The sequence below is a fragment of the Rhizophagus irregularis genome, chromosome 2, assembly GCF_026210795.1.
Source record: "Rhizophagus irregularis chromosome 2, complete sequence".
In the NCBI taxonomy this organism is placed as follows: Eukaryota; Fungi; Glomeromycota; class Glomeromycetes; order Glomerales; family Glomeraceae; genus Rhizophagus; species Rhizophagus irregularis.
This window is the reverse complement of record NC_089430.1, coordinates 7,547-129,442: the sequence shown is the minus strand read 5'-3', so window position 1 is coordinate 129,442 and position 121,896 is coordinate 7,547. Positions and strand designations below refer to the sequence as shown.

The window sequence follows — 121,896 nt, the reverse complement described above, 5'->3', positions numbered from 1 at the left end:
CACTGTTCAAAAACTGGGCAAACATAGCTTGAGCTTGAATTTTATTAATTAATGCCATAAGTCATTTTAGAGAATACAGAGTATTCTAAAAAGAACTACAACAAGTGCAGAACTAATAGAAAAACAAAGAATAAATAATCTTCTGAAATTACATATAAAGAGAAGCTAAGATTATAAAACCCCACTCTTTCTATGCAAATAACTACGGCTACTTCTTTCAAATCTATTTCAAAATGAGTAAAGTCAACTATACTATACGTAACCTATCAAGTACCATACTCACTCCTAGAATTGATAAAGAACCTTTGAGCTACCATTAGCACTATCAGAAACGCATAAAATTCAATTTCCCCTATTTGACTATATACTATGGATAACAAACCTACTTCACAAAGGCCTTCGGGAACTTTTTAGTGTCATGCAATCCAGCCAATGGAGAACTTTTTAGTATTATGCAATCCTAAGGGGACATCTACCTCATTACAAATGATCCCAAATGGAGAACACCCACCTCATTGCTAACGATCTTTCAACCTAAGATCTACCTAGATAAGTCAATCCAATGATAGTCCAACATATGACTACCATGATCAGTATACTGCAAAAACTGCGGTACCCAACCTGTCACCCCCTTATCACCTGAGTGATCATTGATTTTGAAATTTTAATACTGTAATAACTGAAAATACAATAAAATAGAATAAGGATAAATAATTAGCTGAAGGATAAATAATTAGCTGATGGGTAAATAATTAGCCAATAAAATTATATTTATAGTTTAGTTTAGTGTAACGAGATAGTCATATGATAATAGATCTTCAAGTTTTATTAGAAGAAAGGTAGTAAATATTAGAAATATTAGAAATAATTTTTTTAAAAAATGTATAAATACAAGTAGATTTCAATAGAAAATTCTGCAGTCAATTTTTGGCTCAAATAAAATAATATTAAAATATTAATTATTAAAAAGTTATTCAAATATGAATATGCTCATTGTACGCTTGAGAATTAATTAATATTATATTATTAAGTTCAAGATTTTAAAATAATTTTTGGTAAGAAAATAATGTTTTGTAATTTTTGTAACTAATTTTTATTTTAAACCAAGTATAGATATTATACGAACTCAACATGTCAGTGGCTTCTTTAGGGGGTAGGAGGATACTAAAAAATTTGATTGTCATAGTGGTTTGATGTTGTGACACGCCGCCCATAGGATATTAAAATAAAATAATAAGGTTATACCTAGGGGTTAGATAAATATACGAGGGGCCAACTCAAATATTACACAGACTGATCAGTGACCGACAGAACTGTCACTCATAAAATTGGTTATACAGACAAATTTTCATACTAAATTACGTGAAAATTTTTACTTTTTTTTAATTTTCTCGACACACATATACTGAAAAGCAGCTGATCTAAAAAGTTAAGTTTACTCACGCTAGCTCTATATAAGCGAAGTGTTTTTACTCAAATTGGACCACTATAGCTATTGCAATATTATTTCTTTTTTTGGAATTAAGTCTAATTTATAGTAACATTATGTTTAATGTACTTTCAGGACGCACTTTCACATTTATTAAGAACAATGATAACTACACGGCTTCATTATTAATATTCTCTATAATTCAAACTGCAAATAATTCTCTCTTTGATATAGCTTCTTTAGAAAAAGAAATGCCTTTTTTTAAGTGTTCTAAAATTAAAGGTATTAAACTCTTTTTTCTCTTTTCATTTTTATTTAACTCCAAATGCCCAAAGTAACCATTGTAATTCAATCACCAGAAATGTTTTTGAAAACAATTCTTCTGCATTATCCAATTGCACCCATATTTGAAGTTGTGCTAATCCAAGCAATGGGTCTTTTGGAATATTGGATTTTTTCATTGATGTATTTTTGTTTTTCAAACTTTGAATATTATTGCGCATGGATTTAAAATTCTCTCGAAGGCTTGAAGTTCTCTTTTCGGGTATAAGATTATTAAATCTTCGCCATGACTTTTGTCTACTCTTCATATAAATAGTAATAATCCGCTCATAAAGAAATTTTTTAACATCATTCTTTAATTCTTGCTTTTTAGAATTAATGAAGGGTAGTTGGCTGGAAATATTGAAAAGTGTTTTAAAAGATTCCAATAACGGTGAGTTATATAATAAACTATTATGTATATATTGAAGTATATTAGGCCCAAATTCTTTATGCTTTTCAAATAATAGCAGTACTAATGATTCCATTTTATACATGAATTCTAAAAATTCACGTCCTGGAATTACATTTGTTGTTTAAGATCGGACATCCTGTTCATATACAACTCATTCTAAATTTAAGGCCTTTAAATGGACACAAATAGATTCAAATTCAGGATGTAATTTTGTTATATGATCGTTTTTGGTTAACTTATAAATAATCCATCCAACTATATAGGAGAATTTTGATGCTTCTTCTGGTTCTAGGACAATAATTTCTTCAGATATTAAATAATGGTTTATTGAAAGTTGACTATTTGATGTTCTTTTAAATGTAAACACAATTACTTTTTCTAAAAGTAAATATGCAACAAGTCTTTGAGTTGGAGAATTGTTTAAATTAGTTGCTGCAATAAAATCTTTGTATCAAATCCCTGAGCATTGATAGTTATTAAGATAAGTTTCAAGGTAAAAATTCCAATTAGATAACCATTGAATTTTTTTTTTTTTTGGAAATTGCATCAAAAGCTATTTTTTTAATAATATCTTGCCATTTTTGTAGTAATTTATCAATAGAATCCTGATAGAAAATAGCTTCTATAAGATTTTGTCGCTCTTCCTGAAGTTGATGAATTCTATGATTTTCTTGATCAATATTTTCGTTATTTGATTTTGATGGAATCTGAATTTTTCCCATAATTAAATTATCAGCAAAAATACTTTCAAATACATTGTGAGAAAGAGATGATAATTGTTCTAAGCAAGTAGAATATTTTTGATTTATACAGTTATTTTTTCATTATCTATTGATTTGTTTTTATCTTTTCTATAGTCTCTATTAAATTGTAAAATATTTAAATGAACATGATTTTAAAAATAATATTTTTATGTATAAATAATATTTACCTTCTTGCTAATGTAGTAATACCAGTTCCAGTACCATCTGCATCACCATAATTAAAACTTTTTACTTCAGATGTAACTAATCTTGTAACTTGATATTTGTTTAAGGAATGTCTATAGGATTTAAGTGTTTGTGTAAAAGAATCTTTACCAAGTTCACGAATTGTACCAAAAAGTCCTTCAAGCATATCTTGAGAAATACGTTTTGGTTGAATCATTGAATTTGGATATTTATTTAAAAAAAATGTGAGCATTCCAAGAAAACCATTGATAGATAAAATAAGATCAAATTGGCATTGTAATGAAATCCATTCCTTAGATTCTGTTTTTTACTTATCACCAAGTATAAACCAATTACGAATTTCCATTAAAGTATTAATATGTGAATCTGTCAAAGATTGGATACTAATTTTACTATGCATTATTTGATAATACTTTCGTGAATATTTAATATAATCCTTTAAAATAAATGATTATTAATTTTTTAATTTTATTTAAATAAATAAGTTTATAAAATAATTAAAATAATTTAATAATTACTTACTCTTGTTTCCTTTGATATTTCCTTAAGTTTTTTAATAGATGCTAATGCATCTTCAACTTCTTTTGATAATGTATGTTCAGCAAAATCAACATGCATTTTACTCCATAAGGTTAACCATATATGTCATTTAGTTAATTTTGTAGCTTTTGCTGTTGTATGTTGATTTGTATATTCATATACACCTTTTATATATTTCCAACTAATTTCCTTTTTTTAAACATTATTTCTCTAGCATTTTTTTCACCTGTATGACTTTTTGATAAATTGTTTCTAAGTTTTTTAAAAACATGGGTTGGATCACTAATAAAAAACCAATTTTCACCAGTAATAGGATTAATTGTTTTATGATTTACTAAAAGTTCTTGACTATTATAAATAGGACGAAGAAATTTACCAATATGATAACTAAAAACTTTCCAACCTTCTTTAGTATTTTTAATTTTCACAGATAATGTTGATTCAACTGGATCAAATTTAGTGATTTTTCCTAAATACCATTGGTTATCTCTTGAATTTTTAAATTCACATCGTTCATTAACATTCCATTTTAATTTTAAAGGCATTGGTGGACGAATAAAGTTTCGTTTAACTTCAATTTTTTTATTAGGATCATTACAATCAAGTTGACATACAGTAAACTTTGTTCTTTTAAAATTATTATCTATAATTTTTGCTGCATAAAAAGATCTTTTATCTTTATTAAAATTGACTTCTACTAAATCTCCAAAAGACCATTTTGATGCATACTAATCAAAACTCTTAATATGAGTTCTATTTTCTCCTGCTCCATCACAAACTGAACCAATTGTATGTATTCCTACGCATTTCAGTTTTGCTGCAAGACTAAAAATTAATGTGTTTAAGCAATGTGCTGTTATATTATTAATACCATAATATGATATAGGAAATGCAAAGTTATATGTTACTGAATGCCAAACAATTTGATGAACTTGAGTTGCAAGTCCATATTTTTGTTCATCAAATAAAGATTTGTTTTCTGTTGATGTTGATTCTATTTCTTGCTGACATTGTATAGCAAATGCTTGATAATCTTGCATTTCATTTTCAAAATCCAAATAACCAACATAACAATTTTTATGTTGATTCCAAAAAAGACCTAAAGAATATAAATTTATATAGTAAAATTAATTAAAATTTACTTATAAATTTAACAATGATTATAATTTACCTTTTTGAATCTTAAAAGAATCATGTAAAAAAAATCCCACTCATCCATATTCCCAAATTTTGTTTATTGTTAAGCTAGTTAACATCTGATAAGTAATTTTATTTTGCCAACCTGATTTTTGCTCACATTCATTAATATAGCTTTTGAGGGTAGAAATTGATGGTAAACGCATAATTACTTTCATTGCATCATAAGTTGCATGACCAGATTTACTATATACAGATATAACCCAATGTAAAAACCTAAATTTAAAAAATATATAAAATTTTTTTTTATATTTAATATAATATTTATCAATTAATTAATCTTACATTAGATGATATCTTTTGGTTTTCCAGTTTGAATGCGAATGAGTTCTTGAAAAATAGGATGAAGAGTAGAAAAATTTATATTTTTATTAATAACATCTTTAGTAACAATATGTGTAATATTTGCAATATTATCTGATACTTCTACTTCTTCTTTTTTAATTTTTTCTTCTAGACGCTCTTTTAGACCAACAATTATTTCATTTTGTCCTCTGATAATTTTTCGTTATTTATCAACTTTTTCTATAAGAATTTCTTTTGATGCATGTATTACTTTTGCAGAAATTGTTCCAGCTAAAATTCTTTTCTGAATTATATACATAGTATTTTGCAATTTTGTGCAATTTTCACATATATTTTTTTTTGTCACTACAAGTGTGCAATCTATTCTACGATATATTTTATCAGGTTGGCCTTTTTTTTCCATTAAAGCAAAAGGAGTATGATCTTTATCATTGCCAATAAGCTGAGTACCTCGAATATGAGTTACGTTTTCAAAACCTTAAAACAAAAATTATTATTAAAAAAATAAATAGAATTAAATATAAAAACCGGCTATTCGGTTTTTCGCATTTTTATAAAAATCGGATTAAACTGAACCGAACCGCTGGTTTTCAATTCTAATACCCAAACTGAACCGAACCGAATTTTGAGCTAGTTTCAGATTGGTTTTCCAGTTTAGCCCAAACCGTTCGGAGCTTTAGTTTCGTGTTTCATTATTACCGCATAATAATTTTTTTTCATGATTAATTTGATTATCAGCCGATCTTTTACTCTAAACTTGGAGTAATGTTACATTTTACTATTTATCATAGTAATTTATATATAGTGACAGATCTGTCAGTCACTGATCAGTCTGTATAATATTTGAGTTGACCCTCCGTATATTTATCTAACCTCTAGGTTATACTGAAAAAAGTGACCAAGAAAAACAAAAAGCAAAAAATAAAAACATAAACCTTAGGAAAACTCTAAGTGCAATGAGAAAAACCTGAGTAAAAAACACTAAACATATACCTCAACTCCGTCTTCTTACTTTAGAAAACTAACTCTCTAGTTAACAACATCAACTAGCAAGAAATACGTTAATCAGGAGCTTCTTTCAAGAAATAATGGTCTGACCTGCGAACTACTTGGCCAGTTAAACTTTAAAGGCGTAGGAACCAAAACACACTACTTTTTAACCTTTCAGAACTGGTCAAAAACTGATATATCAGGTAGCAGATATATATCAGATATGTACCTGATATGTGTAGTATTGTATATTTAAAATTTCACTAGTGTTCACCTGTTGTCTACAACAACAGTTAATATGTAATTCCAGCCAGAATTAAAAGATCTGCAAAGAATTTCCTTTTTTGCAAATTTGAACAACACATTTTTTTAATTTCTCTGAAAAGTAACAGAAGACAAAATTTCCTTTTTTGGAAATTGGCATAACTGACAATTTCCTTTTATGGAATCCTGTATAACCCAAAATTTCAGTTTTTCGCCAGAAATAAAATTTCCTTTTTTAGTCTTGTGTAATATTGGCGACGAATAGAAGTAGGGTTACACAATTCAAATGACTTATTTATATGGTTAATCTAAACATAACGCCCACGTGATTGCAGTGTTTTTTAATATATAGATAGATTAATTGTTAAAATATTGTTTATTTATAAATACAGTGCAATTACAAAATAAATATATTTTATCCGGTATCACATGATTTTTTATAATTAAAAATGGTTATAATAAATCATGTATCAGGCAAAAATTCGCATATCAGGCAAAAAAATCGTGTATCAGGCAAAAATTTATGTATCAGGCAATATCAAATCACAGGATACCAGATAAATCACTTATTTGGCACTTTGAACCGAATAACTAATGCTATCTAAAGGTAGCTTATTATATTGGAAATCAAATTTAATCAGTTGATCTCAGGCTCCTACAGAGCCCGGATCACCAATCAAACTTAATTTACCTAATATAACAGTTATTTGGCACTTCGTGCTGAATAACTATTAAATATTATCTAATGTAAAATGTCAAATTATCTAATCCTTCTTGTTATAATTGGATTGCCACAGAATATTAATGCAGAAAATCAGGTACCCGATATGTGTAAGATATGTGTAAATATATATATCATCTACATATCATTTACATATCATATACATATTAGTACCTGATATATATATGATATATATATTTATACATATCTTACACATATCGGGTACCTGATTTTCTGCATTAATACTACACATATCAGGTATATATCTGATACATATCTGCTACTGATATATCAGTTTTTGACCAGTGATTTCTCTTTATTATTCAAAAATCAAAATTAAAGCTCCTAACAGTTCAGGCTAAACCGGGGAACCAATCCAAAACCGGCTCAAAATTCAGTTTGGTTTGGTTTGGGTATTAGAACTGAAAAACTGGCGGTTCAGTTCAGTTTAATCCGATTTTTTATAAAAATGCGAAAAATCAGATAGCTATCCATCTAGTGATCGTATAAAGTTGAGCTATATATCACTGAATTCATCTCAATGAGACGCGTCAAATGGTGGTAAGATCATGTCTCTAGCATCGATAGATCACACGTTAAGCCATGCTAAATGATTTATCAATAAATGAATTTATTCGTCGTTTAATGGTCGTACAAATATGAATTAGGATTCATTAGATTTGTCTTGATGAGACGAATTGAATGGTGTAAGATCACGTCTCTAGCATCGATGGATAGCTTGCTAATGCCAATTTTTTATAAATCATTTAGCGTGAATTAACTTACGATCTATTGATGCTAGAGACATGATCTCACCACCATTTGACTCGTCTTATCGAGATGAATCTAATAAATCTTAATTCATATTTGTATGACCATTAGATGACAAATAAATTCATATATCGGAATTTTTAATTTTAACACTCGAAAATTTTAAAAAAATGCGAAACTTGACATTATTCGCCATCCAGTGGTCATACACAGACGAATTTATATTCATTAGATTCATCTCACTGAGACACATGGAATGGTGCTGATAGATGACTTACTAATTCCAATTATTGTAAATCATTTAGCGTGAGTTAACTTGTGATCTATCAATGCTAGAGATATGATCTTACCACCATTTAACGTGTCTCATCGAGACGAATCCAATGATATATGGCTCGACTTTGTACGATTACTATATGGGTGGCTATTTGATTTTTCGCATTTTTATAAAAATCGGATTAAACTGAACCGAACTGCCGGTTTTTCAGTTCAGTTCTTATGGATTTCAGCTCTAATCTGAATCATCTATAATCCAGACTAAACTGACCTGTTAGGAGCTTTAATCAAAATACTTACTAGAATTATACATGCAACATGATATAACTCTATAATAAAACTTAATCTTATCCTAATATAACAAATTAAATACTGGTCAAAAAGAGATTTATCAGATATCTGACATATGTAAAATTCATATTTTATAATACTCCACATATTAAGTACAGTCACGTCCGAAAGTGACGCCCGATTTAAAATTAATGCCAAAAATGGCAAAACTTTATTGATTTTCATTAAAATTCACATAAAAAATAATTACTAAAAATGGTTAATAATGTGTTGGCCCTCCCCTTGCTTCTAGTACTGCATTTATTCTTTGTGGCATTGAAGCAACAACCTCTTCAAAAATGGAGCAATCCAAATTTTCCCATTCTTCACTTAGTGCAACTTTAAGTTCATCCACAGTTCTTGGAAAGACTTTACAACTCTGGATATTGTCCTTTAACTGCTTCCAGATGTTTTCTATTGGATTTAGATCGGGAGAATTTGCCGGCCAATCAATAACCACAATTTTATTCTTCTTCAACCAATCCTTGGTTATTTTCGCGGTATGTATGGGTGCATTATCCTGTTGAAAAATTGCAGCCCTTCCTGTTAACTCATGAACTGTATGCTGAAATGGATACAGATATGAATTTAGGATTCTAATGTAAGTATTTGAATTGATTTTTTCATTTCCTTCTTTATTTTCATCACAAAAAATTAATGGCCCTTTTATCCCTCCTGCAAAACATCCCCAAACCATGACTGATTTTCGACCACTTTTAAAGATAGGTGTTAAGCATTCAGTGTTAAACCTTTCCCCTGTGTGTCTCCAAACTCTTATTTGTCATGACTGCTTGCCAATCTCAATACTTGATTCATCTGAGAAAATAACTTGTGCCCAATCATAAGCTGTTTTTTCTTTATATTTCTCACACCAACTAATACGAGCTAATGCATGCTTTTCTGAGATAAAGGGTTTTTTTGCAGCAACATGGGAATAAATTCCAACACTATGTAATGCTCTTTTAGCAGTTGTAAGGCTGCAATTTAAATCTAATGTATTAATGACTTCATGTAAAGGTTCGCGTCGATCTTGTGTAACTTTGTTTATGAGTGCATTTTTCTCATTATTATTGAGAGCAGGTGGACGCCCCGATCTAGGTAAATTTTCAGTTTTCCCTGTCTTCTTGTATCTGTCAATAATTCTTCTTATTGTGGTGGGGTCACAACCCATTTTTCTTGCTATTTGTGCAGGGTTAAAATTCTCCATATATGCTAGTATTTTTCCTTTATCTTGAGAAGTTAACTCAGTTCTATGTGACATTATTTTTTTAACTTTGCAACGCGTTTATTAGGTTATGAAATTGTGAGAAAAACATTTAAAAATAAAAAAAAGGGGGGTATAAATAATGTAAATTTTGTGTATCGTAACACCGTACAAAATCGGGCGTCACTTTCGGACCCGACTGTACATATCAGATAGTTTTTTAACCTGGTAATATATCATATACCTGATTTTTTTCTATAAACATACACTTCTGAAAATATAAATTTCAGACTCCTGATATCAGGATCACAACCAATACTGATATAACTCACATTTGAGTTTGCATAGAGTTTATATTAAAATTTTTCAAAAGTTGCGTATTATAGGGATATTTTCAAAATTTGTTATCCTACATACCCCTATTTTAACACAACCAGTGATTCGATTTTAATAAAATTTATATCATTAGATTCATCTTGATGAGAGGATTCCTAATGATAGTAAATCGAATTCCTAGCTTCAATATTGATTAAGTTATGTCATAAAATGTATTTTTACTTTAGTACTTAAAGTTTACTTATAAGTTATATTAGTATTATTCAAATCCTCTAATATCCCTTTTAATAGTTACTAATATACCTGATTCTGATAGTCTATTTTATATATATCAAATACCTAATGTATGCAATATTTATTTTTCTTATATATTATATATATTATCAATTAGATAATATATATATACAGTATTAGTGTATTTTTTATACTTTAGTAATATATCAGATACCCATAACATGCACATCTTAATACTTAAAATATGTTTACATGTTATAAAGTACTAGGTTTGATATATATCAGGAAGATTCCAAGCTATACATAAAAAGATAGGGTAAAGGTTTGTGTAGAATTGACCAAAATAATTATGTAGATCTTTTTTTTTATAGATAATTCCAGCCGAAATTTATTTTCTTTTTTAGATGCTGGCTGGCATTATCATAATTCCGGCCCTGAAAAAATGCATAGAGCTAATAGTAATTTTTTTAGCTGCATCTTACCTCTATATATATAGCTCAGAGTCCTATATCAGGTACTGATAAGTATTATAAAAAACATATTAATTCTTTATTATATCTTTATATTTAATTTACTGTAATTTTACAATTCTTTTTATTTATAAATATATTATAATATATATGTGTTATTTGTTTGTTATCGTAGTATAGAAAACAGAACTTTTATAAGCAGAATATTCAAGTATTACAATCAGTTTAATTAAAAATGAATAAAATTCAAATATTCTAAAATTTTATTGGTATTGCTATAAATTATAATCTAGTTATAAAAGTTAGTATGTAATAAAAAAGCATATATCTAACTTACAAATTCTTTGTCTGATCGTTATCCTTGTTAGCAAGAACATGTCAGTGTACTACTTTAAAAAAGTTAATATAATAACATAAATCAATCTCACCTTTTTTATTTATGTTAATTAAAGAATGTTGATCAGAATATTTCATGACTAGTTTGATTTAATTGGTTAAAATTTTCTTAATTTTTAAATTCTCATGGCAATTTTTTTTATTATTTATTTTTTTTTAAACTGAATTTCAGTAGGTAAATAAAATTATTTAATTATTTTCGTAATTAAATTAATTTTATTACAAAATAAGAGCTAACATTTTACTTCTTTTCTTGTGAAAAACTAACTTATTTCTCTTTCGTTAAAAAAGGCTCCTTTTGTTATGAAAAGCTTCCTTTCATTATGAAAGGCTAACATTTATTAATTCCTTTCATTGCTAAAGGCTAACATTTAATTCCTTTTATTACAAAAGGCTAACATTTAAAATTCTTTTTATTGCGTCACAAAAACTAACATTTTATTTTTTTTTATATTAAATAAAAATAGGAAAAATAAAGAATCCTTGCTGCTATAGAAGTAATCTATATAAATTATCTCTATTTTTCAGATTGACAATTAAGAATATATAATCAAAAGAAATTATTGAGTGAATGAAAGCTATATTCAAATATATTAAAAAAGATCTTAACCAAAGATAGTAGTAAAATAATTAAAAAGTTAATTGATATTTTAATAATAATTATTAATAAAATTTAATGAATTATTTTAGTTATGAATTTATTTATTTTAAGTCTGTCAAACAAAAAATAAATTCTTCAATTTCATAAAAAAAAAACTTATTAACCATATAGGAAATATATTAAGTTTAAATTATCAATAATAAATCCAACAGAAATTAATATTGGTAATATAGTAAGTTATTTAATAAATACTTTGCTGAAATCTTCAAATTTGCCACAATATTTTAATGATACATTTTCAACATCTTCACGACGACATCACGATTTTTTTGAAGATATCGCGACGATATAGTTATGATAGTCTTAACGATACCTTTCCAACATCTTCGCGATATTAAAATCGGTAACATTTTGATATCAGAACGATATCATATTGATTTCGTAATTTAATATCGCGAAGATGTTGGAAAGGTATCGTTAAGACTATCATAACTATATCGTCACGATATCTTCAAAAAAATCGTGATGTCGTCGTGAAGATGTTACGATGATGTTGAAAATGTATCGTTATGATTATCAAACCGTATTGTTACGATATCATTTAAAAATCGTGATGTTATCGTGAAGATGTTGCGATGATGTTGAAAATGTATCGATATAATTATCAAACCGTATTGTTACGATATCATTTAAAAATCGTGATGTTATCGTGAAGATGTTGCGATGATGTTGAAAATGTATCGATATAATTATCAAACCGTACTGTTACGATATCATTTAAAAATCGTGATGTTATCGTGAAGATGTTGCGATGATGTTGAAAATGTATCGATATAATTATCAAACCGTACTGTTACGATATCATTTAAAAATCGTGATGTTATCGTGAAGATGTTGCGATGATGTTGAAAATGTATCGATATAATTATCAAACCGTACTGTTACGATATCATTTAAAAATATTATTTCATTTAAAAATATTATTAAGATATCAGGACGACATTTACACAGTATCAAGATGATATTTGACAAGAATTTTGGGTCATGAAAAAATTGTGAACCGTAGGTACTAGTACATTCAATAATTTTTATTAATTGATAATGCCGTATATATTATTAATATGCAATTATGATGGTCAAAATGAAAAATAAAAACAACGTATCGATATCATTGTTATTACAGCTTGAAGTAGTCACGTTCCGTCATTATTGATTCACAATTGTTGAATTGATAAGTATTGCGAAGTTTAATCGTACTTGGTAAATTATGTAGGCGCATCCCTCTCTAGTAACATAAAACAATGCGACAATATCGGTATGACAATAATATTATAAATGTTGAATTGATGTAAGTTTCCTGATTACGACGCACCTGGTAAATTACTTCTCTCTCCGACGGTTAACATAAGACACTAATATTATACCAAATACTGAATTGACAAGAGTCTGTATTACATACAACGCAAGTTTCTGCGAAATTAAAGATAAGTACCTGGTAAATTAGACATCTCTCTCTCCAGATGGTTAACTGTTATGACACTAATATTGTATCGAAACTTTGTGACAATTGTTAAATTAATAAGTACACGGATTATGGTGCAAGTTTCTGCGAAATTAAAGATACGATCGTACCTGGTAAATTAGACACATCTCTCTCTCCCCAGATGGTTAACATAAACCAACGTGACGATATCGTTATAACATAATGGAGTAGTTACGCACAACATTATCGGATTTCGTCACAAATATTAAATACTACTAGGATTCACCTGTTAACTACATTAGCAGTTAATGGTTAAAACCTAAACTTGAAATAAAGTAAAAATTTAATTATTTAAATTTTTTCTTGATGTTATTCTTGAACATGCAACATATAGTTGTCCATGAGAAAATACAGGAGTTGAAGATACAAACCAACCTAATTAAATGATAGTTCTTAAGATTTATTAAAGTCATTGCAAATGCTGGTTGTTAATCCTAAAAAAGATGCATAAATTAAAGTACTGCATTTATAGAAATCAAACGAAATTTTTTTTTAAAATAAAAATTGGTCTCAGAACACTTGACCAAGATTTTCAACCTTAAGAATCAAAAAATGCAATAAGTGGGTTGAGCTCATCCGGCGGGGCCTACCTCATTAGAGTGTCCCTTAGGTTGTCAGCCATTAGCACCCAACTGCCTATGACCAATGATACATTACCACTACCTTCTGATACCACAAGATCCCAAGTATTACATAGAAGCACGGCGCTTTCGCTATGTGCATACCCTGCCTCCATGATACGGCCTACCATATAGAGGTCTTAAAAATGGTGCATTTCATCAGCGGCCAAAAAAAACCCTCGAATGATCCCCCAAGTACAGTAGTACCTTTTGTGAAAAAATTTCAGGATAATCTCTCTTTCTTTTCGTTCCTTTGTTTTCTCTTTTTCATTTTTTCACAATGGTTTTTTTCTTTTTTCTTCTTCTTTTCCTTTATTCTTTTTTTTTGGGTATTGATATGAAAAAAAAATTATTATAAAAAGGTAAAAACTATTAAAACTGAACGCGTAATTATTTTTGACGCGTTATATAAATGTCAAAGATAGTTTAACATAACCCAGCGAGAGCAGAATATGTACCTGTCGTACGCCGGAATAAAAATAGACGCGCATATACAGTGGTCTGACTGTAATTGTTAATATGAATATATTTTTTTGAATAAATTATACTGTTGATAACAAAAACTGTCAAAATGTTTTTCGGTATTAAAAAAAAATTTAAAAAAATTGAATAGAGAGATGTAGACGTAAACATAATCGTGCGAATGTTTAACATGTCTAACAAACAATGATTTGATTGGATAAAAATTGCAAAGTCACGTGCCTAATAAATTCATGAATACGATATCAAACGATATCGTAACGATATCGTTATCTTTATTTATTTAATAAATCACGTTATCATAAATAAATATACCGAAAAGAATCATTGTACTGCATAATAAAGCTATATAGCCGTAAAATAATAATTATTTTTTATCCACAAATCAATTTTCGTATCATAGACAAAGTGAACTTTCTGTACGTGGTCAATTATTGATATCGGGAAGATTCTTCTCCAGCGAATGTCTTGGCTTGTCTGAATGCGAAAAAGAGGACATTTCAATACGTTGTGAATTCTGTTAATATTGTCAAACCAATCAATAGTAATAAAGGCATAATATTTATCATCATTGCCTTTGTATTTGAAGATCCCTTTTATAATCGCATAACATTCACCACTGTCTTCCTCGTGTATTGTTACGACGTCACCAATATGAAGATGTACTTTGGAAAATACGCCATCGCTTTCTTCCATAGTGTATGTCGCCAATTCATACCAGCTCATTTGAGAATATATAAGAGCTGACTTTTGTCCAATGTCCATAAATGAAAGAAGCAGCTCAGATTTGAAATTTGGCAAATTTTTCATGATATTTTCGCGATCCTGACGGGATAAGCTCCTCTTTAAGATAATATTTGTAATAAAATCCACTGGAGATGAAATCGCTATATAAAATAAAAATACGTTAATAATTGCGGAAATATTATTATTATAAAATTGTAATACAAACCTTCTTCATTTCCTTCCGGTTCTTGTTCATTTGATACCTTGTCTTCAGTAATATACCAATTAGTCAATAAATTTCTAAAATTTGAGGACATAGTAGCGAAACCTCTACAAGGTTGTGATAATCTTTGATCTGCGCCTCCATCTACTAAATGACGAATTGCAAAGAGCGTAGTATACCGCTTTAACAAGTCTAGCTCGACATTCTTGCAATTTGTTCGTGGTACCATTGCTTTAAAGATCCGATGCACCATCTCTTTGATACCAACTTGAGTGTTTATAAGAGTACCATAAGTCCTTGCATGCACCAGCAAGTGAATATTGATATGCAGGTTTGGTAAGTTAGCAAATTCAGGGAAAACCTAAAGCCACATTATTAAATAATATTTTATATATTGATAAATAAAAAATAAAAAATTATATAAGAATTATGAATAATTGTACCTTTGGAAGAATTTTCATTTCTTCTTCAAGGCATTTTTGTAATTCGTCATACGAATCTAATGTAAACTTGCTTTCAAAAACTATCCTCATTGTTTTTGCTACATATACCCAACAAGCAATTATTACATTTTTCGCCATGTTAATGCGTGATTCTTGAATTCGTTGCAGAATGCTTCTGGATTCATTTTCCTTTAAGCTTGATGATTCTAAAAAACTATTAAGTATAAAAGGCATTATCATAGCGAGCCTAAGATAGTCAGACATCATGAAACTAGCATTGTGGCTAATTGGATTTGGCAAACGAGACCATTTTTTTGGTTTCTCTAAGTTCTTCCAGGCTTTGATAAACTCGTCCTCTCCTTTTTGTGAAAATAATTCGCACCTGTGGAAATCAAAAAGCTTTATTAAAAGATTTTGTTCGTTACATATCTAGCTAAAGTTAATTAAATTCTAAGATCATACGTTAATTTAAGAAGTCGTCCAATCTTCCCAGCAGTTGCATGATATACATCTTGAGGTGTCTGTAGATGCCTTTCTCTTAGCAGCCTATCCAAAATGCTAGGCCTTGTTCTTAGTCCGAACTCAGTACAAAGTCGTCTTTGCCTTGTGGTAGCAGGTTCATCAAATATCTCTTTAAATTGATCGTCAGTGATGTGATGATATCTTGATGTTGCTGGTACATCCTGAGAGAAGTTGGTAAGTGATTCTCGAGAGGCTGTACAAGTGCGGCAACCTTTATTGGCATTATGTCGTAATACATCACACATGTCATTCCCTTGTGGTAAATCAGCAGTTACGACACCTAAACCGGCTATCACCCAAGCATCTTGGCCATTCACTTCCATTAATTTTCCTTGTTCGAATTCTTTCATTTCAGAAATGAATGGCAACATGAATTCATTGAAATTACCACCGAAAGGAACAAACCCGAGAACAAAGTGATTTTTGAGCAACTTTCTTTGACGGGCAGGCATATTTCCAAACTGCACATAAACACCTCCTAACGAATGATAAACATTCCTAAATGTTCCAAAATCATCGTAGTATATGTCCAAAAACAGCTTATAAACCGGAATTGTTGGAGATGGTGGCTGCCTTATGGAAATATATTCTGAAGGATGTTGATAAGAGAACGTTGCATCACGAATGCGCCAGTGTGTATGATGTTTATAAAGTATTTCGGTAATTCGTAGTGTATCTGCAGCAACCTTTTCGGAAATTTGTGATGTTGTTATTGTCAAGAATGGTTCATCTTGTAACCAAACTTCTCCGGAAAGAGAGCGATTTTGTCTTAATTCTCCCTTAAAATTTCCAGGCAAGTCACTATAATCTAGAACTTTTTGGATTCTCAGCCGATACTGTTGGTTCTCTTCATTTAATAATATCGCTCTCAATCTGCCAAGTTTTCGCTCATTATCGTAATAGTAAACAAAATCGCCGCATTGGTATATCTCTATTATATACATATGAAAAAAGTGTTAGTCTCTTGTACTTTATTGCTTCGCCTCTCTACCATCAGCTTGCATTTAATAAATAATTACCCCCTGATATCATTAATTGTTCTTGACCGAAAAGAGGTGACTCTGCCCATAAGGTACCATGCCAGTACTCGGATTTTGTTTTTGAATCGACACCAGCACCAAAATACATTTCCTTTAATAGTGATGGGTTGTTAAGAACATTCCAAATGATATCACTTATTGAAAGTTGATATGCCATCTTTGAATCCTTTAAAGTTGATGGTGTTTTTTTGATGAAATTGAGATAGATTTTGCTGATATTGAGGGAAGAGGAAGACGCTCCCTCCATGATCGAAATCTCCGAATATTCTTTACAATATGATCTCTATTAAATTCTGGTCTCATGATAATGTCAACAAGATCTTCATATGCATTTGTTGAAATATTATGTTTATAAATCCAACAAAATAAGGCAGCAGTAGTTAAATTTTGAAAATATGGAGCAAAATCACCATCAAAAGATGGTAACTTATCTTTAGCCAATGCTTCATCAACGAATAGCTTTTCTTCTGAGATATCAGAATCATGTCTTTCTTCATTATCTGACGACATTGTTTCATAATCTTCATCACTTTCTAAGGACATTATATAATCGCTTTCTGTTTCATTCTCTGATGATGTTGAAATCATGTTGGTATCACCTTCTTCATTATTGCTTCGTTGTTCTAAATCATCATCATTATCGTTTCGTTGTTCTAAATGATCATTATCGCTTCGTTGTTCTAAATGATCATCATTGCTTCGTTGTTCTAAATCATCACCATTATCGCTTCGCTGTTCTATATGATCATCATCACTTCGTTGTTCTAAATTATCATCTCCGTCGCCATATTCATTATACTCTTCGCCACTAATATTATCATCTTCAAAATCTTTTTGTACCATTTTTTCATTGTCATCATTATCCGATAATAAAAATCTGTTGGGCAACCTTCTAAAATTATTACGGATACGAAAAGGTATTGCAGCAATATTCGCTTTTCGAGGTTTATTTCGTAACATGGCTATGACAATAATTATAATAAGGAATAATAAAATGAAATAAAATCATAAATTTAAAAAATGTCCATGCGCGTTTGTGTATTTAATTCATTAACTGCTTTTATAATATTTTCAATTGGATATCATAGTATCGTGACCGCAGCACATAAACGGAAATTTTGGGTTAACAAATTTCTTAACGGTTACATTAGTTCCTTGTCCGTGGTGCATTAACGGAAATTTTGGGCAATGATCTGGTTACATGTAAAGAAATTTTGTATGAAATCGTGACCGCAGGACATAAACGGAAATTTATATTACGAATTTCACGAAATTTCGAGAAAAAAAAATGTCAATGGTTACATTAGTTCTTGGATCACAGTACATTAATGGAAATCTTGGGGAAAATGATCTAAAATTGACGTGTTAACAACAGTTACATGCAAAGAAATTTTGTATGAATATCGTGCGTGACTGCAGAACATAAACGGAAATTTAGATTACTAATTTCTTAAATTTTGGGAAAATCGATCAGAAAAAAATGTCAATGGTTACATTCGTTAGTTCTTTGTCCACAGTACATTTTGGTAAAATGATCTAAAATTGACGTGCAAAGAAATTTTGTATGAATATTGTGACCGCGGGACATAAACGGAAATTTGAATTGATCGGGAAATTTTCTTAATGGCTACATTGGTTCTTTACTTACAATGCATTGACGAAATTTTGAGGTAATGATCTGATGAGTTGACTTCTTTAACGGTTATATATAAAGGAATTTATATGAATATTGTGACCGCAAGATATAAGCGGAAATTTAGATCATCAAATTTTGGGATAATTGATCGGAAAAAAAATTCGTTAATAGTTAGTTACATTAACTGTTAATGAATTATATAATGAACAATATCGTAACTATAGAAATTTGGGTTAACAAAGCTCTTGATTGATGTTTTGACGATTACATGTAAAGAAATTTATATAGGCTGCTGGACATAACGGAAATTGGGTTAACAAAGCTTTTCTGAAAAATTGACATTACATTTTAAGAATATAGTGATCGCAGCACATTTAGACAAGACAAATGATCAGAAAAAAATTGTTAGCAATTCGTGTTCCGGTTTATATGAAATTTTGATTTTTATGATTTTAAATTATTACGATCAATTATTATGATAAAATCACTAGTGGTGAGCTTTACGGATATATACAATTATAAAATTACATAAGATTTATTTTTTTATTGAAATAAATTGAAAAGAAGGTGAATATAGTAATATTGTGCGGTATTGTAATGAGATATAACTTCATATAATGGCAATATCAATTCTAACAAATAATTTTAAAGTGTTAAATATTTCAAATTATCACAAAATATTAAAGAATCAAATGATTATACTTTTTTCACCATCTGAGCCCAGTCTCCCATGGTCTTCGTTCGGTTGTTACGAGACGGACGTTGCCGTTTCTTTTTAATGTTGGTTTGGCAAAGATCGTTCAATCGGGTTTGTTCTTTTATTAGATCGTCTAGCGAGATCAATATCGTATTATCTATATATGAAAGAAATTATATGAATATTATCATACGTTATTTAATGAATTAATATGAGGTATTTTTTTTTTATACCTGTTTCTTCTCTACTAGGTTTGGGAGAGGACATTTTCTTTCTAACTTTTTTTTATTAGAAATCTAAAAACTCTGATCTGAGATGTGGTATTTTTATATGTAACTGATAAGATATGGACAGTCAAACTTTAAAAAAATATCAATTGAATTCTTTGGGAAAAAAGTACAAAGTAATTTTTTTTATAATATTACGACTGTGATATCATGACTGCACTACATAAAAGGAAATTTGGGTCAACAACTTGTAAAAGTTTTTTTTTAAAATAATTCCGAGATAGAGAATTAATGTAACAAATTCTGTCAATGCGCTGCAGATAAAAATCAATGTAATCATTAACAATTTTTTCCGATCAATTATTGATCTAAATTTCTATTTATTTATTGCGACCACGATATTCATGCCAAATTTTTCAGATCATTACCTAGATTCCACCAATGTGCTGCAGATAAAGATCTTTTGCAGATAAAGAATCAACAGAACTGTTGACAAAATTTTTTTCCGATCAGTTTTTTGATCTAAATTTCTGTTCATGTCCTGCGATCACCTTACATGTAACCGCAATTTTTCCATTGCCCAAAATTCATCAATTTACTGTATACATTGCACTAATATTGCACTGTTAAATATTTAATATAATATTTTTTCTATTAAGATTAAAAGAATAGTTAATAATTTATTATCAATCCTAATTATTAAAATAAATATATAATATATTAAACATATAAAAAATGTACTCTATTTAAGTATTAGGACAGCATAATATAGTACGTACAGTATAATTCTTCAACCCTGATTATGTAACCATTAACAAATTTTTTCTCCTGATCAATTATCCCGAAAATCCGTTTATGTCCTGCGATCACGATATTTCTGTCAAATTTTTCAGATTACCCCTGAATTCTATCAATGCGCTGCAGATAAAAAATCAATGTAACCATTAATAATTTTTTCCAATCAATTATTGACCTAAAGTTCTATTTATTTATTGCGACTACGATATTCATGTCAAATTTTTCAGATCATTACCCTAGATTCCACCAATGTGCTGCAGATAAAGATCTTTTGCAGATAAAGAATCAACAGAACTGTTGACAAATATTTTTCCGATCAATTTTTTGATCTAAATTTCTGTTTATGTCCTGCGATCACGATATTTCTGTCAAATTTTTCAGATTACCCCTGAATTCTATCAATGCGCTGCAGATAAAAAATCAATGTGTAACCATTAATAATTTTTATTATCCCCAAATCTGAATCTAAATTTCCTTTTATGTCCTGCGATCACCTTACATGTAACCGCAATTTTTCCATTGCCCATTAATATTGCACTGTTAAATATTTAATATAATATTTTTTCTATTAAGATTAAAAGAATAGTTAATAATTTATTATCAATCCTAATTATTAAAATAAATATATAATATATTAAACATATAAAAAATGTACTCTATTTAAGTATTAGGACAGCATAATATAGTACGTACAGTATAATTCTTCAACCCTGATTATGTAACCATTAACAAATTTTTTCTCCTGATCAATTATCCCGAAAATCCGTTTATGTCCTGCGATCACGATATTCATATATAGCTTCTTTACTTGTAACCGTTAATATTGCTCGAAATTACCATTAATGTTCTGCGGACAAAGAGCTAATATACCCATTAAGGATTTTCCTGATCAATTATTCCAATAATTTGAAAATTTTGTTGGCCAAATTTCCGTTTATGTCCTACGGTTACGATACTCATATATAATTTCTTTACATGTAACCGTTAAGACATCAAATTTTCCCAAAATTTTCTTCATAAAGAATCGATGTAACCATTAACAAATTCTTCCGATCAACTATCCAAGATTTAATGTAACCATGAACGTTTTTTTCGAGAATGCTAACCCAATTTCCTTTTATGTGCTGCGGTCACGATGTAATTTTTTCTTAATATTAGGAGAAATCTCTATAAATAAATAAAGATAATGCTGTATTCGTTTCGTCAGGAATCACCTATTTCTTTACGTTGCTACTAGCACAATACCAATAAGTACCATCTTGTTTGTTTATCATGACTAAACGCAGAGGAGTAACAGGAAAAGGTAATAAAATTATATTTTTGATTTGAAATTTTATATAGTAATTGCGCCTAATACTATTATAATGATACCTAAAAGACAAGGCAACAAAAGCTGCAAAGACTACAAAAACTATTCGTACATATGTTGCCAACTCTTCACGTGATTATAATAAGGAAAGAGATGAAAGGAGAGAGGAAGGAAGTGAACATGAACAAGATAATTTACATGGACAAGATGTAGATATTGGAGAAGGTAATAATAGACAAGATGATGATATTGAAAGAATTATTTTGGGTAAATACCTTATAATAATTGTTTTATTATTCAATTGAAATGATATTTCTGCGAAATTATTTAAAAATAAATTTACTTCGTTATAATGAAGATATGCTTCCAGAGCAAGAAGAAAGAAATATTGAAAAAGAAAGAAGAGAAAATGAGAAGAAAGAGATGAAGAGGAGAGATAAAGAGAGAAGAGAAAAAGAAAGAAGAGAAAAAGAAAGAAGAGAAAAAGAAAGAAGAGAGAAAGAGAGAAAAGAGAGGGATAGAAGAGAGAGGGATAGGAGAGAGCAAGATAAAGAACAAGAAGAAAATGAAAATGATGAAAGCGGTAAAACATAAAATCTGAACATAATTAATGAATATAATTTTATTCTCATTTAATATTACTTCTAGAGAGTGAAGAAGAAATTCCGGTTCAGTTTGGCGCAATGACCAATCAATTGCAAATTTGCAATTGGTTGGTCTTACATCCAAGTGTGCTACATTTGGCAAACAAAATGCTTGATGCCTCGACGAAGCAGCCATCAACAAATTTGCCACTAACCACCTCGACTTCGTCATCATCTGACAACGTAAAGTCCATTTCTTATTTTGGTTGTTACATTCTTACCAATTAAGAACAATCGTTATTACACAGCAGAATTACTGATGTATTATTTAGGATAATTATCGTCTTATTGACGAAGAAATGAAATGTCTTTTTTTGCGAACTAGAAATCCGCCCGATCATGCGTTTGATAAAATAACACAAAAAATTTTTGGGCATGATGCTTATCAAAGCGTGGCGAAGTCAATTAACGAACGATATCGTAAATCATTTTCCGACTATCGATATCAATTGAAAAATGTACTTTCAACATTAGTAAAAGAATTTCGACAAATTGTAGAAAGGTGATCGATACGTTCATATCGTTATGTTGTTTTTACTACAATGATTTAATGATTTAAAATTTTTTTCTATTAAAGTGAATATACGGAAAGTTCAGATCCTACCGACGAGGAAGTAAACAACTTCATATCACGTGAAGTGGTTTTAAAGAGAATCTTAAGCCGATACGTTTCAGCCATCGATTTTACAAAATTATCGGAAACTTCACTAGATAAATTAATAGAATTCTCCAGAAAATGCTTCAAAATAGTCTGGGTTGAAACTGAAAGCGCAAATATCAAAGAAAAGGTTAAGGAGTTAGATGTTATTACAGAAGATCTAGAAATTCCTTCCTGTAGCGGAAGAAACATTGCTAGCTCTTTAAAACTCCATCTTTTTTCATAAATACAGTACATATCACATAAAAGACCGTGATAACATTGATATGTTTTTTATTCCTTTATTATAATAAAGATTACAATATATCATATTGTTTTAAAAGTTTATAGAATGTGACTTCACAAGTTAATAAGTTAATGTCGTAATAACTTCACCAACACAATTTGACGCTAAAATATAACTATTAATTTGTTATTTATGTCATTCTCTAAAAATTATTTTTTTATCGTAACCTTGACCTTATAATCATCAATTATCATAACTGTAATCGTTTTCTCATTTAATTTTTGATAAAAAAAAAAATTAACAATCTCTTAACGCAGTAACAATTAACATGTATATATACATACATAACAGGTCTTACAGTGATCGTACAAACCTTATTAGGGAATAGCACAATCAATAATCCAGTAATTTAGTAATAAAGAGTAATCAATAAATATCCCTTAAACAGATAATCGCATGTGGTAGAGTAGTTTGAGATAGGAAATCCGCATCGCAGCGGGTCTCTGGTTCGATTACTATGTATACCTTATGGCGATTATTATCGTAGAGTTCTAGCGGGCGAAAATTTCCCCATATCCTCCTGATAGGCGAAAATTTCCCAGTTAAACCTTTACAAATATTTTTTTTTATTATTTACTGGCAAATAAAACATATTTTACACGATATATTATTAATACGAATTTGATTATTTTATGTATTTATTTCAATATTACAAAAATTTCTTTTATTTAAAAAAAATGAGAATAGTAAAAAAAAATAATGAACTACTAGATTTCTTTTACTAAAAAATGAGAACAATTCATTAATTATAAAAATAAAAATCATTAAAAATTGCACAATACCTAAAAAATTACTAACTTGATTATGTTTAAAGTACTCATCCATGCTTTTAAAAGATGTCGGTGACAATTGTGATGATGATGATGATGATGGTGGCTGTGGTGGAGATGACAGAGACGATGATGATTGTGCTAAATAACTCTTTAATTCAAGCTTATATATCTCTTCTTCCTGACTTGAGATTTGATTTGAAAAAATATCGATCCACTTCAATAGATTTGCGTTTTCACGCTCAGTTTTGTCTAGCTTGGAAATCACTTGTTCACCGGCTGTCTCAACAGCTTTTTGGAAATCCTGGAGCTGTATCTGGAGATCAGATATTTCAATTTCTTTTTGTTTAAATTTTTTATATTGTCGTTTTTTTTGTCTACGCCAGGCCGTTTTCCTAGAATGTAATGATGGTTTTCCCATTATTAAATGAAAAGAAAATTACCTTTTTTTTTTATCGAAAAAAGATGTTATTTATTATTGGGATTCAACAATTTTGGAAATTGTCCAATTGTACTGTCGTCAAAATTAGTTTAGTACAACGTAAAGATCTCGTGTATAATTCCTGTTTCAGTAACTACAGTAGTTCAGGGTTTTTTCCCTTCAGGAAAAAACCATCCCATGAAATTATACCCAGGAGCGTGTGACTTATGGCCACTATATTATCACGTGTATGATTATTATTATTTAAAGACTACATAAAAATTTGATAAATCCATAGAAGCCGCAATATTATATCTCGAAGAGCTTGGAAAATCACAAGTAACTGTGAAAAGGCTTCCGTAAAATGAGAAAAATTTGTCGTGCGCATCTTATAAATTCTCAATACAATAAAACCCAAAGATGATGAGATTTTAAGTGCGCTCTCATTCTCCTCCGTTAGTATTTTCCTTAATTTGTCGATTCTTTAGATTTACATTCGGCTTAATCTTCTCTTTACTATTTTTATATTTAATGTACCTTTCTACTAATTTCTTCCAAAGGACGTTACGCAAATTATTATAAATTTGTAACACGTCAGCGTATCCTTAAAAAGAATTCATCGATCCACACAATTCAGGCAGCATTACTCAAGCTCAAATGGCACGTTTGCTTTTTGAGTCGTACAAATCACTACCGAAGTGGATTAGAAAGATAATTTTCGGCGAATTGAAGCCATTATTTAGGAACGATGTACTTGAACGATTCGTCAAATCAAATTTTGAAAAATGATCAAATTTCCAGATATTTTAATGGTAACGATAATCCAGCTTCAACAAGCTTTTTTCAATATCATCCCTAATAAATAAAATGTTAGCGTTTTTATGATATTAGGTACTATAATAAAAAAATTATCTTTTATCACATTTTATTTACATTGGAGTGAAGAAGCGCAATTATGCAAGACGGGTCACAATTTTTTTTTATGATAATAATAATATAATAAACTTATAATACACTATAATATAAAATAAAAAAAATATGCTATAAATTTTCGTATAAGTATTATACTTAAATTATTGAAGAATCAGATTTCCGATCATGTGTTCCAACATTCAGTTGCTAATATCAAAATAATATTTTGATGATCTTAAAAAATTTTGTTAAAAAGACAATATACTTATTTTGGTCATGTAGAAAATAATCAAAATTATATAACGATTGTTACCATTATAAAAAGTTATTGTGGCGAAGCAAAATTATAATTATACTGTTTATTTCCACCTCCTGAATTTTCTACTAACATAGTAATTTCATCTGAAGGATTCATGTGTTAAAATCCATTTCAGTTTGTTGATCCCCAAAATTTAATTTTTCGTTCTCACTACTAAGCATATTTAGTATTCATGTCATATTAAGGTAAGTTGCGCTCTCTGTGTTTATGAGAGAGTTTAACTTTAGATGCTTGAGAGGGTTCAAGGAACCCGTAGTGTTATTAGGAAACCAATATCAATACAATTTTTTTTTGCAAAAAAAAGTTTTTTTGCTAATAGGTGTATAAACACGATATGGAATTTTATTCGATCACAAAGAAAAAAAAAGAAAAATTGAAAAAAGATTCTACTCGATCATGATTTAATTACAATATCCGTAATCATATGATGAGATTAATTTCGAAAAAAAGAAAAGTCTAATTATTGACTCAATCTAATCTATTTAATTTCGAAAAAGAAAAAAAAATTCTTTTTTCCATTGTTTTTATTGTACCGTATGATTTTTTTAAGAAAAAAAGTAATATAATCACGATATGAAAAAATTACTTGTTCATGATTTAATCACAATATCCATCATTATATTAAATAATTAATCAGATTTTTTTTCCCTTAAAAAAATCTGTATTACACGATGTAATAGATCAATGGCAAAAAATAATTTTTATTTTCGAAATTAACCGTATTTTTACTCGATCATGATGTGGTAAGATTAAAATTATTTAAATAAAAAAAAAAATTCAATTGAAAAAATTTTTTGACCCACATTTTTTAACTCATAGAAACCATTATCAAAAAATGTCTTCTCAAGATCGTAATAAGCCTGTACAAGAAAAAGAAAGTCATAGACGGAGCTCTCTTATTAAGCATTGGGAACCTTCACAACCGCCTTCGCAATCGCCTTCGCAATCGCCTTTCGCAATCGCAATCTCAACCTCAATGGTCACAACAATATTTATCTCAATCATCTCAACTTTTACCTTCCTTACGTTCGTCACAGCAACAGTATCCATATCCCTCTCAACATTTTTCGTCACGGCAACATTCTCCATACCCCTTGTACCCATACCCCTCGTCACAACAACAGTCTCCATACCCCTCGTCACAACAACAGTCTCCATACCCCTCGTCACAACAACAGTCTCCATACCCCTCGTCACAACAACAGTCTCCATACCCCTCGTCACAACAACAGCTTCCATACCCTCGTATTCCTTACAACACTTGCAGCATCCTTCAACACAATTACTTTCTGATGAAGAAATTGGTCTGTATTATTATAATATTCGGTATTTGAAGAAATCTTCAATAACAGAACAATAACTTGTAACGTTATTTCTATCATATAGATAATTTACTCACTACACTATTTCTACAAATCGAGGACATCATGTCCAGAGCCGTTAATCCTGTTTATGTCCGACAATCTATTGCAGAACGCTTTGCCATGACGCTCCCTGAACATTTACATGATCAAATCGAGCAGATGATCCACAGAGGCAAGCGTTCTAGTGAAGAACGAAGCCGCACTTCCTCATCGTCTACACCTATTATGACAACCCCAACTCTCACACGGACGGATTCAATGTAACGAATATGATTTTTTCATATTTATAATCTTATAATCTTCATATTAACATAATGTTTTTTAAAATTAGGGATACCTTGGAAGAAATTCCTCTTATAACTCAAAGTAGTACTAGTACTTCTTCTCTTGGTATTGCTATACCTTCTGTTACATCTTCAACTCTCCCTCGGATGAATCCAATGTAACAAATATATTTTTTTCATATTTATCATCTTGTAATCTTCATATAACAATGTTTTCTTTAAAAATTAGGGATGATATGGAAGAAGAACTCTTAAGCTCAGGCTTACAGCTGCCAAAATTCTATCTCAAGAATCGAAGATATCCAACATCGATTCGCCCTTATGCAAATTCTCCTGAAAAGTTCACAGATCGTGATACAAATATATCATATAACCAGAAGAGAATTTCTAATATTATATCGTTGCAAAACTCTATCCCAAAGTGGTTAAGAATAATAGTGATTAACGAATTAAAATCATTATTCCTAAGAACAAGAAACTTAGATAAAAGCAACAATAATCAAATTATAGAAGATTTCTTAGCGTCATTGTTACCAACTTTTATGAACGATCATCCTGACATATTACATAATATAGCAAAAAGTTTTCGTAAAACCTGGTCGTACTGGAGAAATACATTATGGGATAACATCAAGCTTAGATACGAAACTTATCAAAAACGTAAAGAAAAAGATGAAAGTCTTGATTTCAAGCCGTACTTAAAAGGTCGTCATATTGAAGAAATATTCAACCTTTGGTTGAAATTTTCGGACAAGCCGATATCTCAAGAAAACGAAAATTTGCTTAAAAATTTAATTCTTTTTGGATTCCACTGTTTAGAAATTTATAACAGTGATGCACGTGACCGTTTTTTTACTCACACCGGAAACCTTTATACGGTTAATAATATTTTTAACAATTTATCTGGATATAATATTGGTTCTTCGATTGATTTATCAAAGTATGAAATTGAAAATAATGATGATGATGATTCAAATTCCAGCTCTGAGGATGAACCAAAGCCGAAATCAAAGAAATCTACTAAAAAGCGAAAAAAATAATATATATTATGTAGATTTTTTTCAATTTAAATTTTTAGCGTAGAAAAGTAAAGTATCTGGTCGTGTGTTGAAGTTTGATGAGAGGTTCGTATGTAAATTTATAAAACAAATTTTTCTTTTTTTTTTAAAAAAAAAAATTCTATGTAAAAAACCATCATTTTAAAAACCAGGTCAAATGATTATAATTATCATTGTTACTACAACAATAATTTTTTTCTTTGTATCTATATATATATATATATATATATTTTTTTACTTTCACAATCTAAAAGAAGACGGGTAGATAGTATATTCTTTATCATTTTTATTTCTATTGTATAACATTATTGCCAAAATAAAACTTCAAATTTGCAACCAAAATTAACGAACATTCATTCACATTCTTTAACTGAATCGAACACGGCGATATCATTTAGATTTTTTTTGGTACAATTATGAAACATCACGGCAATATCATTTAGATAATTTTTTTACAATTACAAACTGATATCACGAAGATATCATGCAGTGTTTTTTTAAAATAAATCAAATCATTTTTATTAGTATATTGGATTTTATAATACAATAATAAAATATTAAATTGAGTTAATCGTGAAGGTTATTTTTAAAAACAGCAACAGCAACATCAACATCAACTTCACCAACAACATCTACAACAACATCATCAGCAATATCAACGGCAACAACAATCCATTTATAAACCTCAATCACAATATTATCCTGAATTTGGACGTAATTACAGACCATTTCGATTGCAATATCCTTATGAGGATGAACAACTACCTCGTTTACAATATTGCCCAGGTGTCCACATTTTGAAGAGGAGACAACAATCTCAATCAACCAGACAAGCAGAAATCATTAATTTGGAAGAGGAGCAATGACGCAGCACATGAAAAATTTTTCTCATTTAATGGAAGCCTCTACACAGTTAACTGTGATTTTCCAAGTACTTCTGGTTATAACGTCGCGACATCAATAAATTTATCAAAATACGACGTGATCTTTCAATATGTACTTCCGATGTTGATTCTGACATCACTGATCCATCAAATTACTGACTTCCATATTGAACAATTTTTTTTTATATTTTCTGCAATATGAATTTAACATTATCACCATATCAATTTAGCATTCAAGATGATATTCAAAAAATGTCCGTTAACTCTTTATTAGGTTGTAAAAATTGAAAAATATTTCATACAATAAAAGTATAAAAAAAAAGTTCACCCTGCCACCACGGCCCAGATAAACTTTCGAAATTTGCCACTGCTACCAGCAATTCATGGTAAATTTCGTAAGAAAAAAAAAATTTCAAAATTTTTTTTTAAAAAAAATAAACTATTTATAAATCAAAAAATTTACAATTTCTTCTGGAGAACGAAACTCTTCATTGAACGGCACGACCTCCAGTTCATTTTTACATTCACTACTGTTGTGCCCAGCTTTCCAGCAGCGTATACAATAATTACCCCATCAAAACTGCGATTTTAAATTGGGGCAACTTTTTACAGAATGGCCAAAATACTTACAAATTTTACAGGCCTCTTTATACTGGATGGTTGTAAGGAATTAGCCAGTTGTTGTTCGTCATAGATATTAACACATCTCTCGAAGAATATAATATTCTTGGTGAAGAAGGTGTTGACAGCGGGAGGTAGGGTATAATTTTCGTCACATTGCTTAAAGGCTAAAGCTAATAGTGTTACCGTACCGTTTAAATATAATCTCGTGTTACGCCTGTTCAAAATCCGGTTTATTTATTTTTGATTGGACTGATAAGTGACACGAAAAGTTTTTTTGTAATTAAGATGTGTAATTATGACGTATAGTGCAATATAATTGGGTTTGTGAAACTTGAGTATGACTAAAAAAAAAATATTTGATTTCACATGATGATTAACATTAACTGACCAATAAAATTTATCGAATTTTGCATTCGAATTACAATAAGAATGTGGGTTTCGTAAGATTTAGTAAACAAAGAAAAATGGGTAAGTAAATTTGCTTGCTATTCCTTTGTCACAAAGGCTGAATTAAAATATTCCTTTCGTCATGAAAGGCTAAATCCTTGGTTAAAATAATCGATATTCCTTTTGTCATGAAAGGCTAAAATAAGATTCCTTTCATCACGAAAGGCTAAAATAAGATTCCTTTCGTCACGAAAGGCTAAAATAAGATTCCTTTCATCACGAAAGGCTAAAATAAGATTCCTTTTGTCACGAAAGGCTAAAATAAGATTCCTTTCGTCCCGAAAGGCTAAAATATGTTTCCTTTCATCTTTAACATTCCCATTCCTTTGTTAAAATATGATATTTAATATTCCTTTATTGAAATCAAATATATTATATGAAAAAGTATATATCAAGAATGAATCATTTTTCTTTTTTTTAATATAAAGTATTAATTTATTATTTTTAATTTTATTTAATAATAATATAGGTAAGAAAAGACATGAATGTTGTCGTGATCATAAATTATCAGTTTTCTTCGGTGGTAAGAACACGAAAGAGTTAAAAGGGATAAAATCGAAAGACGTTAAGGGATGGTTAAAGAATAGATTTTCTTACAATTTTGTACATATCAGAAAGGATCCTGATTGGGGGTAATGAAATAAAATAATTAATATATACAATTTTTAATTAATAATTTAATTAAATGAACATTTGTTATATTTAGGCATGGATTTGTGCACTTCGAAAATGATGATGATAAAACTAGATTTTACAATTATGTGAGAAACAAAAAATTTATCGGACCTCTAAGTAAAACAATCATGTTCGCAGAAGCACGTCCAAAAGGAGGAGATGATGATGATTATGATGATGATGATGATGATGATGACGACGATGATGATGGATGATCTGTAAGCACTATTATTACATTAATGAAATATAAATTAATGAAGGAATTATTACTTATTAAAATTTTTTATAAAAAATTAGAATACACAAAACCAATCACTACAATCCCCGGTACAGCCGCCCCTATCACAACCATCACCACAATCATCACCGTTACAACTCCCACCACCACAATCACCACAATCATCACCGGTACAACTCCCACCACCACAATCACCACAACCATCACAATCACAATTACCAGCTTACAATATTTTTGAAGTCGAAATTAATAGGTATTAATATTAGTTTATTTATATTAATATTAATTGTTTTTATTAATATTTTATTTACTTTTTTTTTGGTAAAGCTGTTTAATTGTAGATATTTTTATTTTTAATGTGAAAAATCTCTCTGTTGATGTAAATATTAATAATACGAAACTCATATTTGTCAAATTTGAGTACGATTTGCCAAAAGATCCTGAGGGATCCAATTGCCTATTAAGAGAAGCAGTTTTTCCGGACAAGGAAGTTATTCTAAATCTGGAATTACCCAAAAGGCAAGTTTATATATTAAATTAGTAAAATTGTAATTTAATTTATAATTTAAAAACTAATAATTAATTTTTTTCGATCATGATGTGGTAAGATCAACGCAAAAAAAAGGGATAAAAAAAATTTTTTTTTTTTATTCAATTAATTATTTCTTTTTTTTTTTATATTTAGATATTTGTTTTTTTTTTGACTTGCATTTTTTAACTATCATTAAAATGTCTTCTCAAGATTTTGATAAAGAACAAGGAATTCGTAAAAAAGGCTCGCTTATTAAACATTGGCAGCCATCGCAACCGCAATATCAACAACCTCAGTCTCAACAACTGCAAAAATCTCAACCCCAAACTCTATTTCAGTGGCCGCGACAACCTCAACAATTTCAACAATCTCAACCTCAACAATTTCAATGGCCGCAACCACCTCAATCTCAATGGCCTCAACAACCTCAACAACCTCAACAACCTTCAATGGTCGCAACAACTTCAACAATCTCAACCTTAATGGTCACAACACCTCAATAGCTATAAGAGTATCAATCGTCGCCGCTACCTCAATCATCGCTCTATCGTTTATCATCGCCTCAAATTGGTCAAGAAGAAATAGGTGACTTATAGTTGATATTCAGTATTCTTTCTTTTTATGATATGAATAATTCACTTACCTTGATATCTATCTAATAATTGTAGACGAAATGTTAAAAAAGAAAGAATTGAGAACATAACGAGTAAAGCGTCAGATCATCTTGCAATTAAGTAGTCGGTTTGGGCTTGTTTTCCTGAATACGCCAATATGGTTGCCGGAAGGCAATATAAGAAAAGCCAAAGTCCTATATTATCAACAACTCCGATGGAATCTTCTCCGGCTAGTTCTCCATATTGTTCTCCGCGTTTGGAAAATGCACAAACACGTACTCCCAAGGTAAATATATTTACGTATCATTATAATAAATCTGTAATATTTATAATTCATATATTTCGAACCTATTTTAATTTTTATTATAGAGACGAATTTGAACAACTACTATTAATTAATAATTGGAGTTACTTTGTTAAAGACCGTCACTACCCAGAAGTCCTTCCCAAGAGCAAAGATCTAGTGAATAAAGTCAGAAATAGATGAGCGAATTATTAGAAAGCAACGTTATAGTTCCCTCCCAAATGGGGATCAAACATCATATACGTTGAATTAAGAGCATTATTTCTTCGTACAGCATCTTGACCATTCTGCTAGGAATTTAAGAGGAGTGAATTGTGGCCGAATATAGGTAGCACGTATCAAAATAGTAGTAGTATTGGCGCTAATTTTCACAATCTTCCCCTTGAAGTTTTGGCTATATTTCGTCAGTGGTTAACGTGTGTTTCAAATGAATTACCTGAAGAAATGAAAAAAGCTCTTCGAAATGTTGTTGGATTATATGTTTAATTAAAAAAAAGATGATAAGACAGCTCGTAGCTGAAAAAATAAATGTTGCAAGATCATTGGACTTATCTCGCTATTACATAGGCGCTGACGTTCCGTTGATAATGAAGAGAGTAGTAATGATGAAAGAAAATCACGATTGCGAAATAAGGTATATTGTGTATTATATGTTTTTATTATTATATATATTTATACACGTGGAATTATCAGTTTTCACATCGTAACAATTTTTTAATATCTATAATTTTTCTGAAAAATCTTTTTTGAACGTAGGAGGGAAAGCAAAAAAAAAAACCATGGGGATGTCTTCGTGATATACCGCTTCGATATTAGCGATATCAAGATTTTTTTTGATTAATTGTAGGTTTGTATCACGTGAAGTTCAATATTCAAGGAAATTTTGTAATATACCACATGATGCTTTTAGTAATAAAATAAACAAAAGTCTAATTTTTTGCAAATTAATTTTTTTTTGTTATAATTAAGGATGACAGTTATGATATTGCGAACATTACGAATTATGATGTCTAAATTTTCGCAATTTCGCAACCGCATTTATTCTGCAACGTTACAATTATTCCGCAATACCATAATTAATCACAGTTAATTTGCAATATCGTGATTAATTAAACTGGAGGTAATCACCAAATAAAAGCAAAGACAAAATTACGAACATACATCAATTCAAAATTTTAACAAAAAAAACAACAAATTGGAAAAGAGATATTTTGATGCTATTGACCGTTCGGTTACTAAAGCTTTTGATATGAGTATTGAGTAGCATCCCATTTAGTGTTATTGAAAACCTTGGTTTATTGATATGATTAAAACTTTACAACCAGCGTACAACCTACTACCAACTCGACAAATTTTAAGTGGAACATTATTACAAGCTGAATTGGCTCGTGTAAATTTACGAATCTATAATGAATTAGCTAAGGAAACTAATTGTACGATTGGTAAATTTCATTATTATTTCTTTATTAATATTCTGATTTTAATTTTGTTTCTTCTATTTGTTATCTATTCTAAGATTCACATGATCATTTTATCAGCTCTATGGGACCACACCGCCGAATTATCTCTCAAAATCATCCATCAATTCTCGATATACGGTGCATTGCGCGCTGCGTTAATTTAATCAGTTCTGACATGATTAAATGCGCAAATGTAATCTCACAAGATTTTTCAAAAATTCGGCTATAGGCGCGGCATTACTTAAAGCGCTATTCAATTAAAAAATATACAAGGAGGAGGTCTAAAATCGTACGTGGAGACAAGGTGGATGACGGTGTATGAATGCACAAGCTCAATCTGGCGTTAAAAGATGCTTTGCAACATTGTATTCTCTAAGTCTATTAAGAAGAAGTTACTTTTTGAGATAACTAATGTATATTACTTAAAAATATTACTTAATTGAATTCTAGATAATCACAAATAAAATCAATATTGAGAAATCATGGATTTTTTGACGATATTCGTATGTTTTAAGGATGCAATGTTAAAATTAGAAGGTAAAACGCAACTCTATCAGTAATAGCTTCTCAAAATCGCATAAAATATCAGAATTTTATTTTATTAATATGACAGCACGTTATACATTTAAAAGTTTTTTATTAATTTGTAAAAAAATAAAGTTTAATATTTACGGTATTGCGGATGAGTTGCGATACCACAAATGAGTTGCGGCAATGAAGTGACAATATCAAATCAATATCGTAAATACTTTTTTTTTTTATTTGAAATTACCGACATCGTAATGATATCAAGACTGTGCCGATTAGATATTTTTGAATAAATATTGTCATGATATCTCGGCGATAAATTGGGGGATGAAGTGACGATATCAAATCAATATCGCAAATACTACATCTTTTTTTTTTGAAATTACTGACATCGTAATGATATCAAGACTGTGCCGATTTGATATTCTTTTGAATAGATATCGTCACGATATTTTCGCGATAAATTATGGTGATAATGTGATGATATCATATCAATATCGTAAATACATCTTTTTTCTCCCTGAAATTAACAATATCATAACGATATCAAGACTATACCGATCAGATATTCTTTTAAATAAATGTTGTCCTGATATTTTCGCGATAAATTATGGTGATGAAGTGACGATATCAAATCAATATCGAAAATACATCTTTTTTTTTTGAAATTACTGACATCGTAATGATATCAAGACTGTGCCGATTTGATATTCTTTTAAATGGATATTGCCACGATATTTTCGCGATAAATTATGGTGATGAAGTAATGATATCGAATCAACATTATAACAATATCATCACGGAAATTGATACCATTATGACATGAAATTTATATCGTATCCATATCAATTCAACATCGCTCAAATTTTCAAGGTTTCTGTAAAGTATACAAGTTTTTAAATTTTTTCTAATATATTTTTTTCTAATATATATTTTTTTTATTTTAGGAATTTATTAGTTCCTCAAAAAAAAATCAAATAGAATTAAAGATAAATTCATTTTTCAAACAATCAAAAGGAAATATAGCATTGAATAAAAATAATGCATAAAATTCATCTATTGATAAAGAAAATATGACGTCAAATAATGCATAAAATCCATTTATTGGTAAGTTAAATTTAAATAATAAATATACTATATAGTAACTAAATAATTTTATAAAAATGGAATAAAAGATCTTAGAGTTAAAATTAAAAAAAATAAAATCTAGAAATTGAATTATATGAACAGAAAGAAAAAATTAAAAAAATTAAAAAAATCTTCGCAACTTTCCGAAAATATGGCCAAATCTGAAAGTCCAAAACTCAGGTTCGAAACCCAAGCCGAAATCTGAAAATCGAGCCGAAATCTGAAATTAGGTCCAGAATATGTAGATCCAGACAAAACTTTTTTATATATTCTGAAACAGGTTATACTTTACGGTGTTCAGTCCGATAATCTTTTGAGTCCGATAAGTCAATTTTTAGCATGCATGGCTGTGTTAAATGATGACTAATGGAGTTTTTTTTTTGTTTCTATTAATTTAGAGATGTTATTGACGTTTCTTGTTGCTTTTTTTTTCTTTCAACAACGTTTCTTGACTTTTTGGAAACTAATGTGAGTTTTATTTCTTTTATTCTATTTTTCGTGTTATTATTTTTATTTTCTTTTTATTAAGAGAGTTATTGGCATTTCTTTTACTTTTTATCTTTAGTAACTGCTTCTTGGACTTTTTGGAGACCAAATGGTAAATCTATATTTTTTTTATTCAGTTTTTCGGTTTCTTTTTGTTTAGGATGTTATTGACGTTCATTCTACTGTTTTTCTTAGTAGTGACTTCTTTAGACTTTTTGAAGATAAATGTGAAGACTTTTTTCTTTCGTCCATTTTTTTCATCCTCTTTTCATTTAAAGACGTCATTGACATTCCATTTGCCATTTTTTCTTTAGTGATATCTTCTTTGGACTTTCTGGAGACTAATGGTGAGTTTTTTTTTCTTTTGTTCATTTCTTCATTTTTTTTTCTTTTCTGTTTAGGGAAGTTATTAATGTTCTTTTTATTTTTTTTTTAGTGACAGATACTTGGAACTTGATCATCTTTGGAGACTAATTGTAAGTTCCTTTGATCCTCCATTTTTTTTTCCACAGGTCGAAATTAGTTAAATAGGGTATCAATAGGTTATCAATAGGTTATCAATCGGCTATCAATAGGCTATCCTATTGGTAGCCTATTGAACTTGCGCCATAATCCATCACCAATCGGGCAGGCTGATTGTTAGCCAATTAATAACTTATTGATAACCTATTAGTATCCTATTGGTATTTTTATCAAATTGGTTATCAATAAGGTATTAATAGATTATCAATAGGTTATCAATCAGCCTGCCCGATTGGTGATGGATTATGGCGCAAGTTTAATAGGCTACCAATAGGGTAGCCTATTGATAGCCGATTGATAACCTATTGATAACCTATTGATACCCTATTAATACCCTATTTAACTAATTTCGACCTGTGTTCATTACATATTTTATTCATATCTGCCGATTTGCGGAATTTGCCGATCATCAGTTATGTGGTGCAGTACCGATTAAAATTGATCAAAACCCGTTCCTACGTAAGAAAAAATGTTAAAAAATATATAAAAAAACTTTTAAGACCTCTTCCAAAATATTTACCTCTTTAACCCGAAGCTAGTAGAAGGAGTTTCTTGAAAAAAAAGAAAAAAAATATTATAAAGTTAGTTTATTAAAAAAAACAAAAGAAAAACTTTACAAAATTCAGAATATTTAATGATTTAACAAAAAAAAATTAACTGAAAAATAATTAATAATAAATATCAAATAGATTTTAATTAAACAACTAATCAATACATAATCTAAATTTGCTAAAACATCATTATTAATATTTAGAGTTATTTATTTATTGAAAAGATTTTTTTTGAATAATTTTGCTTTTTAAATAAATTTTTTCTATAAACTATAAAAAAAAAATAAAAAAACAGCTCCAAGTTGTATCTAATATAAAATAATTACAAATATACTTGCAAAAATTCTCAACTTACTTGATGTAAAAACTGTTTGAAAAGTTGATGGGGGTTGATGGGAAGTTTAATAGGGAGTTTACGAAAGAAAAAAATTTTTTTAACGCTACTTTTTGTTGAAGTAATTTCTTAATATTTGTCATATGATCATGTAGTACAAGTGTGATCATTTTTGCAAAACTTAATTTACCTAATTTTTATTAAATTATTGTCAAATTCCTTAATTTAGACGAATTTTGTTAATTCCGCAGATCGGCGGATATGTAATATTTTTCCTTGCATTTTTAGCGTTTCAGTTGATCCAAAGGAAAAACTGATATAGGGTAGGTATAGGATTTTATCTCTTTTGATTTAAGGATTTTTGCATTCTTCTTTGTTAATACTTATTTTTTTACTTTATTTTATTTTTTTATTCAAAATTACAATATTTTTTTTTATTTTTTTTTATTTTTTTTTTATTCAAAATATTCAAAATTAAGTTAATAATTCAGACATAAATTTAATTATTCTAAATCACAGGTCGAAAAGTGAAAAATCAGGCATCAATCAATCACCAATCAGTCACCAATCAGGTACCTGATTGGTGATTGATTGGTGCCTGATTGGCATTTTCACCAAATACCGTCACCAATCAGGCAGTTTGCTAACTTTTGATCCAGTGATCAGAAAAAGATGAAATATAGCTCATTGGAATCGTCTCAACAAGACGAATCTAATGGTAGTAAAATCGCATCTCTAGGATTAATATTTGATGAGAAATTAAGTAAAATATAAAAATGAAAATGTATCATTTATATTTTATTTAATTTTTTATTAACTATCAATCCTAGAGATGCGATTTTACTACCATTAGATTCGTCTTGGTGAGACGATTCTAATGAGCTATATTTCATCTTTTTCTGATCACTGGATCAAAAGTTAGTAAACTGCCTGATTGGTGACGGTATTTGGCGAAAATGCCAATCAGGCACCAATCAGTCACCAATCAGTCACCAATTAGCTACCTGATTGGTGACCGATTAGTGCCTGATTTTTCACTTTTCGACCTGTGAATGTATATTGTACAACAGATCTATCTAAAACAAACAAACAACTATTAAAATGAAATAGTTCAGTAGATGCAGAATCGGTTCAAAGACATTTGAGTCAAATATATCAGCTTATCATGTAAAAAACTCATATGTTTTAGCCAAATTTATAACACAAGACAGTAGCATCGATTGTTATTCCAAATAAGTTCAATTCTTTTTTTTCCACAAAATTGACTTACCAGATGGAGAATTGGAACATAATTTGGCATTTATTCGATGGTATTAACCAGCAAATTCTTGTTATTATTTCAGTATTGAAGATAATGAAATTTGCAATGTCAAACTTTAGGGTACTGGATTTTACCCTGAAGGTCAAGATTGTATAATTCCAGTGCATAATATTCTCAGTAGATTTGTGCTAAAATTTTGGATAGAAAAAATGCAAAAAAATATTTGGCCATAAATCCTGCCTTATAAAAAATATGTATACGGTTTTTACACTGTATATACATATTTTTGATACAGTTTGCATTTTTACATACGGCATATCAGTATAATGTATACTGTTCACAAAATGTACTTAGTAAAAAATACAATAAAGTATATGGTAAACATACTGTGTGATACGGTATATTAAATTCATATGTCTATAACGTATATCATTTCTACTATATATCAGTATTTTGTATACGGTTCACAAAAATATTGTAAATAAAGGATACGGTATACATATTATTCTACAGTATATTAAAATTCATACGTTTATAACATATTTTCTACAGATATACACAGGTCAAATAAATAAAAATCAGATTTTTGCCCTTTTTAATATAGTTGTCTGATTTTTTGGCAATTTTAATATAATATTTCTGATTTTAATAAATATTTCTGATTTTAATATAATATTTCTGATTTTTAACATGAAATTGCCGATTTTTGGTTATTTGTAATAGGATTTTTCAATTTTAATATATAACATGTGATTATGTATTATGGTTTAATATTTATTTATTAACTTAGATTTTTTTTTTATTTCAGTTATAATTATTTTTTTGCTTCAAAAACTTTACTAAAATACTTTTTAAATACTATATAAAATAGAATTAAAATATTTTTTTTCTTAAATATAAATACATTTAAATTAAATAACTCATAATTTAAAATATAAACAAATATTATATTTTTTTTACATATATTTCAAAGTATAGTTTAAGCATTTTGGCTGAAGTAAATCTTATTCTTTTAATTAAAAGTAGTTTAGTAAGTTTAAAACTGTTAAGATCATAAAAGTACAGTTAATATTTTTGGAATTATTTACATTTTTTATATTATACAGTAGTATTAAGTTACAAATTTTTTTACCTTCAGAGCGTATTTTGAGATCTTTAGCCAAAGTAAATCAACTTCTTATATTAATTGTAAGTTGTTTGGCAGGTTAAAATCTACTTGGATATTAATTTTCACGAAGGTACAGTTAATACTTGATGAGTTATTTACAATTTTCACAACAGTACTCATTTACAAATTTTATTTTTTTCATTTTGTCACTTCAGAGTGTATTTTGAGCACTTTATCCAAAGTAAACCAACTTCTTATATTAATTGAAAGTTGTTTAGCATGTCAAAATCTACTTGGATGTTAATTTTTACGAAGGTACAGTTAATACTTAATGAGTTATTCACGATTTTCACAATGGTACTTATTTACGAATTTTATTTTTCTATTTTGTTACTTCAGAGCGTATTTTAAGCACTTTAGCCAAAGTAAATCGACTTCTTTTATTAATTAAAAATTGTTCAGCAGCTTAGAATCTACTTGAATATTTATTTTAATGAAGGCACAGTTAATATTTGTGGAGTTATTAATTTTTTATAATTGTGCATAATATATTGAATTACAAGTAAATTTATATACTTAATGTATTTTGTTTAAAATTTAATTATTTAAGATTAGTTTTTTATTTAATATTGCTTAATAAAATATTTTTTAAATTTTAATTTAATATTACAATATAATTTTTTATAAAAATATATATTTCATAATGTATATACAATTTTTTTGTATAGTGAAAAAACTGAAAAATGTGGTTAAGAATGGGTAATACGGCTGTAAAAAGTCACAAATCGGACAAATATAGCTAAAATCAGCCAATTTTTATTTATTTGACGTGTGATAGAGTAAGTTTTTCTACACTTTAAAGCATCAAACAATACTAGTATCTGCTAATATGTACTACCTAAAAACTCACTGATGTAAAATCACAATTATTAAAAAATTCACAAGAATTTTTGTTAATACTGTTTAATTTTTAAGTTCAAAGTCCGATTGATAATACTAAATTCAAAACTCAATTATAAATCATTTTTATAAATTATAATTTAAAAATTAAGCAGTATTAAGGAAAATTCTCATGAATTTTTCTTAATACTACTTAATTCTAATTTAACTAATTTAGTATTAAGGTTTTAATTTAAAAATTAAGCAGTATTAAGGAAAATTCTCATGAATTTTTCTTAATACTACTTAATTCTAATTTAACTAATTTAGTATTAAGGTTTTAATTTAAAAATTAAGTAGTATTAAGGAAAATTCTCATGAATTTTTTCAATACTATTCTTTAATTTAACTCCAATTTAAGATTATGTTTTAATTTAAAAATTAAGCAGTATCAAGGAAAATTTTTGCGAATTTTTCTTAATACTGCTTAATTCTAATTTAACTAATTTAGTATTAAGGCTTTAATGATTTATAGAGTTAATTTGAAGTATTTTCAAGGGACTATTTGGCTGGAACAAATAGCTCTAATAGAAAGGACAACATTAATATAATAACTTATACAATGCTACATTTATGTCGAACATTAGAGTACAGAATAACAAAAACAAAAACAAAAACAAAGCTAACATAGAAAATATAGACAGTTTTTTATATAGTCAACGAATACGGTATGAGAAATAACAACAAATAGATTTAGACGTGTTGTACCTTACACTCCACATTGGAACCCATAACATTAACGGATTGGCAGGGGACAATGCAAAACTTTATGGAATTCTAAGTTGGATGCAAGAAAACCAGGTAGACATTATGGCCTTGAATGAAACTAATTTAGACCAAAAAAACGGGTTTTTCAAAACGCCTAATAGTCTTAAAGAGCAATTTCATATATATTGGTCAAGCAAACAGAACGACAAACATAAGGGTTCTGGAGTAGCGTTAATTTGCTTAAGGAAATGGAATAAACATTATCAAGGACACAAATTCCATTCACCATATCTACTCTCAGCATACTTTCTGTTCAGAAATGTTTTATTCTGTATATGGATTGTTTACACGTCACCACAAATTAAAACAATCCTTCACGATACCCTGGAACTACTAAAAAGGGAAATGAGCGATGAAACTATAAAAAAAAATTCAAACAATATTGTACACATATTAATGGGAGATTTTAATTTGATCTCAAATGGTCATATCGATCGTACACCATCGCAACATATATCAAAACCCAAAATTTTTAATGATCTTGAGGCAATGGGTCTTATAGATTCTTATAGAAAGCTTAATAAAGAAGTACCAGGAAACACTTATCACAGAGAGGGTGTAAGCACGAGAATAGATCAGATTTGGATATCAGAAAATATCAGTAATAATTTAATGAATTTCTCAATTACCCCCTCAACGTTTATCACACATAGTGACCATGATATAATTACATTAACCATGGACACCTCTATCCTCATAAGAAACAATAGGAAAAATACAGTATATGATAAATTACCCATTGGTAACGCCCACACCAGAGTCTTGTATGATTGTGATGACATTAAAACGGAAAAGTGGGATAAATTCTGACTTAATATAAAAAGTCAACTAAACTCTCTAGATCAAGAAGTAATTGAGGATAAAGTCAATATAAAAGAGTATTTTCAAGAAGATATAGATAGATATTGGGATAAACTCAATAGTGTTATAGTCAGCGCAGCGGACTCAGAACTCCCTAGGAAAGTCATCAGACTTCATAATACCTTCATACGTTATAATAAGAAAAAGACGAGACCAGAACGTCATACAAATAAGCTGCTTAAATTATTACATAATAATTATTATGGCAACCAACAAATGACCACATCTGTGGGCGCCAAATCCAGATGGGCTAGAAAAATTGCCAAATATAATCAAGACTATGTTACATCGACCGATGACTATAATAAATGTAACATAGTCATACAGGATATGTTTTTGGAAAACTGGTTTGACAATCTAAAAAAAAAAGTGAATTATCACCTAAGAGCAGATTATAAAAAATTCAAAGCAACAGAGACGAAATCCATTAAAGATAAAATAGAGAAAAGAGTTGAAATTACACAAAAAGACCAAACAACATGGCTTTCTAGCATATTAGATAGAAACACTCACGCCAATATAGTTATAGATAAGGTGTTAGTGAACAAAGAATCAGAAGGTTCGACTAAGAGACTGGCTACAGAACCGGGAGAAGTTAAGGAAGCAGTAGACAATGATTTCGCGAGCATGTTTAGGAAAAGGAACACACTTGAGAATTCTTTGACGCCGCTTTGGCAACAAATTTACGAACCTGCAGGCAAATTTAAAGAAGTAATGGAAGCTACAATAGAAAAGGTTACTATGGAAGAATAGAACAATACCGTTAAAGATTTAAATAAAAATTCGACTGCAGGGTTGTCTGGTATTAACTACAAAATAATTCTACAATTACCTGAGGAAATAGTCATCCTCTTGGTCAAGTTCGGAAATCTGACGTTACAAACTGGACTTATACCAAAGACATGGAAAACATCGATCATTCTCCCTATTCCTAAGCCCACCAACTTTGAATATAATATTTTGAATACTCGACCTATTGCATTGCTGGACTGTTTTCGGAAGACCTTCACAAAGATGATCACGAACAGGTTGAGTTCAGTTATGAAACGATATAATATACTACAGGGATACAATTGTTGCGGTTTACCCAGAGAAAGTACAAACGAACTAATACACCTGGTTAATAATTTTATTGAGGATGCCAGAGAAAATAAAAAAGAACTATGGGTCCTCACACAGGACATGAAAAAGGCGTTTGATTCAGTTGGGTTAGAAGTGCTAAATCGGGCATTGCTTCGTATTGACATTCCGGCATCACTGGTTGAATGGATTATAGCCCTTTTCAAACACAGATCCCTTAGAATAGCCACAGCATATGGGTTAAGTGATGGATTTATTGGAAATGACGGAATAGATCAGGGCGATGCACTATCTCCGTTGCTATGGCGAATTTTCTATGATCCACTTCTAGTAGGAATACAACAAACTAAAGACAGCGGATATGAAATGAAGATTACCTGGCCAAATGATATTAATGACCCTACTACATGGACACATTACAGGCTTCAGGTTCCAGTATGTGCATATATGGATGATACGGTATTTTTAGAATCATCGAAATCCAGGATGCAAAAGATAGTAGATATAGCAAATGATTTCTACTTGATTAATGATATCGATATCAATGTTAAGAAATCAGAAATGATAATTATCAACCCGTCAGTGGAAAGGCATGAACAAGTTATTGAATTAGGCCGTGATCGTTCCATAGTTCAAGCCACTAATGACGAAATAAGATACCTTGGGGTCTGATTTTCTAACAAACCGAGTAGGCGGCGATGGATGCAACGTATGTCCACGACGGTTAAAAGCTTTTGTGATACAGTTCGTAGGAAATTTGTACCAGCTGGACAATGTATTTATCTAATCAATAGAGTATTGATTCCCAGACTAATATATATAGCCCAAATCATGACACTGTCAGAACATGACTGGAATCAAGTGTTCGCTCCAGTAATGAAATTGGTTAAAAACTGGATGAAATTACCCAAGAATACACCATCGTCTCTATTATTTCATGAGGGTGTTTAGGTATGGATCACCCATGGAAAATCCATTGTATCAATATTATAACGGATTTAACGATTAGATTGAATAGTGACTCATACGCAGCGATAGCTACACAGATTAGGCTTAGAGACGCGCAGCTTAAATCACTCATCGTTGATCCGATTTTTGACTGTGATCTTCACGCAACGTCTTGGATAAAACTTCAAGTCCGGAAAAACGTTGAGATCCCCCAATTCCCTCTGTCATCAATTTACAGAGTTGCCACATCGAACGGGCATTCTCATGGTCGAACGAACGAATAATCGAACGAATGAACAAATAAACGAACGAGCGATTAATCAACAACATAATTAACAAACAACGTAATCAACGAACAATATACAACAACATTTTTGGTTCACGACATAAATAGCGTTAGTAATATAAAACATCAAACGATATAAAATAAAATTAACTTCTCTAAATTTTCCTCAAATTATATCCACTTTTACCTTTAATTTCAAACTTTGATAGCTCTCGCTACGAATTATTACTTTCCAAGAGTGTATATTTAATTCATCTTTAATTAACATTATACTTCATCAACAAATAATTAAATTTAACTTATATTTTTATTGAGTTCTGTGGATGAGAACTGTGGAATTACTTTGAATTCCGTTCTCTATTTATACAAATTTTACGCTACTTTCTATTCTATCTATATAATATCTTTTATATTCTTTTAATTTTATCTTTGAACTATCTTTCTAATATGCTATCTATATTTTAAATACGCTATCTTTTAATATGCTATCTTTATATATGTTCTTTTTAATATATTATCTTTTACGTTCCATCTTTATACCATCTTTTTATATTATCTTTTATATTATTTTGTGTTTTTTAATCTTTCTGACATTATTTTATATGTTCTTTTAATTCGCTTTATGTGTTTTGCTTATAATCTATCTTTTGTGGCTTATAATTATTCTTTCTAATCGTTCTTATTGTTAAAGATTGCTAAGCCGCAATTGATCAACTCTAATTATCCTATTGGTTCTTTGTCAATCATTCAACAAATATTACATCATGTAGATCATTACTCTTCCTAAATGTTTATCCCTTTCGGCTAATTATTTATCCATCTACGCCAATTCATGATTAATTTGTTCGTTCTTAATATTTGGCAATTACATTTGGTGATTGAATTTTATCATCTTTTCGTGCTTGATATTCGACCGTTTACAACGTCCCATTCAATGCTTTGGTAATAGCTAAATCCCTTGACATTTCAATGGCGATAGATCCGATTGATAGATCAACTTGGAGTATATCAGGAGGGAAAGAGCCGATATTAAAGTTCTTTAAACAATATCAGCTTACGAAGTATATATATAGAATTAACCAAAGCTCACATTACCCAATATTTTATATTGATCAATTGTTTATTAGGGGAACACATCTTATGACATGGAAACAATATCGTAGTTTAGCACTACTCCCGGTGCAAGGAAGGATAGCTAGATGGTACCGTGATATGGCTCATTTGTGCACATCAAGGATAGATAATTTAACAGTAAGCAATGATCTGGAGATTACGAAAGTTAACCTTTGGACCTTCTTATTAGATATTATACCGGATGCATGACGCAAACAAGTAATTTTTGTTAGAGAGCCTTTGGCTAATTCAGATGCATGGTTAATTGGTAAAGTCAACAAAATACATCATCATGAACAGGGGATTTCAGTTAGCTATCGTCCAGGATACAATGATAATGGAACAATTGGATGGCAGGACAATGGACGAGTTATACCGGCTCATTGCTGTAAGAGAGCAATTCTAGATAGAGTCTCTAATTCGCGTGGTTGGAGTTTTCCTAGTGAATGGTTATCTTCAACTCATCATCTTGGCACTTTGATACCCGGAGATAGAGCACCAACATCAGCGCCAAGCCCCGTAATTAGCCTACCATTGGTTTATGACATATGGATTCACAGATGGATAGATGATGATGACTTGAAATCAAAACTTATGGATATTAGAAATATATTAGAAGAGAGAATATCGGTAGAATACTACACAGATGGTTCGCTCAGGACAAGTATCCCTACATCAAGGGATCAACAAGATCCCAATTTAGTGCATACAAAAATGGGTGCGGCGTTCTGTGTCAATGATGAACCCGCCCTATCTGCCCAAGCAAATTTATCATTATGGCCCTCTTCTACACGTGCAGAACTAGTGGCTATTTTTCTGGCATTACTCACAAGTCCTATGAATGCAAAAATTAAGATATATACAGATAGTCAAAGTGCCATCTATATGATTAATAATAGACATAATAAATCGGGGAGAAAATTACTGAAACAGTCTAATTCTTTAATTTTACTTAAGATAGATATTCTTTTACAGGAAAAAAAGATGGATCTAGTATTAGTGAAAGTTAAGGGACACAGTGGAGATGTTATGAATGAAATGGTAGATAAATTAGCTAAAAACACAAGTAATGACAGTGGTTACTTTAACAACAGATTTAACTATAGCAATAGGAAAGTCAGATTTTTTCCAACTTTTAAACAGATCCCCATTGAATACAACTTGAGGAAATTTATCAAAACTCTAATGAATACTAAAGTGGCAGCAGAATGGTCAATGCTAAAATCAAATGGCCATGAAATTCCAATTGATTGGAATATAACTTGGAACTTAATTCATAGATATAAAGGGTTTAATTGTATTTCAGTTAAAAAACATTGGCACTTAATATTTATTGTTAAACTATTTGCTAAACTTCTTCCTATAGGTACTACTCTTCTACAGCGAAAACCAAATCTATACAAAGAGTTTGTCTGTCCAAGGTGCAATGCTAATAAAGAAGAAAACAGACATCATTTTATTGAATGTGAGGCCAATAAGGACTTATGGCCTATAATCAAAAGCAGAATGCAAAATGATGTGATTTCCATAATTCAAAAAGAAAGTAATACAACAGAAGATACACCTAAGAATATAAATAAGAAATTAAACCAGATACTAGGAACACAACATAATGATATCAAATTTCTTGATTTCTGCTCATTGGCCTTGGAAGCTAAGATTAACACTAATTTTTCCAAAATATCAAAACAAATATTTGGATTCTCAGAGTCAAAAAACATTTTATTTTTGGCCTCACTTTTGGATTCCTTCATCATTCACTTTAAGGAATTAATTTGGTCGCCTAGATGTAATGCCACTAATGCATGGGAAAAGGCTAAAAATATTGGAAAAAAAGACAAATTAAATGAATCTGAAAATATAGATCGTTATTTTAAATCCTCTCATCAACAGATCAAGCAATTAAAACAGAATAAACAACAATTAAAGAAGAATAATATAACAAATTCACAGGAAGATCAAATGGTAGAGTTTGGTGATACATTATTGAAATTGGATTCAGTACAGCCTGAAAACTTAAAAAATGAAAATCTCATATTATCAAAATGCTATAGAATGAAAAAAAAGCTCAAGATCAAATGTGTTTATTAATTAATAATAACTGGTGGTTTAGTTGGGCTTATATAAAGACAAAAAAGGTTGTTAACAATGTTATAATTGATTTAGCAACAGTATAATTAATCTTAAATTGGATATATACCAAATTTGAAAGGAAAAAGGGAGGAAAAAAAAAAAAAAAAATATATATATATATATATATATAATAATAACAACAACTTCTATAATATAATCAATAGACATAATTTTAATTATTTTTATTCTATAATCAATAGATACAACACTAATTATTCTTATTCTATATTTATTCTTATCCATATTTTGATGATTACATCCTACTGGGTGGATATAGCTTATGATAATTTGTTTGTATGGTATATAAACTACATATCAATAAAGCATATATAAATCATTAAAAAAAAAAAAAAAAGTATTAAGGCTTTAATTTAAAAATTAAGCAATATCAAGGAAAATTCTTGCGAATTTTTCTTAATACTGCTTATATCTGCCAATTCGTGAAATTAGCCAAATATAAAGATTTGCACATTTTAACAAAAATTATGTTTCACAAGCTTAAATTGTATGTGTTACATAATCAGATGATCTAAATCTATCAAAAAATAAAAAAAAAATTTTTTAACGTTTATTCAAAAATAACAATGGCAACTACTTTTTTTTTCAATCACTTTTCAATCACTTTTCAATCAGATTTTTGTTAGGTGACTTAGAAAAGTTTATAGGCATATATAGCAGGTTTTTTTTAATCAGTAAGTAAGAAAACAAATATTAATAATTTTTATTAATAAGAAAAATCTTTTTTAATTTATTTTTAACCTTATTTCCTTCTTTTTTTTAGTAAAAATATATACAAAATAAAAATGTGAGTTATGATTTAGAGTTTTTGAGATGTTTTTTTTTGTTTTTTACTATACTAATTTTATTCTACTTGTTAATTACTTTTTAAAATTGATTTTATTAATTTATTCAATTTAAAACAGAAATGGCAAATAAAAACTTGTTAAGTAAAGTAAAAAGAGCCCAATAATACCTGTAAAGATCATCTTTTGGTAAGAATTATAATTTTAAAAATTTTTGTGTCAGAGTTTTATTCAATTAACAAAATCGTTAATATTTTGGCATACATGTATGCTAAATACATATATTTATATTCATATGAAAGCCCAGAATCTACTCTACCTGAACGAAAAAAGATTATTCAAATCGAATTACTAGATGTGAAGATATTAACGATCAAAGTCAAAGGTTAAAAATAAATATATTGAACATAATTATTCAGCAACTTGTGATCCAATTCATGTGATATTTGGTTTATGGATAGCTCTTGATTACTTCTTTCTAATGAATATAAATTTATTCGTCTAGCACACATAAACGTTAAGTTATTCAACATTTTGTTATGACAATTATATTTAAATTTTTTAATTTTAATGATCTTATTAAAAAAAATCAAAAAATAATATAATCAAATCAATTTTATTTATATCAGCGGTGTGAATCTATCATTTTCATGTAACTTGTATTTGCATTTTCTTAATAAAGTTAGTTTTTTGAATATAAAAACTTAATTCCATAAATCAGCCTATATGTTAATTCTAATTTAACTAATTTAATATTAAGGCTTTAATTTAAAAATTAAGCAGTATCAAAGAAAATTTTCACAAATTTTTCTTAATTCTAATTTAGTTAATTTAGTATTAAGACTTTAATTTAAAAATTAAGCAGTATTAAGAAAAATTTTTACAAATTTTCTTATTAAAAAAAAGAACTTTTAAATTACTAATTAAACTTTAAAAACAATCTGTATAATTTAAATTTTAAAAAAAACACTTCTGCTTTTTAATTTTCGCATTTCTATATTTAACCAATTAAAATTCAGCTAATCGCTGATCATATGCATTAATAACACGTTATTGTTTATTTTTTGTTTATTTTTTCAAAAATATTCTTTTCTCTTCTTTTTTTTAGAAAAAAAAAGACAATAAAAATGAATACCAAAATTATTTTAACATATACATTGCAGAAATTTTTATAATCGAAACCATATCGTGACTAAGTCAAAAATTTATTGTAGACCTTATAACCAAGATTTGGCCACGATATGGTTTCACATCGTTACGATAAGCTTAAGTTGATCGTATGTATAAAGTTGATGCATATTAAGGAGATCGTCACCTGATTTAACCAGGTCATACAAATATCGTATCGAGATTAGTCACGTTATATTCAATATATATTAGAAATATATTAAAGTCGTATTTAATATATATAAAAGTTATATTTAATGCATATAAAAGTCATATTTAATGTATCGTAAATTTGTGTTTACTTTATATTTAACATATCGTGAAGTTGCATTTAATTTATATATAAATTATATTTAACGTATCGTAATATTGCATTTGATTTATATAAAAGTTATATTTAACATATCGTAAAATTGTATTTAATTTTATTTTCAATATCGCAAATAAATCATAAAAACTCTATTCTAAATCTAAGTTTGTTGTTTTAAATCATGAATAAAATGAATTTTTTTATGAATGGTAATTAATAAACAAATAATAAACATTAAACAGCTTTAAAAAATATAAGTTTCGTATATACAAATCATTTCTAGAATTGTGATCGCCATCGATACATTCTTCGCCTCTACAATTGTGAACGAAATGCATAACGTTAATCGCATTCACTAAACAGATAGAGAAAACCCTTCGCAAATTAGCATTTGTCGTTTGTAACCTGTATACTGGACAGCCTAGTATAGTTCGATTTGTTTCCTCAAACCAATCAACGACAACAAACACAAATCGAAGGTTGTCCTTTTGATGACAAAATATTGCTCTTATAATTGCAAAATTGCCTCTATTTTCAATATTGATTGATACAACATTCCCGATACGTAAACGGCGTAGAATAGTATTATCTCTTTCATTTTCAAAGATAAAACTCGTATACTCAAAGAATAATGGCATGCTGTTAGGTATTGCAGAGTTGTCTCTGAAATCTTCGTATGCCAGTTTCAATTCTTCATTGATATTCATCAGTAGTGGCATTTCAACGTTTCTTTGAAGTACCCATTTCTTTAACAATATATTAGAAATATGATCATCTGGCGAGCAAACTTTACATACTAAGAGTTAGCAAATTTCATATTTCAATATATATTTTCGTATTATAATATTAAATTGTACCTTCTTCTGCATCGTTCTTAATATCAACATTATCTTTCATAATGAACCAATTGCTCATCAATCATCGCAAATGTTTCAGTAAATTCATAAATCCAACCGTTTGATGTAGATAATCTCAGATCTATGCCACCATCTAATAAATGCCGTATCGCAAACAAGGTGGTGTAATGCTTTAGTAAATCTAAACTCACATTTTTCAGATTCGTTCGGGGTACAATATTCTTGAATATCCGATATATCATCTCCTTTGTTTCAGCATTAGTGTTCAATAATGTCGCGTAATTCTTTGCATGCAATAGCAGATGGAAGTTGGTATGTAGATTCGGTAAATTTTCAAAATCTTTGAATGCCTATTTGTAAATAATTGAAAATAATTAAACTTTGCTGTATAATATTATTATAAATAAATAAAGAATGGTTATAGTTATATATAAATTTCGAATGCATTTTTTTTGTTTTCTTGACTTTCATCGATTTTTGCGTTTAATTTTGCGTCCTATTTGTGATATGTATTACCTAATACTAGTTAGTGTTATAATTTAAAGAATAATACCTGCGATAAAAGCACTCGTTCATTACGTAAGTATTCGCGCAATTTGGAATATTCTTCTTTTGTAAAAGAATCTTTAAAAACCATTGCCATCGTTTTTGCCATTACGACCCAACATTTCAACCAAAGTTTGATGGCTAAATCGCTTCTAGTAACTCCTGTTCGACATTGAAACAAGGCAAGTTCCGAATTTTTGAAATGTGTATTCCTCAAGAACCTATTGAGGATAAATGGAATCATCATGGTTAATTCTAGACAGTCCGACATCATGAAACTGTCAATGTGGGATATCAGATTTGGCAATTTTTGCCAAGTCTTCGGGTATTCAAAATACTTCCAGTTCCTAATGAATTCCGATTTTCCTTCTGGCGAAAGTGCTTCAATTGTGATCTTGAAAAGTCTTAGCGCTTTTCCAGCCGTAAGGTGGTAGACATCCTGGGGAGACTGTAAGTGTCTTTCCCTTTTCAATTAATCAAGTAAAGGCGGATATAATTGTAGGCCAAATTTGGATGCAATTGCTTTGCGTTTTGTAATCATTGACGCCTCAGATATCTCTTTGAATTGTTTATCTGACAGATGATAATAACGAGAGATTAAGTGTAAATCAAGATCGTTGGATGTTAAAGATTCTTTTGTTACATTGCATGTCCGGCATCCTCTATTAGCGCTGTGTCACTTTACTCCAGCCATATCATTGCCTTGCGGCAAATCGGCAGTAGTATCACCAAGGCTTGCAATTACGACGCATTCATTCCCTTGAATATTCAAAATCTTTCCTCTCTCCAATACTTTCATTTCTGTAATGAAGGGTTTGATAAATTCGTCGAAAGAACCACCGAAAGGAACAAATTCTAGCACAAAATGGTTCTTAAGACGATTTCTTTCAGTAAAAAGCATGTTACCTATTTGAATGTAAACGCCACCTAAAGAATGATAGACGTTTCTGAATGTCCCAAAGTCATCGTAATACAGATCGATGAATAATTTGTAGATTGGAAGATGTGTTTCTGGTTTATTTAATGGCGCGAATTCCGAAGGATATTGATATGAATACTTGACATCTCTTAGCTTCTAGCGTCCATTGTGCTTGTAGAGAATTTCCCAAATTTTAATTGAATGTCTATTATTACTATTATCATAATGAATAGTAATCGGTACGTAGCTAACAATCACGTGCAATTCGACATTTATGACTGCATCTTCCATTTCTCAATCAAGAAACCAGACTTCATTATCCTGCGATTTTTCTTTGCGATTGTTGCTTTGGAGGTTCCCTGGTAACTCTTCAAATCTTATAATACGTTAGATCTTAATTATCAGTCTGTCATCTTTTTGCACAATCGCCAATATACGGCCGAATTTTTTCACATTGCTTGATTCTCTGTATACTACAAAATCCCCAGAGTAATACACATGTTGAGCGATTGTGATAGACGTTTTACCAAACCTTGCCGATTCTTTCTAAATATCACCGTGCCAGAGTTCTTTGTTTTTTGTGATTTCTTGGCCAGGTCTGAAGTATATGTTGCTAAATAATAAAGGATTATTCAAAATGTTACGAATGATATCTGTAATGGATAAATAATACGCCTCTCCAATGTTTTTAGATGTTGATGGCGTTTTCATGTTAGAAATATTGATTTTTCGAGATCTTATTGGGAGTAGAGGTAGTCTCTATCTATATTTCCTGAATCGTCGGCTATTTGGCACAATGTCTTCTTTTCTGAACTGTGGATTATGGATTATATCAACTAGTTTGTCATATGCTTGGGTAGCTGGTGAAGAATTACCATAAGTTATTGTTATATTTTCATTAATAAGCTTTAAAAGAATATAACTTATATATGTGATGTTTCTGTATCCAACAAAAAAACAGCGATTCAGTGACATTTTTGAAATATGGGGCGAACTCACCAGAGGAATATGAAAGTTGTTCGCTACTAAGAGGTTGATCAACGATTACTTCTTCATCTGGTTGATCAATGATTACTTCTTCATCTGAATCCCCTCCTCTTTCATTTTCATTTTCGTCGTTTTCATTAAATTCCATCATTATTCTTTCATATTCACTTTCAAGTTTATCTTCGCTTATTTCTTCATTTTCTATATCGATAGTTGTTGTCATTTCTTCATCTTCGTCATCATAAATATCCATTTTAATACTACCATCATTTCTAGTAGTAGCCATAACATCTTCTAGAAATTATAAATATCACTGAAAAATATACATTCAAATATAAATTATAATAACAAAGTAACATTATTTACCATCTGTTATGAAAGTTCTTTTGTTCGTTACTGAAGGTACTTGTGAAATTATATTAAATGTGTTATACCGTTGTCTAACATAGCTACGTTGATCAGTGATGGTAAATGACCGGGTCATTTGACTAATTTTTGAATGACCTTAAATGACCTTAAAATGACTAGTCATTTTGTGTCATTTGTAAATTAGGTCATTCGCAAATGACTCATGACTAAGTGACCTGAGTCATTTAAGTCATTTTGATTATTTAAGGTCATTTGGTCATTTAAATCTCATAAAAAATTTTTTTGGTTATGATCTACTAATTGTCTAATCATATATAGATAATTAATAATCAGTAGTACGATCTTTTTTCGTATCTAACTATTTAGATTTCACGTTAAACTTATTTTGTACCTTAATAGATAAAATGGGTAAACATAATTTTCGTGAGTTTTTTTTCTTGGCCGCACCAGAAAATCCTAAAGCAAATAAAAAGGCTGTTTGTTGGTCATGTATTCGAAAACATACATTACCTGTTGCACTTACAAACTCTGATTGCTTTGTTTCTAATAAAGCAAAGCTATGTCGAAGTCATTTAAAAAAATGCTTAAATTTTGAACAAGAGTATAATGAAGAAGAAAGAAAAGAAATTCTTTTACGTAGTGTACCAGAAGATAAAAAAAAAAATTCTCAACAAAAAAATGTTGATGAAACTTTTGACTCTGAAAATGAAGATAATAACTCTATAATAAATTTCACAAATAACCCCTCTACTTCTACTGCAATTAAACAAACAACTCTTAATCATTTTATATCACGTCCCTTATCAAACAAAGATATTTCACATTTTGAAAATTTGGTATTGCTTATAATCGTTTCAAATGGTCTTCCCTTTACATTTTTAGAAAATAAAGAAACACAAGATGTTTTTAAATTTATTGCACCAGCATTAAAACTTCCTGGACGAAAAGCTATAAGTGATAGAATACTTCCAGATTCAGCAAGTCAATTAAAAAAATCAATTTTAGAGGTTGCATCTAATGATAAAATTGGAGTAACAGCAGCCTTTGACGGGTGGACCAATATTAAACAAGAACATCTTTTTGGAGTAATTTTCATTACTTCTAAAGGTGAAACTTTAATTTGGGGGGCGCATGATATTAGTGATCAACGATCAAGAACTGAAGATGCAAAACTTCTTATTAAGGATATAATGGATGATGCTGAAAAAAATGGAATTCAAGTTAATTGTTATGTATCTGATTCTGCTGGCGAATATGCTGCTGCAAGGTAAATATTATGAATATAAATTATGCAAGTTTACTTAAAATTAAGTTATTAAAAAATAATTTTGTTTAGACGACAATTAAGAGTAGAATATCCTAGTAAAGTTTTTATACCCTGTATGGCTCATCAAATGAATTTGGTAGTCGGAGATATCTTTAAAGAATCTGAGTCCTATAAAGTAGTATCAAAAAATGCAGTACGCATTGTTAGTTACTTTCATTCTTCACCATATTTTACAGGTTTATTGAGAAATGAGCAAAAATCAATTTATAATCAAACAATTTCACTCATTACTCCTGGAGAAACACGTTGGAATAGCTTTTACTTTTGTTTTAACTCTGTATTAAAAACAGAAGCTGCTCTTAAAGTAATTATTATTTTTAATTTAATTTTTTAATTTTAAAATATTTTCTAACATATTTTTCTTTATTCTTAGACATTAGTTACAAAGTTTTCTCCAGAAAGAGTTGGAACAGTTAGTAATTCAAGAAGTGGATTTTCATGACAACGTTTTTCATCAGGAAATAATAATACCAATAAAATAATTTTTCCAGATGTTATAGCGATAGTAAATGATTCTAATTTTTGGTCACAACTCTATGAATTGCAAAATTTATTATTGCCGTTATGTGGAGTGTTGAATAATTTGCAAAAAGATATTGCACGCTTACATGAAATACTTCATTGTTTTGGCTGGATTACTAAAATTTTTGCAAATCATGAAAATCAATCCTTTTCTAATCAGATGATAGCAAGATTAAAAACCCGATGGGCACAGTGGGAACAACCTCTTCTTTTATTATCATTTGTTTTACACCCAAAATACCGTCTTTCAAAATTTACTTCTAATATTTCAAATCTTTCTTATACATATTTTGGGCAATGGTTAGGTTACTATTATCAAGTATGGTTTGGTGAAATACCAAAAAGCATTTTACGTGAATATTTAACTTATCAAAGAGAAATATTTCCCTTTGATAGTAGTACTTATAATCAATTCAATGAAAATATTGTTGATTTTTGGGAATCAGCTAAGGGTCTAGCACCAGAACTTTCTCAATTGGCTTTACACTTATTTGGTATATGTGTTAACTCAGCTTCAGTAGAGCGCCTTTGGTCAAGCATGGGATTTTTGCACACAAAACGTCGGAATCGACTTCATGTAAATAATTAAATTTAATTGATATTACATTTATTACTTTCATATTTTAATTACTAATTATTTATACTTTAAGCATCAAAAGGTATTGGCCATGAGTCAGTTGCGAAGTGATATATTGAAAAAGTGAAAACGGGAAGAAATTGACAATACTGAGAAACAATATAAACGAATTCACATTGCTGCTCCAGTACAGCCATATAATGATGAAGAGGAGGTTGATAAAGAAGCTGAAGAGGAAACTGAAACTCAAATTAATATAAGTGATTGTGAGAAAGAAGCAGATACAGAAATTTCCATTGAAGATAATAATACTAGTGAGATTTTAAGTGCAGATCATTGGTTATGGATGGTAGAAAATTGGGTTAAAATGTTAGATATCGAAAATCATTTAGATAATGGTGAAAATGTTAATGAGGAACCAATTGAATTTGAATTGGGTGGTCGTGATATTCATCCAGCAGATGACCCATTAGCAAAATGGGATTTACTATTTTTATTTAACGATTCATTGGAAGCTCCTGTTTATCTTAGTTCTTTAACAAATTTCTAATTTTTCTAGTGCAGCTAATGATTTTGATAGACATGAGTTAGAGGGATTGTGAAAATGTTTATTTACGATGTATAGTTGCATTTATTAATGAATAAAGGAGCTTTAATTTTCGCATAGTATTAAAATTCAAATGCAGACTTGTAGATTGATTTAAATGATTGCTTTAGGTAAAAAAAAATGATTTGCATTCGTTCAAAGTTTAAAAAAAATAGTTTTTTTTCTTTTATTTTAAATAAAATTTTTTTCAGACTCAATTATTTTGACATTTTCCTTATAAAATATTAAATATTGTTACAAATAAAGCTTTAATGATTTGATTTATTAGAAAAGGATCTTTTTTTTAAAAAAAAAAATTTAATTAACCAGATAATTTAACAGAATTTGTATATTCCTTCAAACCAAATGTCACAAAATTAGATTGAGTAATAACAAATCAGACATTTGCCAATTATAATATAACATTGATTGTATGATAATTAGATAAATATATAAATGACCAGGTCACGAGTCATTTGACTTTTAAAATGACCCAATGACCAGTGACCAGTCATCAAAGTCATTTGGGTCATCATAGGTCACTTGCCATCACTGACGTTGATTATTAGAAGCATATCGATTTCGAAACATTTTTAAAAACATGACACGACACGCAAAATTTTATTGAAAAAAGTATACAAGAAAAACAATTCAAGAAAAAGGATTCGAATAAAGGTCAAAGAGAAAGTTTGTTAAAATATCACTTAAAAATAAAATCAATCACTTAAAGATAATCAATTAAAAATATCACTTAAATTTATTTTATAGCTAGAACATTCTCGATATATTAATTTATACTCATTTTTCCTAGTATTTAAGAAATTTAAAAAATATTTAAAAAATATTCAAAAAATTAAAGTATATTACAATTATAAATTTAATAATATACATTTTATAAAATTCGTTCTATAATCTATATAATTGCTTATCTATCGCTCAGAGGCCAGAGTAAACTATTGTGTATATTTCTATTTATGGAATTAGACTCATTATTATAAAAGTCTAATTTGTATTCGCATTTTTATAAAAGTCTAATTTACTATTGTTTCATTAGGCCGTTCCAACTTGATTATTTGTTTAACGTCCACCACCCCCCTCTATTTTTTTAAAAATTTGAGATCTAATAAACACATATTATTAAATACCCCCTCTATTTTTGAAAAAATTTAAAAGCTAATAAACATATAATGATAAATAATCCCTTCTGAAATTTTCAAATTTTCCTATGTTTATTTATTTAGTTTGTTTAACTTAAGCCCCCCTTTCCCCTTAATTTTTTCAAAAGGCCTGGACGTTAAACAAACAATTAAGTTGCAACAGCCTTATCTATAAGTCTAAATAATTAAACTATTTGTTATTGTTCTAATTTATCGATTTGATTGTAATGCCAGAATTTATCTAATGAATTTATTAAATGTGGGCGTAGTATTATAATTAGTTTAGATACTTGGAAATTTTTATTTGATTATGAAATGACGTCCTGGCATATAACATTAAACTGTACCATATAATCTGATTTATTATATTATAGTTCTTGTAATATTTATTTTATTTTATTTATTTATTATTATCAGAACTACGGAATGATGTACATTATGACAATGACATCGGAATTAAAAAATTTAAGAGAAAGGATAATTTCTGTAGAGGAACGGATTTGAGATAATGAAAAAGGAAATTAATTGTAACAAGATGAAAGTGACTCGGCCCAAAATAACTAAATTGAGTAAAAAGGGCATCGTTTGGATCGAGTAACTTAAAAGTTATAAAAGGAGTTAATAAAATTGGGCGTAGTATTTCAGAAGCATATGGGGAAATTTTTGATAAATAATAGTAAGAATTATTTTATTAAGGATTTATTTGTTCTGATATTATTTTATTAATGGATTAATAAGAATGAAATGCGAAGTATTATTTTATTAAGGGAAACTATCAAAGTTGATTTTAGGATTAATAATTGGAAGATTTTATTAATGAAAAAGAAAGATTTGAATATAGAAGTATATTTTTATTATTAGAATTATGATGTTTTATATTTATTTTGTATATTATTTTGTCTAACCAAGCGTGAACTTGGGATATATTAATAATTTAATATTGTATATTTTTAATATTATTAAGAATTTTGTGTGGCGTGAATAAAATCCATGACGATCTACGCTTGAGCTGGGTCCGGATCACGTTGTGACTAATTATTTAAAAGAAGATCAGAGAAAAAAAAATTAAATAAATTTCAACGATATGTTAAATATATAAATATTACACCATATTATCAAAAACCAAAATAAATATTATCAATAGGTGTTATATTATTATTTACTACCAATTATAGCTTATAGGAGTAGTCTGATTATTAATAGTCTATAAAAGTCTAGTCTATAAAAGTCTAATTATTAAAATTTCTACTTTGCCATAGCAAAACAATCAAAACAATCACAATAAAGTTTAATTGTTTTATTATTTAGAGAAACAATTTCTTTTTTTTTTATAAACCCTTTCTCTTTCTCTGTTATTATTTTTCTCTAGTCTTCTTATCATTATCATGCCTCCCAGAAGAAGTACTACCCGAAGTCAAAAGAAAAAACAAATTATTCCTGTTGACGAAGATGATGTTGTCAGAACTTCAAGTAATTCTCGTATCCTATAATAAACTGAAATTGTATCAGATTTTTAACTTTCTCTTTAGTTCTGAAGGAAAATTAAGGACCAGAAGCGATTCAAACCCAAAAACCCCCTGCTAAAAGACGAGGTCAAAAGAAAAAGGATCCTGTTGTTGAAGATAATGAACATATACACGATGATGGTCAACAAACCATGCCCTATAAAAAAAGAAAATTCGGAATTTGTCCCGAAAAGTATGGAAAATGTCCAGAAATTTTCCTTGCGTTCCAGAAAACATTCGGAAACGGTCATGTTTTGGAACATTTTCCGGATGCTCGATTCTGGACAAATTCCGGACAAATTCTGGAGTGTCAAGAAAATGTCTGGAATTTGTGCGTCTAGAAAATGTTCCAAAACGTGACCGTTTCCGAATATTTTCCGGACGCACGGAAAATTTCTGGACATTTTCCATACTTTTCGGGATAAATTCTGAATTTTCTTTTTTTATAGGGATGATCTCAGCTTCAAAAACCAATAAACATCAAACTGCCACACCAGTTCCAAAGACCACTGTTAAACGTAGGCGTAAGGAGGCCATTACTGATGATGATACAATTTAAGAACCAACTTTGATTAATAAACTTCTAGAATTAAGCGATAATGATGATGATCTTTCAGAAGGTTGCTTTCACTTTATAATCATCATATTTTGACGTAATATCACTCAGATTATATATTCTTACCTTCCTCGCTTCATTTCTTTAGATGAAAGTCAGTTCAATGAAAGTGCCATAAATATCAGACGTGAATCTCTTACACCGATTACAAATATCAACGATAAAATTCATAATGGCATACTGGATGAAAAGACTGAATCTTACGTGAACGTTAATAAGATTTGTAGTGATGGTTCAAATGAGACATCTGAATCTTATTTTCGTTTAAGTTTGAATACTACACCTTGTTCTAATCGCCCTAATAACACATATTCCTCTTCTCGTACACGTAATATCGATAATGATGACGTTTTTCGTTCGAATACACCTCATTCAAATACACCTTATTCGAATACATCTCGTTCAAATACTTCTTTTTTTGCTAATGGTAACGAGATTCGTTCGACTCTTCGGAAATCATATAATCCAGAATCCGCACCTCCAGTACCATTTCGCGATATGGTGAACGTTCACCAAATCTGTTCGTGGTTATGTGTAAACTCGGACATTTTATTACTTGCTTATAATATGTATCTATCTATGCAAACGCCAGCTGCCAACACATTCAACATTATTTCACCCAACTTTAATTCATCAACGTTGGCATCTGGTGTACCACAAATGCCAAAGCAAGAAGACAGGGTAAATATAACTGATATAATTTGTCATTAATTTACTATGTTAATATCTGCTAAATTATTTGCATAATTCAGGTGATAGCAAATCGAGATTTTCTCGAAGAATTGAAATGTTTGTTTCTTAGGGTTCAAAACCCTAAGAAGAGCGTTTTCAAGGATTTGGTACAGCAAATATTTAATTGCGATCTAAATTCGTCTGAAGGAATCGATTGGCTGCGTGCGGCGAATAGAAATTTTAGTGATTTCTGAAATAAATTCCTGGATAGTGTTGAGGAAGCGATTGAGATATTCAAAGAAAAAAGAGCTCGGTAAGCAGATCATTTCGTTTTAATTTTTTGTTTTATTTGTTTTGCGGTATATTGATTATTTTTACGTTGATTTATAGAGAAAATAAAGATACTACAGTTCGCTTTTTAGATGAATATGAAATAATTTTGTTTGTCAATGAAAATTTAACATTAGACATCTTGCAAAGATGGTTACTAAGTGCGACGAACATGACTAAATTGAGAGATCAAAACTCCTTACGGGTTTTACAAAGATTCGTCCGAGAATCATTAATTGTAAACTATGATTCAAGAGACACTGATGCAACGAAATCTTTAGATAAAATAACAAAAAAAATAGCAGTGCCGTCTCGAAATGGTAAAAATATTGCCAGCAACTTGGAGTTGTGAATTTATTAGTAATAATAACTGAAGAAAATTCGTGCGAATTTTTTTTGGGTTTCTTTTTTTTAAATTATGATTACAATGATAATATAATAATATTTGTAATATAAAACCCTTTTATTATTATAATTGGCAATTTATTATAATAGTTATTTTTTATAAGGTATATTTTACTATAATTAAACTAATAAGACTTTAAAATTTTACGATAATCTTAAAATCGCCTATTTATCGTTAATTTGTTGTTAATGCATTGAAAAAAAATTGAAGAAATATCTTAAACTAGATTTTTCAGCTATTTTTTCGATTTCTTCACTACTTTTTAAAGATTAATACTGAATCTTGTTACGATTTCAAAAATATTTTTATTCGATTTTATAACGAAATCGTAACAAAACTTATCGTCACGTGATCAATCCAAAATTGATGTGGAATGTTGGCGATCACTTAACCGCATAGTAACAAATCACGGGTTTCTGCAATGTAATAATAAAAATTAAATAAAAAACTTATTTTGATAATATATAATATATATATTTGTATCAAACTACTAATTATACAAAAGTGATATGCACGTATATCAATTAACAATTACTTTCACTAATATCTCTCTGGAATTGTAATGGTGAATTTTAACAATATTAATTAAACAACTATATGTACACCGTTTTATGTTTTTATTTTTATATTAATATTTTTTTTTTTTGCAAGGTAGTGCAATTTGTAAGTTTATTAATTATATATAAGAATACAAAAGCATCTGTTATATAACTAATTTATTAAAACTCCAAACCAGTTCCCCATCCATAAGATTGCTCCTGTGCCCTACCATCACCTTATAAAATTCACCTATATCCTTCTATAGTTACTATTGAATTATATAGGATCACCATATTATAAGATTTCAGTATATGCTTCCACTACCCTCTAAACAAAGAAAAAAAAAGGGTTATGTTATATTTATATATTTTTTTGTTGTTATATACTTTCCAAAATACCCTATTTCCCTCTTTAATAAATTGATTTATATATTGTCTTGCTTTTTCTAATGCTATTGACCATTGTTCATTATGTTTTAATATTTTCCTCTTTTCCAAATCATATATGCCATCCTCTGTCTGTAAAGTTAGAATCCTTTTATATACAATACGTTGATGTGCTAATGGTTTTTTTCTTAAGTCTTGTTTTTTTATACCCTTGGTATGCTCCCATTCTGCTGTTACCTTGCAACGTGGTTGCCAAATAATATTGTAAAATTCATTAACAAATACTTCTAGAAAGAGGGCTGCAATAGTTAATGCTATTCTTTTTGTCTTGACAATAATTTTGAGCTCCCTGTATTTTTCTTTTGGAAAGAAACTTCTTATCATTAAATGAATATGCGGAATGGGTAAATCAAGATTAGCATCAATAGTATGGGCAAAGAAGTTTCTGTTCCATATGAGTAATTGTTGTATATCTTCCTGACTTAATTGAATATTTTTTTCTTGTAATAAGAAGTTCTTGATTGTTTGATTACATTTACATACAGTATTGTTAGCTATAGTTATCCATTTATCACTGAGCTGTTTGCAGTATATCATATGATCATCATCTTCATTTTCTTCAAGACAAAACCTGCACTTTACATCTCCATATAAGTCATATCTTCTTTCTTTCATGATTTCTAAAGTTGGAAGCAAATAATTTAAAAGTTTCAAGTGTTTGATAAATCTGTCATTTATCATTGATGTTGTGCAGTTAGATCCTGTGTTTTTTTTAAATAATGTCCAGGTGACTTCTTCTTCTATTGTGTCAGTTGTGTCTGAAAATACTGATCTATGTGTACGATTGAGGGACCATGCTGCGTCTAATGTGGATTCACACAAATTATCTATGAATTTTCTGATGTGCCTGTCAACTCTTATACCATCCCAATAAATGTCATATATTAAATCTTTTTGTTGTGAATCTTTAATTTTGATGCAAGTTAAACTATTAGTATCATTTTTTGCTACCCTATCTGCTTCTTCATTGCCTTTGACTCCAGAATGACCTTTGACTTTTACTAACTTTATTTCTAACCGTTTGCTGTCAATAAGGTTAATTATACAACTTACTATGCTGTAGTTGTTGCATTTGCACCAAATTCTTGTTTTGTTTTTTCCATTTGTTAAATTTGTTCTTATGTAGTTGATACTATCTATAGCAGCTTGTGAGTCAGTAAGGATATTTGCTTTCTGACCTGTTTGTAAAACCAATATAGCTGACAAGATGGCTCCTAATTCTGCACATGTGGATGAGGGCCAGTCTGTGATTGAACTACTACACTCCAGTATTACTTCGTCTTTACTATTCAGTATCACCCAGCCTGTACCCATGTATTTTGTAAAAGTGTTAGAACTATTGTTAAAGCGGTTTGTTAATGAGCCATCTGTGTAAATATTAATCATGTCAGATGGGTTAAAGGTTGATCTTATTTGTTGTAGCAACGCTATATGCTGTGTCATGGCTTCATTGTTCACTAACGTGTTTTGTATTAGAGCCGTGTCATAGTCTACCATTTGTATGTAACTGGGGCTATGCTCTACATTTTGTTGTAATTGTGGGTAGCCTCTGGTTTCTATAATGTCCTTGATTATTCTAGTATCTGGATCAGTTCGGTATTTGGATACTCTATTTATACATGTTAACGACGTGCGGTCTTTATTGAAGAAGCAACCACGGTTTTCTTTGTTGACCCTTCTGTCGTTTAGTGAGCAACCTCCACATCGCTTAATTAATTTATATGGCACTTCGTTGTCCATTCTCTGCTCACTGTCAGCTGTGGTCCAATGTTGTATCGTATGTTTACCTGTTTGAAGTTTTTTGTTAATTTGTCCAAATGTTAACGTATAATCTTGTTGCATATGGACGAATTCTTTTTTTCTATTATCTGTAGATGGTAACTTCTTTGGCATCCTGAACGCCTGTGCGTTTTTTAAATACATTCCATCATTTTCTAATCTATTTTCTGAGTCAAAGGGCGCCTTATCCGTCATATAATAGTTTTTTAGGTTGGGTGCCTTTTGTATGATATCTGTTAGTGAATTAAACCATTGCGGAGTCCTGCCTCTTGCTGGTCTTTTATTGATGTCACAGATTTGTTGCCATGTGACTGTGTCCGAAGCGTCCTGATTAACTAATTGTAATGCACCATAGATCGACATAGATGCAGCTTTTCTTATAATGAATTCTTTGTCTTTCCTGTGCATCTTTGACGCTTGTTGATATACAAAGTTTCTTACGTTCGGTCCTATTAGTGGTATGTCCCATTCTTCGTTATCTGTTAATGGTTGAAATTTAAATAAGTAGTCGTGTGCTTTTCTCATTACGTTGTAGGCGTGATTGTTAGGCATTTTGTTGAGAACTGTGACGTCCGGCTCCATCAATAAAATGCAAGACGTTATATTTAATATTAGTTGCGCCTTTTTTAATCTCATTTTAACTACGTCCGCCTGTTTCGATTGCGAGTTAATGGTGACTAGGAATTCTGATATTTGCGCTGCTATTTGATTTCTCCACAGGTTCTTTAATTTGCCTTGTGCTGAGTGGAGAAGAATGTTGTCATGACAGTTGCTGGGCAGTCGCGTCTTATGTTTAATTGTTTGCATAACCGGCTTAAAAATTTCCTCATATTTTTTGTCTTCCCACACGGTTGTTTTAAGCCTATATTCTAGTCGCGGGAGTAAAACAGTGTTAATAATGTAGATCGCTTGCGCATGTGTTATGTGTTTGTGTCTAATCGCCCCTACTATTGTCGATATCTCTTTCTTTACTATAGCTTCTATGTGTTTGTCTCCTTTGTCTGCTTTGAACCATACTCCCAGAATGCGTATTGGAACTGATCCCTTGTTGACAAACACTTTGTCGTTATTTTTCCCTATCTCCAAGAACCTTTCGTTTTCGTTGCTTTCTTCCGGATTTACAACGATAATTTCAGTTTTTTCCCCGTTAATTTTTATGTCATTGATATCAAAAAATTCGTCCGCAATTAGTAAAATTTCTTCTGCTTCATTTTTACTTTTGGCGATCCATTGTGTGTCATCTGCGTATGCCGACACGGCGGTTCGTACTGTTATTTTCCGTTTATTATTATTAAAAACGTTGTCCGGCCAATTTAGCTCCATGCAGTAACCTAAAGCTTCATCTTCCTGTATTCTATGGAGGAGGGGATCGTAAAAAATTCTCCAGATCAATGGGGATATAACCTCCCCTTGGTCTATACCATCGCATGCTGTGAAAGTATCGGTTACACCGTACGCCGTGATGATCTTGATCTTACAGTTTTTGTAGATATTTATGATGAAATTAATGGTGGATGGTGGTAATCTAATTCTCTCCAGAGCTTTTTGCAAGGGAACCATTCCGACGCTGTCGAAGGCTTTCGCCATGTCTTGAGCCACTATCCATACTGTCTTATTCTCTTCACGAGCGTCTTCTAGAATACCATTAATTATTGAAAGTGGTGCTGATGTAGATTCGCCTGGTAATCCCGCGTAATTTGGTCCTTTTAAAATTTCGTGTTTACTGAGAATATTTTCTAGGCGTTTTGTGGTAATTTTGACTGCACATTTACGCAGGCACTCAATAAGTAAAATTGGTCTCGTCCTTGCTAGGTTGAAATCCCAATCATAAGTCTTGGGGATCGGATACAATTGAGAGATTTTCCATTTCATAGGTATGTTTTGTAACAAATAACATAGTCCTGTGTATTGCCTGAACAAGTCATTGGCTTTTGCACCAGCTTTCTTGATTAATTTATAGCTGATGTTAGAGATGCCTGGTGCTGATTTATCGTTCATAGTTTCGAGCATCTCATACCACTCTTGTTCGGTCGGTATATCATTTAGGTGTTCGTAAATTTCCGGGTTTATGTCTTTCCGCAGTTCATATATTTCTTTCCACTGTTCTGGGAGATTCTCGAATTTATGATTTCGTGAGCGGAATAGGGATGAATACGCGTTAATCGCTTCTGTATGGACTTCTTCTTTAGAGTTCAGCAATATTTCTTCTTGGGTATCAGTGAGTATACGTATTCTGTCCAGATTGATTTTTGAGTATGTTTTGTCTAGGATGCTATTAATCATTTTCCGTTGATCCTTGGTAATCATACTATTTCTTTCTTCTATCCTTTTCTTTATTGATGCTTCTTTGATTGCCTTGTCCTTTATTTTAATTATTCTTCTGACTATTTTCAGCCAGTTTCTCGTTTCGCATTTCCATGTGTGCCAGTCCGTGTCTTCCGTTATCTCTGCTATGTTGGTTCCGTAACATTGGTTGAACGATTTAATTCCTTTTGATGCGTTGCGTAACTCTACCCCCTTCAATTCGTTTTTATATAATTTCCTCATTATACTTCTAATATATAATAGGTCCTTACGTTCTTTAGAGGAGTTTTCGATTTCTTTATAATTCCTATTAAAGTTGGTTTTGACGCCGCCTATTTTCTTGTGTGGAATGTGTTTAAGCGCGGCCTGTTGTATGCAGTTACATATGATGTCCCATAATTTATTTAGTGTATCCTCATTTTGTCCATGGTTCTCTATGTATCTGAAGGCTTTATGTTTCTTCAGAAGGCCATTAAGGTATTTTTCATATCTGTTCCACTGTTCATTTGTGGTGTTCTCATAGTCATATACAATACGTGTTGAGCTCTTTTCTGCTCTTCTACCTCCTTTGTTGTTAGTGACTATTATATTAGTGAAAGAGATTTCTGCGAGTGTGATGTTGTGATCACTATCTGTAATGTCAATTGACTGGTATATGTGACTCTTTCTTATGTTAGCTTCAAGTTTAGGGTCCGCCCATATGTAGTCAATTCTAGTTGATGTATTTTTGTTTTTCCATGTGAAGCATCTCTTTTTGGGATTTAGTTTTCTGTACGTGTCCGTAAAAAAGGCATTGTCTAACCACGTAATTATATTTGAAGGTTTTTTTCCGAGTTTGGATGGGCCGCTATAATCTAGTGTTCTGTCCAAATATGAGTTGAGATCTCCTATCAGAATGTAATACCTATTTTTTTTACTGTGATTAGTGAATTCTTTTTTAATATAGCTTGTTAGTTCACTTTGTATTTTCGTGTCTGATGGTGGTATGTATATTACACCTACTATGAGCGTGCAATTCTTGAAGAGTAACCAAGCTTCTATGTAGTATGCACCTATTCTATTGACTTTTCCAATGTGTTTTTCCCATTTCTTGTTAATCATTATGCAAACTCCTGACCCTTTTATCTTGTTGTCTTTGTTAGTCCAGAAAGAGGTATATTCTAGTGTTTGTTTGTTCCAAAATTTTCCGTGTTTTCTATCTCTGTTTGTTTCGCATATACCTATTATATCAGCTCCTTTGTTTGAACAGTATTCTATTAGTAAATTAAGTTTGGAATGATCAGGGCCCAGGCCGTTAATGTTGTGTCCCATGAATGTTAAATTGTATGTGTTGTTGTTATATACATTTGCATTTTGTTGCGTGTAGTTATTCTCTGTCTGCTGTGTACGCGTCGTGTTTCTGTCTTGAATGTTTTGTTTTTGGGGAGTGTTGGGCCGTTGTTCAAAATCTCCCTCTTCTGTTTCTACTTTACGTGTAGTTTCTGTTTCTCTGTTTGTTGTCCTCAACGATAGGAGTTTTTGTTTAGACCAGCTAAACAAATTCTTTATTGTTTTGAATGGCATTGTCCGTGTTTTTTTTTTTTCTAAATGATTTCTTATTCTCCTTATAGTCGTGCTAACCATTTGCTCTTTTTATATTAATATTATATGTTAACATATATTAATTATATTTTTTTTTTTACTTTTATGTATTTTATTTAATTTTTTTAATATATTACTAACATTACTACTATCGTTTTATTACTTTTTTATATCTAACTAATATATTAATAATATTACTAACTTTTTATTATTTCTTTTTTATATTTAAAATAATGATAATATTACTAATTAAATTTCTTTTTTTTATTAACCTTTTATTATTCCTTTTTTATATTTAAAATAATGATAATATTACTAATTAAATTTCTTTTTTTTTTGTTTATATTTTGCTAATATTATTTTTTTTACAAATAGTATATTATTTTATACTAGTTTTTTATTTATATTATTTATAAAAAATATTTGTATATTTAATATTATTTAATAAAAATTTTATTGATTATAAATGCATTTTAAATTCTGTTTGCAAATATAAAATATACGATTTAATTGAATAATATATACTATTTATTAGTACAAAATATGCAGTTTAAACTGGAAAAAAGTACTGTTTATCAGTATAAAATATACGGTTTATCCTGGAAAAGTATACTGTTCGCAATATAAAATATAAAACAATATACTGTTTACAAGTATAAAACATACGGTTTTTCTACTGTTTACAAGTATAAAACATACAGGTGAAACTGAAAAAATATACTGTATGCAAACCATATATATGATACGGTGTGCAGAATACTGAATATATACAGTATGTGAAAATACTGTAATTATACGGTAATAATACTATAAATATACTGTTCATAAAATATGAAAATACAGTATACTAACCGTATATATATTTTTTATAGGGCTGTTAATAGAAAATTTAACATTTGTTAAAAATAATAATAATAAATTTTCATTTTTGTTAGTCAAAATTTGAAAGTTGTTGCTTTTTATTAGATTTTACATAAATTCTTTTTTTGAGCTTTACATAAGCGTCACTTGTTCTAAAGCTGCCACCTGAAACTTCTGAAACTATTTCAGTTTTCAAATTTAATTACGAAACTCATCTAAAATGCCAAAAATAATCTAAAATGCCAAAAATAGTCTGAAATTCCAAAAATTATCCAAAATGCATTGTTTGATAAATAAAGTAAAATGTTAACTGTGTAACTTTTCTTAATGAATGTTTTATGTATAAAAAAATTCTCTTTATTAATTTATTATAAGTAAAATTGATAAATTGTAAATTTAATTTAAATAATGTAAGTCATTATAGAAAGAAATTAACTAGAGATAATCAGTAAAAAAAAAGATTGTCATTTATTAATCTTTTTTTCTAATTCTCCTTTTTTTTGTTTCTCCTTTTTTCTTCTCTTTTTTCATCCCTTCTTTTTTTTCATTTCCTTTTTTTTCGTTCTCCTACTTTCTTAAATTAAACTGATATGATAACAAAAAGAACTAAAGGATTTATTTGACAAGTTAAAAGTGGTCACTTACAAGATCCTGTCTGGTATATTTTATTCAAATACCTTTGACAACAGCTGGTCACTTTGCAGCTGAATGTTACAATTGTAATCAAAAATGGGCATGAAGATGACCACAAGACCTTCAGATTCATCTTGCTAAAGACTGTTTAAAAGTTGATGATGAAATAAACAGAGTTTTTATATGAAGTATTTTGCAATTATATGGTGAAGAAAAAGATATTGAAAGTAATAAACATCCCTGACTTGAGCAACTCTCTATTATGGATTTTATGGATAAAGATAGTAATAATGTACTATCAAAGCTAAAATAAGACGCAACAGATCAATCTTTACTTAAAGTGTTTGTATCTTGTGGCATTCTTTTCGCAATTGTTGAACATTCATCTTTTATTGAATTATTTAAAAAACTTTGTTCTGAATACTTTACAGAAATCTTGAATTTTTAAACAATACCGAATTGATATAATAATGATGTTAAATAAATATTGTGACGATATCGATTTGCAAATGATATTATTATAATATCGCAATGATATCATTTCAATATTAATTCAATATATCAAAATGATATCGTAAAGATATTTGTTTGAAAAAATATCAGATCAATATCATTTCGATATTGTTATAACAACAATGAATTTTTTGAAAAATGGGAAGTAAATATGATATTAATACGATATCGTTCCAACATTAATTCAATATCAATATGATATCGTAAAGATATCACTTTATAATTATCTAATCGACATCATAACGATATTGACAAAACATCAAATCGATATCATTTCGATATTTCGATATTGTTATAACAATAATGAAAAATAGAAAGTAAATACGATATTAATATGATATCGTTCTAACATTAATTCAATATCAATATGATATCGTAAAGATATCACTTTATAATTATCTAATCGACATCATAATGATATTGACGAAACATCAAATTGATATCATTTCGATATTGTTATAACAATAATGAAAAATAGAAAGTAAATACGATATTAATATGATATCGTTCCAACATTAATTCAATATCAATATGATATCGTAAAGATATTACTTTATAATTATCTAATTGACATCATAACAATATTGATGAAACATCAAATCGATATCATTTCGATATTGTTATAACAATAATGAAAAATAGAAAGTAAATACGATATTAATATGATATCATTTTGATATAATGAAACGATATCATTTTGATATTGTTATAACAATAATGATTTTTTTTTAATAAATGCAATATCAATATAATATTATTTTAATAATTCAGTATCAAAATAATATCAAAATGATATTATCTATAAATATTGAATTTACCTTTAAAAATATCAAATCAATCAAATATCATTAAATTCAATTTTATAATATTTTAATAATTTGTAATCTAATTTAAAAGTTAATTTCAATAGATTTAAGTTACCGGTATCACCCACGTCTGCCACCCGTGGATAAACACAGCTTTTACATTACAACTTTATTTCTCGTTATTTCGCTTGGTTTAGATTTTATTTTTCTCTTAACTTCTCGCTTTCTCATAAATTCGTAATATTTATTCTTTCAAATACTATCACTCATTCATAATATTCCCAAAATATTATTCTTTATGTAATATTTATTCTTTCAAATATTACCACTTTATTTCTTATAAACTGCGAGAGTTCTCCTAACTTCTTATTGTATTTCATTCGATAAAACGAGAATAACTTCTTTTTCTTTACTTTTCTGGACTTAATAATATACTATTAATTAATTCTCAAGCGTACAATGAGCATATTCAAGATAACTTTTAATAATTAATATTTCTTTTATTAAATTTGAGTCAAAAACTGACTGCAGAATTCCTAACGAATCCCACCTATATTTATACATTTTTAAGAAAATTATTTCTACTATTTCTAACTTTTCTACTAATAAAAATTTAAGAATAATAAGAAAATAAAGATATATTATCATATGACTATCTCGTGACTAAACTAAACCAAACTATAAATATTATTTTATCGGTTAATTATTTATCCTTCGGCTAATTATTTATCTATTGGTTAATTATTTATTCTTGTTCTATTCGGTCTTTTATTCATCCACTCATGTGATTATCCTGATTTCTCAGGTTACAGCTATCCCCCCAAGAAAAATTTGAGTCCCATCAAATTCTAATTATAACTTCGAAACTTGACCTGTTAATATATTCCTTCAATAATTCTCCATTTATTGTCATTTTCTGTATTCTTCCCTCCATAGTTTTAATTTTATAAGATCCTTTAGAAATTATTTCATGTATATAATACGATCCCTTCCATTTTTCTTCTAGTTTTCCAGACTATACTTCTCCGCTAATTAATTACGTCATATTTCAGTGAACGGACTAATTCACTATTTATTATAAAATTACTATGAATTAATTACGTCTATCAAAATATATTACGTCTGTCAAAATAAATTTAATTAGTATTTTGTCATTTTGACGAAAAGTATATTCCAGACCATTGTTTTTCTTTTGCTGCATCATAATATAGTACTTTATTCCTTATTTGAAAATTCTTTTTCGTCTTATATTTCTTATCATGATATTTCTTCTGTTTTTCTTGAGATTTCTCTATATTTTCTTTAGCTTGGCTTTCAATGTTCGGTAGATCTTCCATTAAACTATTAACTCTTTGTGTTATCGTAACATTTTCATCTTCTAAATTTAATAATATCTTTATTTCCCTTCCATATATTAGATATCCTGGTTTTAACTTGGTCGAATCATTCTTCTTTGTTCTATATGCAAATAAAACTCCTCTTCCTCCATTTAAAATATTGTAAAGGTTAAGGTGTTGTAAAGGTTAAAGTATTGTAAAGATTAAAGTGTTGCATCCATTCTAAATCATTCTGATAATTTGTAATTATATATTATATATTAATTTTCCATGTCCTATCATTAATTTAATCTTTATATTTTCATATTCGTTTAGCCTTCTTCTTCTAATGTTTCATAAAAATATCCTATATTTTCTCTCAATTTATTTGTTTGCTTTTCTACCATTATTCTCTCATCTTTTAGGCTTGTCAATATTTTATTTATCTTAAATTTAGCGACTAATTTTGTCGATCATTTCATTAACATTTCTAAAAATAGATCTCTAATTTTAGTAGATCGCTATATTTAGATTCCATTAACTTAATTTGTTATTTTAGCCCCTCAATCTATCACGTTTTACTATTTAAAATATTTTCCCTTGTTTTAAAAATAATTCTCCTTACTCCAGAAATTTTCCACATGTCACTATACGTTTTATATTATTATTTCTAATTAATTTTTTATTATTATCCAATTATATTTTCTTAAGGAAAAATGTATCTGTAATATCCTGTTACACATTTTTATCTGTAACAACCTTGGAATTGTCACGTGACATTACACGAATTTCTAAAAAAGAAAATATTTTTCCCCATCAAAATTGGGGAAACCCGCTGCACAAGTGTTATACAAATTTCCAAAAAAGGAAAATTTAGAGTGTGCCATTAATTCTGGCCGAAATTATACTTTTGTGTTAAATCTTGCAATTAATCTAAATTTAGCGTTAATTTTGGTCAAAATGATATCAAATCCGTGACATTACGTAGTAATTGTGACGCTACATGAGTCGCATGATGACACGTTATTGAAAAACTTATTTGTTACCTTTATTTGTCACTTGTTACAGGCGTATCATCTAGTAGGGCAAACTTGGAGGTTCTGGGACAGCGGCTATCACATAGGTCTAACCATAATTTAGTATACCCCAGACCACCTAGCCTTATTTTCTGATATGTTAACACTATACCTGTTTTTCTATCCCCAGATCACCTAACCTTGATTCCCGATATGTTATTACTTGATAGCTAAAAAAGAACCCCCAAGCGTTGTAGATAAGATTAACATCATTTATTCCTAGGCATTATTACCACGCATGGATCCATTCCAGGGTATCATAATTTTATGCTATATCAGATTGCCTTTATAAGTGCCAAAGGTATGAAGGACACGAAGTGTCTGTAATACCGATGGCACGATTCAGCAATCCATTGTGGCATACTATTTTTATGATACTCTAAAATGGATTCATTTGATGATTTAAGCCATTCATGCTCTAACCAAAAATTTTTAACAGGAAGGTAACTAGACATATTGTAAAGCTTTTCCTGCTATACGAAAAAATCTGGGACAGTGAAGTCTAACCAAAAATCTAACCCAGGTCTAACCAAAAATGTATAGCAGGAAGGCAACTAGATATGTTTTAAAGCTTTTCCTCCTATACGAAAAAATCTGGGACAGCGAAGTCTAACCAAAAATCCAACCCAGGTCTAACCAAAAAATGTATAGCAGGAAGGCAACTAGATATATTGTAAAGCTTTCCCTGCAATACGAAAAAATCTGGGACAACAGGTCTAACCAAAAGTCTAACCAAAAATCCGTCCGAGGTCTAACCAAAAAATATACAGCAGGAAGACAACTAGACATATTGTAAAGCTTCCCCTACAATACGAAAAAATCTGGGACAATGAAGTCTAACCAAAATTTAACCCTAATCATAAATTGCTCTGATTCTTTGACGAAGCCTATTTTCATACCGATTTTGATAGTAATAAGATGGAAAACATTTTAGAATTTATTAATTGAAGAAAAAAATTTTTAGGTTATTAGTACACAACCAGTATGGCAACAAGTAATCGAACTTGTGATAGATGTGGAAAGACTTTTGCAACTCCACAAAAGCTTCGTGGGCATCAAAATAGAAAGTTTCTATGCAAGCCTACAGCTAACCCTCAGGATCCCACACCTGAGATTGTACAATTGCAACCACAACCGGAGCAACTCCAGGAACTCATACCTGAAGTTATCCCAGCTCCTGCAGAGAAAACTCCTAATTTATCAATTGATGAACTAGCAAAATGGTTAGCAGGACCTGGTGATTACAATCAATATACTCCACGAAAAAGAAGAGCTCCCCAAACAGATAATGAATGGTTTGCTTATATGCAAGGAGATTATAGAGGAAGATGGTGTGATATTCAATTTGTAAAAAGAGTTCATGATCCTGCACGTTCACATAAATCTCTAAAACATAAGACAGTATGGCAAGCTGATCTTAAACCAAATGTTAGAGATATACCATATTTTCCAAGTGTAATAGCTGATACCCGTCAGAAAATAACAGAAATTCTTGAGAGTGAACTTGAAGAAAAGGGGCAAATCAAATCAGCTATCACTATATTGGCTACATATACAGATAATAGTGGAACATATAAGCAAGTTTATCATAGAGGAGTCATGCGTGTACTTCTTTTAAAGAATGATATAGATGATCATTTAACGAAATCAGCAGTAGATATCACAGATAAAATTGTCAAATTTATGAAAGGAGGGTCTGGTTGGAAAATTGTTAGTATAGATATATTAACTATTGAGACGTATACTTACCGCCGAGCAGAAGGAGGCTCATACATACTTACACCTAAGGCACTTGCAAATAAGAAGTGAGTGCACTATCAATCCGGATAACAAAGATCTCATAGATCCGGACACAGGCTTGCTCTCTGAAAAATGTTTGCAAGGGGCTTTAGGTGCTTACTTTGCATATAAAGATGGACATACACAAAAACTTGAGCGAATCTTTCGGGCAGAAAAATTTAAGCCATACTTGGAACAAGTCAATCTCAATGCAATTCCCATGCCCACTCCTGTTTGTCCACGCATATTTAGCAAGATTGAGGACCTCAATCCTGAGATCTCCATTAATGTATGGGAATGGGAGGAGAAAACTGGTATTCCAAAACCTGTTATTGCAAGTAAGAATTACAACCGTCAACATATCATTCACCTCATGGCCCTTACAGATATTACAAAATCAGATGAAGGAAAGTATGGTCAGAAGAATCACTTCCTTTGGATTAAGAATCCTGATGCTTTAATATACAAAGATACATCCCACAAGGGAAAGAAGCATCTTTGCAATCGGTGCTTCCAAAGCTTTCCATCGTCTAAATCTCTAACTAATCATCAGGAATGGTGTTTTGGATTAGGTGAGTCACCACAAAGAGTTGAGTTACCAGTTAAAGGTAAGAATGATTTTGAGGAGTTTAAGAATTTTAACCGAACAATGTATGCTCCATGTGTAATTATTGCAGACTTTGAGGCTGATAACAGAAAGTGTAATGAAAACTATGGTGGAAATATGCATAAGATTATGGAGCAAAAGGCTAATAGCTTCTGCTATATGGTCCACTGGATTGAAACTGATGAGACATGGGGGCCATTCTTATACCGAGGACCAAATGCAACAGAAGAGTTTGTCTGCAGACTTGATAAAGAATTAAGAAGGATTAATGATGTTTTAGAAGTAAAAGTAGAACGTATTATAACAGAGGAAGCTAAAAAGGAATTCACTGAAGCAGTTAGTTGTTGGATATGTAATGGGAATTTCAATCAGGGCGTGCAAGACAAAAAAGTTTGGGATCACTGCCACATCACAGGTAAGTTTCGTGGAGCTGCTCATAATGCATGCAATCTTAAGCTTCAAATCGAAGCATGGAAGACTCCAATTCCTGTAGTATTTCATAACTTCTGTGGCTATGACTCCCATTTAGTTTGTGAATCTGTTGGACGATCAATTGGAGCACATCAAATCAAAGTTATTGCAGAGACATTCGAACGTTACAAATCCATGAAGGTAGGGCAATTCAAGTACATTGATAGCATGCAGTTCATGGCCTCCAGTCTTGCAAACCTTGCAAAGAATTTAGGGACAGATAAACCCCTCACAAAGCGACACTTCAAAAACTTCTCGTCTGAACATATTGACTTAATCACACGTAAAGGGGTTTATCCTTATAAATATATTGATTCACATGATCGTTTCAAGGAGACAGAACTCCCATCTATTCATGACTTTCATAGTACTCTTGGAGGAAAGATCACTCAGGATAATTACAAACATGCACAAAAAGTTTGGAAGGAATTTGGCTGCAAGAACTTGGGCGAGTATCATGACCTTTACCTTAAGACTGATGTTCTTCTCCTAGCAGATGTCTGGACAAAGTTTTAACAGACAGCGATGCATCATTATGGACTTGACCCAAGTCATTATGTCTCTGCACCAGCACTTTCATGGGATGGCATGCTTAAGATGACTGGAGTCAAAATAGAGCTATTCACTGACATGACCATGCATGATTTTACTGAAAAGGCTAAACGTGGAGGAATAGCTATGGCTGGACACCGTTTTCTAAAAGCCAATAACCCTAAGATGGGTGACTCTTTTAATCCCTCTAAACCTACTACCTGGATTTCCTATGTAGATGCAAACAATCTGTATGGATGGGCTATGAGCCAGTACTTACCTATTGGTAATTACAGATGGGAAGCATCTCCAGAATATTTCAAACAGAATCCAGATAAGCAGAAGCAGATACTTAATGTAATTCTTAATACAAAACCAGATGCTGCCTGTGGTTACTTCCTAAATATCAAAGCGCACTACCCCCTTAGGACTCATGATTATCTATAAGATTTACCTCCTGCAGTTGATAGTATAGCTGTAAAAAAGGATAGGTTAAGCCCATATATAACCAAACTTGTTGATAACTTAGATGGAGGGCGATTTCCTGAAACAGAAAAGTTAGTTCCACATCTTGGTAAACATGAAGATTATGTCATACATTACCAAGAGCTCCAGTATTACATTAAGTTAGGCATGGTTGTAGATGAGATTACACAAGTCCTATCATTTGATCAAGATAACTGGTTAGCTCCTTATATTGCAAAAAATACAAATTTACGTCAACAATCCAAGAATTCATTTGAGAAAGACTTCTTTAAACTCATGAATAACTCAGTCTATGGCAAGACTATGGAGAATGTACGTAAGTATCAGGATGTCAAGCTTATGAGAATGATCAATGAAAATGATGAGAAGAAATTCCTTAAGAAAGTTCGCAAGCCCTCCTTCAAGTATGCTCGTCAACTTGGCAACACACTTGTAGGAGCACATATGGGAAAGGCTAGTGTTATTCTCAATAAACCTATCATTATCGGTGCATCTGTCCTTGGTCTCAGTAAACTCTTAATGTACCGCTTCTGGTATGGTTTTGTCAAAGAGAAGTATGGAAACAAAGTACGACTTGGATATATGGATACTGACTCCTTTATCTACCATGTCGAGACAGAAGATATTTACAAGGATATGGCAGAGCGTCCAGATCTCTTTGACCTTAATGATACCAAGACTATCGGGCTTTTCAAGGATGAGACTCCTGGAAATGTAATTACTGAATCCTACCACATCCGTGCAAAATCCTACCACTATGTCTTGGCAGACAAGTCTACAAAGTCCAAACATAAAGGAGTAAGCAAGAAGGGTATGAGTGATATGGCTAAGGACACATATTTCCCATCTTTAGGTGGAACTTTATTAGATGATACAGTAGAAAAAGATGAAATCTTCGATCCTATGACTCAAGTATATCGGGACTGTCTGTTTGAAAATAATATCTTCTATGCCAAGAATGTGGGAATGCGTACAAAAAATCATGTAATATCACTAATCGAGTCAGAGAAGAAGGCATTATCCCCAATCGATACAAAACGCTGGATTTGGTCAGATGGTATATCCTCCTTACCATTCGGACACTGGCGTATTCAAGTATATAAGAAACTTCTTGAGCGTGGCACAAGTCATGAGGCAGCAGAAAAAATAGCTATAGGGACCAGATTACCAGAGAAATATTAGAATGATATAGAATAGTTTAGTGATACTTAGGCATATATTAATAATAAATTATATTTTTTTTTCAGTAGTTAAAATGGAAGACGATCCAATCTATGATATACATAGTAAAGAATATATCGATGACCTTATACATATCACAATTCAGAGAGGTCTCTTTAAAGATGTAGAGGATGCAATAAAAAGTATAAAGGCATTAGCTAAAATGGTCATAAGTTCTAAGACTAGTATTAATGCATTTATGAAATGCCCTGTACCAAACATTCCAAATGCCTTTTATGACTTAGTAGAGGCATTTTATTATTCAATACTAAGAGAAAGACAATCATTAGCACATGACATCTAACAGATTTCTGGGAGGTGTCATATGATAAGATATTCTATGGAATTCTTCAGAATTCTTTGGAATTCCAAATTTTTTTTTCGTAATAAGAACTAATGTCTTTCAACCAGGTATACACTGAGCTACTAGTTATATTACCAGCTTCTGTAATACATGAGGCATGGATTCGTCTCACAACAAGGAAGCGCAATCCACTATCTGTGTCTGATGCCAGTGGAGTAAATTCCATGGTAGAGTTATTTTTGAAACATGAAGTAGAAAGATACCAGAAAAAATTAGCACGTCAGAAACTAACTGTTAAACAGACATATATGCCAAGAAACAGAATGATACAAGACATAATTAGTGAAGAAGTTTCCATACTTCAGAAGCACTTGCTTGAATATAATAAGGTTACTTTTGGCCGATTCATGCAGAACCTTACTAAAGAACATGAGAAATTGATCAAGACAAATCATCAGATACGACATGAAATTGATACCATGAAGAAGCAAGTACGAGAAATAGAAAAAAAACTTGCTTCCATGTCGTAGTTCCCATTATTCATCAAGAAATAGACGAATGGGTACTGTTGCTTCACTCAAATTTTGTGTGGACTGCGCATGGGATTTTTTTACTGTGCATAGACTTTGCATGGACTTTGCATGGGAAATTTTAACTGCACATGGACTTTGCATGGGCTTTGCATGGGACTTTTTTACTGCACATGGATTTTTTCGTAAAAAATGTTGTCTAAGATTAGAAGGATATGGGAATTCCTTCCCACAATGCTGACAGGTACGATCAGCTAGTTTTTTTTTATAGGCTGGCTATCTACTGCAAAAACATTACGTTGTGCCTTATGTACAGAGAGAGGAATTGAGACAACCTGTCCATTTACATTTGCTTTGAACTCACCCTTTACTACAGGTTCCCAACCTGCATGATACTGCCACTGTATACCAAGTATTAGCAATGATTTGTCCTTACCATTTCGATCCTTCTCGGTAGGTATAACAGAGAATTCGTCTGATATAGTGACTGTATTTGTACCTTCACCAATAGTTATGGGAATTTCATTGATAGTGCCAAGAGTTTTGGTTGATCCAGCTACACCATTAAGTGCATGTATATTCTTTCGATCTATTTTGAGACCTAGATGCTTAGCTACATTCTCAGAGATTACTGAAGAGTCAGACCCTGTATCGATCATAGCATAGGGTATGCATACATTTTTGATTTTACAGGAAATGGTCGCTACATCATTGGGATCATCTAACTGGAAAAAGTTGATTTCTAAGGGTCTTGGCCAGTATAGGTTTTTCTGCTGATAGGCACGTATTGCATGGTTCAGTGTTTTGTCTTCTTTCTGTTCTACTTCAGATGGTACATCTGCAGGAGGAGTTGGTAATAGTGGAGTTGCTGTATTTACAGCATGAGCTAGAGGAGATAAAATGTCTTGCATATTTGCTGAAAGAACATCCCAGAGTTTCTTTCTTTCACTAACTGGATAGTCACTAACAAAATGGTTTAAAAGCGGGTCTTTCAGATTCTCATATGCTTGATTGGTATAAGCATTAATCTGTAGGAGGATTTCTTTAGGACATTGTGCTGCTAGTGAAGCAATTATAGACTTCAGTGCTGCATGAAAGACTTCATCAGTTTTCTTGAGAATAGGTTCTCTTTTAGATTTGGAAGTACGGGATTTTTTCCCTTTGGTTTTTACCGAAACTCCACGTTGACGAGTTTTTTTTTTACACTAAAGCAATTCTGAGGTTCATCCTCCTCCTCTTCTTCTTCAGTTAACTCTTCCTCAGTTTCTTCATCAGTTTCCTCATCACTTTCAGATTCTTCATAGTCAACTATGTGAGTATTGTTAACTTTCTTAGCACGTCTACTCCGTGGACACTTGTTTTTGGAATGACCTGTTCTACCACAGTTTGAGCAATGACGTTTAGGAGAAGATTTGGTTGTCTTTGTCACCTTTTTAATCTGACCAGTTCCGAAGTGATCTTTTCTTAGATGTTGTGTTTATCCACCTAACTTTCTGGTAAGATCACTCTCAATGAAAGTATGTATTGCTACAGGATTTGTTATGTCACCAGTATAGCCAAGACGTACTGCTATATCTGCAAGCTTTTCTAATGCAGTTCTATTCTGTGGTTGTTCTACTATAGTGGTTGGATTTTTTCGCCCTCCACTTTCATACCATTTATTACGCAACTCATTAAAGAAAGCATCAAGATCAGCAGGAGCAGCAATTCTAACTCTCATTTCTAAAGCATCAGGCAAATGATTATATAGATAAGGTAAAATTTCGGCATATACTTGTCCTTGTGCTAATGATCGAATTCTTTTTGCATATGTATCTGGTGTATCTATAGGAGAAAATGATTCATTCATGAGTGCTATTATAGCACCTTGATTTGTTCCAACCATCACATCTCTATATTTTCCTTGCAGCCAGTTTAGAAACTCTGGTTCTGTATTAATAGCAGCATTGCCATTATATGGATTATTTACTGGAACAGGAATAAATCTACCAGACATTTTATTTTTCATGACATTGCACCTCATAGCAGCATTAAAACCAGCAAAAGCTAGTGGACGAGCCATCTCATTGACAGCTCTAAGCTTTTGATAATAAGAGTCTGGCGGCTCTTGTCCATCATAAAATGGTAACTGTGCAAGACCTGGTGATATAGTATGCATGACATCTTGTATTGTAGCCATGTTTGGAGGATTGTTTTGTAACGCTAATATTTGTTGTTGTAAATTTAAAATATTTTGGGCCTGTGCTTGTACCTGGGTCTGTGAAATCCTATATTGTCTTTGCCAGTTTTGTGCCTGACGTATACAACCTGCATGCCTTCTTCTCCAACGTTCTGTATCAGCATTATAGCGTAACATCAGCCTGTGTGCATTCCTTCGATGCTCAGCTATCTGATTCTGTTGGTTTGCTATCTGATTCTGATGATTTACCAGCTGATTCTGTTGGTTTGCCAGTTGTGCATCTTTGCGTCTATTCAGAAAACATATACCTAGATTGGCTATTTGTATTCCTGCAATATGTGCTTGATTCTGTTGTGCAACAGTTTCCCAGTGTCTACGAGCATTTCTCTCATATGTAAAATCATCACGTACTCTTATTAAGTCTTGATTAAGAGCATTTGTACGATCTAAAGATTCTCCAAGTAATGTCTGCAATCCTTCTATCTGATTTAGTTGGTCTACACCAATTTCTTGCATTAGAGCAGCTTGACGAATAATTTCATCAAGACTTTGAGTGGTAGCATTAAAGACATCATCTATGTCTTGTGGAATTGGAATCCTATTCCGATCAAAAAATAGTCGAATTTCAGACACACAATCTGCAACTGCCCGTCGGCGGTCTAGTATTCTTAGAATAGGATTGAATAATTCATTATCTTCATCCATTTCTATCTTTTCTTTACATAAAAATAATTCTTGAATGCGTTTTTTGAGTTTATCTACTGTGTCTTCAAGCTGAATGATACGTTCATCCTGGGCAACAAGTGCCTCTTCCTTTAACTCTAAGTGATCTCGATACTTTCCAAGTTCAACTAAAGTGGACTGACACTCTGCCTTTAACTGATCGATCTCATCCTCACGTGAAACAAGATTTTTTTCAAGATAGAAGATATATCGTTCACATGCCTCTATCTCCTTTGTGAGTTTACGGATTTTCTCCTTATTGGAAATATTATTTGTTTCCTTTAATATCAGCTCTTTACGTAAAGCAAAGTTGCTATTTAGCAGATCAAGATATGCCTGTTCAACTCCCATTGATACCTATTATTAAAATAGATTCTGATGAAGCACGAAATGTAGAGGTGACTTCGACTTTATGCAGAATATTTTATCAACCATCTGGATATCAGAGAACTGCCAAAAAATTGTATGAGACATCACAAAATGCTGGATATGATTTCACCTTAGATGAAGTGCAGGATTGGCTTGAAAGACAGGCAGTACATCAAGTTCACAAACCTCGTCCCCGATTTATCTCTCGTGTAAGTTTTAGTTCTATACAAGTTTCCCAATGAAGTTCATCAAGCTGACATTTTGTATATGCCATATGACAAGGTTGGACATGTGACTTATCTTTTCTGTCTCAATATAGTTGATATAGCATCGAGGTATAAAGAAAGTGTCCCTATAGGTTCAACCAGTGTTAAAGATCGACAGAGAATCCTAACTTCTCATACTATTGCTTGGGCTTTTGAAAAGGTATATGATGATACAACATGTCCGCTCACTTGGCCAAAATTATTAATTACAGATAGGGGTTCAGAGTTTAAAGGTGAGTGTGAAAAGTTGATGACTTCCCATGGTGTAAAGATTCAGAAGGCCAAGTCTAAGCGTACTGTTGGCATTGTGGAGCGATATAACCGTACCTTGGTTGAGAAACTATTTCTCTCTCAAAATGCATCTGACTTACTAACTTTAGGTAAAACGAGATCTTGAGTCTGGGTAAAAAACTTACCTATTGCTGTAGAAAGTATAAATAACTCAGTGACCCAACAACTTGGTATATCTCCTGCTGTAGCTATAAAAAAATCACGAGTGTCTTCCAGATCTTCTTATCCTCGTGATGGACCTGTTGGGTATGAAGAAGAGAAACTACCACCTGATATAAGTGTAAGGTACTTACTTGAACCAAATGATCTGGAAGGTGGAAGACGTCGAGCAGGAGATATGAATTGGTCACCTAAGATTTATCATATCCATATGTCTTTAACACAGAAAAATCAACCAATTTTGTACTGGCTTATTGATGATGATGGTAAAGAATCAGAGAGATCCTTTGTGAGGGAAGAACTTTTGGTTATACCAGATGATACAGAACTTCCACCATAATGGGTACTTATGAATTAAGATAGTCTTCTACCTCATCATCTGCTTGGGAGTCTGTAAGGAAGTAGTCTTTTGCCAATTCGTAGTATAACCTGTATAGCTTATTAATAGCAGACAAAAGTTTTGGCTCTCTGCTATACCAGGTCTTATAATTTTCCAAGATTTGCTGATACTTTGTCTCATTAGGTAGAATAGATTGTGCTGTTTCAAGAACAAAATTTTCTGGTTCTTCTGCTTGACGCAATTTGATTATCCTTTGTTTGTAACATAACATGAATTTACCATCCTTTGGTTTCTTGTAAAGGATGCCTGCTTTAATTACAGCAATTAGAACTGATTCAATTTCACGGTATGTTGGCTTAGCTGGTATAGCTTGGGTAGACATCATTTTTATATCATGTAAAGTTTTTTTTAATTTAACTTATTTATACTTAATAAAAATGATTGGAGAATATACTTGTGAATATTTACATAACACAGGAAAGCCTTGTGGTCGTCCTTGTGTGAGGCCAGAAGGTTGTCGCATTCATTGGAAGACAAAATCACGCTTTCCTTGTGCTGTATGTGGTAAACCTACAGGTTCATCTAGTGGTCGATGTCAATCTCATATTGGGAGTTACTATCAAAATCGGTATGAAAATAGGCTTCGTCAAAGAATCAGAGCAATTTATGATTAGAGTTAAATTTTGGTTAGACTTCATTGTCCCAGATTTTTTCGTATTGTAGGGGAAGCTTTACAATATGTCTAGTTGTCTTCCTGCTGTATATTTTTTGGTTAGACCTCAGACGGATTTTTGGTTAGACTTTTGGTTAGACCTGTTGTCCCAGATTTTTTCGTATTGCAGGGAAAGCTTTACAATATATCTAGTTGCCTTCCTGCTATACATTTTTTGGTTAGACTTGGGTTGGATTTTTGGTTAGACTTCGCTGTCCCAGATTTTTTCGTATAGGAGGAAAAACTTTAAAACATATCTAGTTGCCTTCCTGCTATACATTTTTGGTTAGACCTGGGTTAGATTTTTGGTTAGACTTCACTGTCCCAGATTTTTTCGTATAGCAGGAAAAGCTTTACAATATGTCTAGTTACCTTCCTGTTAAAAATTTTTGGTTAGAGCATGAATGGCTTAAATCATCAAATGAATCCATTTTAGAGTATCATAAAAATAGTATGCCACAATGGATTGCTGAATCGTGCCATCGGTATTACAGACACTTCGTGTCCTTCATACCTTTGGCACTTATAAAGGCAATCTGATATAGCATAAAATTATGATACCCTGGAATGGATCCATGCGTGGTAATAATGCCTAGGAATAAATGATGTTAATCTTATCTACAACGCTTGGGGGTTCTTTTTTAGCTATCAAGTAATAACATATCGGGAATCAAGGTTAGGTGATCTGGGGATAGAAAAACAGGTATAGTGTTAACATATCAGAAAACAAGGCTAGGTGGTCTGGGGGTACACTAAATTATGGTTAGACCTATGTGATAGCCGCTGTCCCAGAACCCCCAAGTTTGCCCTACTCGTCTTTAATTAATTCTCACACTATTCTCACGGTATAACACTTCGCTCACTTTATTTACTTTGTCTTTTTTTTACAAGTTCTTTTTTTTTACCCTTTACAAAACGAAGTATCATATCGAGATGGACGTATCTGAATTAAATATCTAAGAATTCATTATCATGTTTATGACACCTCATGAAGGTATGTAAGTTCTTTATTTATGTACTTTGAGTAGGTACAATATCATTTCTTATTCTGGAACATACAAACCCAGAAGAGGAATCAGGAAAAGTATGCCAGGATGATACTAATATGGGTATGTTGTGTTTCTTATGATATACCTAATTTATTTTGCAATATTCATACTTTTTATTTTCTCATATAGAACAGGTTGAGCCGAGCGATATAGTACCTCAGAACCTAGAAAGTGAAGGTATGATTATTAATTTCTCCATGTAAAGATATAACAATCGGCTAAAAGCACTAATAAACAATATCACTTTATACAGGTCGAAAAGGCACCATTGTCCAAAATTCAAAAAATGCAAATTCCACATTTTTCTGGAAAATGGTGGGAAATTGTGGAAAATGCTGCATTACGCTGAGCAATTTTTTGGAATAGCATTGTTACAACATTGTTTGATTTAGCAAATTTTATGAAATTTTGGGAAAATGCTACATTATATCTCAAATGTAACATTTCGTAACATTTCGTGACATTGTTATAACATTGTCATTAAAATCAAATTTTGCTTTTTTTTGTCAAATGTTCCAATTTTCTTGCAAATGGTGCATTTTTATGAAAATGCCACATTTTATTTCCAATGTGATATCATTGTAACAACATTTCATAAAATTGTTATAACATTGTCAATTAAAATCAAATTTTGTCAAATATTCCAATTTTCTAGCAAATGGTATATTTTTTATGAAAATTCTATATTTTTTGTCAAATGTTGCATATTTTCAGCAAATTTTATGTTTTTTTGGTCAAATGTTTCATTTTCGTCAGAATGTTAAAATGTTACAATTTTTTTTTGGAAAATGCTCAATAATATAGCATTACACTGGAAAATGTAGCATTTCACCAAATTACACTAAAAAGTATCACAATTATCACATTTTTTGGAAAATTCTACATTTAAGGTTGCTTGTCTAAACCTCTTCAAAATCCTACGATTAGTTTCATCAAAATTTTACTATAGATTTATTATAGTTTCGGCAGAGTTTCGGCAGTTTCGGCATTTATAATAAGTTTTGGCAGTTTCGCCTTTCTCCAAAGTTTCGCCAGTTTTTTAATATAACTTTAATATAGTTTCAGCAGAATTTCGCTTTTCGGCAAAACGCCATCTTGCCTAAACCCCTAGGTTTCGGCAAGCAACCTTATCTACATTACATTAAATTATACTGAAAAATGTAGCACTATACTAGATTATGTGGAATTGAACTAAAAAATACCACAATTACACTAGACAATGTAGCATTACACTAAAAAGTACCACAATTATTATATTTTTTAGAAAATTTCACATTATACTGGAAAATGTAACATTATGCTAGAAAATGCGGAATTGCACTAAAAAATGCAGAATTGCACTAAAAAACACAAAAAAATACTACAATTACACTGAATAACGTAGCATTACACTTAATTACATTAAAATTATTAGGATAATTTTTATTTATGCTGGAAAATGTAACATTATGCTAGAAAATGCGGAATTGCACTAAAAAACGTGGAATTGCACTAAAAAACACAAAAAAATACTACAATTACATTGGATAACGTAGCATTACACTTAATTACAACACGATGTGTTGTGATATGTTGTTTAATTTAATACTAAACCTTACTACTGAAGACTCCCTCTTTTTGTCACTATAAACAGGCGGAGGGAGCAGCAATGGCTCTCCCCCTATAGGTACTTTATGGCCTCTACCTGTTTACAGAGGAGGGGCTTTTCGTAAAGTTTATTAGATAGATATATATATATGTATATATATATGTATATATATACATCTATCATTAAATTAAAAAAATTATAAAAAAAAAAAAAAAGTTTCAGGAAAAAGCCCCCTATTTATATAAAATACATGTCACGTGTATCACGTGACATGAACTTGGTTAAACTGCAGCCGCAGCCGCAGCCGCAGTTCATTTTTTAACTAACCTAAAAATACTAAAAATAAACTATTGCAGCCGCAGCCGCAGCTGCAGTTTTTTTTTAGAGTTTAAAAAAAAACTAATTTAGTTTATTTCGCTCTTCCCTTCTTCTCACCATTTTCCCGTCACCCTCCCTCTCGTTTCTCCTTCCCTCTCTCTCCCCACTTCCCTCTCTCTCGTCCTTCCCCCTCCCCTTTCCCATTTCCCGTTGGTATGGCAATTATCGTTACATTTGGAAGTCAGGTAAAGTTTGTTATCTTACAAAACTATTTTTTTTTTATTTTTTTTCTTTATTAAGAAACGTTTTAACGTTTCTTTTACTTTATTTTTGTAGGTTCCGGTACTCCAGGTTTCCGAAACGGCAAAATGTAAGTTTCGTTTAACGAAACTTCTTATATTTTTATTTTTTTTAATTAAGAAACGTTCTAACGTTTCTTTTACTTTTTTTTGTAGGTCCAGAAGAACGCCAAGTTTCAGCATGAATATTCATTAATGGCCAAAACGGAAATGTAAGTTTCGTTTTAACGAAACTTATATTATATTTTTTTTTAATTAAGAAACGTTCTATAACGTTTCTTTTACTTTTTTTTGTAGGTTCGGTGGTTCCGGTGCTCCAGGATTCCCGAAATGGAAAATGTAAGTTTCATTTTAACAAAACTTATTATATTATATTTTTTTTAATTAAGAAACGTTCTAACGTTTCTTTTACTTTTTTTTGTAGGTTCCGGTACTCCAAGATTCCGAAACGTCAACATATAAGTTTCGTTAACGAAACTTAAAATATTTTATTTTCTTTTTAATTAAGAAACATTCTCTAACGTTTCTTCTACTTTTTTTGTAGGTTCCGATGCTCCAGGATTCTGAAACGGAAAAATGTAAGTTTCGTTTCATCAACGAAACTTATCTTTTTTGTTTTTTTTAATTAAAAAACGTTCTAACGTTTCTTTTACTTTTTCATTTCTTATAGGTCTCCAATTCGGGTATCATTGGAAAGTGAAAATGGTAAGTTTCGCAACAAAACTTACCGTGTTTTTTTTTATTATTATTAGAAACATTTTTTAATGTTTCTTTTCTATTTTTTTTTTGTAAGTTCGAGCGGGATACTTGACTTTGGTAAGTTTCGCAACAAAAAAAACGTTGCGAAACTTCAGTTTGTTTTTTAAAGAAATGTTTTATTAACATTTTTTTATTCTCTTTTGTAGGTCCCTCCCCTCCAGATTCGAACTTGGGTTTGGATAACGTGTAGGTTTCAAAGTATAACTTCGAAACTTTAGTTTAAATGGTGAGTTTCATGACAAATATCATGAAACTTAAATTTTTTTTTATTAGGACCGTTTACTAACGTTCCTTCTCTTTTTTGTAAGTTCGGGGATATCTGGAAAGCTAACTTAGGAAACATGAATCTCGTAAAACCATTGTTGAATATAAGCCATTACTTTACATTCAGGTATTGGATATGGCTTCTGAAATGGTAAGTTTTGTACGTTTTGTTACGAAACTTCTGTTTTATCTTTAAGAAACATTCTAACTGAATGGTTTTCTTTTTTTGTAGGTTATTGTAACAAGTTAATAGTTCTTTGGCTCCTTGCTTGGTGAGTTTCGAAGATTAACCTTCGAAACTTTTTGTTTTTTTTTGATGTTTGTTTTCTTTAACATTATTGTACTTAATTACACGTTATAATTGAATAATTAGATAAATTGTTAATAAAATTAGAATCAATAAATTGTTATAAAATTTGTATAAAATTACACAAAATTGTTGCTTAATTATTACTCAATTGTCAGAAATTGTCTTAAAAATATTACATTTACACTCAATTGTCCAAAAATTGTCAAACAATTGTCACTCAATTGTCTAAAATTGCTAAAAATTTTCTAGCATTTAAAAGTTAAATTTTGGTAAAACGGTCCATTTTTCCAAAATTTGACAAAAAAATGCACAATTTACCAGAATTTTCCTGGTAAATTGTGCAACAATGGAAAGTTTTTATTTCAAATTTGCAATTTACGTATCATTACAAAAAATTCATCACAATTTACATAACATTGGCCTAATATTGCTAAAAATTCACCACAATTTGCATTTCGTTTACATAACATTAACTAAATTCACCACAATTTGCATTACGTTTGCATAAAATTACTAAAAATTTGACTAAATTCACCACAATTTGCATTACGTTTGCATAAAATTACTAAAAATTTGACTAAATTCACCACAATTTGCACTTCGTTTACATAACATTACTAAAAATTTGACTAAATTCACCACAATTTGCATTACGTTTGCATAAAATTACTAAAAATTTGATTAAATTCACCACAATTCGCATTACGTTTGCATAACATTAACTAAATTCACCACAATTTGCATAAAATTACTAAAAATTTGACTAAATTCACCACAATTTACATTACGTTTGCATAAAATTACTAAAAATTTAACTAAATTCACCACAATTTACACTTCGTTTGCATCACATTACTAAAAATTTGCCTAGAATTTCCCACAATTTAATGATAATTTATCTGAAAAATTTCTCAACATTTGAATTAGGAATTCTGTAGGAATTCTGCCATTTTGACAAAATTTGCCAAATTGTAAGTCCTCCATTATCCCAAAATTGTAACACAATTTACCCCAATTTACCGGGATAATTCTCAATTTGCCAGAAAAATTCCAGGCAAATTTTGCGACAATGACACCTGTTCGACCTGTGTTACCTTGAATATTTAACTATAACAAATCTTTCCATAGGCGATACCTTTAGGTCGTGGGGAGATGTGGACGGAATCATAAAAGCCTATAGCAAAAGACATGAATTTACGATTATAAAGAAACGATTAGGTCAGCGTGAAGATGGGAGTATTAAACATCATAGCTTTAGATGTGAATTCGGCGGCCATTATCATCCACAAAAACAAGTTGATATTAATAGTCATCAAGATCATAAATCAAAATGCCAGCAATGTCCATGGAATGCAAATTTCAATTGCCCTCAAAACTCTCAAGGCGTATCTCTTACCACTTTCAATAATTTGCACAACTATGCGTTATTTCCTGCTGATACTGAAAATTATTCATCAAAATACCGTTGCATTCCTGATGATGTCCTTAAAGAAGTCCAATTTCTCACCGAACATAGAAATTTACCGATTACCACTCAACAAAAGTTGTTGAAGGCAAAATTTCTGACTATATCTATTCTCGACTGTGATCTCTCTAATGTAATACAAAAATATAAGGTTAGGCCAGATGTAATCCATGATGCATTTCGCTTACTAAAAATACTAATTGAGCATAAGTCAAACGATCCCAGATGGTTCATTGATTTTCAGTTTGATCAAGATAAAAGACTTACTCAGCTTTTTTGGATGTCTATGTCCCAAATTACTCTTTGGTTAGAGTATCATGATGTTATTTTAAACGATAACACTGCTAAGACCAACCGTTATCAAATGCCATTATCACTTTTCCTTGTCGTTAATAACAATACTAAATCACGACTTGTAGCTCAAGCCCTCGTATCTGACAAATCGGTAGAATCTTATAAATGGATTTTGGAGTGCACAAAAAAAGCAACAATGACAGAACCTTTAGTGTTCATCACAGATGCCGATCCCACCATGAACGCAGCGATCACACAAATATACGAGACAACTCACCCGATTCATTGCATTTTCCATATCAGCGAAAATCTACCAAAGAATGTTAAATCAAAGCTCAGCGATCAATATGAAAGTTTCGTTCGGAGCTTTTTTTCATGTCGTAACAGTTTGTATGAAGAACTTTTTTATGAAAGGTGGTCTAAGCTTATAGAAAAATATCCTAGTATAAAGGATTACCTGATGAGAGCTCTTTATCCTAGTCGTCAAGCGTGAGCTCGTGCATTTACGTCAAAAATTTTCACCGCAGGAATTCAAACTACTTTCCGCGTCAAAAGTCACAATAATATAATCAAGCGTGAGTTGTCAGCAAACAGTACATTATGCGGTCTCGCAGATGCTCTTGATGCACGGTTTGAACATGAAGCTCAATGGAATCGGTTTTTTGAGTACCGCATTTTATCAACTTACGTGGGGATTATAACGGTTAGTCAAGACCTTTTTCCTAAAGTCGATAAAATAATGACTGAATACCTAACCCCACAAATATTGTCTGCTGAGCGTATGGAAATGGCACAATGCCTTTACTTTGTACCAAGTCAAGTGGAACCAAATATCGTTGAGGTATTTAGTGTCTTTTTTATATATTGAAATGTTAACGAAATCTAATACTATTGCTATATAGGATCCAGAAGCTGGTGTAATGGAAGGATGTGTTGAAGATTCATATGATGCTAAGCAAATTCTGTTGAAGTCAATAATTGCTGAAGTTGGTGAAGAAAACATTCAAGAAGTATGGAAGATTACCGATATGCGACCTGAAAATAAAAAGCATATATATTTCGTGGTGATAATTGATTCCATTTCTTACCTTTGTTCGTGCATGTCTAATATATCCTGCGGCATTATATGTCGCCACTACTTTCGAATAATGATGACTTCACAAGTTGCAGGATTTCAAATCCAAATGATACCTTCGAGGTGGTATACAGTCAACCCTTGTTATAACGAACCCTAGGGTCTAGACTTCAACTTCGCTATAAGGTTATAGTGAAGATTTTAAGAGATTTGATTGGTTAATTCGTTATAGCGAGGGGAAATTTATTATAGTTGTCTGAAAAATTCACTATATCAAGGGTTCACTATATCAAGGTTTGACTGTATCGATAATCAGAAAGATAAGGACGCAGCAGCAAAAACTTGTTGTTTTGTAAATACAAAAGCTGCTCAAAATTTTTCGGGTGTAGTATTCACTCCAAATCCTTCTACTGTTCCTACAACCATTACTAATCATCAGCAAGTTTTAAACAGGCGTATAAAGTGTTGAAAAACGCCATGTGTTGCTCAACGCCAAAAAACGTAGGGAAACGAACCCTTTGTCAATCAACGCCACCTAAAAACGTTGAAAAACGCGTAAAACAACACCAATTTAAATGTAAAACAACATACAGTAAAACAACGATAGTTTAAAAACGTGTATACAATGTATAAAAACGCGTATATTGATATTAAAAATGCGTAAAGCAATGATTTTATTGTATATTATTAATATATATATTATATAAAATATGTAAATTTATTTATGATAAAATACGTATCAATTCAAATACATTATCTAATGTAAATTCCTCTTGTTATAATTGGATTGCCGCGGATTTTTAAGCGATCAACGTACTAAATTTCCGTTGACATAGCGCCCCTGGTGACACAACCATAACAAGGTGGGAATGTGATTTGTACAACTGAATCACTTGATTGATCTTTCTACAAACTGAAACGCGATAATTATATTAATATTATTAACTGAATGATATTGCTAAATTGCAATTGATACATAATATAATGCATACTAGAATAATACATATAGATTAGAAGACAAAAAATGACAACAACGAATAATATCAAATTATAAAAGTCACGTGAACTTTTATTGCTCTTCTTCTAAATCAGCAACTTCTAAATCAGCTGCTTGATTATCGTCCGTCGTATGCTCATCATAAACATCATCAACACGATTATCAACTCCAATGATTTCATCATCATCGTCAATAGGTGTTATAGGTGTTTTGGGCGAAGACTCACATTCACATTCTTCAGAATCCTAAATAAAGAAATACAATATTACTAGTAATTTAATTTAAAACATTACATACAATTCAGTTGAGTACTTACCACGTCTGTATCTGTTATATTTCCGGTCCATGAATCGACAATGTCTGCATCGCTTTTTGACGAAAGATGTTCCTCGTCAAATATAACTTCTAATACCGACTGAACCCAAATGGCGTTTTCATTTGTACGCTCTTTATCAGATGCAAAAACCGATTTAATTATTAACGAAATATAAGTATCAGACGATGGATCATCTGAGTCGCTCGGTTTGTATAAATCTTCATGGACCTGTTGAACGTTTTTACTTGCTTTCCATGTTCGCATCTGTTGTTTGCTGAAATTATCTTTGAATGGCGTTATTCTATTAATACCGAAAGTACTCCACAAACTTTCTTTCAATTTTCTAATGTAGTAACCTTTTTTAACGCGATTTGCAGCAAGTAACTATATTTAATAAAATAAACAAGTTGTTATAAATTTGGCAATTAATGACTAATATATAATACAAATACTACTTACTTGTGAATGCATTCTATCATCCCACAAATAATCGAACGAAACTCCTTTTCCGGACAACTTCATGAGTATTTTGGCGGATGTTTCATCATTTTCTAATTTTTCTTTAAGGCGATTTTTCATTTGTCGGTCGGTTACTCGTCGATGCTCATGAAATAATTCATAAGAAAGATCTTTAATCGCATCCTTAATACATACAAATTGTTATATTTAGTAAATAATATAAAGAAATACATAACTTTAAACCATATATTTACGTTGTAACCCTAGATATCGAAATAATCACGTGAACAGAGGAATAATTATCCGAAGGCTGAATGAAATACCGAATGGAATATGGATAAACATTTAACCGATGAAAGAATATTTAACTGAAATAATTAGAAATACATTATTATAGTTGTACAATAGTTAGTTATTTATAATAATATTTATTTATAATTCAGTTATTTATAATTATTTATATTATTAGATTAGTTATTAGTAGTCTAGCATAAATAGATTATTATTTCGTTGGGAGGACTTTGATAGTTTAATTGATGGAATGAGAAAATTATGGATCATATAAATTATGATGGAATGGGAAAATTATAAATGATAAATTAAAAGGGAATCAGACAAATCAATTGTTGGGGAAATAATTCATGGATACAGATTTATAATGAAAATGTTAAGTTGGAGAATGTATAATGGAATAACAAGTAAATTGTTGGGGAATGTTAAGTTTTAGATAGATGATCAAGAGATAAGAAAAGATATTCAAGATAAGAAAAGTTATTTAAGATCGAGATTTTGGACTTAAGTGAAAAAAGGGAGTTTTGACTTGAAATTGAAAATAATATTGGGAACTTAGGAAAATATAATGATAATTAATAATGTTATGATAACACTAAGGGAAATTATCGAAGTTTGAAATTTTGAATAAATTAAAATGATAAAATCTAAACCAAGCACGGACATATATATATTTATAAATGTTAAGATTTCGTCTATCGGTACGTGGCAGGTGCCGGTGACAACGTGATAAAATTCATCTGAGTTTTTGTCTTTCTTTTTCGTTTTACCCTTTTTTTAACCTCGACTTCAGTTTCAACGTTGCGATGAGAATCTAATACCGACATTATATTTGAAATCTGGTCTTTTTGTTCGTTTAACATAGCTTCAAACCTTTCTTGATTATTAATAATCGTGTTGAGTTTTGATGCTGTTTTTTGATTAATTTGTATTAATTTGGCAAATTCACCAGAACTAACTGCTATAAATTATCGTTAATAAGAATAATAAGAACCAATTTGATAATTTATTAACAAAACAACAATGAACAAACAGTATATATCGTATCTAACCTTGATCCGTTACTTTAGATGATGATGTTGTCACATTATTATTTGATGGCGATTCTTTACTAATCACTGCCTTAACGCTGGATGATGATGATTTACTAGAACCGGATGCTGCTTTACCACCAGATGCTGCTTTACCAGACGCTGCTTTACCACCAGATGCTGCTTTACCAGACGCTGCTTTACCAGACGCTGCTTTACCACCAGATGCTGCTTTATCAGACGCTGCTTTACCACCAGATGCTGCTTTATCAGATGCTGCTTTACCACCAGATGCTGCTTTATCAGATATCGTTGTTTTAATAGAGGAAGGAGGAGAGAAGGAAGGAGGAGAAATTACCACCGAAGGGATATAAGAGGATATTGTTGATGATTCATTTATTGCCTGATGAAAACAATAAAATGTATTTAATAAACTAATAATGAATAATATAAACAATAACAAAATTGATAACTGATATTACTTGAGAAGATCCTTTGGTAGTTTTATTGGTACCGATAATAATCTCATCAATATCTCTATCACGAAACAAATCTAACCTTGCAATTTTCGTCTTTTTTGGAGTCTCTATTTGTGAAGCGTCTGAAATTGTTTGATGATTGGCTTCGGTATCTGTTAATTATAATGTATTTTTAGATATTCGTTCACACAAGTTCAAAAAAAAACTAAAATAAAACCTTTCAAATTATTTTGTTCGTTGATCTAAAAGATATTAATTATATAAGTATATTTATACAATCATAATAATTTACAACCAAATATATATAATAATTTAAAGTTAAAATAATTACTTCTATATTCATACTCGTTGACGATCTAGTAGATCTAGTAGACCTAGTACTAGATCTAGTAGTAGGTTTTGGGCGTTTTAAATTATTAAAATCTAAAGAGCGTTTGCCGCTGGTTTTATTATTATTATTTTTGTTGTCGTCGTTATCCATTGATAAAAAGATGACTGACAAGAGAGAATTAATTGATTATTAGAATGTGAGAATGAGAAAAAAAAATATTAGAATGTGAGAAAAAAAAGCAATCATTTTTTAACTCTTATGTGTGATGATCTACTTGATTTACCTATACGTAAGTATACTCAAGTATACTAATGATTAGTATACTTACTTAGTGTCCAGTGTAACTTGTAACAAACATAATTAATGTAATTACTTAACTAGATGTTACTTTAAGACTAAATTGCGGCGCAATGTCACGTGTTACAACGATTCATTCGAATTTCAACGCCCACATCGCAAAAAAGTATTAGTCATGTCACGTGTTGCAACGACAAATCTGATTCATTTCTTCACTTCGAATTTCAACGCCCACATTGCAAAAAAGTATTAGTCGTTGTTCATCACATTGTTAATCGTTGTTCATCCTTACGAAATCATGTGATGTTTCAAATTGAATTTCTGCTGATGAAGTAGACGTGATGAGTAACTATGGACAGCTAGAAATGAAAGCGTTTAACGATGAACAGAACAACTAGTAGTAGAGGTGAGCAATAAAGAGAAGGAAGAGATTAAATCTGAAGAAGAGAGAAAATTTTAACGGGAAATTGTAAATATCGAGGATGTAAATTAAAACAAGTGAAATTTCCAACAAAATATAATTACCTTCATCCAACGCTCGGTTTTGCTTTTGGACGTTCCAGTTTACTGTATTAATTAATCCTTTATTTTATTCGTCGTAAAAGTACTAATAATAATAATTATGCGTTAATTTCTATGATGTTTGTTGTGTTTGTTGACACCTTAAATGTGAATATTTTCATCAGTATCATTACGCAGTTAACTGATGGTATCATTTGATATCCTCACCTAAATATTTAAACGACACGATGATTGATTAATTTAATGTATGTATTTCTTGATTGATCGTAATCAGTAACACTAACTGTTAACATTGTGTAAACCGTGCAATACGTCAAGCAATACTGTATTGTTAAGTATTGTTAATATTATTGAGGCATATAGTCAAATTATTGTTAAACAAGTTAATATAATAAATCAACATGTAAAAAACCTTAATGTTTTTATATAAATTAACTTACTTTGCTAGCGTCAAATAAAAAACTTATTCACCATAAATCAACTTCAAAAAATGGCTATATACTCGTGTCCACATTGTGAAAGAGTCTTCAGTCGTCGTGCTTCTCTACGAAATCATGTGAAAACTCACGATGATATAATTGATAAAGTTCTTAGAGAAATTGCTGAAGAAGTAGAACATGAACAAGAGGAAGTGGGTGACGACGAACGACTTGAGGAGGCGAGCTACGAAGAGGGAGAGGAAGAGAGGGGGAGTACTAATAATGATGAAGTACAAGAGGAGGTGAGCTACGAAGAAGAAAGTGAAGATAATGATGAAGTACTAGAGGATGTGAACTACGAAGAAGAAAGGGAAGATAATGATGAAGTACTAGAGGATGTGAACTACGAAGGGGAAGGGGAAGACGAAGGGGAAGAAGAAGAGGAAGGGAGCGATAATGATGAACAACTAGAAGAGGTGAGCTATGAAGAGGAAGAGGAAGAGAAAGAGGAGGTGAGAAATCAACGTTAAATGAAATTAAAATAATTTATACTTTTGTGTGCGTCTATATATGTCTATATATAGAAAGCGATCGACATATTTATCAAGTATTTATTGTCTATTAACATCCATATATAGGAAGTGATTGACGAATCAAGAGACATTGAAATCGAATATTCGCTAATTGACGTTGAACCAATCCTAACCTTCGAATCTCTTGATATTAGAGTAACAAATATACCAGAATTTCCAAGCGAAGAGTTTGGAAATTTTATGGAGTTGCTTACTAAATGGAATTTGTCTGATGCATGTGGTAACGATATACTTAAATTTTCAAAAAAGATTTGCCGCGATAATGTAATTTTACCTACGTCGGTAAAAAAAGGTCATCAATTGTTGGATCAAATTGTTGTACCACATATTTCTTTTAAAAAAGCGCCTATCATGACATATAAACAAGAAACGTATTATCTTCATTATCGTCCGATTTTTGACGTTATAAAGGAATTGTTGAGCAATAAGGATATATTTGCCCATTGTACTTTTAAATTTACACTATTAAATCATAACGGAGAAAGAATATATAACGAACAATATAATGGACAATGGTGGGAAAGAGTCCAAAAATCACTTCCTAATGGTGCAAATGTATTGTCAGTAATTTTATATTCGGATGCTACGACACGTGATCACTTAGGAAAGACCAGCGAACATCCCATTTATTTGACACTTGGTAATATAGTTAGTTGGCGCAGAAATAGGCCTGATGCCAAAATACTTTTGGGTTATCTGCCGATCCTAAAGGCAAAAGATATTTCACAAAAGAGGTCAAAGAGTTTTCGGTTAGCCAAGCGAGTCCTTTATCAATATGCTTTAAATATATTGACACGATCGTTACTTGACTATAATGGTGGATTTGATCTTCAAACAGATAATGGTATAAAGTGGTGTTTTCCGTTTATTTCCGTAATGTTAGGAGATTTACCAGAAAATGCTGCGGTAACTTTAACATTTAACTCTGTTAATTGTCACCACCCTTGTCATAAATGTTTGGTGGAGCGTGAGAAGCTGAACAATGTGGAGTTAACAAACGATCAAATTATCTTAAGAACACCAGAAAATATGAGATGTCTTGTTGAACAAAATTCTGCACAACAATATTCTCTACACGATATGAAAAACATCTTTTGGAATTATCCGTACGTATCACGTGATTTTTAAAGAAAGTGTGTTTATTTTGCCAATTATTTTCTAATATATTTACTCAAAAATAAACGATAGTCAGTTAAATATTTATTTGTCAACAATACCTGACCGAATGCATCATCTCGACTTGGGATTGTTTAATTATCAAGTGACCTACACAAGGGTGTTGTTAAAAGAATTGTGTGGTCAAATAGCGGTTGACGAACTTGATAATCGTTTGGCTAAAATCCCACGATTTCCTGGCCTTAAGATATTCAAGAATGGCCTGGAAAATATTAAGCGGTTTACTGCCAATGAATTTCGGAATATGATGAAGGTATTTGTTTTCGTCATAGAAGGAATAGTCATAAACCACCACAAATCATCGATAAGTACATCCCGAGCCAAACGATCTGATGAAGCATTGGTTAACGTGTATTATTATTGGAATAAGATGTATTTATACAGCCGACGGGAGTATTTTAAGGAATCAGAGCTGGTGATTTTTGATGTATGATAGCGAGATAATATGATGATTAGTTTTTTATGAATATTGCAATTAACATGATTATATTTTATTTTGTTTAAAGAATCTAATCAAACAATGGGCAAAGAGCTTTATAAAACTATTTAAAGAATATTCTCTATCAGAACTTCGATTACCAAAGCTGCATAATTGGTGCTATCATATCATTAAGACAATTAGAGAATATGGAGCAATCAACGGGTTTACGATGGAAACGTATGAATTTTTACATAAAGAAGCCGTAAAAATACCCTATAGGTCTAGTAATAAGCGTGACCCAACAGATCAAATGATTAAATCGGTTGGTATTACAGCTAGTACGATATTCAATGCATTATCACAAATTAATATTGTTATATTATATATAGGTTTACCGAAAAGGGATAATTAAATACTTACTTCAGCGTACAAATGTTAATAGACGCAAACAAAAAACTCTAATGAATAGTTTGTTAGGCACATTTAATTTGCAAGATTTTGATGCGTTTTTCAATAATTACCGATCAAACAATAGCTTGGCCCGTGAAGCTCTAACGGCTCTAGAATATTTTCTGGAATCGTTAAACGAGTTTTTAGATTTATGTGAAGGGTTAACCGATAATGAAACTATTAATATTAGTTGGTATAGTTATGCTAATATTTCTTCAAGCGGGGATTACATTAGAGCAAAAAGCTTGTATTATAACGAACCGTCATTTAGTGATGTGTCAATCAGCATGAGCGAGGAAGAGTCTAAAGATTATAATACAGCCGAAGGTGGTGCATGTTTTGGCAAGGTACAGAATTTTATTTAATATTGAACTACTAACGAATGATAATCCAAGCAATAACTTACTTATTTTATATTTAGGTTCTTATGTTGATTAACGTTAAAATTATCGAAAAAGATTTGTCGTTTGATCTTGCCCTTGTACAATGGTACGATTTTTGTAATTCAAGACAATTATACAAATATGATTGTCCTTGGTTGAAGATTATAAACACGTATAACTTTGTGCCTATTGAATCAATTATAGAATTGGTACAAGTAGTTCAACGTGCCGAACGACAAAATGAATATTTTGTTAATACATTTATGTTTTAATTTCGATAAATTGCGTAAAACAATAAATACAGTATATTATACTTGCAAGTATTTAGTTAGTAGAGATAATTAATATGTTGTTTAGTAAAGTTAAAATGATATGATAATTATAGTATAATTATACTTCGCGTTCACTGGCAGTGAAAAACGCATATTAAGCTTACATTACATAAAACACGTGATGCAATAAAATTTTTTTTTAAATATTAATTATAATATATGTATATATATACTTAAATTAAATGGTACAATGGTTAGGTCGTGAGATTTGACGTATTAATAGTGTAATTGAGGTAATCGGTTCGGTTCCTAAGGTGAGCAAAATAAATATAATTTAATTAATATATTATATATATAGTTGTGTTAATATACAGTGCGTTGAACAACAATGCATAATGTGTTGAACTACACATTAGAGTTGAATGACGCGTATATTAACATTAAGCGTTGATATACTCCAGTATACGGGTGTTGATTAATATTGTAAAACGCGTTGAACAACTAGCTGGTGTTGATCAACGCGTATACTGGTGTGAATCAACACTTTTCAAACTTGCTGATGATGCTTTACGTTGTGCGGCAAAGAAAAAGGTCAAATATGGAGAAGTATGGGGACTTGCACGACAGGCAGCTCAACTTTCTGTTGAACTTGACAGTCATAATGAAATGGTTAGTTGGTTAAAACAGTTTATTATTCGACACAAGGAAATAATAATTACGCGAAACCAAGAACTTATGGAACGTTCTGAAGTCCAAGTTGATGATAATAAAGAAAATGAACTTCAACAAGTTGAAAATCCATTAGATTTGCGGTATAAAGGATGCCCAGAAACAAAGTGGTTTAAATCATCAACCGAAAAAAAGTCTCGCGCAAAATATACCTGCAAAACGTGCGGTCAAGCAGGACATAATAGTGCGAGATGTCAGAATCGGTAATATTATCTTTTCATTGTATTTCTTTATCTTGATTCATTTTTGACACTTATATAATGATACTGTATATATCATATTTGCAGAAATCGTTGACGTTTATAGAAGAGTTAAGTTTCTTTAGATAAAGGATGAAGTTTAAACAATTGTGTGTTAATACTTGTACTGCTTATTTTATTTTTGCGTGGATGATCATTACCGTATAATTCTAAGCCACCCATGTTCAGTCATATGATTTTTTACAATAATAAAATTTATAATAAATTTATTAAAAAAAACAAAAAAAACGAAATAAAAATACATATAAATTATTTTATCCGACCTAACTTTTCGAGGTAGTTACAGATAAGATGTGTAATAGGATGTTACGAATAAGTTTATCCTTTTATTAAAATATTGAAAAAAAATGTTGTGAAATATTTTTTTTTAAATATATTATTATGAAAAACGTTTCGCACCATTTTTTATTAAAATATTGAAAAAAAACGTTGCAAAACGTTTTTTTAATATATTATAATACAAAAACGTTTTGCAACGTTTTTTGTATGATAACTTACAAGCCAGCTTGAGCCTTTTGAGCTGAGCTTATTATCAGCTTAAGCTTTTTAAGCTGAGCCTATTATCGGCTTGAGCTTTTTGAGCCAAGCCTATTACCAGCTCGAGCTCTTTTCGAGCTGGCTCACAAACCACTAAGCCAATTTAATTATGACTCAGTTCAGTTCAGCTTGAAAAGCTTGAACCAGCTCACAAGCTGGCTCGGCTCATGCAGAGCTTTATGTATAAGTTTAACTGAAGTCATGTAACTTTTAACTTAGAAAAAATTTTTTCAAATTTTTTACTACATCACAAAGATCGACATGAACCAATAGGATTCATTACCGCATACACATGCTGCAGTTTTTTTTGGCATTTTGGATTTTCATTTATTTGTTCCATTTTTATGCCATTTTAATTATTAATTTTAATTGCTAATTTTTAATTCATTTTACCTTATTAGTTTAATAAGGCTAGATGAAACTTTGATGAAACAAATTCCTCTGATTTCATCTCTTTTTTAATTTAATTTTTTATTATTTTTGATTAAAAAAGAATATAAGGAGTTTATTGATTACTAATTGGCGTTACAACTGCTGTAATCAATAATTAGGAAAGTTGTATTAATGTGCTGCTCCTTTATTACGCATAAGGAGCTGGATGAAAAAGTTATTTAAGAGGAATTAAAATGGCGTGCAGACACTTACTTAGTTTAAATACTTTTATTTGTTGGTAGATATTGTTTGATGAACTTTTATTATAACTTTTTTCATACCAGAAAACCGTAACTTTAACCCTAACCCTAAATTTTATTTTAATCATTTAACTAATATAATAGAACCCAAATAATACTAATATAACTCACAAATAAACTTTAAATACTAAAGTAAAAATGCATTTTATGATATAATTCTGTCGATATTGAAGCTAGAAATTCAATTTTACTATCATTAGAATCCTCCCATCAAAACAAATCTAATGATATAAATTTTATTAAAATCAAATCACTGGTTATGTTAAAAACAGAGGTATGTATGATAATAAAATTTTGAAAACACATCTGTAATATGCAACTTTTGAAAAATTTTAATATAAATTCTACACAAACTCAAATGTAAATTGTATCAGTATTATTTAGGATCCTAGTATGATTATATAATAAAATATAATTATAATAGAAATAACTATAAAAAGAATTAACTGTAATTATTTTAAAATATTAATAATTTATAAATTATTAACAGTTAATATAATATTTTATTTTTTATTTAATAAAATGATTGATTTTAAAAAATAAAACTAATTATAAATAAAAGAAATTTAAAAATAAAAATAAAGAATTAATTTATTTATTTGAAAATTTCAAAGTTTACACAGGGTGTTTGAACACGGATCATATGAAATATAATGACACCAATGTCACACCATTTTACTTTTTTTATGCAATATATGTAAGGTTGCTTGCCGAAACCTAGGGGTTTAGGCAAGATGGCATTTCGCCGAAAAGTGAAATTCTGCTGAAACTACATTAAAGTTATATTAAAAAACTGGCAAAACTTTGGAGAAAGGCAAAACTGCTGAAACTTATTATAAATGCCGAAACTGCTGAAACTCTGCCGAAACTATAATAAATCTATAGTAAAATTTTGACGAAACTAATCATAGGATTTTGAAGAGATTTAAACAAGCAATCTTAAATATATATATTTTTGACTACTCTGCAAGTTTACTTAAGGCATTAAAGGGGGTTTTGAATGCTGTTTTTGACTAATATATGAAAAACTGTCTTTGCTGATCATTTCCTAAATTTTTTTAAGAGCGATCGGCAAAATCAATTATTCATAGGTAAAGTCAAAACTGACATTCAAAAGCACCTTTGATTCCTTAGATAAACTTGTAGAGCAGGCAAAAATCCATTTATCTACTAATTTTGAAGTTTATACTATTAGTCAAAATGGCAATAATCACATGACCTGAGTTCAAATACCCCGTGTACAAATAGAAATTGCCTATTTGTTTTATATATTAATTTTGAAATTAAATATAAATACTAATGCATAACAAAAATCTCTATTAATAAAAGTATTTTTAGAACCTTTTTTATATAAAAATTTTCTAAAAATTTAAATAATATTAGCAATCTTTCTAACCTAAAATTTTTTTTCTTCTATTTACTTATAATTAATTTAAGAAATTTGAGAAATTAAATTAATAGATTTTTAAATTGATCTTGCTGAAATTTTGATTCTTGAATATTAGCTTTTAATTGAATTAATTGAGCTTGCAAATCATTTTTTTCCATTTGGTAAGAACTTTGATCATTAGTTTCAATAATCTTTTCTAATTTAAAAAGCTCTTGTTTTAATTTAAGAAATAAAATTTCATTTAAATTTATACTAGTAAAATCAAGTAAACGACTTGTATAGTATGCTTGTGGATGAAATTTTACAGTATGATTAATGTAATTATTATTAGATGCATTTATAAATTCCATAATATTGCTTCTTAATTCTTCATTAATATCTTCAATTTTCTTTTCTAAAGGAAAAGAAATCCAATTTTTAATAATATTTAAAATTGTTGATGCAGATGGTCTTTTTAATGGATCTTCATTCCAACATTTTTCCATTAAATTTATATAACATTGTGGAGTATTTTTAATAATTTCAGGACGTTCACCTTTACAAATATTTAAAGCAAGTTGAAGATTATGTGCTTTATCATTAAATGGTGGAATTCCAGATGTAAATTCCCACATAATCATAGAAAAACTATATATATTACTAGCTTGAGTATAAGGTTGACCTTTTAAAATTTCAGGTGCCATAAATGGTATAACACCATAAATATTATTTTTTTTAAAAAAAAATTTTGTAAGTTGGTGTAATTCCAAATAATCACTAATATAAATTCCATATATATTTTCTTTATATTCATTACATAAAATATTGCCATCATGAAAGTTATAATGAATAAGATTTTTTTTATGAATATCATTAAGACCATCAATAATTTTATATAAATTAAATAATTTTTGTTTCCAAGTATTTGTTATTTCTGTCAAACATTTTCTTAAATTACCTTTATCTATATATTCCATTATTAATATATAATTCAAAGTATCTGGATTTTTTGTAAATCCATATATCTTAATAATTTTATTTGAATCAATAATTTTCCACTATAAAAAAAATAATATTTAGTAAATTAATATAAATAAATAATAATTAACATAAAAAAAAAAATACTTAATCATACTTCATTTAAAAATTCATTTAAACATTCATCTGAATTATTAAGATGATTAAAATCTTTAAGAATTACTTTAATCCTTTTATATTTAGCTTTATATATAGTACCAAATCCTTCTTTATCAGAATATTTATTAATATTTTCAAATTTATCATAAGAAATCCATTTTAATTTATTTTTAAAAATAAATTGATCCATTATTTTACTTCCACTATTACCAAATCTTTAAATATAAAAAATAAAATTATATTTAAATTTAAAATATAATTTACAATTAAAAATTTAATATTGAATAATATAAATTATACTTACTCTAAATAAAATTATAAAATTTTAATACAATAATATTTAATTTTTATATAAATTTTATTATATATAATAATTTATAACTTACCAACTAAAATAAAATTTAAAAAGATTATAAGTAAGTATAATATAATTATAATAAATTAATTATATTAAATTAAAAAAATATAATATATACTTACAAGCTAAAATATTTTAATAAAGAATTTAATTAGTTTAAATTATATGTAAACATTATATAAATATAATAAAATTAAATAAATAACTTACTTTCTATGTTATTAAATAAATAATTTTTTAAATAAAAAATTTAGTTAATTTAAATTATATATAAATATTATAAAATTAAATAAATAACTTACTTCCTATATTATTAAATAAATAATTTTTTAATAAAGAATTTAATTAGTTTAAATTATACTGTATATAAATATTATATAAATATAATAGAAATTTACCATCTAAAATATTTGAATAATTTTTTAAATAAAGAATTTAATTAGTTTAAATTATATGAAAATATTATATAAATATAATAGAATTAAATAAATAACTTACTCCCTATATTATCAAATAAATAATTTTTTAAATAAAAAATTTAGTTAATTTAAATTATATATAAATATAATAATTTAAATAAATAACTTACAAACTATAATTATTAAATAAATAATTTTTTAAATAAAAAATTTAGTAATTTAAATTATATATAAAATTATATAATATAATAGAATTAAATAAAAAACTTACGAGCTATATTATTAAATAATAATTTAATTAGTTTAAATTAATTATATATAAATATTATATAAATATAATAAAATTAAATAAAACTTACTTTCTATATTATTAAATAAATAATTTTTTAAATAAAGAATTTAATTAGTTTAAATTATATATAAATATTATATAAATATAATAGAATTAAATAAAAAACTTACGAGCTATATTATTAAATAAATAATTATTTAAATAAAGAATTTAGTTAGTTTAAATTATATGAAAATATTATATAAATACAATAGAAATTTACCATCTAATATTTGAATAATTTTTTAAATAAAGAATTTAGTTAATTTAAATATTATATAATATTATATAAATATAATATAAATTTACCTTCTAAAATATTTGAATAATTTTTTTAAATAAAAAATTTAGTTAATTTAAATTATATATAAATATTATATAAATATAATAGAATTAAATAAATAACTTACTCCCTATATTATTAAATAAATAATTTTTAAATAAAGAATTTAATTAATTTAAATTATATATAACTATTATATAAATATAATATAAATTTACCTTCTAAAATATTTGAATAATTTTTTAAATAAAAAATTTAATTAGTTTAAATTATATATAAATATTATATAAATATAATAGAAATTTACCTTCTGAAATATTTGAATAATTTTTTAAATAAAGAATTTAATTAGTTTAAATTATATGAAAATATTATAAATATAATATAAATTTACCTTCTAAAATATTTGAATAATTTTTTAAATAAAGAATTTAGTTAATTTAAATTATATGGAAATATTATAATAAATATAATATAAATTTACCATCTAAAATATTTGAATAATTTTTTAAATAAAAAATTTAATTAGTTTAAATTATATATAAATATTATATAAATATAATAAAAATTTACCTTCTAAAATATTTGTTAAATAAAAGAATTTTAATTAGTTTAAATTGTATGTAAATATTATATAAATATAATAAAAATTTACCATCTAAAATATTTGAATAATTTTTTAAATAAAGAATTTAATTAGTTTAAATTATATGTAAATATTATATAAATATAATAGAATTAGATAAATAACTTACAAACTATATTATTAAATAAATAATTTTTTAAATAAAGAATTTAGTTAGTTTGAATTATATATAAATATTACTATATAAATATAATAAAATTAAATAAATAACTTACTTCCTATATTATTAAATAAATAATTTTTTAAATAAAAAATTATTAATTTAAATTATATGTAAATATTATATAAACATAATAGAATTATATAAATAACTTACTTCCTATATTATTAAATAAATAATTTTTAAAATAAAAAATTTAGTTAGTTTAAATTATATGTAAATATTATTTAAATATAATAAAAATTTACCTTCTAAAATATTTAATAATTTTTTAAATAAAGAATTTAGTTAGTTTAAATTATATATAAATATTATAATAAGTATAATAAAATTAAATAATTTATTACTCCCTATATTATTAAATAAATAATTTTTTAAATAAAAAATTTAGTTAGTTTGAATTATATATTAATATTATATAAATATAATAAAATTAAATAATAACTTACAAACTATATTATTAAATAAATAATTTTTTAAATAAGGAATTTAATTAGTTTAAATTATATGTAAATAATATAAATATAATAAAAAATTAGATAAATAACTTACAAACTATATTATTAAATAAATAATTTTTTAAATAAAAAAATTTTATTAGTTAAATTATATATAAATATTATATAAATATAAAAAAAAATTAAATAATAACTTACAAACTATATTATTAAATAAATAATTTTTTAAATAAAGAATTTAATTAGTTTAAAAATTATATATAATAAATATTATATAAATATAATAGAAATTTACCATCTAAAATATTTGAATAATTTTTTAAGTAAAGAATTTAGTTAATTTAAATTATATATAAATATTATATAAATATAATAGAAATTTACCTTCTAAAATATTTGAATAGTTTTTTAAATAAAAAATTTAGTTAGTTTGAATTATATGTAAATATTATATAAATATAATAAAATTAAATAAATAACTTACTTCCTATATTATTAAATAATTTTTTGAATAAAGAATTTAATTAATTGTAATTATAGTAAATATTATATAAATATAATAGAAATTTACCTTCTAAAATATTTGAATAATTTTTTAAATAAAAAATTTAGTTAGTTTGAATTATATGTAAATATTATATAAATATAATAAAATTAAATAACATACTCCCTATATTATTAAATAAATAATTTTTTAAATAAAAAAATTTAGTTAGTTTAAATTATATATAAATATTATATAAATATAATAAAATTAAATAAATAACTTACAAACTATATTATTAAATAAATAATTTTTTAAATAAAGAATTTAATTAATTTAAATTATAATGTAAATATTATAAATATAATAAAATTAAATAATAACTTACAAGCTATATTATTAAATAAATAATTTTTAAATAAAGAATTTAGTTAGTTTAAATTATATATAAATATTATATAAATATGGTAAAATTAAATAAATAACTTACAAGCTATATTATTAAATAAATAATTTTTTAAAATAAAAAATTTAGTTAATTTCAATTATATGTAAATATTATTATATAAATATAATAGAAATTTACCTTCTAAAATATTTGAATAATTTTTTAAATAAAAAATTTAGTTAAATTATATGTAAATATTATATAAATATAATAAAAATTTACCTTCTAAAATATTTGAATAATTTTTTAAATAAAGAATTAATTAGTTTAAGTTATATGTAAATATTATATATATAAATAATAGAAATTTACCATCTAAAATATTTGAATAATTTTTTAAATAAAGAATTTAGTTAGTTTAAATTATATGTAAATATTATATACTAAATATAATAGAATTAAATAAAAAACTTACAAACTATATTATTAAATAAATAATTTTTTAAATAAAGAATTTAGTTAGTTTAAATTATATATAAATATTATATAAATATGGTAAAATTAAATAAATAACTTACTTCCTATATTATTAAATTAATTTTTTAAATAAAGAATTTAGTTAATTTAAATTATATGTAAATATTATATAAATATAAATAACTTACGAACTATATTATTAAATAAATAATTTTTTAATAAAGAATTTAGTTAGTTTAAATTATATGTAAATATTATATAAATATAATAGAATTAAATAAATAACTTACTCCCTATATTATTAAATAAATAATTTTAAATAATTTAGTTAGTTTAAATTATACATATAAATATTATATAAATATAATAGAATTAAATAAATAACTTACACCCTGTAATATTATTAATTAATAATAATTTTGTAGTAAAGTAATTATAATCAATTATATATTATATATAAAAATTAAAATATACACAGTAACTTACAATCTAATTATTTAAATAAATAATATTATTAGTTTGAATTATACAAATATTTTTAAATTAATATAAAATTAAATACTTACTTGCTATAATATAAGTGATTATTAAACAATTATAATAATGAAAAATTTAGTTATTTGAAATGTCATGTAAAAAATACAATAAAAAATAAATAACTATTAACTTACTAACTATAATAACGTTAATAATAAAATAAATTATTTGGTTATATAAAATATAATTTAATTATCATTCCAACAAGATATCTTATTACTTACGAGCTAACATATTAAAATAATTTTTAATGATTAGTTTAAAAATTTAAATCACATGTTTATAATTTTACCTTTATCTTTCTCAATTCTTGAAACTAGTTTTATTATATTGCAAATTTGTTTAGAAAAATTTTAGAATAATTTCAATTTGTATTTGATGCTATATGCTTTTACCTTCATTGTTACTTTGAGCCATTACTGAATAATTAATTTTATTGGAATTCTTCCTAAAAAATAGGATAAATATAATTAAACGTCTTTGTTCGAGTATATATAGCTATTTGTGTAAATGCAAAATGCAGATACCAATTTCAGGTTTCAATATTGTACAACTATATTAATGATTCTGTAGAACACGAAAATGTTGTACCAACAATTTATTATAATATTATAAAGTACCGCGAAACTGATAAAATGTCATATTTTGACGCGAATACAAAATATATCTTTAGTAACAATGTCTAGTATAAAGGCAAGAATATATACTATAGGTTTATGCTAGAGTGTTTACACTGTAATAAAAACTGCAGTACGTAAATGCAAAAAGAAAATAAAAACATCAGAAATTAGAAAAAGGTGTTTCAAGAAATATTATACACGCACTTTTAACTCAAGTGACCTTAACAAAAAACCATATAACTCTTGGCAATTAAATGTAAAGTGAATATTATGGATATAACATAAACTTTTCTGAAGAGTTTGACTTTTCTTTGTGCCCTAAATGCCATAACAAATTCAATCGTCTAGGTAGAAAAAAATTTAAACTCAAGAGGAATCAATTGAAGTTGGAGACATAGAACATACTTCCTTGCCTAAAACACAGTCTATTAATATACCAACTGCAACGCCATCTGCTGATGCGGCACCGATTGTTGATGCGACACAGCTGCTGATGCTGATGCTAATGCAACACCAACTGCTGATACGGTATCACATCTCAACATTAACCGCAGATACAAATACATTGTAGAATCATGTTCCTCCCGATGAATCATCGCTAGATTCATCAACAAGTGAATCTTCCATACTTGAATTGAAATTTAAAACTAATTATTAGATGGGAAATCTTATCCAGCTAAATGGGAACGTATTGTTATAGAAGATGAAGATGTTTATAGTTTTAAAGATAATTTGGAAATTTTAGTGCAATCACAACTTGAAGTTCAAGTCATTTTTCAAGAATATTATATTACATCATATAATATGAAAAAGAAGGGGGATTAGGAACTCAATTAGTAAGTACGAGAGATTGGGCAGAATTTTTAAGGAATATAATAATAATAATAAAAAATAATGGTAATTATTATCACAATGAAAAAAAAAGACCAACAAGAGAACTCAATCCAGGTAATTATTATTTTTTTTTTTCCGAAAAAAAAATCAACTAAAAATTTATTCATATTAATAATATTAACTATCAAATTGATGATGACGAAGAAATAAACAAACAAAAAGAAAAAATCAAACTGCGACGATAAAAAGAAAAAATTTTCTTCAAATCAAATTCCAAAAGAAAAAAGTATTAATGAAACTGATGCTCAAATTGCAAAAATTGTTATGGAGTTGCATTCTAGATGGTATTGTATTGAACACGCTATGTTGGTTTGACAAGGCATATTACTCTTACAACAGATCATTTATCTACATGGGCTAAATCAATCGTAAGTCAATATGACATTTATTAACGCATAACATACCATTAACGATCATCTAACGTTCATGATCACAATATTTTGAAAATTTTATTTACAGATAACTTATTTTTATTTTAATTTATTTTGTAGAATCAAAATTTGGCTTCTTTAGAAGAGCTTCCAACATTACCATTATTTTGATGCTGCATATTCGGTAAAAAGAACAAGTAGTAATTTACAAAATTCAAATGTAATTCCTTTTATCCTTCTACTACTACGTCATCATCTTTTATTGCTATGCCTTTCCAGTTTATTATCCAGGTATGTTTAATCAACAAAATTCACAACCACCTCAACCAACTTACGCGTCAAATAACTTTTCACAAACACCTCAAAATAATTGTCATAATTCCTGTTCCATCAATTGATGAATTTTTTCAATTTAGAAAAAGAATTTGGTGAAGATACTTTTGAGGGAGTTAAGGATAAATTTATACAGGAAACAATTGATGTTTTAGATAATTTGATCTCAAAGAAACTGATTGGCAGGATTTAGGAATAAAGATTGGTTTAAAAACCAAAATTATTAGAGAAGCTGAAAAATATAGAAGATAGTTATACGAATTTTTCTTTTTTTTTTGTAATATTATAGTCCATAATAGTAATAAGCAAATATAGTTCATTTTATAATAGCCTATATATTATCTCTTAAAAAGTAAATCAAAGATACAATGATTTTCGAAAAATGAATAAGATTTAGCGGGAGTAACTTGTGCACATGCTATTGTTAAAGCAAAATAAGGATCAAACAATTTTCTATATAATTCCTATTATTTTTTTTAACCAATTTTTGATTGAAGGAAATGCAGTTTCTATAGGATTTAAATCGGGTGAGTACGGTGAAAGAAATAAATTTTATATCCAACAGATTCTGTAAAATTGACTAACAATTCACTATGATGGATTTGAGCGTTATCCATCGCTAACACAATGTTTATCCGAGGAAATAGATTCATATTTGGAAGCTATTGTAAGAATTATATATGTGTATATACGTAACATAAATGTTTAACGCGTGTATGTTAGTTCCTTTTTATAATTCAAATTTTTAAATATAAAATTTAGCTATTTAGCTTATTAAACTTACCACTTTAGCCAAAATAAATTTAAAAAATCGTTCCTTATTACAACTTCCTTGCATAATATCTAATGTAATGATATTGTCTAATGACATTGCTGAAAGTAAAGTGTACTGTGTTCCTCTAATATATACAACCTTTTTTACTGCTCTTTTATTTCGTGGAGGGTAACCATATTGTCTACAAGTTGTACGCTCATCCTTTGCACTCTCATCCAAAAAGATAAGTTGTTCAGGTCAAAAATGTGACCCAATAGTCATTGTATAATGAGTTCAGTAGTATTATTAGTATTAAATTAATATTAGATTTTAAATCAAAATTAGTATACCTTTTTACGTGTAATTCCATGAACACCATATTGTAGTAATTGAGACATCTTTTCCAATTCTTCTTGCCATTTCAACAACCATTTCATCCAAATACATATTAGGATGTTCTTTAACCATTCCTATCAAAATCTTAAAAACAAGAAAACTTTAACAATGTGTTAAAATTATAAGAAATATTTAATAATTAAATACAAACTTTCAAATCCGAATTATTGTGTCCTTTCAGTCACTGTATAGGATTCTTAACATCTTTTCACAATATATAATAATTCAAAATTCTATATATCATTCTTCTGCTTATATAAAGCAATTTAGATATTTGTTTCAAAGAATAACTGTCATTCCATTTAAAATCTTTGCTATTTTGTTTTGGCATGTTCAATAAGAAATATAATTTTTCAAATAATTTATACCTTATTTTATCAAAAATATTTTGCAAAAAGTTGGTAACAAAAATGTTTATTTTATGTATTTTCAGTGAAATATAACATATTTACATGAATTTTTATTATTTTTTTATCGGATTTTTTTATAAAATAATAAATTCAAGTATAAGACTAATTTTAATCCAGCCTGAATAATTTAACCCACTAGTAAATTTTATATAATTATATAATTTTCAATTTTGCCCAAATTTTCAAAAAATGTAAATTATAATTACAATAAATATTGTCAAAAATATAAGAAATTTTTTTTTTTATTATTGCAGTGCATTCTCTAATTTATTAAATTCAAAAGTTATATAAGATAGTAAAAATTATAAGTAAAGAAATAAATTTAATATTATTAATTAACAAACCACTCATCATATTGAAATTCATATGTGTACTGTTAGTTAGTCAATCACTGGTCAAAATTAAGGCAAACATGGCATAGTAGCCCTTATCTTTATTAAATTTATTCGAACTTTACAATTTACAAACAATAAAAAGAAAAATATAAAATAAAACTAACTAAAAACAAAGCTATATAGTCTTCTAAGAAAAAATAAAGTAAAAAAATTAATCTAAAAAGAAAAATAATATTACACTAAATTTTTCCAGATCTTTCCCCTTGATATATTCCAACCGAAGTAGAAGCAACTATGCTAACAAAATAACGAATAGCATGTCCACTATAAAAATTGATACTCCATCCTGCAAAAGCTGTTATTAAGTAGCACTGTTAGATGACTTATAAAACCTGAAAAGTGATTAAACCAAGGCAAACCATATTTCATTGAGTTCTTCAACCAATTGGTTCTAAAGTCATGTAAATCGTGTAGGGTTAAAGGTGGTAAATATGAGTAGGGCAAGTACATAAACTTTAGCAAATTGGATAGTTGAAAAGTAGTTTTCAACTTGTAAGTAATGTTCATTATGTCTTCCCATCTTCCTTTTTCATAAAAATGCAGATTTCAAATTCATTTTCTGAATTTATGAACAAAATTGTTATGAATAGCAGTGACAACCTTCATCGTAGAAGCTCTTGGAATGGATAATTTAACAAATAAGTCAATAAAAAGTTTAGGTAGGCAGCCACAGATAAGTGCATAGGAAAACCAATTTATAGAAGAAAAAGACTAACTTAAAAGAGAATAAAACTGCCGCTGTAAACAGCTGAATACTAAGCATAGATAAATAATATACTGAATAGATTAAATCACGTGATAAAAGTCATATGATAGAAATTACGTTATATAGTGGAATGATAATAAGTCACGTGATAATATATCACGTAATATGATATCTATTTATAGATTAAAGATGATGTAATATTTATTAAAAAAAAAGATAAAAGAAAAGAAAAGATAAAAGAAAAAAAAATGAAAGAAATAAGAAATAAGAAAGATGAACATAAACTTCATGATTCGGTATTTGGTTTTCAATAATCTCTTTATAGCTACTTTCATTTTCATTATTATCGTCATTATAATTATCATCTGAATCTTTAAAATAGAAAAATTCGTTAACCAAGTTTTGGATTTCACTATTTATTTGGTTATTTTCTTTATGTTTAGAACTATTCTAATAAAAATGTCAGATTTTTGCCATTGACTTAATTGTAGTAATATCCAAAGAAGTTCTTCTTTTTCCATATAACCAATCTAAAGCTGAGAACATCCTTTCACATAAAGCACTATGTGGTATTACCGCAAATATCTTTAATGCTAAATTCTTTACAAAAGAAGGCATATCTTCACAAGACATCCATCACGTACATAGTGTAATACAGTATGTTTTGGTAAAAGGTGTTGCATAGGTACCTTATTTTTCTTTAAAATTTAACATCTAAACCACTAAAATTTCTTGATCTTCTACACTATATCCCATATTTTTCCATATACTTTGCATGTAATTAGAAATTTTCATCCACATACCTAGCTTTAATCCTGCATTTAATATAAAATAGAAATGAACTTTATTAGCTAAAAAATATGTATACTTATTCATAATTAAACAAGTACCACGATAACCAGGATAAAAAAAGTATATTAATACAAGTGGCATAATATTAAAGGAATCCTACTGTTCATTAATAGAATTAATTGTATGAGTTCAAAAATTAAGCTCCATTCAATTGAAATTTTTTTAATAACATCTGCTAGGCGAACTAAAGCAATAAAACAATTGGTATAATTGGTATTAGAAGCTTCAACAGATAAAATTGCCTTCTTTAATAGCTCTAGCACTTTTAATACCAAGTTAGTATCATGGAAAAATTCTTGAGCTGTAATGATTTTTGTTATATGGTGCCGGAAGTCTATACTCGACAATCACGTGATTTTGTTTCAATTTTCTGAGCTGATTCTATATCATGTGATCCAGAATTCAGCCAATAAAAAACCAGAATTTCTTGTGTAAAATACTAATAAAATGCGGTTTTTGAAAATTTTTTTATTACAAACAAGATAAAATATAAGAAAAAGTAGATTTCAGTAGTAAATTGCAACTACCATTTCATAAAAGTTATATATTGATAAAAAAATTTTTTTTTAAAAAAAATTACATTTGATTCATATTATGATAATTCAGGCTGGCATTATCACAATGCATGGAATCAACCCAAATTATCGTAAGTTCTGGCCAATATATTTTGTTTCAAATTTGGGCTGATCATATGAAAATCATGCAATTTCAAATGCTTATAACTTTTTACGTAGATCTTCTTTTAAAAATGTGACCGGTAATTTGATAGAGCTTACTTCAAAGAATAAAATTACCAGTTTATTTTTTTTAAATTGTATTTTTTTTAAGGAGTTGAAAGATTTTTAAGTGTTACATTTTTATTGTTGAGTATAGACTTCCGGCACCATAGTTTTATTAGTAACAATACTGCCATATTTATTTACAATCTATTAAATCATTATTTAAGAAATTAGTAGAAATTCTTTTTTAATTTTCTTATAAATCAATAGAGTCTATAAATACCTTTTCTAATGCTGACCTTAAACGTTAAATAGAATTAACAGAGTCAAATATTGTTGTCCAACGTGTTTTAACCTAGGTTTTGAGTCCTTCACCTTCAATGTTAAATTCTTTGGTATATTTTTCTAAAAGTGCTTTCCCTTGATGTGATTTTTTAAAAAACTTTACTACTTCATTACATGCTTTTAGAATTCATTTTGGAAAATCATGTTCTGTTTTAAATAATACTGTATGTGAGTATTTTAAAATAAAAATTTAACAACAATAAACATACTACCAATCACATCTTTAGTAATTAGATTAACGCAATGTGCAATACAATAAGTATTGAAAATAAAAGTATATTTTTCACTAATAATATTGGCAGCAGCACAATTGGCAGCATTATCAGTGACAATAGCAGCAAACTTGCCAGGTCCAATTTTTTTAAGCACAGTTTTAATTTTCTCTGCTAAATTTTCAGCTGTATATCTTATAATTGAAAGATTCCAAAGTTTATACAAAAATTCTTGATGATCATAAGTTATTACTATAAAATTATAAATAGAATGGCCTGCGGGATTTGTCCAGTCATCTAGACCTAAAGTTATAAAGTTTATTATTATATTTTACATCAAAAATTCAGAATATAGAATATTGAAAATCAATTACCTAGCGTTAAATTCATTGCATTTTCAAGAATAAAATCTATTTTATTTTTGATTTTAATAGCCAAATGAGAAAGAATCATTCCTGATAATTTGTTACAAGAAGGCAAAATATACTTTGCTGAAACTTGGAGTTTACAATCGATATTGATTAGATATTGCAATGATATCATTATGATATCATTACGATATTTTGATAAAAAATAGATTCGACATCGTTAAGTTAGTCGTAACTATATTTATTCGACATTGATTAGTTCGATATCTTTGCGATATCGTAGCGATCATTATGCAATGTAAATATTATTACGTAATCACATTGTAGTGATGTCATATTAACATTGAATTAATATTACAAAAATATTTGACATTTATTTGATATCGTAACCATGTCGTATTAACATTGAATTAATATTACAAAATATTTGACATTTTATTTGATATCGTAACCACATCGTAGTGATATCATATTAACATCAAATTAATATTGCAAAAATATTTTATATCTATTTGATATCGTAACCACATCGTAGTGATGTCGTATTAACATTGAATTAATATTACAAAATATTTGACATTTTATTTGATATCATAATCACATCGTATTGATATCATATTAACATTGAATTAATATTCAAAAATATTTTATCTATTTGATATCGTAACCACATCGTAGTGATGTCGTATTAATATTGAATTAATATTACAAAATATTTGACATTTTATTTGATATCGTAATCACATCATAGTGATATCATATTAACATCAAATTAATATTGCAAAAATATTTTACACCTATTTGATATCGTAACCACATCATAGTGATGTTGTATTAACATTGAATTAATATTACAAAATATTTGACATTTTATTAACTACATCATAATAATATCATATTAATATCGAATTAATATTACAAAAAATGTTTTACATTTATTTATTATACATTAATAATAATAATTTTTTATTAGTGGATTATTATGGGTGAGTGGAGTACGTTTCTTTTCTTCCTTTTTTTTATTCTTTTCTTCTCTTTTTTATTCTTTTCTTTCGTATGTAAGTGGATGGATACGTTATTTTCAATTTTAAAATATATATATATATATATATATATATATAAAACAATCATGATTAATAAAATGTACTCTTTGTAAAATATATTTAAAATTTAATACATAACCTTGAGATAATAGTTAGAGCAGGTAATTCTGGGATTTTGTAAAGAATAATAAAAATGATAATATTTTTAAGTTAGTTCTTTCTTTAAATTTTTTTGAAAGTGTTTTGTTTCTTAAAATCATAATATTGTAAAAAAATGCTGGTTGCTACGACTGACGGATAATGACAAATTGTCAGGCTACCCCCAGACAAAATAATTGGAAGGCAGAAAATGTCATAAAATATCCAGCCCTATTTCATAACATTTTCCTCCAGGCTAAAGCAAATATTACAAAAGAAATTGCAAATATATTTAACAAGCAATAGATACATGGCCGTTGAAAAATATATTTACACTTTATATTGTAATATCACAGTCTAACAAAGAAAGACAAAAAATTGCAAATATATTTAACAAGCAATAGATACATGGCCGTTGAAAAATATATTCACATTTATACCACAGTCTAACAAAGAAAGACTCAAACCACAACATATTGTAAAAAAAATATGAAAAATACACGTATATCCTATTTTCATACCTTGCTTAACAGCTTCACTATTTATTTAAAAGCGGCTTTTCTCTCTTTTGTATGTGGGTAGTGGGTACATTTTTCCTTTCTTTTATTCTTTTCTTTCGTATATGAGTGACAAGTACATTTTCTTTTCTTTATTCTTGCTTTTATTCTTGCTTTTCATATGTGGATGTCTTACTATGTTGAATATATAAACTAATAAAGTATTGTTAATATTGTAAAGAGATAATTAAAATATACTTTAAAAAGAGAAAAGAAGAGACGAACTAAAATATCGTAAAGTGTTAACATAAAAGACAAGAGAAAAGCGTATTTTTGAAAATAAACAAAAAAAATCTCATTAATAAATGCGAATTTTAGCTATTTTTAGATATCACATGCATGTAATTAAAGTGATTTTAATTGGTTAATTTTAATTTATTATTACATCATGCATATGATTTTATTGGTTAATTTTAACTAAAATTTTATACGATACAAATTAAAATAATTATTTTATTATATTTATATAATTAATATAATTATATAGCTGTAAAATAAAAATTATTTTTTATCCAAATTCTATTTGTAGTATCATGATTTGGTAGTTGGCACCTTTCTGAATTACAATTATGAATAAAGTGTACTTTTGAACATTATTTATTACAGTAATTGGAAAAATACGTCTCCATTTATCTCCTGTTGCTTGAAGACGGTAAAGTGGACATTTTAATACTGAATGTTCAACCATAGTATCTTCAAAACAATCTACAATAATAAATGCATAATATTTGTTATTATTACCCTTATGTTGAAAGATACCTTTGATTATTGCATAAGATTCTTCATGATCTTTTTCATAAATTGTGATAAAATCATCGAGATGTAGGTGAACTTCAGTTTTGAAAGGATACCATTTTCTTCTTCAATCATATATGATGCAAATTTGTACCAACTAATTGAAGAGTTTATAAGTGCCGCCTCAAACTTCATATCCACATAAGATAAAAACAATTCAGTTTTAAAATTATGTAAAGTTAAAAGAAGTTTATCACGTTCCCTGCTTTGACATTCTTTTTTTTAATGAAATATTGGAAATAAAGTTTACTGGAGATATAACTAAATTAAAAGATTAGTAAATATAAATATCAAATATGTACTACTATATGCAATAAAATACTTACTTTTTGTATCATCATCATCGTCTTGAACTTGTTCAGTTGCTTCAGTTGAATATTTATCTTCTGTAACATACCAATTTAAAAATAACTGTCCAAAATTTGAATTTGTAAATCCAGTACAAGATCTATTAAATCTTGGATCAATACCACCATCTGCTAAATATCGAATTGCAAATAAAGTATTGTAACGCTTTAATAAATCCAAATCTATGTTTTTGCAATTAGTCTTTGGTACCATCCCCTTAAAAATACGATAGACCATTTCTTTTATACCAACTTGGGTATTAATAAGTGTTCCAAAGGTTTTAGCATGCATATTAATGTGTATATTTGGTAAATTAACAAAATTTACAAAAACCTATAAAAAGTAAAATATTGTTAATTATTTGAAATTATTCCATATTTCAATATCAAATTTGTAACTATACCTTTGGAAGGATTGAAAACTCTTCTTCAAAACATTGTTGCAATTCCTCATAGCTATCTGATGTAAATTTCTTGTTAAAAACCGCTTTCATAGTTTTTGCAACATGTATCCAACAAAATATAATAATTTTTGGAACTGAATTAACTCGAAATGCATCAATTCTTTGTTGAATCATGGCTGTTTCATTACGTTTGATACTTGATTCTTTTAAAAACTGGTTTAACAAAAATAGCATAATCATAGCTAATCTAAGTAAATCTGACATCATAAAACTATTGTAGTAAGTAATCAGATTTGGTAAGCGAGACCATCTTTTTGGGATTTCAAAATTTTTCCAAATTTCGATAAAATTATCTTCTCCTTCTTGTGAAAATAATTCACAAGTTAATTTTAGTAGCCGTCCAATCTTTCCTGCAGTCGCATGATAAACATCTTGCAGCATCTGTAAATATCTTTCCCTTTTTAATTTATCTAAAATACTAGGTAATGATCGTAAACCATATTCCGTACAAAGTTGATCTCTTTTTGACATTATAGTCTCATAAGAAATTTTTAAGATTTCTTCGTCTGTAATATGATGATAACGTAATGTTGTTACGATATCCTGATTGTGAGCACTCAATGATTCTTTAGTAGTTTTACAAGTACGACAACCCTTATTTGCATTATGTCTAAATTTATTTTTTAAAAAATTTTAATAGTTGTCATAAAATTATATTATTATATTATTAACTAAATTGAAAAAATACCTTAATACTCCTGTCAAATCGTTACCTTGAGGTAAATCTGCCATAACAACCCTTAAACCAGCAATTATCCATGCATCTTGTCCTTGGACAGTCATCACCTTTCCTTTCTCTAATTCCTTCATTTCTGAAATGAATGGTATCATAAATTCGTCAAATTTTCCTCCAAATGGGATAAACCCAATAACAAAATGGTTCTTTATTAGCTTTCTATGTGCTGGCATATTTCCAAACTGTACATAAACACCACCTAGAGAATGGTATACATTTCTAAATGTACCAAAATCATCATAATAAAGATCTAAAAATAGCTTATAGATTGGCATAGATGATG

General features: G+C 29.0%; 26 protein-coding genes across 26 annotated transcripts in view, besides 2 other annotated features; 11 read left to right on the top strand and 15 right to left on the bottom strand.

Annotated features, from left to right (window-relative positions):
- Positions 1 to 1,740: 1,740 nt before the first annotated feature.
- On the bottom strand, positions 1,741 to 2,238 carry OCT59_011492 (uncharacterized protein; the record flags this gene model as incomplete). Its single annotated transcript, XM_025328163.1, has 1 exon — positions 1,741 to 2,238. One exon carries the CDS (start codon positions 2,236 to 2,238, stop codon positions 1,741 to 1,743), a length of 498 nt encoding a protein of 165 aa, XP_025167813.1.
- A 433-nt stretch (positions 2,239 to 2,671) lies between these two features.
- OCT59_011491 (uncharacterized protein) lies at positions 2,672 to 2,887 on the bottom strand (the record flags this gene model as incomplete). The annotated part of the gene is made up of 1 exon (XM_066133767.1): positions 2,672 to 2,887. The coding sequence occupies one exon, from the start codon at positions 2,885 to 2,887 to the stop codon at positions 2,672 to 2,674; it is 216 nt and encodes a 71-aa protein (XP_065989095.1).
- Positions 2,888 to 2,970: 83 nt separating this feature from the next.
- On the bottom strand, positions 2,971 to 3,311 carry OCT59_011490 (uncharacterized protein; the record flags this gene model as incomplete). Its single annotated transcript, XM_066133766.1, has 2 exons — positions 2,971 to 3,025; positions 3,097 to 3,311. The coding sequence occupies 2 exons, from the start codon at positions 3,309 to 3,311 to the stop codon at positions 2,971 to 2,973; spliced, it is 270 nt and encodes an 89-aa protein (XP_065989094.1).
- Positions 3,312 to 3,422: 111 nt separating this feature from the next.
- Positions 3,423 to 3,733, bottom strand: OCT59_011489 (uncharacterized protein; the record flags this gene model as incomplete). The annotated part of the gene is made up of 2 exons (XM_066133765.1): positions 3,423 to 3,551; positions 3,638 to 3,733. The coding sequence occupies 2 exons, from the start codon at positions 3,731 to 3,733 to the stop codon at positions 3,423 to 3,425; spliced, it is 225 nt and encodes a 74-aa protein (XP_065989093.1).
- Positions 3,734 to 3,822: 89 nt separating this feature from the next.
- Positions 3,823 to 4,998, bottom strand: OCT59_011488 (uncharacterized protein; the record flags this gene model as incomplete). Its single annotated transcript, XM_066133764.1, has 3 exons — positions 3,823 to 4,383; positions 4,459 to 4,754; positions 4,953 to 4,998. The coding sequence occupies 3 exons, from the start codon at positions 4,996 to 4,998 to the stop codon at positions 3,823 to 3,825; spliced, it is 903 nt and encodes a 300-aa protein (XP_065989092.1).
- A 10,761-nt stretch (positions 4,999 to 15,759) lies between these two features.
- On the bottom strand, positions 15,760 to 18,308 carry OCT59_011487 (uncharacterized protein; the record flags this gene model as incomplete). Its single annotated transcript, XM_066133763.1, has 4 exons — positions 15,760 to 16,168; positions 16,249 to 17,239; positions 17,328 to 17,439; positions 17,622 to 18,308. 4 exons carry the CDS (start codon positions 18,306 to 18,308, stop codon positions 15,760 to 15,762), a joined length of 2,199 nt encoding a protein of 732 aa, XP_065989091.1.
- A 3,670-nt stretch (positions 18,309 to 21,978) lies between these two features.
- Positions 21,979 to 23,543, top strand: OCT59_011486 (uncharacterized protein; the record flags this gene model as incomplete). The annotated part of the gene is made up of 6 exons (XM_066133762.1): positions 21,979 to 22,009; positions 22,085 to 22,282; positions 22,374 to 22,598; positions 22,664 to 22,842; positions 22,932 to 23,161; positions 23,237 to 23,543. The coding sequence occupies 6 exons, from the start codon at positions 21,979 to 21,981 to the stop codon at positions 23,541 to 23,543; spliced, it is 1,170 nt and encodes a 389-aa protein (XP_065989090.1).
- A 778-nt stretch (positions 23,544 to 24,321) lies between these two features.
- Positions 24,322 to 24,794, bottom strand: OCT59_011485 (uncharacterized protein; the record flags this gene model as incomplete). Its single annotated transcript, XM_066133761.1, has 2 exons — positions 24,322 to 24,324; positions 24,402 to 24,794. 2 exons carry the CDS (start codon positions 24,792 to 24,794, stop codon positions 24,322 to 24,324), a joined length of 396 nt encoding a protein of 131 aa, XP_065989089.1.
- Positions 24,795 to 26,860: 2,066 nt separating this feature from the next.
- On the top strand, positions 26,861 to 28,713 carry OCT59_011484 (uncharacterized protein; the record flags this gene model as incomplete). Its single annotated transcript, XM_066133760.1, has 4 exons — positions 26,861 to 27,329; positions 27,412 to 27,649; positions 27,721 to 27,831; positions 27,903 to 28,713. 4 exons carry the CDS (start codon positions 26,861 to 26,863, stop codon positions 28,711 to 28,713), a joined length of 1,629 nt encoding a protein of 542 aa, XP_065989088.1.
- Positions 28,714 to 28,790: 77 nt separating this feature from the next.
- On the top strand, positions 28,791 to 29,597 carry OCT59_011483 (uncharacterized protein; the record flags this gene model as incomplete). Its single annotated transcript, XM_066133759.1, has 2 exons — positions 28,791 to 28,805; positions 29,328 to 29,597. 2 exons carry the CDS (start codon positions 28,791 to 28,793, stop codon positions 29,595 to 29,597), a joined length of 285 nt encoding a protein of 94 aa, XP_065989087.1.
- A 1,106-nt stretch (positions 29,598 to 30,703) lies between these two features.
- On the top strand, positions 30,704 to 32,140 carry OCT59_011482 (uncharacterized protein; the record flags this gene model as incomplete). The annotated part of the gene is made up of 5 exons (XM_066133758.1): positions 30,704 to 30,707; positions 31,156 to 31,318; positions 31,393 to 31,447; positions 31,659 to 31,852; positions 31,927 to 32,140. The coding sequence occupies 5 exons, from the start codon at positions 30,704 to 30,706 to the stop codon at positions 32,138 to 32,140; spliced, it is 630 nt and encodes a 209-aa protein (XP_065989086.1).
- A 188-nt stretch (positions 32,141 to 32,328) lies between these two features.
- On the top strand, positions 32,329 to 32,634 carry OCT59_011481 (uncharacterized protein; the record flags this gene model as incomplete). The annotated part of the gene is made up of 1 exon (XM_066133756.1): positions 32,329 to 32,634. The coding sequence occupies one exon, from the start codon at positions 32,329 to 32,331 to the stop codon at positions 32,632 to 32,634; it is 306 nt and encodes a 101-aa protein (XP_065989085.1).
- A 268-nt stretch (positions 32,635 to 32,902) lies between these two features.
- On the top strand, positions 32,903 to 33,535 carry OCT59_011480 (uncharacterized protein; the record flags this gene model as incomplete). Its single annotated transcript, XM_066133755.1, has 2 exons — positions 32,903 to 33,031; positions 33,344 to 33,535. 2 exons carry the CDS (start codon positions 32,903 to 32,905, stop codon positions 33,533 to 33,535), a joined length of 321 nt encoding a protein of 106 aa, XP_065989084.1.
- A 17,500-nt stretch (positions 33,536 to 51,035) lies between these two features.
- Positions 51,036 to 51,554, bottom strand: OCT59_011479 (uncharacterized protein; the record flags this gene model as incomplete). Its single annotated transcript, XM_066133754.1, has 1 exon — positions 51,036 to 51,554. The coding sequence occupies one exon, from the start codon at positions 51,552 to 51,554 to the stop codon at positions 51,036 to 51,038; it is 519 nt and encodes a 172-aa protein (XP_065989083.1).
- Positions 51,555 to 52,224: 670 nt separating this feature from the next.
- OCT59_011478 (uncharacterized protein) lies at positions 52,225 to 52,509 on the bottom strand (the record flags this gene model as incomplete). The annotated part of the gene is made up of 1 exon (XM_066133753.1): positions 52,225 to 52,509. The coding sequence occupies one exon, from the start codon at positions 52,507 to 52,509 to the stop codon at positions 52,225 to 52,227; it is 285 nt and encodes a 94-aa protein (XP_065989082.1).
- A 1,407-nt stretch (positions 52,510 to 53,916) lies between these two features.
- On the bottom strand, positions 53,917 to 54,628 carry OCT59_011477 (uncharacterized protein; the record flags this gene model as incomplete). The annotated part of the gene is made up of 3 exons (XM_066133752.1): positions 53,917 to 54,063; positions 54,131 to 54,438; positions 54,511 to 54,628. 3 exons carry the CDS (start codon positions 54,626 to 54,628, stop codon positions 53,917 to 53,919), a joined length of 573 nt encoding a protein of 190 aa, XP_065989081.1.
- A 289-nt stretch (positions 54,629 to 54,917) lies between these two features.
- On the top strand, positions 54,918 to 55,784 carry OCT59_011476 (uncharacterized protein; the record flags this gene model as incomplete). Its single annotated transcript, XM_066133751.1, has 1 exon — positions 54,918 to 55,784. The coding sequence occupies one exon, from the start codon at positions 54,918 to 54,920 to the stop codon at positions 55,782 to 55,784; it is 867 nt and encodes a 288-aa protein (XP_065989080.1).
- A 1,246-nt stretch (positions 55,785 to 57,030) lies between these two features.
- On the top strand, positions 57,031 to 57,489 carry OCT59_011475 (uncharacterized protein; the record flags this gene model as incomplete). The annotated part of the gene is made up of 2 exons (XM_066133750.1): positions 57,031 to 57,034; positions 57,128 to 57,489. The coding sequence occupies 2 exons, from the start codon at positions 57,031 to 57,033 to the stop codon at positions 57,487 to 57,489; spliced, it is 366 nt and encodes a 121-aa protein (XP_065989079.1).
- A 2,578-nt stretch (positions 57,490 to 60,067) lies between these two features.
- On the top strand, positions 60,068 to 62,157 carry OCT59_011474 (uncharacterized protein; the record flags this gene model as incomplete). Its single annotated transcript, XM_066133749.1, has 8 exons — positions 60,068 to 60,152; positions 60,230 to 60,328; positions 60,637 to 60,705; positions 60,775 to 60,807; positions 60,892 to 61,484; positions 61,556 to 61,674; positions 61,747 to 61,788; positions 61,866 to 62,157. 8 exons carry the CDS (start codon positions 60,068 to 60,070, stop codon positions 62,155 to 62,157), a joined length of 1,332 nt encoding a protein of 443 aa, XP_065989078.1.
- An 888-nt stretch (positions 62,158 to 63,045) lies between these two features.
- On the bottom strand, positions 63,046 to 64,269 carry OCT59_011473 (uncharacterized protein; the record flags this gene model as incomplete). Its single annotated transcript, XM_066133748.1, has 3 exons — positions 63,046 to 63,078; positions 63,150 to 64,168; positions 64,251 to 64,269. 3 exons carry the CDS (start codon positions 64,267 to 64,269, stop codon positions 63,046 to 63,048), a joined length of 1,071 nt encoding a protein of 356 aa, XP_065989077.1.
- A 14,926-nt stretch (positions 64,270 to 79,195) lies between these two features.
- OCT59_011472 (uncharacterized protein) lies at positions 79,196 to 79,465 on the top strand (the record flags this gene model as incomplete). Its single annotated transcript, XM_066133746.1, has 1 exon — positions 79,196 to 79,465. The coding sequence occupies one exon, from the start codon at positions 79,196 to 79,198 to the stop codon at positions 79,463 to 79,465; it is 270 nt and encodes an 89-aa protein (XP_065989076.1).
- An 8,739-nt stretch (positions 79,466 to 88,204) lies between these two features.
- OCT59_011471 (uncharacterized protein) lies at positions 88,205 to 89,561 on the top strand (the record flags this gene model as incomplete). The annotated part of the gene is made up of 9 exons (XM_066133745.1): positions 88,205 to 88,234; positions 88,326 to 88,331; positions 88,445 to 88,500; positions 88,586 to 88,627; positions 88,959 to 88,993; positions 89,082 to 89,104; positions 89,194 to 89,220; positions 89,439 to 89,462; positions 89,544 to 89,561. The coding sequence occupies 9 exons, from the start codon at positions 88,205 to 88,207 to the stop codon at positions 89,559 to 89,561; spliced, it is 261 nt and encodes an 86-aa protein (XP_065989075.1).
- A 3,963-nt stretch (positions 89,562 to 93,524) lies between these two features.
- On the bottom strand, positions 93,525 to 96,894 carry OCT59_011470 (uncharacterized protein; the record flags this gene model as incomplete). Its single annotated transcript, XM_066133744.1, has 10 exons — positions 93,525 to 93,698; positions 93,770 to 94,153; positions 94,229 to 94,411; positions 95,290 to 95,480; positions 95,572 to 95,953; positions 96,033 to 96,181; positions 96,247 to 96,271; positions 96,361 to 96,524; positions 96,689 to 96,704; positions 96,874 to 96,894. 10 exons carry the CDS (start codon positions 96,892 to 96,894, stop codon positions 93,525 to 93,527), a joined length of 1,689 nt encoding a protein of 562 aa, XP_065989074.1.
- A 7,666-nt stretch (positions 96,895 to 104,560) lies between these two features.
- Positions 104,561 to 105,807, bottom strand: OCT59_011469 (uncharacterized protein; the record flags this gene model as incomplete). The annotated part of the gene is made up of 3 exons (XM_066133743.1): positions 104,561 to 104,895; positions 105,439 to 105,538; positions 105,616 to 105,807. 3 exons carry the CDS (start codon positions 105,805 to 105,807, stop codon positions 104,561 to 104,563), a joined length of 627 nt encoding a protein of 208 aa, XP_065989073.1.
- Positions 105,808 to 110,864: 5,057 nt separating this feature from the next.
- OCT59_011468 (uncharacterized protein) lies at positions 110,865 to 111,374 on the bottom strand (the record flags this gene model as incomplete). Its single annotated transcript, XM_066133742.1, has 3 exons — positions 110,865 to 110,903; positions 110,983 to 111,096; positions 111,216 to 111,374. 3 exons carry the CDS (start codon positions 111,372 to 111,374, stop codon positions 110,865 to 110,867), a joined length of 312 nt encoding a protein of 103 aa, XP_065989072.1.
- Positions 111,375 to 113,081: 1,707 nt separating this feature from the next.
- Positions 113,082 to 113,102: a sequence feature (Short protein (OCT59_011467, UZO00333.1) was converted to a misc_feature.).
- A 378-nt stretch (positions 113,103 to 113,480) lies between these two features.
- Positions 113,481 to 113,528: a sequence feature (Short protein (OCT59_011467, UZO00333.1) was converted to a misc_feature.).
- Positions 113,529 to 120,811: 7,283 nt separating this feature from the next.
- OCT59_011466 (uncharacterized protein) overlaps positions 120,812 to 121,896 on the bottom strand; it is a gene marked incomplete at both ends in the record, with an annotated part of 1,266 nt that continues 181 nt past the window's right edge. The window contains 3 exons of the mRNA XM_066133741.1: positions 120,812 to 121,487; positions 121,566 to 121,689; positions 121,843 to 121,896. The exon at positions 121,843 to 121,896 is cut by the window's right edge and continues 181 nt beyond it. Coding sequence (XP_065989071.1) covers positions 120,812 to 121,487; positions 121,566 to 121,689; positions 121,843 to 121,896 — 854 coding nt within the window. The remainder of the gene's footprint in view (positions 121,488 to 121,565; positions 121,690 to 121,842) is intronic.